This window comes from Embiotoca jacksoni, unplaced genomic scaffold (genome assembly GCF_022577435.1).
Source record: "Embiotoca jacksoni isolate LCO1_2020_lvr unplaced genomic scaffold, fEmbJac1.0.p SCAF_7, whole genome shotgun sequence".
NCBI lineage: Eukaryota > Metazoa > Chordata > Actinopteri > Embiotocidae > Embiotoca > Embiotoca jacksoni.
This window is the reverse complement of record NW_027185425.1, coordinates 20332337-20476515: the sequence shown is the minus strand read 5'-3', so window position 1 is coordinate 20476515 and position 144179 is coordinate 20332337. Positions and strand designations below refer to the sequence as shown.

Below are 144179 nucleotides of genomic sequence, written 5' to 3'. Positions count from 1 at the left end.
TGCACTCCTGCAGTGCCAGTCCGTTCCGTCTTCTCACCTGGAACCTGTCAGTGTGCCTGCAGTCTACCTGACATCCTGCGGAGATCCCACTTTCGACTCTCACCTGCTGTCCTGTGTCGGCCCACGGGGGTCACCAGTCCGCTCCGGCCTGTAAATCCTACTTCAATCCACGGAGATTGTCATCGACGTCGAGCCTACTGCTCCCAGATTTCTGCCTCTGGTTCTTCCACGTCCATCTTGCTACGGTTTCACAAGTGCGTGGGGGACTCAGCCCCAGCAGGAGAACTCAGCCCTGTCTCTGCCTGCCCCTGCTGATGAACTCTCTCTCACTGTTAAACCCTCACGTTCAGACTCACCTCCAGCCTGGAAGACACCCGGTCTTCCCCTGCCTGCACAGCCCATCTACAACTGTTGTTACAATAAAACATTCCATTTAATTCTCACCATCTATGCCTCTGTGGCTGCTATTGGGTCCTATCCTGAACTCCCAGAACACTTTACTCCAATGCAAGGAATGTGGGCAACATATTGGCAGAAATACAGTGCATCCAGAAAGTATTCACAGCGCTTCACTTTTTCCACATTTTGTTATATTATAGCTTCATTCCAAAATGGATTAAATTAATTTTTTCCTCAAAGTTCTACACACAATACCCCATAATGATAAAGTGAAAAACATTTTTTTTGAATTTTTTTGCAAATCTATTAAAAATTAAATTAAAAAAAAATCACATGTACATAAGTATTCACAGCCTTTGCCATGACACTCAAAATTGAGCTCAGGTGCTTCCTGTTTCCACTGATCATCCTTGAGATGTTTCTACAACTTGATTGGAGTCCACCTGGTAAATTCAGTTGATTGGACATGATTTGGAAAGACACACACCGTCTATATAAGGTCCCACAGTTGACAGAGCATGCCAGAGCACAAACCAAGACATGAAGTCCAAAGAATTGTCTGTAGACCTCCGAGACAGGATTGTATCGAGGCTCAGATCTGGGGAAGGGTACAGAAAAATGTCTGCAGCATTGAAGGTCCCAATGAGCACAGTGGCCTCCATCATCCGTAAATGGAAGAAATTTGAACCACCAGGACTCTTCCTAGAGTCGGCCGCCCGGCCAAACTGAGCGATCGGGGGAGAAGGGCCTTAGTCAGGGAGGTGACCAAGAACCCGATGGTCACTCTGATAGAGCTCCAACGTTGCTCTGTGAAGAGAGGAGAACCTTCCAGAAGGACAACCATCTCTGCAGCACTCCACCAAGCAGGCCTGTAGAGTGGCCAGACGGAAGACACTCCTCATTAAAAGGAACATGACAGCCCACCTGGAGTTTACCAAAAGGCACCTGAAGGACTGTCAGACCACGAGAAACAAAATTCTCTGGTCTGATGAAACAAAGATTGAACTCTGTGGCCTGAATGCCAAGCGCCATGTCTGGAGGAAACCAGGCACCGCTCATCACCTGGCCAACACCATCTCTACAGTGAAGCGTGGTGGCAGCATCATGCTGTGGGGATGTTTTTCAGCGGCAGGAACTGGGAGACTAGTCAGGATGGAGGGAAAGATGAATGCAGCAATGTACAGAGACATCCTTGATGAAAACCTTCTCCAGAGCGCTCTGGACCTCAGACTGGGGCGAAGGTTCATCTTCCAACAGGACAACGACCCGAAGCACACAGCCAAGATAACAAAGGAGTGTCTTCGGGACAACTCTGTGAATGTCTTTGAGAGGCCCAGGCAGAGCCCAGACTTGAACATCTCTGGAGAGATCTGAAAATGGCTGAGCACCGATGCTCCCCATCCAACCTGATGGAGCTTGAGAGGTCCTGCAAAGAAGAACGGGAGAAACTGCCCAAAAATAGGAGCCAAGCTTGTAGCATCATACTCAAAAAGACTTGAGGCTGTAATTGCTGCCAAAGGTGCTTCAACAAAGTATTGAGCAAAGGCTGTGAATTCTTATGTATGTGTTATATTTTCGTTGTTTAGTTTTAATAGATTTGCAAAAATTTTAAACAAACTTTTTTCACGTTATCATTATGGGGTAAAAAAAAATTGTTTAATCCATTTTGGAATAAGGCTGTAACAACAAAATGTGGAAAAAGTAAAGCGCTGTGAATACTTTCTGGATGCACTGTAGGTAGCAGAGCACCAATGACGGCATTACATCAAATCATTACGTCATGTTCTTTACCATCTTTGCAACTTTTCTTCATAAACCAAATTCAAATTTTTTCAGACTACAGGACAGTTGTCCACTTCACCTCAGTCCATCTTCAATGATCTTGGTCCAGAGAAGGCGGCGGTGTTTCTGATCATGTTTCTGTCTGGTTTCTTCTTTGGAGAGTTTTAACCTGCATTTGTGGACGCAGTGATGAACTGTGTTCACAGATGATGGTTTTCACAAGTGCTCCTGAGCCCATGCAGTGATTTCCACTCCAGAATAGTGTCTGTTTTTAATGCAGTGCTGCCTGAAGGCCCAAAGATCATCACCATCCAATATTGGTTTTCGGCCTTGTCCCTTGTGTTCAGATTTCTCCAGATTCTCTGAATCTTTTAATGATATTATGAACCATAGATGATGAGCTCTTTGGGCGTCATTCACCAATATCTTTTTCTTAAGAAAAGTCCAAATCAGATTCGTGACATGTTCTTAAACCCCGGATTTGTTGGCACCTGTGGATGGATCTCACTGTCTTTGTTAATTGAAAGCGCGGGTTGTTCATAATTAGCATAGATTAATGCCCTTCCATCTCCATAAAAGGGCATGAGGCCATGTGCACACAAACCACACAAATTAACAGAGGTGACAAAAATCCAAAGACGGTGGAGATTGGAGAAGTGGGTTTGTCTGGTGTTATGGAAGGTCTCAGTAAATATGGAGTTTGCTTTTTTTTGATGAATGATGGGAGATCAAACAGGTTCAAGGTAACATTTTAATGCCATAAGCAAGAAACTGCAAAAACAAAAGAAGACACAACTCGACAAAAACCTGAAGACTGCCAGGAGCCCGGCTGTCCGTGGAGAGAGAACACAATGAGCCTGGTTTTATGCTCTTCCTCTCAGGTGCAGTTGGTCACCAATCAAGGGCAGGTGGAACTCCACAACCAAAGAGAAAACAATGGCACCACGGCAAAAAGACACAACCAAGCAGACGACCCAATCCCAATGTCCACCCTAAGGCCGAAGCCCAAAACCCTCAGGGACTTTATTGACATAACCTGGGAAGTGATCAAGGGTGATCGGCAGCAAGGGCTCTAATTGGTATGAAAAGGAATGGGACAGCACTCTGGAACACATCACATTACCTTGACAACGCTCAAACATGTTGCTTAGTATTTTGGGTTTGAGACTCTTTATTTGACGTTTTTTACTTTCTACAAGCGAAGACATTCCAGGGATCGACTGAGGTAATTGTCAAATAATTAATTTACTTCTTTTTTTGTTTGTTGTCAAATAGCATCATTTAGCAAAAATAAATGTTTGATGAATCAACTTTTGATGTTACATCTTAAATCTTTGTAAATTTAGGCATACCAGCGCACTCACTATGTCAGGCTCAACACCCCTGTGCCACTACTCAGAATGTTCATGGATGTTGAGCGAGACATGAGGACTGATTTTAGGATGTCAAGACAAGATTTCAATGCTTCTTCTGACAATTTTACACCAGGAGAGAGATCACAGCTGGGGACACCATTTAGACGTCCTGATTTTTGTTTATTGGCTGGCCCACGGGGTTTCTTACAGGGTGATGGCAATGATGTGCCAAAATCCATCATTTTTAGAGTTGTGCACAGGATTGACAAGGAGATCCATAAATGCAAGTCTAAGATGATCTTCTTCCCGGCAGCAAGATGGCGCCCACTAGCGGCAGCCTGTTGCAGCAGCTCCCCTCCCCGAGTGTAAAAAATTTCCCCTCGGGGATTAATAAAGTAAATACCTACCTACCTACCTTCCCCAGTCCAAACACCTTGGAGGAAGTTGGGCTCCGATTTGGACAACTGGCACAGCATGAGGCCTTCAATAAGGCTGTGAGCCATAGATGGCTAAACCACCCAAACATAACCAGTTAGATTATTTTAACTATGAACAGTTCCACTCCATTCAACTCCAAGGCATCTGTGACTCCTCTGGGAGATCTGTGGACATGTTGGTTGGTTATGAAGGCTCAGTGCATGACACAGCCCTGTTTATGTAAATTCCATACCCCCCCCCCCACCTGTTTTTTGTCTTTTGGGAGATGGAGGATATCCTTATCTGGAGCTTCCAATCACCATTGTAACCCCTTTCAAACACCCATTACAAGGGATGATGCAGGAGTGCTTTGAAATCTTGGCTGGTCCCGCTCTACCATTGAGAGGACATTTGGGGTCATGAAGGCATGCTGGCGGGCCACCTTATTCAAGGCATTGGAAGTGAGGCTCCAATTCTGCTCAGAAGTTGCCTTGGCGTGTGCGTTTCTCTACAATGTGTACCTCTCACATGGGGATGTCATGGAAGAACCATAACTCCTGGCTGAAGAACCTGATTTTCCTGCTCCGGTCAACCAAGATGATGTAGAGGAGAGGAGTGGGGTCCACATCAGGTATGGCCCAGTGCCCACATATCGGCTCCCCAGCACCTACATGCCAGGTTAAGAGATCACGACTACACCAGAAGATGTTTTTTCTTTGTTCTGTGTGTCAGTTGATGTTATTTTATTTTGTGGACAAGCTATAAAAAACAGCTCCCAGTTTGGGTTCAAAGTTTCTCTAGCTTTAAGGTTAGGCTTCTAATTTTCTTTTTGATAAGGTTTATAGTTAGAGCTTCCTTCCCTCTGTTGGAGGTTTTTCTTCCTTACAGAGGAGTATTTTTTTCCTCCCACTTTATGCAGGAATTTTTGAATTGTTGGGTTTCTTGTTGGGAACTTCTCCGGACGCACTGCTGGAGACTGGCGGTGGCGGCAGCAAAATCCCTCCAGACCCCGAGCTGGAGGCGTGGTGTCAATCCAGCCAGAGTCAGGAGCTGGAGGTGGGGCGTCGACCCAGCCGGAGACCTGAACAGGAGGCGGTGAGTCGACCCAGCCGGAGGCCTGAGCTGGAGGCGGGGCGTCGGCGACCCGTTCAGCGACAGGAAACGGAGGAACGGTGTCGTCGATCCGGCCAGAAGTTAGTGGCCCGACGACCCATTCAGAGACAGGAACAGGAGGGACGGCGTTCTCGACCCAGCCGGAAACTGGTGGTCCGGCGGCAGAGATCCGTCCGGTAATAGGAACCGGAGGGACAGCGTCGTCGATCCGACCGGAAGCTGGTGGCCCGACGTCGGCGACAGGAAACGGAGGGGCGGCGCTACCGCCAAGTACGCCACCCTGTAGGATCCAGTAGGCCAACTCCCTGGCCTGAATGGCGTCTGGATCTCTTGCCGGAGCTGCAGGGGCAAGAGAGCCAGTAGTGGCCAGAGAGTCTGTAGTGGCGACTGACGGGGTTGTCGGCCGTGTCGTGGCGGCTGACTGCTACAAATCCAGAGACCAGGGGGGGTAGCAGGACAGGGGGACCGGTGACCCCGGCGTCGCCTCCTCCTGGGGGGGTCCCAGAAGGCCAGGTGGGTTCCCTCAAACCCTGTCCTGGATTCAACGGGAACGGGTGATTTCCGGTGGGCCTTACTGGCAAAATACTGAAACAAAGTCATGTATTTCGGACCCAAGTCTGTGGCCACTGGGTCCATATTTGGTCGGTCCATTCTGTTATGAGGTGAGGTGTAACAGGACCCAAACGCAGGCACACAGACTCGGGTATAAGTTCAAAACACAGTCTTTATTGAACACAGCGAAGCTGGCAGGACAGCCACCAGTATGTTGGTAAATGTCAGCTGGAACACTCGGATACTACGGGAGTTAGAGATGATGTGACAAGTTGTGTCAGGATCCCTGTCCCTTCTAGTGTTGTCCCAGAGTTGGTGGGTGTGTCCCTGTGTTGGTGGTCATGTCTGGTGGTTATGTGCAGCTCGTCAGGCTCCACCTGCTGCCCATCAACTCTGGTTCCCGACAGCTGATCCTCATCCCACTAATCACATCAGCAGTAGATCTACTCTATGTACCATATCGTCTCTCACCTGCAGACCTCTGGTCCCTGTTATCACCTGTCTGCCTGGTCTGCTACTCAGCAGTAACCTCTGGTGACTCCCCCGAGTTCTCCACTCCCTGCTGGATCTCCACCTGCGAAGCCAGCCATTGACTCTCTGTTGCTCAGCAGCCATCGTCACTCATATGCTACCTAGTGTCTCGGGCCGAGCCCAGGACTGATGGGATGTTCTGTTCCCCTCACCTTTTGGCCAAATACCACATCACATGTTGTTTTACAATAAATCTGGATATGAATGAATGATAATCTAGTCCAGGTTTGACCTGTCTAAGAGTAATAGTTTTAGATCTGCACCATGACCAATGTTATCTCGATGTGTAAAAAGCAGTGAAATGTCCCTTGCTGCATTCTATCAGATGCAGATCATGAACTCAAAGTCTTTTCCCTTAACCTGTCCTTTAAACGCTGATTTGAAAGCTACAAATGAGAAGCTGACTTCAATCCTTGGTTTTCACGACTACGGCCGGGACTCATGAGTTTTTAATGGTTGTAACACATACTGTCATAGAAGCATCGCAGATTCAAATAGTAACAAATAGAAATATCCACAACACCACAGTCTGAATCACAGCAGCAGTTAAAGTCCAAACAATAGCCAATATAACCCAGCTTCACTCACAACAGACAGAGCAGCTCTGCTCACAACAAGCTGATCGGCCTTTTAAAATGAATGAGCACTAAATGCACAACCTGTCACATCATCTCTAATTCCCGTAGTATCTGAGTGCTCTCGCTGACATGGACCAGCACACTGTTCATGAGGACCAGAGCAGCTGAATGCAAACAGATATATGGCTCAGAGTGAATGGAAGAAGAAAAGTATTGTGAGGGAACACAAAGTAGTCCTAAAAAAAAAAGTGCACCGTGACCCTCCGTAAATATGTATTAATTATTGATTATTAATTATTAATCTGGAAAGTCCAATTCTAAAGGCTGTTGTCACGACCAGGACCATTTTTAGAACACATTCTTGGTGAATGTGTTCACCTTCCTTTGTGTTCTTTTCATGTTTTGTGATAGTTAACAAACAATGAAGTGACTCACTGACACCCACTGTGACTGAGTGTGTCATCATTTTGTTGTTAACCTCTGATCACTCCTTGTTGCTCCGGACACATATAGTGTATTTCTCAGCTGTCACACGACCATTTTATAAAAAAAAAACAACAAGGATTTAATGGTGATTTTCTATTGTTCGAATGCAAACCTACTAATCTTTTCTATTTTGATGAGAAAGAATGGACTTTTGGTACATTTAATTCCTTGTCCTGATATTAATTAAACCTAAAAAAATATATTCTTTTCATTTAAATTAAATATTTAGCAGGTTTTTCCAAGAGAAACAAATACCCTAAAGCATTATATATTTGTCTTTATTCAGTTCACATTACTCTATGAATAGGCATATGGTCTCTGCCTCTCTCCATCAGCCCCTGTCCACCCACCCCTCCGCTGCAGGCCTGCAGCTCCATGATATGGATAGCTCCGCCCCCAAGTTGACGGGGTTGGTTCCTTTTCTTTGTGCTGTCTGAGTCAATGATTTTGAGACTGGCCCTTATACACTGCAGTATTAAAATGGAAATGTGTTGACTGCTTATTTCACTCATGATTAATAATCTTCTGCCATATAAAAGGCACCAGATATGCATGTTAACAAGGTTAACAACTGGATTTTTACTGTAGTGCTGTGGTTAATACAACTAAAGTTAAAAATGTTATTGATGCCATGGCACCCACTAAAGTGAAGGTTATCTCTGGTAAACAAAGATCTCCTTGGAGCAATGCCACGCTGGTCAGAATACAGAAAAGAGAGTATCGAAACGCTAAATGTCTCCAGGTTCACTGTGACATCTATAAAGAAAGACTTCACAATTATAATTTGGAACTGAGAAATGCAAGGCAGTCCTTCTTCTCTGACATCATAACCAAAAACAATAACTACACGCGTCTTATTTGCTACCGTCGACAGGCTAATGAACCCTCCAGTGTCAGTAGCTGCTGAGCTCCAATCCACTTGGGCATGCAATCAATTTGCCTCCTTTTTTACTGACAAAATTCAGAAAATTAGACGAGCAGTAAGTGCCTCCACACCATCCACAGGATATGTGCTGTCCCCGTCTCTAAATAATATCCATTCAAATATCATGACACAATTTCATTCAATCAACCATGGCAGTCTGGAAGACATTATACAACATCTGAAGTCCTCCTCCTGCTGCTTGGATATTATACCAACACACTTTTTCAAAAATATTTCAAACTGCATGACCACTGATCTTTTACAAATTGTAAACACATCCCTTCTCTTGTCTTCCCACAGGCCCTAAAAACTGCAGTTATTAAACCACTCTTAAAAAAGGCTAATTTAGAGTCTGCAACAATTACAAATTATAGGCCAATATCAAACCTCCCATTTTTAAGTAAAATATTTGAAAAAGCGTTTTTTCAACAGCTGAACAACTTCTTGGCTAAGTGTTTTGATGTCTTCCAGTCAGGCTTTCAACAGCACCTCAGTACTGAAACTGCTCTTGTTAAGGTTTTCAATGACATCCACTTAACCCTCTGTTACGATGTGTGTGGATAAACGAACACAAATGCAGACACACGGCAAAATCTCTTTGGAACCAGGCTTTTATTTCTTCCCGGGAAGTTAGTGCAAACAGGAATGCACGCCAAGAGTCTGTGTCCCAATCTGAACCGGCAGTTGGCTCCTCCGCGAATGCGGCTGGCTGCCGGCACGGAGCCTTGCCACCCGAGGGAATCCCGGGGTTCTCCTCGGCATGTGGCCGGGTGACGTAGCCGAACAGCGATGCTCCGCTGGAGGAATCCCCAGACTTCTCCTCAGCGAGCTGATTGGCTGGATTGACTGTGTGACGTCCGCGACTCGACACAGGATCGCCCAAACCCTCGACAGCGGATCTCCGAGGAACACACTGGAAGGTCTCTTCGTGCAGGTGATGCCCGTGGCTCGACACTGGACGGAACAGGCAGGGTCGACTGTGTGACGCTCGTAGTTCGACACAGGATTGCCAAGATTGCAGCAGATGATCTCCGTGGAACGATCTGGAATCTTCTTCGCTCAGGTGGATGCCCGTGGCTCGACACTGAACGGCAGGAAACAGGTTGGAGTCAGAATCGGAATCTCAACACCGGGAGATGGACGGACTTACTGGACGGGTTGACGGGAAGGCAACGGACGAACTGACACCGGGTGGGCAGGAGACTAGGGTATAAGTAGCGGCCGGCGTAATCACTCGGAATGCCGCTCAGCTGTGCTGCCGGAGAGAGGTGCGGCAGTGGGCGGTGCTTGGAGGAGGGTACTGCTGAGGAAAAAACAGACGGGAATGACAGGACACAGGAGGAGAGGTACTCGGGGGTTAAACAGGGGAAAACACACTAGGAACAGACAGGAATCCTAACAGTACCCCCCTCTCAACGGGAGCCTCCTGGCGAACCGCCAGGCTTGTCAGGGTTCTGTCGGTGGTAAGTGCGAACCATCTTTGGATCCAAGATCCGGGAGCGCGGTACCCAGCACTGCTCCTCAGGCTGATAACCCTCCCAATCCACCAGATACTGGAACCCCCTACCTCTTCGGTGGACATCTAGGAGGTGATTTACCGTATAGACGGGCCCGCCATCGATGATTCGGGGTTGTGGAGGGGGTGTGGCCGGAGAATTTAATGGGCTGGTGACTACGGGTTTCAGGAGAGAGACATGGAAGACAGGGTGAATTCTCATGGAGGTCGGTAACTTGACTGTGACGGGGTTGATTATTGCGGTGATAGGGAAGGGTCCAATGAATCTCGGGGACAGCTTTCTTGACTCTGTGCGAAGGGGGATATCCCTTGTTGAGAGCCAAACTTGCTGTCCGAGCTGGTACACGGGAGCGGGAACCCGGCGACGATCTGCCACCCTCTTATTTTGTTCCGCCGTGTGGAGTAGGGCGGCCCAAGTCTCCTTCCACACCCGCCTACAGCGACGGGCATGGACCTGGACCGATGGGACTGCTACCTTGACCTCCTGGCTAGGGAACAGGGGAGGTTGATAGCCCAGGGAGGCCTCGAAGGGGGACAGTCCAGTGGCAGCAGAGGTGTGAGAATTGTTGGCGTATTCTACCCACGGAAGGTGACGGCTCCAGGATGCGGGATTGGTGGTGGTCACACAACGAAGAATGGTCTCCAACTCCTGATTCAGCCTCTCGGTCTGTCCATTTGTTTGAGGGTGGAACCCCGAGGAGAGGCTGGCCGTGGCCCCGATGGTCCGGCAAAACGCCTTCCAGACCTGAGAGGCGAACTGCGGGCCCCGATCAGACACTATATCCGCAGGGATGCCATGGAGTCGGACGACATGCAGGGTCAGCAGGTCAGCAGTCTCCTGGGCAGACGGAAACTTGGGGAGTGGAACGAAGTGGGCCGCCTTTGAGAACCGGTCCACTATGGTCAGGATGACCGTATTCCTGTCAGATGGAGTGAACCCCGTGACAAAGTCTAGGGCAATATGAGATCATGGATGCTGGGGGATGGGGAGTGGTCGTAGTAGTCCCACTGGGGGTCGGTGTGAAGCCTTATTGCGGGCACACGTAGTGCAGGCCAAGACGTAGTTTCGTGAGTCCTCCTCGAAGGACAGCCACCAGAAGGTGCGGCGAAGCCAGTTTATGGTTCGGCGGATACCTGGGTGGCCGGAGAGCTGAGAGTCATGGGCCCACCGCAGGACCTGGGAACGGATGGACGGAAGAACGAACAGCCGGTCAGGGGGACCTCCTCCGGGGTCAGGCTGGGTCCGCTGAGCCTCACGCACCGCTGTCTCGACCTCCCAAGTCAGCGCCCCTAGCACGCAGGAGGGAGGTACAATGGTGTCCGGGGTTGGCTCTCCCTCATCCGGGGAAAACTGATGGGACAGAGTGTCGGGCTTAGTGTTCTTGTACCCTGGACGAAAGGTGATGGTAAAATTGAAACGGGAAAAAAATAATGCCCAGCGGGCCTGATGGGGGTTTAGTCTTCTGGCTGTGTGTATATACTCCAGGTTCTTGTGACCTGTGAGGACGACAAAGGGCTGCGCTGATCCCTCCAGCCAGTGCCTCCACTCCTCCAGGGCTAATTTCACAGCCAGCAGTTCTCGGTTACCTACGTCGTAATTCCGCTGGGCCGGGGAGAGTCTTCGGCAGAAGAACGCACAGGGTCGAAGCCTTGAATCAGCGGCCGAACGTTGGGACAGCACTGCCCCGACCCCGGTATCCGAAGCGTCCACCTCGACTATGAACTGGCGCTTCTCGTCCAGATGTGCTAGGATAAGGGCCGAGGCGAACTGTTCCTTGAGGGCCAAAAAAGCCTTGTTGGCCTCGGGCATCCAGCTAAAATCCACCTTGGTGGATGTGAGTCGAGTTAGGGGAAGGGCCGTCTGGCTGTAACCCCGGATGAACCGCCGGTAAAAATTGGCGAAACCTAAAAACTGATGAAGTCTCTTTCGGGAGGAGGGCACAGGCCATTCGGTCACAGCTTTGACCTTCTCCGGGTCCTTTCGGACCTGCCCCTCCTCTATGATGAAGCCCAAAAACTGGACTGCAGGGACGTGGAACTCGCACTTCTCTGCCTTGACGAAGAGCCGGTTCTCCAGTAGCCTTTGAAGGACCTGACGGACATGATGGTAGTGTTCCTTGGGGGTAGCCGAGTAGATTAATATGTCGTCCAAATAGACGAACACGAACCAGTTTAGGAAGTCCCGAAGAACGTCGTTAGCCAGGGCCTGGAAGACAGCAGGGGCATTGGTCAGGCCGAAGGGCATGACCAAATATTCGAAATGACCAAGGGGGGTGTTAAACGCCGTCTTCCACTCATCTCCCTTTCGGATTCGGACCAGGTGGTAGGCGTTACGGAGGTCCAATTTTGTGAACACGGTGGCCCCAGCGAGAGACTCGAAGACGGAGTCTAGCAGTGGTAGAGGGTATTTATTCTTGGTGGTAATCTGGTTGAGACCACGGTAATCAATGCAGAGACGAAGGGTCTTGTCTTTCTTTGTTACAAAAAAAAAACAACCGCTCCCAGTGGGGAGGATGAGGGGCGAATAATTCCTGTGGCTAGAGAGTCTGTAATATATCGCTCCATCGCCTCTCGTTCGGGTCGGGACAGATTGTAGAGGTGGCTGGTGGGAAACGATGCGCCAAAGAGCAACTCGATGGTGCAGTCGTACAGCCAATGAGGTGGTAGGGAGAGGGCTTGTTCCTTACTAAAAGTCTCCCCCAGATCCGCGTACTCCCGGGGAACAGAGGATAGGTCGGGTCCAGCCACAGAGCTGCAGGGGATGTTCTCAGGCAGGGGAACGGCGGATCTGAGGCAGCGCGAGTGACAGGCCGGGCTCCAACCTAGGACTCTCTCCCCTATCCAATCGATCCGGGGGTTGTGGTCCCGGAGCCAAGGATGGCCCAGAACCAGGGGCGTCTGAGGAGTCGGGAACACATACAAACGAATCTCATGTCGGTGATTGCCTGACACGAGCAGAGGAATGGGCAGAGTTCGGTGTGTGATGGTCGCCAGCGGGCTGCCATCCAGGCGCTCACCGACAGCGGCCGCTCCAGAGCCTCCACCGGAATCCCGTGCGTGGAGACAAACGTGGAGTCTAAAAAGTTCTGTTCGGCTCCAGAGTCAATAATGGCCGAGATGGGAAGAGGACCTGATGGCAAGCCCAGGCTCGCTGGCAACGTCAGGCGAGACTTGGGATGGGGAAAATGCTTGGATTCACTCGCCAGTATCCCCACCACTACGGGCGAGCTCCCTCTTTTGGCCAAACCGGACAGGAAGCGATGCGATGCCCCGGCTCCCCACAGTAGAGGCAATCTCCTGACCTGAGGCGCTGCTCCCTCTGCTGCCGATTGAGACGCGACCTCCCCAGCTGCATGGGCTCCTCGTCCGCTGGCGGCGTCGTAGCGGTGTGGTCCAACTGATCGGGAGTGGGTTGACGTGTGGGTGCCTGGAACGAGAAACTGGAAAAGGGGTTAGACTGGCAGCCAGGCGGGGCGGTCCGGCGGGTCCTCTCGCGCCGTCTCTCCTGCATCCGGTTATCCAGCCAAATGGAAAGAGAGATGAGTTCGTCTAAGGAGTCTGCCTCCTCCCGAACAGCGAGCTCATCCTTAAGTACCTCTGACAGACTGTTCTGGTGCACACCCCGCAGGGCCCTCTCGTCACAGCCGGACTCGGCGGCTAGGATCCGGAACTCCACCGAAAATCCAGCCGCGCTCGTAGAGCCCTGCCGTAGGTGAAGAAGCCGCTGTACCGCATCACTGGTGTACTCCGGGTGATCGAACACCTTCTTAAACTCTTCCCTCAGCCGTGCGAACGAGTTAGAGTCTACTGGGTTCTGAGTCTGCTCGTCCTCGCAGCAACCCTATCATATAAGAAATCTTCAAACTGTCTGAGGCATAGGTGATAGGCTGCTGCCGGAACACTAACATTATTTGCAGCAAAAATCCTCTGCAACCCCTTGTAGCCCCGTAAAAAGGCTCCGGGGGCGGAACAAACGACTCACGGGGAGGAGGTGAAGCCGCGACGGGCAGTCCAGAGACGGCCTGGAGAGAGAGAGAGAGAGATCCCGCATCATAGTCCCGATCTCTGCCACCTGGGAGCCGAGAGCCTGTTGAGTGTCATTCAGTCCCTGGAGCAGCTGATGGTGCTGTCCGATGAGAATCCCCTGGTTCATAAGCGCCCTCTGCAGGTGGTCCGCAGAGGTGGATTCTGCTGCGGTCGCTGGGTCCATGTCTGGTCAGTTCGTTCTGTTATGATGTGTGTGGATAAACGAACCCAAATGCAGACACACGGCAAAATCTCTTTGGAACCAGGCTTTTATTTCTTCCCGGGAAGTTAGTGCAAACAGGAATGCACGCCAAGAGTCTGTGTCCCAATCTGAACCGGCAGTTGGCTCCTCCGCGAATGCGGCTGGCTGCCGGCACGGAGCCTTGCCACCCGAGGGAATCCCGGGGTTCTCCTCGGCACGTGGCTGGGTGACGTAGCCGAACGGCGATGCTCCGCTGGAGGAATCCCCAGACTTCTCCTCAGCGAGCTGATTGGCTGGATCGACTGTGTGACGTCCGCGACTCGACACAGGATCGCCCAAACCCTCGACAGCGGATCTCCGAGGAACACACTGGAAGGTCTCTTCGTACAGGTGATGCCCGTTGCTCGACACTGGACGGAACAGGCAGGGTCGACTGTGTGACGCTCGTAGCTCGACACAGGATTGCCAAGATTGCAGCAGATGATCTCCGTGGAACGATCTGGAATCTTCTTCGTTCAGGTGGATGCCCGTGGCTCGACACTGAACGGCAGGAAACAGGTTGGAGTCAGAATCGGTATATGTATATGCATTGAACAAATCAACAACTGGATGTGTCAGAATTTTCTTCAATCACTGATGTTAAAAACCATAAACCGAGCGAGAAATCTAGGTTTTGCTATGGATTCAGACCTCTGAACAGCCATATCAAGACAATTACAAAATCAGCCCAATATCACCTGAAGAATATATCAAGGATTAGAGGACTTGTGTCTCAACTAGATTTGGAAAAACTTCATCATGTTGTGAGGTGGAATGCAACTGGACCCAAACGCAGACACACAGACTCGGGTATAAGTGCAGTACAAGTTTTTATTGTTCACAGGGTCAGGTACCTAATGTCTCTTCTACTCCTCCCGAGTCGGGAGGGAAACTCCACCAACTCTCCCCGGTGGGGGTGAAGCCAGCTGGTGGAACACGCACCAGCTCTGGTCCGGGCAATGTCCGAGAGCCGTAGACACTGCAGTCCGGCTGGCAGGAAGGTAGGCAGGCAGACAGACAGGCAGGCTGAACGCAGCAGGGCGTGGCTCCACTGGGGGAATCCCGAGGTCCTCCACAGTGAGCGGCAGGCTGATCAAGCTTTGGGAGTGAGGCTTCGCTGGGGGAATCCCGAGTTCCTCCACAGCGAGCGGCAGCAGACTGGGTCACGCTGGCTGGTAGCTCTGGCTGGTAGCACTGACAGGTACAGGACGGACGGCTGGTGTGACTGGCGCCAGATTGTGGATGACTGGCAGTATGGTCTGACAACTAATGACTGCAGGAACCAGGTTGATATAGTCCAGGGAGATGATCAGTGAAATGAGCCACCTGCAGGTGGTGATTAGTGAGAGTGGTGGCAGCTGCTCAGACAGGTGAGAGGCGTGGCCATGGGAGGTGACTGGAGGACACAGAACACATGGGAAAAACAATAACAAACAGACAGGGGAATGACAGCACACATGAGGAGAGGTGATTGGGGATGAAATAGAGGGAGACACACCAGGGTTAGACAGGGATCCTGACACTTCAGTAGACTCGACTATTGTAATGGTGTGTTTACAGGTCTCTGTAAAAAGTCAATCAGAACGCTGCAGCTTGAGTCCTCACTAAGACCAGGATAGTGGATCACATCACTCCAGTTCTGAAGTCTTTACACTGGCTTCCTGTCCAACAAAAAATGTACTTTAAAATCCTGCTGTTGGTTTATAAAGCACTGAACAGTTTAGGGCCAAAATACATTTCTGATCTGCTGCTACCTTATGAACCATCCCGACCCCTCAGGTCATCTGGGACGGGTCTCCTTTCTGTTCCCAGAGTCAGAACTAAAATAATGGAGAAGCAGCGTTCAGTTTTTATGCTCCACATATCTGGAACAAACTCCCAGAAAACTGCAGGTCTGCTGAGACTCTGAGCTGCTTCAAATCAAGATTGAAGACTTTTCTGTTTGTTGCCATTAGACCACTCTTGAACTAATGTAGCTTAGACCTCTGGGGCAGCTTGTGATCATTTAGACGTGACACTTCTACAAATCAGCATAAGTGCAATTTACATAGTTACTTCAATGTAGAGTCAATTTCAGAGCCTTCACAGCCACCTTTAAATGAAATGTTTTTCAGATTTTCTAATTTTACAGTAGTTTGTATTTCTGCTACTTAAATATGAATACTTCTTCTACAAACTACACTTACATGTAATTATACGTTAATATTCATGCAGTAGTGTGACAGTCATGAAATAGAAAAGACCTTCGTTCTTGTTCTTGTGTGCACTGGCTAATATACATGTCTCACCAGTTTTATCTTCTGTGTAGTTCCACGCATGGTGTCCAAACCATGAACTTCCTCCACGGGTGTCGTGTCAGGTTCTGCTTACATCATGAGATGTGCCCGTGCCAGAGTCTGCTCTGCTACTGATAAAAATATAAACTGCAAATGCTGCCTTATCAAAGCAGGAGGCAAAGCTGACAATCTGTTACATTGCACTGCCAATGGGCACAGAGGAAATAAAACACCAGGCGGCACGCGCGCACACACACACACACACACACACAGGGCAGCTGAACAAGTCCACCTGCACAAAGACTCAAAAAGACATGTGATAATGAGGTGAAATCAGTGAGTTGAGGATTGCATGCACATTAATACATCCAGTGAAATGTGAAACGGCTGTGTGTGTCTCAGATATCTGTGTATCTTGTCTGTGAGCGGCAGCTTTACAATTTACAGTGAACAAGCCAAGTGTGACTGAGTCATATGGGATTTCTCTGTGGCTAAATGTGATTGGAAAATAGAGGATTTTTATTTATATGTATATATATAAAAGAACATAAACCAAAGCTATCTTCAACTTCCTCAGTTGTTTGGGAAAGAGTGGCATCGCCCACTCAGCAGACAGGTGCAGACTGAGATTGGACTGCCAGAAACAGAAGTCTATTATATTGTGTGTTTGTTGGCTGAGAGAGAGACAGAGGAGAAGAAAGATGGGCGCTGATCTCAGCTGCCACCATATGTCCAAATATCGTTATCAATGATCACCACATTAACTTCAGACAACAGTTAAACTGGCTGTTGTGAAGAGAGAGAAGAGAGGTGATGATGTGAAGACTGGAGTTGTAGTTCTGACGGTATTTCTGATAAACAGAATTAAACTGGGTGCGGAATTAATCACGGGTCTAAACGTAAGTGGGCGAATCGTAAAATTAAAAAAAAACTTGCTCTTTAGTGAAAATTTAATTTATTTGTAGACTTTGAATAGAAAATTAAAAAAAAAAAAATTAAATATAAGTTGTCTGGAAAGACCTTTTAAAGTCCTGATAAAGAGGCCTCAGACAATGGACTCATCTCTATACGGGTCTTTCTGGATATCAATGGTGCATTTGACACTACGGATCTCAACATTTTATCACAGAGACTGGAACATGTTATTAGGATTAAAGGAATCATACTTTGCTGGTGTTAATCATATTTATCAGATCGAATACACTTTGTCAAAGATGACTTTTCTAAATACACAGAATTTAGTCATGTTATACATATTTACCTCAGGCAATATTCTTCAGAAGAACTGCATAGATTTCCATTGCTGTGGAGATTACACAAGGTTATATTTATCTATGAGGCCAGATGAAATAAACCAGTCAAATTTCAAGCATGTCTGGATGACTGAATTTATGGTATTTCACTCTAAACACTTCAGAAACTAACTATCCAACCTTGGAGATACTCTGGATGTTATTGCTTTGGCCTTCAGCACCACTGTGAGGAACCTTGTAGTAACCAATATATGTCCTTTAACTTATACATACCAGCAAGTCTCTACAATTTTAGACATACAGGCTCCAAAAGGGTTCTACCAGTAGGGCTGAGGTTCTTCCCAGGGCCATTTGAAGAACTATTTTATGAAGAAAGAAGAGTTAATTTGGTATTGAACAAATCAGATACTAATTAATGAATGGGTTATTCCCTCCTTGGTGAGACACATTATGTGTGTGTGTTGTTGGCTGTTGAGAAACCAATGAGACAAATCCCGTTAAGGGGTATATCTCTGTTTAATATATTTGTATTATTTATTTTTTTATACATCATGTAAAACACCTACTGGGGCTTTTATAAAAAGTGGCAAAGAATACATTGCATCATTAATTATATTTTCTCATGACTTTTGTGACCTTTTTTCCCCTCCTGCAGCGACATAAAAGATAATCTGTCTAACACATTACAAATTGACAGAACAATCATGCACCAAAGAGCATGACTGATTATGGTCTTTGCTGTTTAGACACAAAAGGGTGGTGGGAAGTTCTAGATAACATCAATATGGATTTCAAGGCCAAGAATGAGCTTTCTTGCTCTACTTTTCATGCTTACCAGACTTTTTTCTGTGGCTGTTTCCTGACTGCATCTTCTTTTCCCATACTGGGCTGATTCAATTAATGTTGATATTATATAAGTCTGCTCAGATTTCAGTAAATAGCAATAGTCCCAGCTGTTCATGTTATCACGCAGCCTGGATTACTATTTGTCTTTTTCCCCTCGCTTTGTTATTTGTTTCTTAGCCAGAAGGAATGTGTTGGACACGCTCTCTTGAATTTATCTTAACCAGAGTTAAAGGTTCAAACTTTCACACCAGCAAGCAATTTTCATATACCGTTAATAATCATAGTGTAGGACCATGAGCATGGTGTAGTTCCAGTGAGAACTACACCGTGTTCATAAGACCTTGCCACATTGTGTGCAGACTGCTGGCAGTTGTACAGGGTGAAACATATTATGTCATTCTGTATCCTGTCATGCTTTTCTGTTTCTATTTTCAGTGTCATCCCACAGCGCAGTTCTTAAAGCCAGAGGAGTCAGTCTGAAAGAACAAGGAGGGTGTGAGGGGAATGTTTAATGCAAAATTGTCTTTATTGGTTGAATGACACTCTAGCCTATCAAAAGCCTTTTCAGCATTTAATGCTACAGCTACACTAGGCTCAGTTTCAGATTTTGTTAGATGGATAATAATAAAGAGTCTGCACAAATTATTGGTTGATGAACGTTTCAAAATAAAGCCGCTCTGGTCTGGGTCTATTGGTTTTGGCAAGTATTGGCCGAGCCTGTTAGCCAGGGCTTTGGAAATCAATTTAGAATCTGAATTCAATAGTGAAATGGGTTGAAAAGAGGAGCACTTTAATGGATCTCTGTTTTTTGGTGAATCACAGTGATTATGGCAGTGGAAAATGATTCAGGAAGAGTTTTGAGTTTTGGACGCTAAATTAATCACTTCCATTAGAAGGGGGGTGAGTAAGTCTCTAAATTCTCAGTAGAATTCAGGGGGGGAAGCCGTCCTCTCCTGGTGATTCATTTGATTGTAGTGAACCTAAGGCCTTTTCGATTTCTTTCTGGGTGAAGGGCAAATCAAGATTCTTTTGGTCTTCGTGGCTGAGTTTCGACAATTCAATAGTAGACAGAAATTCATCAATCTTAGTCAGATCCTCTGGCGATTCGGATGTATATAGATTTGTATAAAACTGTTTGAATGTATCATTAATTTCTATTGGGTTGTATGAGGTTGAACCCGTTTCAGTTTGGATTGCATTAATTGTCCTTGAGCTTTCTTCTGTTCTCAATTGCCAGGACAGAATTTTGTGAGCTTTCTCTCCCAATTCACAATATTTTTGTTTGGTTCTTAAAAAATGTTTTTCTCAACTTTATAGGCATGTAATGTATTGCATTTCAGTTTTTTGTTAACCAGCCGTTGGTAAAGTTCTTTAGACCCAGATTGTTGATACTCATTTTCCAATTTCAAAATATCTGCTTCTAGCTCGTTTATCTCTGCCATATGTTTATTTTTGATACCCTTTGTACAAGATATTATTTGTCCTCTTAGATAAACTTTTAGCGTGTCCCATAATATGAAACTATTGGGGGAGGAGGCGCAGTTTGTCTCACAAAACAATTCTATCTGGTCCCTAATAAACTGGCAAAAGTCTGGTCTATGAAGGAGAGTAAGATTCAGACGCCATCTATATTGGTTTGCTGGCTTTTCTGGCATTGAAATGGATAGAGTCAAAGGTGAATGATCAGACAGCGTCCTCGATAAACATTCCGATTCTAGCTTTCTATGAATTAGCTGTGTTGACAGTAAGAACAGGTCGATCCTGGTGTGAGAGTTGTGGGGGCAGGAGTAAAAAGAATAATCTCTAGGTTGAGGGTGCATCTGTCTTCACACATCAGTCAGGTTTAGATCATTCATAAATAATAGCGTCGTTTTGGCTGCTTTTGTTTTGGATGTTGTTGTGGCTGACTTATCTAATATAGGATCTAAGCAAAAATTAAAGTTGCCTCTTGCAAGTATGTTTTGTTATCCCCCTGATACCTTCATAAAAATATCTTGAATAAAGGATGCATCATCATAGTTGGGTGCGTATAGGTTTAACAGTGTCCAGGGTTCAGAGTAGATTTGGCAATTAACTTGGACATAGCAGCCTGATGGATCAATTATACACTGCTCAAAAACATAAAGGGAACACTTAAACAACACAATGTAACTCCAAGTCAATCACACACTGTAGTTTCTCTTATGGTCACGGAATCTTTTTATTTATTAAAATGGCTACTCTGGCTTTTGAGTTAAATGATGATGATAATACGTGTCCTACCCATTCTCTTCTCAGCTTTTTATGATCCTGTGTGGTAAGGTGGGTTTCTTTTTAAAAAAGCAATATCTGTTTGCAGTTTTTTAAGGTGTGTCCAAACTCTCTTCCTTTTAACAGGTCCATTTAGCCCATTCACATTAAAGCTAACAAACTTCACTACCCTATGCATTAATGCTAAGTGTGTACATCAGAGTGTCATAGCCTTTTTGTAAATTCACTGTGCAAGAGCCAGTGTATCTCCTTTGATTAAGTAAAAAAAAGTAAACCAAAGCACCGACATTAACCAAGAAAACAATGAAATGCTGAAAACACATTTTCTGAAATTGTTAGAACACAAACGGGGCGGTTTAATATGAAACCAATCTATCAGAAGTAAATTTAAACTTAAATTGGTGCCCTCACTTTCTTCATCTCAACATCTTTAGCATAACAAGAGTAATGGCAGTGTTAAAGATACGACAGCTCCTCAGAGCTGCGCTGTGTCTGGTTTCCATCCACCTGTTGGTTCCGTCCACCTGGTCCGTTATGTTTGTCCCGGGGCGTCGCGCCAGTTTGGTGTTTTGAAGAATTTTCGTCTTCCATCAGAAAGCGTGATCCTCAGTTGCAGGATGAAGCAGGGCAAACGGGATCTCCTTGAATTGAAGCTTCCTCTTAACTTGGTCGAATTCCTTTCTGCGTTTCATCAGCTCGCGCGCAGGTCCGGAAACAATAACACAGGCTTCTCTTCATACATGACGGGACCGTTGTTGTCTTTGGACCGCTGTGTGGCGATGCGCAGGATTTTGTCCCGGTCTTGGTATTTAAGCAGACATATTAATACATGTCTTGGTCTCTGGCCTGCAGGTGGACGGGCTGCAAGAGCTCGGTGTGCTCGCTCTCTGATCAGCGGCTCAGTGAAATGCTCTCGTCTGAGGGTGGCTGGGATCCACTTGGTAAAAAAGTTCATAGGGTCGTTTCCCTCGCAGTTTTCCTTCAGGTTAACAACACGTATATTGTTGCGTCGGCTGTAGTTTTCCAGTTGGTCGACTTTCTCCGATAAAAAGTCATTTTCTTTACTTGGGTTTTGGACGCGAGAGTCTAGGCCCACCAGCTGGTTCTCTGCTGTGCTAATACAGTCTTCCGCTTCGGTTATGCGGGTGCTCAGTGTGTCCAGCATCGTTTTCAGTCCAGAGATAGATTGGTTAATTTCTGCAGTTTTAGAGTCGAGTTTACTGGAAAGCGCTTGATTACCGTTTCGGATCTCTTGAAGAATAAGGGAGTCTTTCACCTGCCCAGGTGTTCTTGTGCCGCCACCGCTGCCATGACATGAACTTCTTGGTCGCTGTTCTTGGAAGTTGTTTTCGCAATAGATGTCAAAATTTGCTCACCAGCTGACATTAGTTGTTTGTTTCTGGTTCTTCGGTCCATAATAAAGCTGCCCTACCAGGTTGGGACTGAGTTGGGGTGTTCTAAGAGGTTTTAAATTGGATTCGTTTGAAGAGCCAGCGTCCACCTAGCTTCGCTGCATCACGCGACCCCCAGTGTGTCTTTCTTTATCCTAATGAGTAAACTTCAATTTAATAAAAAAAAAAAAAAAAAAAAAAAAAAAAAAGGGCTCTGTGTGGCAGTGGAGATAAACATCATGAAGGGAGATAAATCTGTCAAAAAGAAAACAACACAAATAAAATGTGACATTTGCTGACTCATGATGTTCATGTCCAATACCCCTGGCAAGATGTGGGTGGTGCCCTAAAAAAAGCCCACTTCTGTAATCCAAATCTTTAGAGGAGATAATTTCCACTTGGTCATGATCAGTCAGCCTTGTATTGGTTCTGCTGACACATGTGTCAGGTGAGGACAGAGGGGTGACTGCAGGATGGAGCAGCCAGCCCGGTCAATCATAGAGACAAACAGCACAGCTCCAGGGAACATGTCAGTCCTCATCACGGCCCAGGACAGCAGCAGCCGGCAGGAAGGAGAGCCAATGAAACGAGAGAGGAAACGAGGATGAACGTGAGGGAGGACAGAATGATGGGTGGAGGAGAGGGACGGAGAATTTCAGATAATGACTGTGGTTTGAAAAGAGGAGGATTTCCTACAGTGAGAGGGCGAGGAGGTGAATGTGTGGTGAAATTAATAAATGTAAATGAACAAATGAACTGTCATACTGTATTTGCAGCTGTCTTGGTAAATATGCATTGACCAACTACTGTCGGACATGTATGAATATTCTGTCCTCACTTAAGTGTCACCACCTTCAGCTGGACAGATAAAAACTCTGCACTTTAAATGGTTTTATTGCTGCTGTTCAGATAGACAGTGGCAGGATCTTAATACAACTACAAGATACAAGGAATGAACACAACTCCATGTGTAGCATTAAACTTATATCTACAAATATAGAAACAGCACAAATAGAATTATTCCAACAGCTTCTAGTTTGCATGCTGTGCTCAGGAAGACCACCCCAGTTAATCAGTTGTCGGCACACTGAACCATAAATCTCTAGATTTCCAAACAACAGAAAAATATTCTTAAATTCATAAATCATAAATCGGTGATGTCAGCAGGACTGATGAAGATGCATGTCTCAACCCGATGCAACAGGTGTCTGTTAAAACTGGATATACATTCTCCTCACAGTCACTTCCAGCAAAAACCTCCACCTGGTCAGGTGTGGACATTCTTACTGATGACATCATGCAGATAATGACAGACGGCAAGCTATGATTGGTCAGTGAACAACATGTAATCTGTCATGTGGCCAAGACATGGAAGACGTGTTTTATTCTATAACCATCTAGTCTGTCTCAGTGACCATCTTACCACACTTTAAAAATATTAATGGGAGAAGTGGAGTTTTGGAATATGTGGCACAACTGGACGGTGAATGGACACGACGCGGCAGAGGAAGCAAAGTAGATGGTGGGAGTGGAGATAACAGAGGCATCGTAGTTGGATGTGGGACTGACTAGCAGTGCAGGAGAGGCCCTGCAGCAGCCTGCAATAAAAGGGTCATTTTTGTTTGTAAGATTTTGTTACTCAGTTTTTAATTTTATTATTGGGTAAAATTTGGCTGAATTGGCTGAGTCAAAAGACTGATAATATATAAAAGAATAGAGGCAGACAGAAACAGGAGGGATTTTAGTAAAATAAGTATTATTAATAAAAGCAGATACTTTAATCATGAGGATGAGCAGTCGCTTTGAAGGTACAATTAGAGTCAAGTGTTTTCAATCAAGGGGATCAGAATCCAGAGCCGAGGAAATCTGAGTGCAAGCGTACAGTTTTGAAAGAGAGCGAGCGAGCAGCGGCTACTTGAGTTGAGGAGAGACTTTTGAGAGAATATTACAATAATTGATTGAAAAAACAAGAAATCATGCTCCCAAATTGAGAGAGCATGCTCTTGATTTATGGCAGTGATATACTCCTATGAGAATCTGATGATGTCACACAAGAGGATCTGATGATGTCACAGGATAAGATCTGATGATGTCAAGAAGAGGATCTGATGATGTCACAGAAGAAGATCTGATGATTTCAGGATACATGAAGCAGTTATTTTAAATGCAAAGCGTTATTCGATAATCTGGTTCCATCTGTAGAATCCCATAATGTAGGTCCATTTATCGAAACAGTTCTTTTGTTGTCCATCGTCCGTTGTTTAGCTGTTGTCCTGTTGTCCTGCCACTGACACTTTTACACTCATTATGGCTGCGTAGCAGAAAGTGAGGGATTATCGACCTGTTTCCAAACACTACACTGTATCTATGCAAACTCAACACGTCCACAGAGTTTTTATTTTTTCCAGTAAGTACCACCAAACTGCTGTTGGATCAGTGTGTTTGAAACAAAAAGCATGAAAACCTGTTCATTACATAAAATAACCAAATACAGCCAGCAGATATGTTGATATGTTACGGTCATTTCGAAGCGAGTGCACAACTCGATTAGCCCATGTGGGACTTTGTGCCTCAGGCTCCTCAGGGTGCTCAACAACATCCAGATAGATTCGTGGACGTATTGCTTTGGGCTGTTCTAAAATGAACAAATAGGAGGTTTTGCACAAATCCCCACAAATTCATGTGCTGTGATGGTAGACAATCTTTACTCAGTAAACAGCCAGATCCCCTGGGTAATGATTTATTGAAAATAAAATAAATCTATTATTGTCAGATACATTTTAAGGGAGAGTTGCAGTCACTGACCCAAAGTGTTGTTTTCTGAGAAATGTTTCTATCACATAAATACCCCAAAAAGTAAAGTACAACAACAAAAAAAGAAAGTTGGAAAAATCAAAAGCCAATAAGGCAACTGAATAAGCAACAAAAAGTGTGTGTGTATGTGTGGTGCATAACTTTTAAGCCATTTATTATGATTGAAATCGTTCTGGTTGTAAATCTAAGCTCAAATGTTTACACTGGATGTTATCTGTGGTGGCGGGGCATGGTTTGCTCTGCTGCAGGAGGGACTGATTGGGGGAGTGGTTCAGGGAACGGTGCCTGGAAGGGGCTTAATTATCCCCAGCGGAATCACAACCCTGTTTGTCGCTCCCTAACCCAGATAAAACCCAAACAGGTCACCAGACGAGAGACAGAGGATGGAGTAGCAGGGTGGCTGCTAGGGAGACAGGACACAGAAATTGTGGAGTATTCATGGTTTGTTGTATTGGGTGGAATGAACACCTTGAAAACCTTACGTTGGCTGACTGTTGTTGTTCGTGCTGGAAGAACCCACTGGTGATAGCAAGATGCATGTCACACTGGCACCCAATGTGGGGCCCAGCGAGGAGACGGACGCGCAGCAGAGGGGCTTACCAGCTCCACCGGCCCTTGCCGGAGGATGCTCCAGATGCTGGAGGAGATCGTGGCCATGCAGAGGAGCCAAGCAGAGGCCAACCGGCAGTTCGCATAGCATTACGCACCCCCTAATCTTGGGAACAGATTGGCCCGGGTTTCAGCAGTTAATGGGGCAATGTGCGGGGGTGCGTTCACGACAGACAGGGTCATGTGATATGTGTGCTGTGCTCAGCGGTGACGCGAGGTTGTCCGACACTGCAGACGGGGAGGAGGAACCAGCGGAGCCTCCCGTGGAGACTCCACCGGCTTCCGAATTACACTCATGGAGGATTTTCCACTTGAGCAGTCTCGTGATGATACTCTACGCTTTGCCTTTGACCAAGTGATAAAAATTGATGGTCAGTTGGTGCGCCCTGACGCAGCACAGTCATATCTGCACTTTTCATTGATTAGGGACAGGCTGTATACAGTGAGTCGTGACACTCAAACAGGACAGGAAAAAACCCAGTTGTTGGTGCCGAAAAGCTGCCGGACAGCTCACGGACAGAAATTATTTTCCAGGCAGCTCACTATAACCCGATGGCTGGCCACATGGGATATGAAAAAACACTGCAACGGATAATGACCCGATTTTATTGGCCGGGGATCTGGGGGGATGTGCGCCGTTGGTGTGCATCCTGCCCGGAGTGTCAATTGGTAAACCTGCCGGCCATTCCGAGGGCACCTTTGCGTCCTCTACCATTAATGGAGGTCCCATTTGATCGTATTGGCATGGACCTCATCGGGCCATTTCACCGGAGTGCAAGCGGATATCGCTTTGTGTTAGTTCTGGTGGATTACGCAACACGATATCCCGAGGCAGTGCCATTGCGCAGCATTTCTGCAGAGTGTTGCGCAGGCTCTGTTTCAGGTCATCTCCCGAGTCAGAATCCCGAAAGAGATTCTGACTGACCAGGGCACCTCGTTCATGTCACAAACACTGAGAACTTTATGGATTACTGGGGGCTAAGTCTATTTGGACCAGTGTGTATCACCCACAGACCGACGGTCTTGTTGAGTGGCTGAATAAGACTTTAAAGTCCATGATCCGTAAATTTATCCACGAAGATGAACGCAATTGGGATAAATGGCTTGATCCTCTGTTGTTTGCAGTGAGGGAGGTCCCCCAGGCCTCCACGGGATTTTCTCCTTTTGAACTGCTGTTTGGCAGGAAACCACGGGGGGGTGCTCGACCTGCTTAAAGAAAGCTGGGAGGACGGTCCGAGCCCCAGGAAAAACAAAATTCAATACGTCTTGGACCTGCAAGCAAAACTCTACACGCTGGGAAGGCTGTCACCAGGCTGCTCCAGGCCCAGGAACGTCAACAACGGCTGTACAACAGAGGGGCCAAGCTGAGGAAATTCACACCGGGAGAAAAGGTACTTTTATTGCTTCCTTCGTCCAGCTCGAAACTCCTTGCCACGTCGCAAGGGCCCTTTGTGGTAACACGGCGAGTATGGGATGTCGACTATGAGGTAGTGCGTTCTAACAGGGGCGGAGCTACACAGATCTACCACCTCAACCTCCTAAAAGCATGGAGAGAGGCGGAGTTTGTTTCTCTGGTGTCTGCGGTATCTGAGAGAGAGGAGCTGGGGCCAGAGGTTCCTAAATCCACCAATCCTGCCTCGCTCCCTTATGACGCCCATCTCTCCGGGACCCAGAGAACAGACGTTGCCCAGTTGCAGAAGCAGTTTGCTGACATGTTCTCCTTCCTGCCAGGACGCACAAACCTCATAGTGCACAACATTGAGACGTCTCCGGGCGTGACGGTGCAGTTGCGACCCTACAGGTTACCTGAACACAAAAGAAAAGTTGTTCAGAGGGAATTGTCTGCTATGCTGGAGATGGGAGTAATAGAAGAGTCCAACAGTGCCTGGTGCATTGTTCTTGTCAAGAAGGATGGATCTATACAGTTCTGTGTGGACTATCGCAGGATGAATGATGTGTCACGATTTGATGCGTACCCAATGCCCCGGGTCGACGAACTCCTGGACCGACTGGGAACTGCGTGTTTCTTTACAACGCTGATTTAACCAAGGGCTACTGGCAGATTCCTCTCTCACCGGAGTCCAAGGAAAAAACGGCCTTCTCCACTCCGTTTGGATTGTACCAATTTACCACACTTCCCTTTGGGTTGTTTGGTGCCGCGGCCACTTTCCAATGCCTCATGGACCGGGTGCTGCGTCCGCACGCTGCATATGCGGCCGCCTACCTGGATGATGTCATCATCCACAGCACAGCATCCTGGGCGTAGCATATGCAGCGGGTGGGCACGGTGCTGGAATCCCTGAGGCAGGCTGGGCTCACCGCCAACCCAGGGAAGTGTGCAGTTGGACAGAGGGAGGTACGGTATCTGGGGTACCACTTGGGCAGTGGGAAGGTGAGCCCTCAGGTGGACAAGACTGCTGCTATTGCAGCCTGCCCGCAGCCTAAGACTAAAAAAGAGGTTTGGTGGTTTTTGGGGCTGGCGGATTATTATAGGCGGTTTATCCCGAACTTTGCGGATCTGACCAGTCCCTTGACCGACCTGACCCGGAACGGTGCCTCAGATCCGGTCCAGTGGATGGAGCAGTGCCAGCGGGCGTTTGAAAGGGTGAAACAGGCTCTCTGTGGGGAACCACTCCTCCACACGCCTAACTTCTCTCTTCCCTTTACCCTGCAGACTGATGCATCGAACAGAGGGCTGGAGGCCGTTTTTCCCCAGCAGGTGCGGGGGGTTGACCGCCCTGTTCTTTACATCAGGCGGAAGTTATCGGAGAAGGAGGCCAGGTACAGCACGGTGGAGAAGGAGTGCCTGTGGGCGGTCGACTCCCTGCGCTACTACCTCCTGGGACGCCCATTCACCCTACGCTCCAGTGGCTCCACCGCATGAAAGATTCAATTCAATTCAATTTTATTTATATAGTGCCAAATCACAACATAGGTTATTTCATGGCACTTAACACATTAAAGTCCTCACAGCAGAACTTTACAATATTATACAGAGAAACCCAACAATTCAACAATTCCCACATAAGCTAGGAGGGAAAAAACTCCTCTTTAAGGGAGAAAAACCTCCAACAGAGGGAAGAAAAACTCCCTCTGAACAGGAAGAAACCTCCGACAGAACCAGGCTCAGGAGTGGGCGGCCATCTGCCTCGACCGGTTAGGGTGAGAGGAGAGTAGAGAGAGAAAAGGACAGCATAGAGCTATAAGAGAAGAACTGTTGGTGGAGACGACAATCACAGAGCAGAGACATGCACCTCCATGACGGGACATCTGGAAAACAAAGAAGAGAAACTACGCAAGCGAAGGAACTGAATGGAGACAACAGACAATAAGAAAAAGCTATGGGAGAGAAAAAGATGGTGAGGTATGAGTCAGTTAAAGAGTAGGAGGAAAGAAAAGAAGCTCAGCATGTAACAAGGTCCCCCAGCAGCCTCGGCCTATAACAGCATAACTAAGGGTTGGTTCAGGTCTACCTGAGCCAGCCCTAACTATAGGCTTTATCAAAAAGGAACGTTTTGAGTCTAATCTTAAAGCTAGAGAGGGTTTCTGCCCCTCAAACACAAACTGGGAGCTGGTTCCACAGGGGAGGAGCCGTTTTTGAAAAGATACCAACGCCCGGATCACTCGGTGGTATCTGGCTTTACAGCCCTTTAATTTCAAGGTGGTCCATAGGCCGGGGGCGCAGATAACCGTGGCTGACTTCCTCCCCCGCTCTCAGGGGGGAGGGGGAGTAGGTTAGGCCGGATGGCTCCCCGGCCTAAGTCAGGCAGTGGGGGTATGTGGTGGCGGGGTGTGGTTTGCTCTGCTGCAGGAGGGACTGATTGGGGGAGTGATTCAGGGAACGGTGCCTGGAAGGGGCTTAATTATCCCCAGCTGAATCACAACCTTGATTATCCCTCCCTAACCCAGATAAAACCCAAACAGGTCACCAGACGAGAGACAGAGGATGGAGTAGCAGGGTGGCTGCTAGGGAGACAGGACACAGAAATTGTGGAGTATTCATGGTTTGTTGTATTGGATGGATTAAACACCATGGCAACCTTACGTTGGCTGACTGTTGGTGTTGGTGTTGGTGCTGGAAAGAACCCACTGGTGATAGTGAGATACATGTCACATTATCTAATCTACAGCCTCATTTATAAAACATTGCATAGGAGATATACTAAAAGTGTTTGTAACAAAACTAAAATGGTGTACGCAAAAAAACAACACGCCAACATTAAACCAGAAGCTGTCAATCCAAAGCACATCATGAATGTTGATACAAATGAAATGCATCACGTGGCTCAGTGGTTCTATGGTAAATCATGTCAGCAACGGAGAGAAAAACGTGAAAATTGAGCTTTTCTGACTCAGAAATGGAGGCCCTTGTGGACGAGGTGGAGGATATGAAGCACATATTGTTTGGTGCAGTGGGGTTGCAAACAAAACAAAAGACAGCGGATGGCATCATGTTGCTATTTCATCACAGTATCTCCATATCTGCGCTCTGTGCGGGTTACAGGATGGCCTTTTTCATTAGAGCGCTTTAACACAAAACTACATGGAACTATACACACAATATGTGAAGATTTAAAAATGTATTTTGGATGTCTACTACTGATAAAGATTGATGGAAAATAATGAACTCATCATACTTGTCGAATGTTTGTCTATCTGTTGCACAACATGTTCTTATTGTCTCAGGAAAGAGGACCTATTTATCTGTGCACGGCATGGTCTCAGACACGACGTCTCCATGTCTGGATCCTGTGACCTACAACCTCACTCAGTACTATCTGTCCACAGCATGATCTAATTTACAACGTCCATATGTTACGACGTCCATTATCTTGTGACCTACAACTGAACTCAGATGTAAAGGGAGTGGGGGTGAATGTCAACTGCTTGTCACACTGTATAAAAGCTGCCCTACAGAGGAGAGACGCTGAGCAATGCTGGACATCTTTCTTTGAGTGTACATGTATTTGCTCCTTCTTGCAAGAATAAATGTCCGATATGTTTGATTTTGAATACAGCCTCTGAGTAATTTTTCTAACAAAGATGGTTTAATTAGTCAGCCTCGTTAACTTTGAAAAGGACTCAGTATTTTCATGATTTGAGAGAATTGAGAGGTAACTATTATTATAAATACCTAACTCTTCCCCTGGTATTATGAGAACCGCTGCCCAGTGCAGGAAGCCATTCAATGATGTAAGATGAAGGGCCAAATAAAAATGTCTAATAGATGCCAATGAAATTAATGAAATGTCAAAGTTAACAGTCATCCAATATAATGAAATCAGGATGTGGAACAATGTTGAGGAGTGAGCACAAGTAAATTACACACATTTAATGCTTCCAATGCCACTCGTTTATTAATAACACTAATAAAGAGAAATGTGCTCCAATAAATAAACTGATGTTGAAGTGTTAATAAATAAACTAATGTTATGGTGTTAATACATAAACTGATGTTGTAATGTTAATAAATAAACAGATTTTGTTAATAAATAAACTGATGTGTGTTAATAAATAAACTGATGTTGTTGTGTTAATAAATAAACTGATGTTGAGGTGTTAATAAATAAACTGATGTGTGTTAATGAATAAACTGATGTTGTGTGTTAATAAATAAACTGATGTTAATAAATAAACTGATGTTGTGGTGTTAATAAATAAACTGATGTTAATAAATAAACTGATGTTGTGTGTTAATGAATAAACTGATGTTTTGTGTTAATAAATAAACTTATGTTGTGGTGTTAATAAATAAACTGATGTTGAGGTGTTACTAAATAAACTGATGTTGTGTTGTAATAAATGAACCGATGTTGTGGTGTTAATAAATAAACTGATGTGTGTTAATAAATAAACTGATGTTGTGTGTTAATGAATAAACTGATGTTGTGTGTTAATAAATAAACTGATGTGGTGGTGTTAATAAATAAACTGATGTTGAGGTGTTAATAAATAAACTGATGTGTGTTAATAAATAAACTGATGTTGTGGTGTTAATAAATAAACTGATGTGGTGTTAATGAATAAACTAATCTTGTGTGGTAATAAATAAACTGCATCGGGAGCTTTCAGTGTGAATAATTTACTTTCCAATCATTAACTAAATGACGATGTGTGTAAACTGCTTTAACCTTTTGTCTGTTAATGACACATTGTTACACTCTGGTCTTGCACGGCTGCTAGATTACTAAACCATAAGTCGATGAAAAGGTTTTTGAATTGTTACCCTTTACGTGTAATTGAATTACAACTCATTTGTAGTGAACCCTGTTATATATTATGGCTGAGATTAATTACTGCATCATGTTTTGTACCAACTGCCTGATTCACATCCAGTTCAATAGACAACAGTCTATTTGTTTGTTTTTAACTCAATCAAAATGTTGCATTAAAATAAAATTGTTTGATTATTTATGTAAGCACAGCTGGGTTCATGTTGAGCCTTGAAAATAGTAACTCTGTGCAAACGCAGAAAAAAAACACTGCCGCTGCAACAAAATGCAAACACTCCGAGATCTGCATCTTCACCAGCTTTGTGTCGGGACAAAAATAGGGTTTCGTATATTCAGGGTTAATATGGTATGTTTCAGCAGCTGCAGTCAGTGCAGCCTGTCCTCTGAGCTCCAGCAGAAGGTCACATGTCGGTGAGACACAACTCATGAGACAGATTTAGATTTACATTTGTTTATATCATTTGCAATTGAAAGTTGCTGATGGAATACTTATAGCTCTCTAGCACAAATTACACTGCCAGTTTGAACGTTGATGATGAAGTAGATCTAGGACTATATACCATGTGACATGAAGAAAAAATTAAATGTGTGAGAGGCATCATTATACATATAGTAATCCGTCTCACGTTCACTTTCTTTAGACTTTAATTCAACAGTTTCCTCTCTCTCCTAAACCTGCTTATGGATGGATCTGAGTTTCTGTAGATGTGCACATGTTCTTCTGTCAAGTTTGAGTCTTTCAGGTTTCATTTAGTGTAAAAACAATGACTATGAAGATGGAGATCTATCATTTGTTCTGTTATTGTATTGATGTTGATGAAGCAACAGCTTGATGACGATGCACTACTGGCAGTGATGAAGGGGAGAAGATGAAGTTACTTGCCAGTCTGTAAATCTGCTGGCCCTTCCTCCTCCGAGGACAGAAATCTGTGGCTGAAGGTTTACAGCAAAGACTGATGGGAGAGAGATGAACTGAATCTTGAATGGAAGCAAAACCTTCGGATGATTCGCCAGTCATTTGAGAAGTAGTGTGAACTGATGGAGGAATTTATGGCTCCAGTCGTAGTGCCCGTCTGAGCTCCCATTTCCTGTGTTGAGTGTGTTTGAATTGTTTTTCACAGATTTTTAAAGTCCCACCTTGTCTCCCAACAGTTACTATTGACAAAAGCACAGTGAAAAGATTATACTGTATATGCAGCAGCTTTGGCTGTTAATGTTAAAAGAGCCACTGAAAGATGTGATGAAGATGCCAAATGAAGAGGAAGTGTCAGAGTTATGCAGTAGATTAAGTTTCAGTCCACAGAAGTTCATCGACTGTCTCCAGTCATTTAAAATGCTCACTGTCAGTGCTAAGTAGCCCAATGATTGAAGGCATGAAAAACCTCGAGCAGCCATTTGTTCTCTTCGGGGGAACATTACAACGTCGGCCTGAGGGCATCACAGTGAATTCACACGACTATCATTCACTAATGGCCACAACAGTTCTGTTGAAAGTTCAGACTGCTCTTCCCGGGTCCTACAGGCTGGGTGGACGACAAAGACTGGCAGACATTTCTTAAACCTGTCCGGCCTACAGCACGGCTTCCAGTACCTCAACATAGCTGTCGGCTAGTTCCTTTCCCCTCCGCAAGATATTCCAGAATTTGTTCTCACCATTTATTGAATCTGTGTGGCACCTAGTGAGCTAAAATGCTGAGCAAAAATAAACATCTCTTTGATCATACAGTAGGGGATGATAGGGTTATGATGCACTTTATATTACTCTACTACATAATCCCACAATGCAAATAGTGCTGAAGCCCTCTATTAGTCCTAGACGGCAGGAACTTACATCAGCTAATTCATGACAAGTGTAGATGGAGACATGTTCCTGCCCTGACAACAACCAGTGGTGGAATGACACAGGACACAAATATCAAATCAGGGCTAACTCATATTCTGACTGCTCTCACAACATGAGTGCAGTGTTATGTTGATTTGAAGGTTTAATCCTAGACTAACAGAAAGTGCCATCCAAATGTAAAAGAAGCTTAATGCAATAACTCAGGACATAAACATATACTCGATAGACACACTCTGTGCTGGTTTAGGTAAACAAAAAAGGAAAGGAAAAACTTCAACAGTTATTCATTGTGAATAACGTAGATAAGGTTTAAAGCCCATCTATCTACTCAATCTTTGTTAGCGGATTCATGACAAAACCATATTTTCTGTGATGAAAGAATTATTTAGACGTTTTACTAAACAAAAATCTATGATTAACTGTGAAAAATGCTTCATTGCAAGTGCAAGTTCTTCATTTAAAACCTTACTCAAGTAAACGTATGTATTGCCAGCCAAATGTACTTAAGTTCCTCATTATGCAGTAAAATGCTGCCTGTCCGTTTTTTACTTTTACAGTGGGTACGGAAAGTATTCAGACCCCTTTACATTTTTCACTCTTTGTTTCATTGCAGCCATTTGCTAAAATCAAAAAAGTTCATTTTATTTCTCATTAATGTACACTCAGCACCCCATCTTGACAGAAAAAAACAGAAATGTAGAAATTTGTGCAAATTTATTAAAAAAGATAAACTGAAATATCACATGGTCATAAGTATTCAGACCCTTTGCTGTGACACTCATATTTAACTCACATGCTGTCCATTTCTCCTGATCCTCCTTGAGATGGTTCTACTCCTTCATTGGAGTCCAGTTGTGTTTAATTAAACTGATTGGACTTGATTAGGAAAGGCACACACCTGTCTATATAAGACCTTACAGCTCACAGTGCATGTCAGAGCAAATGAGAATCATGAGGTCGAAGGAACTGTCCAAGGAGCTCAGAGACAGAATTGTGGCAAGGCACAGATCTGGCCAAGGTTACAAAATAATTTCTGCAGCACTCAAGGTTCCTAAGAGCACAGTGGCCTCCATAATCCTTAAATGGAAGAAGTTTGGGACGACCAGAACTCTTCCTAGACCTGGCCGTCCAGCCAAACTGAGCAATCGTGGGAGAAGAGCCTTGGTGAGAGAGGTAAAGAAGAACCCAAAGATCACTGTGGCTGAGCTCCAGAGATGCAGTAGGGAGATGGGAGAAAGTTCCACAAAGTCAACTATCACTGCAGCCCTCCACCAGTCGGGGCTTTATGGCAGAGTGGCCCGACGGAAGCCTCTCCTCAGTGCAAGACATGAAAGCCCGCATAGAGTTTGCCAAAAAACACATGAAGGACTCCCAGACTATGAGAAATAAGATTCTCTGGTCTGATGAGACCAAGATTGAACTTTTTGGCGTTAATTCTAAGCGGTATGTGTGGAGAAAACCAGGCACTGCTCATCACCTGCCCAATACAATCCCAACAGTGAAACATGGTGGTGGCAGCATCATGCTATGGGGGTGTTTTTCAGCTGCAGGGACAGGACGACTGGTTGCAATTGAAGGAAAGATGAATGCGGCCAAGTACAGAGATATCCTGGAAGAAAACCTCTTCCAGAGTGCTCTGGACCTCAGACTGGGCCGAAGGTTCACCTTCCAACAAGACAATGACCCTAAGCACACAGCTAAAATAACAAAGGAGCGGCTTCGGAACAACTCTGTGACCATTCTTGACTGGCCCAGCCAGAGCCCTGACCTAAACCCAATTGAGCATCTCTGGAGAGACCTGAAAATGGCCGTCCACCAACGTTCACCATCCAACCTGACGGAACTGGAGAGGATCTGCAAGGAAGAATGGCAGAGGATCCCCAAATCCAGGTGTGAAAAGCTTGTTGCATCATTCCCAAGAAGACTCGTGGCTGTATGAGCTCAAAAGGGTGCTTCTACTCAATACTGAGCAAAGGGTCTGAATACTTATGACCATGTGATATTTCAGTTTTTCTTTTTTAATAAATTTGCACAAATTTCTACATTTCTGTTTTTTTCTGTCAAGATGGGGTGCTAAGTGTACATTAATGAGAAATAAAATGAACTTTTTTGATTTTATCAAATGGCTGCAATGAAACAAAGAGTGAAACATTTAAAGGGGTCTGAATACTTTCCGTACCCACTGTATATATGATATTTTTGGATTATTGTTACATTAATATTACTGCTGCATTATTGATAATATTGCATTTTTCTGCTGTAGATATTTAAAGTTGACTAATTTTAATACTTTTATATATTATTGTTTAATAAAAGTTTAATCTCCATAAATACCATACCAGATCATCATATTTATATCAGTGCTGTCAGGGGCGTAGGTACAATCTCAGCACAGAGTGGGCGGAGCTTTCTGAATGGGCCCTACTGATTGTCATTTCAAACTCAGATTCTCTTCTGTGACATCCTCAGGTTCTCTTTTGTGACATCTTCAGGTTCTCTTCTGTGACATCAACAGGTTCTCCTGTGACATCATCAGGTTCTCTTCCTTTAATCTCAGATGAACATTCTACTACAGAATGCTTCAGAGCAACTCTAGAATTCCAGAGTTTCTTTAATACTTGAATAAAGGGGGCGGTGCCTACCGTCAAATTTAAATTTACAATTGTAAAACAGCTAACATGTCACAGTCTATCCATAAGCACAAAACTGCCAATTACTGAGCCAAGCAAGCCTCTGTCTAAGAATACAGTGAAGCCACTTTGTCCAGCAAAGTTGTTCTGGGAAAAAAACAACAACACAAAAAACAAAAAACAAAAAAAAGCAGGTTGCCAGTCACATTCAAATGCTGCAGCACCAAGACAGCACGTGACACTTTATGTGCATCGATTGATAATCGGTTCAGCGACAGGCTGCTGCACTGTCTCACTCTCATTCTTACAGGGAATAACAAACATGATGTAGACATAGCGGTCCACAACACTGTACAAAGTCTATTCAAATTTAATGTAAACAGTGTTAAAAACTACAGATAGAAAAATCTGGACTCAAACACCAGGGAGGAGGGCAGTTGATGCATCAGGTATTTAAAAAAAGAGAGACAGACATCTGACTGCAGCCTCAATATAATGCTCAATCTGTTAGGAACTTATCACCATGGCTTTTTCACATTAGCTACCAGATCTCAACAAACCACATGTGGGACAAAGAGTGTGTTTGTGTGGGACAAAGTGGGACATGTTAACAATGCTGAGAGGTGATCTGAAGTTTTATTGTGTCTATCCAACTTCTAATAAACCAACAATAGACTGTGAGAATCAAAGGTCAGGCTGTTAACATGAAGAACTAAACAAATGGATTTCCTTTGAATGTAACTTTCCAAACTCCCACATGAAGTAAACCCAGTGAGAATAAAAGGAAGGTGAAGTTTGACAGTAAATAGTTTTCTGTGGTGCAATAGACAAAGACAGATGTGACATCATCAGACCACCACAGTCTGCTGACCTGTATGGTTGGGATGCTGCACAGTGAGGTCAGCAGAAGTTATTTCAGCTACTGTTTCACTTTACTGTAGCTTTATGACATCAATTTGGGACATGAAAAATCTAAAACCTCTGAAAATGTCCTTCTACTGTCTTCATCCAGTTATAAAGTGTCCCAGCCGCGTTTCTCTTCTATGACATCATCAGGTTCTCTTCTGTGACATCATCAGTTCCTCTTCTGTGACATCATCATATCCTCTTCTGTGACATCATCAGATTCTCTTCTGTGACATCATTGGGTTATCTTCCTTTAATCTCTCCTGTGACATCATCAGGTTCTCTCCTGTGACATCATCACCTTCTCTTCCTACAATCTCTCCTGTGACATCATCAGGTTCTCTTCTGAGACATCATCAGATCCTCTTCTGTGACATCATCAGATTCTCTTCTGTGACATCATTGGGTTATCTTCCTTTAATCTCTCCTGTGACAGCATCAGGTTCAATTCAATTCAACTTTATTTATATAGTGCCAAATCACAACACAGGTTATTTCATGGCACTAAACACACTAAAGTCCTTACAGTTGAACTTTACAATATTATATAGAGAAACCCAACAATTCAACAATTCCCACATAAGCTAGGAGGGAAAAAAAAACTCCTCTTTAAGGGAGAAAAACCTCCAACAGAGGGAAGAAAAACTCCCTCTGAACAGGAAGAAACCTCCGACAGAACCAGGATCAGAGGTGGAGAACATCTCCCTCGACCGGTTGGAGTGAGAGGAGAGCAGAGAGAGAAAAGGACAGAATAGAGATAGAAGAGAAGAACTGTTGGTGGAGACGACAATCACAGAGCAGAGACATGCAGCTCCATGACGGGACATCTGGAAAAGAAAGAACAGAAACTACACGAGCGAAGGAACTGAATGGAGACAACAGATAATAAGAAGAAACTATGGGAGAGAAAAAGATGGTGAGGTATGAGTCAGTTAAAGAGTAGGAGGAAAGAAAAGAAGCTCAGCATGTAACGAGGTCCCCCAGCAGCCTCGGCCTATAACAGCATAACTAAGGGTTGGTTCAGGTCTACCTGAGTCAGCCCTAACTATAGGCTTTATCAAAAAGGTTGTCTTCTGGGACATCATCAGGTTCTCTTCATTTAATCTTTCCTGTGACATCAGGAAGAGGATAGGAAAATGACATGACATGAAAATGTTGAGCTTGCTAAATTTTTAGTCTCTGAGCCTTCTTGACACTGTCACCGTTGCCTAGCAACTGTCTTACGACTTAACCACTTCAACATGAAGCATGCACACGACTTCCCATGTTGTAACCACAAGCTCACAAGTTCCATTTGAATGCTGAAATACAAATGCTGAAAAGATGAGGCCGTTGGAAATAAATATTAGCAAACAGTTCATCGTTTACATGTACACATTTTGTTTTGATTACTTTATGAAAAGGTTTAAACTATTTATCTGCACCTGATTGAGATTTAAATGGGATATGGCCTGCATATTCTGAATAAGGTGTTTATATCGAGCATTTTATTTGTGTTTTAAAAATTATTTTAATGATAATATTTTCTTTCATGAAAATGTGGTGGTTAAAAGTCTTCTGCTGTAGTTGCTTTCTGTACTTTGGCTAATAAAAGGCATTTTTACATGGTAACTGTCTCCACTGCAGCTGAAAACAGTTCACCGTGAAACGAAAGTGCATCTCATCAGGATCCCAAACAAGGACATATGAAATAAAATCCAGGCATTAAAGTGCTGCAGGTTAAACTAGTTCTGGCACATCAATATTTCATGATCCATTTCAGTGTCCTTTAAGTGGTTGAAAATTTAAATCAAAGTGAGTAATGACTGAAATCAGCTCCACATTCAGACGTTCTAGTGAACCCTGCGTGGTGTTCTCTTGTATTAACTCAGCATGTATGCAGGACGACAGCTGAGTCTCCCAGAGAGGCTGCGCTCCTCCTCAGCGAGGCTTTTAGTCATCAGCAGAGAAGAACACAGAAAACCATCCAGAACGCACAACAGATGTTTTTTTCTAATCAGACACGCCAAGCATGTAAATTCTACGACCGCGACTCCCTGGCCATGTTACAGAAATCCAAACCTTCAAGATGTTGAAGGCTTTTTCCAAGTAGGTCATACTTAGACTACAAAGTGCATCATCTGTCCGTAGATACAAATCCATGTTTCAGAATTCATCTGGTTGATGGTGACTCTGTTGTGGTGACCTGGTTAGGATGAGGGAAACACGTTCTCTCTTAAAATGAATAAAAAAAAAAAAAATCATGATTTGGGTCAGAAGGACTATTGTGTTGAGGTTAGAGGAACACTATTGCTAAGTTATAATATTGTTAATTGTCTTGTTTTAAAAAGACAAAGTAAACTGAATGAAGAAGATAATGGTAGACGCGTGTTTTGCTCACCTCATTTCCCGCCTTTAGAAACAGCTCTGGGCTGTGAAGTGGCTGCAATATGTAAATACAACTTCACCAACTACTGCATTCATCACATGATGATGACACACAAGCCCCAAAAGCATTTTTCAATTTGTTTCAGTGTCATTTTTAAGGTCGGGAAGAGCTGATCAAATTACACTGTGGTCCAAGTTATTACGCAACATGTCAGTGAAATTTCAGTACAATAAACATCTCTAACTTCTCTAACATCTCTAACTTCTCTAACTTCTCTAACTTCTCTGACATCTCTAACTTCTCTAACTTCTCTAACATTTCTAACATCTCTGACATCTCTAACTTCTTTAACATCTCTAACATCTCAAACTTCTCGAACTTCTTTAACATCTCCGACATCTCCGACATCTCTGACATCTCGAACTTCTCTAACATTTCTAACTTCTCTAACGTCTCTAACTTCTCTAATGTCTCTAACTTCTCTAACATCTCTAACATCTCAAACTTCTTTAACATCTCCGACATCTCCAACATCTCGAACTTCTCTAACGTCTCTAACTTCTCTAACTTCTCTGACATCTCCGACATCTCTGACATCTCTAATTTCTCTAACATCTCTAACTTCTCTAACATCTCTAACTTTTCGAACATATCTAACATATCTAACATCTCTAACTTCTCTAACAACTCTAACATCGCTCTCTCAGTTTTAGTGCTTCTACTGTGAAACGTATGCATCCTGCATGGTGGACAAATGTAGCTTCTACACATGTAGATGTGAGATTGGTTTCATGATGTGCTGGGTGACTACAGACCAATGTGTTTATTGATTCTCAGAACCATATTCCGCATTAATCTAAAACCATAAACTGGTCAACAGTGAATAATGAACAGGATGTCTGAATGTTAATGTGTGACTGGAATTATTGAAGGTGTAATTGAATTCACCTAACATGTTATCAGCCTTAGAAAAACAATGTATTGACCTTCCAGAGTTGAGAGCAGTCAGTTGTTTTCACACCTGGAGAAATAGATTTGTAAACATGAGTGAAACTAATGATTTCTCACTGTCCAGGTGAATTTTATTGTGAAAAGCTGCTCAGGAATAAATTGAAGTAAAGGAAGTAATTGTGAAAGATCCTTTCTGTAAATAAAACTGTCAAATGGATCTGATTTAGTGGGCGTGGATCAATCCACTCTGTGATATGAGCTCCTGCCTCCTTACTGACTGACTTATTACTGAGCTGCAGAAAACACTGTGTTGTATAAAGTCTATTAAGAAATTGTTTTATTTTTTTAATTATGATTTTTTTTTTCTTTCTTTTGTGTCTGAAATGATCTGCTGTGGCGCATTATTAATGGTTCAGTCTTGGGTTGGAACGGTTCATGTAGTAGAAGCTTTTTAAAACTTGCAGTGTTAAAGGAAACATCTAAAGCTAAGGAGTTATGATCTGCTTTCAGATGCACAAATATCCTGACCATCGTCACTCAACGTGAAAGTTGCTACGAGTAATCTGGATTGAAGAGAGGAATAAGTTTTACTTTTTTGATGAACTGAATTAAATGTGAAGACAGAATTAAAGGAGGAGCATTTGGAGAATGAAAGAAATCTGGTCTTATTCTGGACTGGACTAACTTCTGTTGGAGTGATCTATCGATCACCTGGAATATATCTTCATAGAAACAATCACTGCAACTATGCAGGAGTTTTAGGCACTAAAAGTAACGCGATGTATTGTTGTTATTTTCTTTTAACTTTATAAAAGAAGCCAAACCTAAATTAGATCAATATTTGGTGTGGGCACCCTCTGCCTTGAAACCAGCAGCAGCTCTCTCGGTCCAGTGCGTACAGTGTTTCAAAGTGCCTGGCAGGTAGCTTGTTCCAGCATCATGGAGAACTTAGTCTGGGATTACATGAAGACACAGGAGACGTGGAGGCAGCTCTGAGTCCATGATGTTCACATCAGGGTTCTGGGGGTCCTTCAGACAGTCAGTTCTTCTGACTGAACATACAGCGGTCCTGGAAAGTTTGGGAACCCTTTCAAAGTTTCAATATTTCTGCACAAATATATAACGTGTCTAAATAATATATAAAACTTCAGCAGATTTTCACAAGTCCTGCAAGCAGATAAATAGAAGCCGATTCCACAAATGAGACAAAAGTATTTGACTTTGTCATTTGGATCACCAGCAGCACTTTGTCTCAACATGAACTTCATTCCTCCTCAATTGTTCTTTGGTGGAATGACTTCTGTGTTTCGGGTGGTTTTCAGCACATTGTCATAAAGCTACTCACTAAAATAAAAAAGTTATATTTTGATCTCATCTTCGGACCCTTCGTCACCACAGTGGAGTACATTTGTGTAACATGATGATGATGATGATGATGATGATGATGATGATGATGATATCCGTAACATTTTAGTCTTTGGGTTACATTAGAGTTTGTAGGGGAGAGCTGATATTTCATTTTGCCGTTTTCTCCTGTTTCTGGTCGGACAAGGAGGAAAGACTTTGTGTTTGCTTCATTCATCATGGCTCAGGTTATTCAAGTTATTCATTATGACACGATAGTTTGGTTTGTTGTCTTGGCCATTGCTCGCCCCGAAGATAATTCTGTTCCCTCCACTCTGTATTTCTAAATTAATTGTGTCTGACTGAGATCTGGGGAAGACGTCCCAACCATTTCTGAAGTTGCTGTCAGTTGACAGATAATCCACCCACCTGAGTGTGAGTAGGAATATCAAGATGCAGATTAAACAGCATGAGACATAAAAAAAAAAACTACGTTTGTGTTGAGAAGAAAGTTTTAGATTTTTTAGATTGGAGTCAAAACAAGTCTTGCATTTCTCTCTTGGTTGAGTGCAGATGTTAGATTTAATGTGCTCACTGATCATTTGATGCTGACAGTTAGTGTGTTTTCTGTTGCCCTCTTTTTGGTTCTGATGATTTAAAATTCAAATATAAATATATAAAATTCAGATGGAGTTCATGCCGGTTTATGAGAGGACATTCAGTTCATGTATCAAAACCAAGAAGTGGCTCACTGTGACTTCCTCTATATCTTCCGACAAGCAAGTAATTGGGATCTAACTAAAGATGAAAAATGTTTGTGTGATGTTCTCTACAAGCAGTCATGCATACTTTAATCCATCCAGAGTCTCATTTAGATGTCAGGAGACGTGATCCTCCCATGTATCTGTGTTTTCTGCTCTCTGAGCCCCTTTCAGTGCACAAATCACTTATAAACTGCATTTAATACACATCATTTAAGTGCACCACTCAATTTTATGCATGTGGAATCAAGTTTAGGCAGCAAAGGCAGACAATTTCAGTTATACTGCTACACCCACCAAATGACAGTGATTATAGCATTTTAGCTGGTATGTTGCGGTTTGAATGAATCTCAGTATTCAGCTCACATCTCCAGAAAATGAGGTCTGAAAAACTCGAGCGTTTTCCTGCTGACTTTGGTGAATGACCAGATTCTGCAGTCAGGCCTGTGTGGACTTGGACTAGTTTGGGTGACGGCACGTTGGGAACCATCAGGACTACTGAGGAGAAACATGCAGCTGGTTTTAGGCAGGAGCTCATTACCTGTTTCTAACAGTATGCAGACACATTCGATAACACATTTGGTAAATCTGTTTGAATTCCTGTTCACACACATTCATCCCCCTCGTGACACAAAGAAATGATTTGCCAGTTATGTATTAATATTTTCTAGCTGCTGTTAAGTTTGGTTACACCAGAGCTGCAGTAACATCAGGCGATGTTAGCTGGGACCGAATGGATGTGAGAATAATATAAAATAGCCAAGCAAACAAAAGTAAACAAATAAATACTTTTTTCATAAAGACTGAGAAAGACTTTTTTTCATGACTGTAAATGCCAAGTGTGTCTAATTTGCTGTGTGCCAGTCGGTAAAAGATGTAATGTCGAGCACCACTTCACCAAAGTTCATTGTAATTATTCGCAGGACTTTTCCTGCTCGTAGCGCCCCACGAACAGAGGAGCTGAAAACAATGTTTAACCCTCTGAACCCCAGAGACACAAATTGTGTCCAAATTCCTTCTCCACGAGTATTCATCACAGAGATTCAATGAGTTTACATTATTGTTCTCCTTGATATGAAGGCTCATATGAAAAATCTCTACGTATTATCAAATGAAATGATAAAAGATGGGGATAGCCTAGACTGTTCTGAAAAAAAACAACAACATCCTATGCTTGGCATGATACAGCATGAATGGTTGGCCCCAACAATGACCAAGATATGAACTTAAAATGAAGGTAGTGAAATGCAGCCAGGGTTCAAATGTTAATCCAACACTGTCAGCAGCTGCTTGTATATCTGCTGTTGGCTCTCACTTCGGTGGAGAACCGGCATTTCGGCTGACGATGGGGAGAAAGTCATTATTTTATAAAAAAAACAAAACGTTTTTATATTATTTTGTAACGAACAGTGAAGCATTTGTGAAAGTGTTTCCTTCTGTGATGCATTTCTCCTTTTCTTCTTCTGCGTTATAGACATCTCATTCACGACATGTTAATGTATCTGTCCTGTAGTTTGTCTCACAAAGTCAGCAGCAAGCAGAAGCGTTGGAGCTCAATGCTTCGGGCACGTGGAACAGGTCACGGCCTCCTCATTATGTGTGAGCCGGGTACATTTGTGCAGCCATTGTGGGTCAGAACCACCGGCTCTGTGCTGCACAGTAAATCTATGAAGATGAAAAAACATCAGTCTCGAAGTGGTAATGCTCATTTTACACAGTATATGAAATTTGATATGTAATATAGTCATTATTCAGCCCTCTTTATCTCCGTCCTTCTAACATTTCTTGAAACACTTCTACTCAAAAAATCACATTACAAAACTTTATTTTAGACATTTATGGTGCATTTTTCTTTATTCTTTATAGATATTCCACTACTTTGGCATCAAGACAATCCGTCCACCTAAGTAAAGCAATGTTTTCACCAGAGATTTGAAAAGTTACTCAAATTGGACTTTGGAATTTTTTTAACATTATGACTAAATTATGTATTTGCACAGTGCTCTTCATCAAATGGGTGTTTCATTATAGTCATAACTGAGATTGTCCAGTTTAGGCCCCGCCCATCACATTCAATTCAACTTGCAACCAGAAAGATCTGAGTTACCAAAACCAACAAAACTTTGTTTGGAATCCAAATCATTTTATTCTCAGTTTATATATGTTGACGTACAAACTTGATTTTTTTTTTTTTTTGCATTGGGAGAAATGGCTCTTTTTTTTGCAAAAAAAATACATAAAAGTACCTTGAAAAGCTTTTGATCTCAGTAATGAAGTGAACCTTGTGAGCTGTCTGTCCTTCTGTCAGGATGCTCCTCCAACAAAGGGATGTGATGATAAATTGAACACCAGTCTGACATTACTACAGCGTTAGTGATTTCTCTACCATCTTGCATTTTAATATAATTAAAAATACCTGTGATTAAATGGGTACTTACAGATATAACCATGTAAACTGCCACATACACAGTAAATATCAAAAATACTAGCGAGTGTCTTGGTGTAAGTGCAGGAGATTTTTATGCTTTGGTCAGCCAGTTTAAGAAGTGTTGCTGCTTTTCGTTAACAGTAGTCCTGATTAAAAGATCAAACCAACAAATGCACACAAATAGACATAAATGTCTATTTCAAAATCACCCATGAATGACACGATGTAAATCATGTTTATTGAAGATATGAGTTTAGAATTTAGTAGAATAATGGAACACATTCATCTGATTGAGACATTTTACAGATTATTCTACAATTACCTTTTCCTTAAACAGCAAAAGAAAACTATGCAGTATAATAGTTGTTTTAAAGTGTTAATCCCTTTTTAAATCCATTTACAATCTGGTCCAATTTGGAATTTATTTGGATTTAACTTATATCTGAAGATCCAGAAGTTTGCCCTGAACACTTTTCTACCGTCGTTATTTCTAGCTCACATAAATCCGCAGCTGGTTCTCTTTTTCTTTTTCTACTTCAGTTTCTTCTTTATATCTTAAAACAGGTACAACTATTTTATTTTCTCAGTGTTTGTGTCTCCTCTGATTTTTTTCCCCCTCTCCTTTGTCTCTTCTCATCTCTGCAACCCAAAACAAAAGATCCCTTCTGAAAAATGACAGAGCATCAAGCGGAACTCACACTTCTTTAGTGTTAATTACGGCAGTTGTGGATTATTGATTTAATGTTGTGGAAAACAGGCAGTGAGCTACTTTGAAGTTCAAGCTTCAACTATCAATCAGCTACAAAGTTGATAACTTTGAAACGGTGAAACTTACATAAAAATAACTTTATACTCACTTAAAGGCTCATAACTCATTATTTTGTGTTGATTTGACAGGGACCTATTTTGGATTAAACTGTCATGCGTTTCCACTGAACTCTGATTCACACTCAGCTCCACGACAGCTGCTGCATTTACAGCTTCAGTATAAATGAGCTGTTTGAAGTCCTGAGCAGCACAGACATGAGAGTTGCTCAGTGTGAACAGAACTCAGTGACGCAGTGTTCCAGTGAACAATCCTAATCAGGAGAGGCAGCGGTAGGTGGAGAGTCCTCCACAGTCCCAATGACAGCTCTCATGTCCCCCACAGGATTATCTCTCATAGTAAAGGTGACATTTGGCCACATCCTCTAAACTTCTCAGTCCCTCTTTGTGATCACTACAAATAATGCAAATTCAAGTAAACTTTGCCAAATTTGTGGGAGCTTGCAATTTTTTTTAAATTCCCAAAAATTCCAGCAAAAAACATTGTCATCAGAAAGCATTAATAGCATAAATTACATTTTTACAAACAAAACTCATTTTATTACCAAAAATATTTCCAACCAGAAAGACTCAGCTCCTGTTTCCATCACCAAAACAAACTTTGAGCACCGGAGGAAACCGGAACAAGACGTGACATTAAAATGATCTAATTAAATTTTTATTATCACAGGAAGCGATTCCATATTACTTTATGTTAAATGAGTTTTCTCCACACGTCCAGTTGTCAGAGACGTCTCTTTGTTTGTTTCATCCAGCAGGTCTATGTGTTGAATGAACATGAATTAAACAACATCTAAAGCTCTTATTTTGACAGCTGATGTAGTCCTTGTTTCTATATTCCAGTCACAGACCGTCTGTTCTGGAAACATATGCAGCTTTTAGCAAGTTTTAGTAACTTTTAGCTCCATGGTTCTCTAAATTCAATAAATGAATAAATAAAGATTAGAACTAAAATATTTATATGATGTGCAGCATGATTATTATCACAGGAATTTATCACATATTTATTCCTTTATCAGGTAGTGTTTAAAAAAAACGTTTTTTTTCTTTCTCAACTTGCAATTTTGTTTAATTCCTGCAATTTTCTGCAAAAAACTCACTTAAAACTTCAAATTATATCGCAATTTTTCAGAAAATCCACCACAGAATCAAACATTTTTGATCATAACAATCACAGAAAAACTGTGAAATCCTGGAGGGACTGACTTCTACCAAAACCAAAACCTAATAGGTTTCTGTTGCATTTACTGTGTACATTCATACTTTCTATGATGTCATTGTTGTGGTCTCTGCAAATCCTGTATTCCAGTGGCAAACTTATAAAACCCAATATAGAAGAAGATGAATGGCATATAGTTCAGATATTTGATGTGTATTATGCTGGTGTCTCTTTATTTCTGTGGTACTCTGAACTTCCTGCTGGTGTTCCACCAACTTCAAACTAGCAGAAGATGACTATTTTAATATTAATGAGCTCATTGGTGCTCCTCAGAGGAAGAACATGACCTGCTCACATCCTGAGGTCAACCTTTGTAGCCCCTCTGCTGAGAAGCTCTTCAGAAGAGCAAAACCACCTGTATGTTTGTTCCGTCCTCCATTTTCATATTGTGGGATGGAGGGGATTCTACAGCCTGTCGGTGACATCGAAAAGCTTTCCTGCTTTTTAAATAAGTAGATTCTGAGATTAAAAATAATGGATTTAGATGTTTAAATGACATGAAAAGGTATTCGAACCAACAAGCTTTCCTTTCAATTACTAATTATTTGAAAACTATTGAATGAGATTCCTGACTCAGGCTGGCTCTGTTGAAACACACTGTATTCATGTGTGGGACATTTTGTCTTGTTCTTCACTCTCTGAGTAAAATATACTTAAATGTTTCCAAAGAATGAGACCGACACAGAAGAAGATAAAATACAATGTCTACATTACTGTTTATTTTGTGCATGGTGCTCTTTACATGTCTTCCTGTGATGCTGACGTGAAGGTTCACAATGAAGGAAGTACTTCCAAATGAGAAAAAAGATGACAACACGGTGAAAGAACTACAATCAGCTGGGAGGACTTTACAGAAGATTTAGTAAAAAGGAAAGCATCATGTTTCAAAAGTAACACAACATAAAATCTATGTGAAGTATGGACTGTGATATGTGTGGTGTGAACGGGCAGTGTGTACTAAAGAGGTTAACTTTGGCCTCCTAGACGTACGTATTGTTATAATATTATAAATGTAATGTAAAGACTTGCGTCCACGTATGTCAGCACTCCAGTTTCCAGTTTAAAAACTACCGTGGTAAACCAGCTACATGAACTTTGAATGAGTTGTATTGTCATGACTGAACTAAACTATTAAACTAACAATATAATACGGATAAAAGAAAAATCTGGACAAAATCAAATCTCAACAAAATAGTTGTTTGTGTTTATACACTAACAATCAAATGTCACTTTGTGTTTCTCAGCTAATCCAGCTGTGTACAAACATTATCACAGAAAAAACACCATTAAACAGCATAAAAACATTGCATTTTTATAGTTTAATGTTAGTTTCTATCGTAACAAAAAAATCAGTCAGCAGGTTCTCGTCTTATGTTTAAATTTAGATGATGTTTTTAGGAAATATGAATTTACTAATTTCCTACTTTGCTACCATCATATTTCTCCTGCCTCTGAATCTGTCTTCATGTTTTTCTTCAGATGTTGTTGCAGTTTCACCTGCTTCACTTTGTGTTATGAATTTCTCCATCACTAATCTTCCTGTCTCTTCTCTCCTTGTTCCTTCTTTCACTTCACTGAATATTAAATCTGACAGAGATTCCAGCAGTATGCAGCTTTCATACTGATAATTACAGTATGTGGATTATCAACCCAATGTTACAGGAATACAGGTAATACAATGAACACTTAAATCAACAAAATAATCAAGTTCTGAGGTATTTTTACAAAATATTTGAACTGTTCAGTTTATCAGCCTTTTTTCTGATGAATAATTTAAGTTAACATCACAGTAACTCTGCAGCTCATAACCGAATTCTCCATAAGAATAAGTTGATAATAACACTAACAGAGTTGGATGTTTTAACAGATTTTAAAATTGAGATATTGGGCAGAAGAGAAGAGACAGAAGAGAAAGAAAACATGAAAATGCAAACGTGAAGTAAAGAACATGGAGAAAGTAGAAGACATGAATGAGGAAAACAGTGAGAAGCAGCGAGGCTTCAGCTGATACACACACTTCTGGCAAAACACTCAATTTAAAACAAATCAAGCTCAAAATACTAAAACAATCATGTTTGGTGGCAAGATCAATGACTGATTAATACTTTACATTTTAATTTACTGTAATATGCTGTTTAGTGGTCAGTAAAATGCTCTGATAGTTTCACTTCTGATTAGCTGAGAAACACAAAATACATATTTTAAGTCTGTATGTCACACGCTTCCACATTCAACAGTATATTTTGTTATATTCCACACATTTATTCATAATAAATGATGGTCCATAATTATTGTATTTGATTTGAGAGCAGGCATGTTTATTTGGTCTGTTTTCTTTTTCTGTTTGATCTAAACTGACCATCGATAATTTTTACAGTTTAATGTGCAAAAAATCCAGACCAAAATCCTGTAAATGACATATGTCAGAACCAACTGATAACGCTGTTGTTTTTTACCATTTGGGTCGTATTTTCATAATAGTGGCTTTTACTTCACACATATGACTTATGAGATGTACCCAAACCACAATCTGTTCCTGAACCTGACCAACAGGTTTTGTTGCCTAAAGTTAAGGCACCTAACGTGTATCAGTGGGATGTCAAAGGAAAGGTTGTGTGCATCTTTAGACCCCAGCGGGCTTTAATAAAACAGAAGTATGTGACACTCTGGGATAAGAACCGGTGGATTTATCTTCATGTATCCTCTTCCAGACTGTTGGCTTCTTTACAGAGCTCAAAGTCAGACAGTATGTCATCATTTCATCCGATATAAATGATGAATAAAGCGATGAAAATAATAACCATGTTTCACGTGGCTCACATCTTCAGACATCTTCATTTTAGAACTAGTTTCATGAAGTAAATTAAGGAGATATAACCTCATCCATGTGTTGTCGTGACAGTGGTGTCAATCGAAGTAAACCCTGATCAGATTAGAATGAAATCACAAACATGAATGTAAACTACTCTGATTGAGTGAGACAATGAAATTCAAAACATTTACAGTTTAATGATGCAGCTGCCCTCCCGAGCTCATTTAACCGCCATCTGTCTGGATGAGTACACACTGCCCTCAGGTAGAAAAGTACAAACCGATGCAGGAACGCTGTGGATGCTGATGTCATGCTCAGTAGAAAGAACTAAAACTGGATTAAATGACTGGAATACTCTCAGTACAAAATCATGAAGTCACATACAGTGCTGAGGATATCTAAAACGTAAAACACATGGACGGTGGCAATAAATAAAGAAAGGATTATTTCAGTACACTGCTGTCTGTGGTCCTGATAAAGCTGCGTCCTAGTGACACAAGCACTACAACAACAACAACAACAACAACAACAACAACAACAGCTAAAACAATCAAACTCAACAAATAATTAAAGCAGAACTTCAAATCAGTTGGACGGCGTAAACGTCCCCTCCCCCGCTGATAAAATCAACACGTTTATAAATAAATTGAAAAAATATTTGTTCACATTGAGAGGGAAAATAAAATATTTACTGTACAAGAAATGACACCAAACTCGTGCTAAAATTAGAGAGGGATCCTTGAGTCCCAACGTGCACAATCCCAAGAAAAATCACCCACAATCCCTTTGTGATTGTTGTTTGAAACACAGTTAAAAAACACTTGACATCCAAGTTACTGAAAGCCAATTCTGATGGTAAGAAAAACTGTAGAAAAATAAAGTACCAGTAATCTCAAGATTAAAAGACCAAATGCCCTTGATTTTTTTTTTTCCTTAAAATCTCCACACAAACTGGAGAAGAATAAATCCACAAATGCTGTACTTTATTTTCTTTTTCTCTCTTTAAAAAAGATATTTTTTTTTATGTATAACTCCAGCATCACTCTTTTGGCAGTAAATGGAACAAGAGGGAGATTGTGGGAAATTCCAGGAGGGTTCTTGGGAATTTTCTGGTGACTCAGTTTCCTTCAGTTCAAACCTCACACTCATGGAGGTTAAAGTTCATTGTTGAACGTTGAAGCTGGTTCCCTCTGATGTGGCCGGAGGGTCATGTCGAAGGCAGGGCAGGCGGGGGTTGATGGCCGGGGGTGCTGAGGTAAGATGGTGTGATGAGACTAAAAGAAGGAGGAAGAGGGGGCAGCTGAAAGGGCTGAAACATGGACGGATGGACGAAGAGAAAGATATATATTTAGTGAGTTTTAACAGCCAAACCTTCATGTTTCAGACTGCAACACAAACAACATCAGATACTTGAACAGAGAGGGGAACACCAGAGTGAAAATAAGAGGAAATAAAAAGAAGAATTACTAGAATTGTATACCTCTGCCAACCAGTCACTTTGCAGATAACACCCATGCCTGTCTGGATCCACATGATACATGTTGTGAAGACATATAGTACACTTCCATATAGTACACCTCTGTATAGTACATTTCCATATAGTACACTTCTGTATAGTACACTTCCATATAGTACACTATCATATAATACACTTCCATATAGTACATTACCATATAGTAAAATTCCCTATAGTACACCTCCATATAGTACTTCCATATAGTACACTCTAGTATAGTACACCTCTGTATAGTACACTTCTATTTAGTACACCTCTATATGGTACACTTCCATATAGTACACCTCCATATAGTACACTACGATATAGTACACTTCCATATAGTACACTTCTATATAGTAAATCTCCATAGAGTACAGTTCCATATAGTACACCTCCATATAGTACACTTCCACATAGTACACCTCCATATAGTACACCTCCATATAGTACACTCTAGTATAATACACTCTAGTATAGTACACTCTAGTAAAGTACACCTCCATATAGTGCACTCTAGTATAGTACACTCTAGTATAGTACACGTCCATATAGTACACTCTAGTATAATACACTCTAGTATAGTAGACTCTACAGCCTTGACCAAAAGTTTTGAGAATGACACAAGTATTGGTTTTCACAAAGTTTGCTGCTTCAGTGTTTTTATCTCTGTCCGATGTTACTATGGTATACTGAAGTATAATTACAAACATTTCACAAGTGTCAAAGGCTTTTATTGACAATTACATTAAGTTTATGCAAAGAGTCAATATTTGCAGTGTTGACCCTTCTTTTTCAAGACCTCTGCAATTCGCCCTGGCATGCTGTCAATTAACTTCTGGGCCACATCCTGACTGATGGCAGCCCATTCTTGCATAATCAATGCTTGGAGTTTGTCAGAATTTGTGGGTTTTTGTTTGTCCACCCGCCTCTTGAGGATTGACCACAAGTTCTCAATGGGATTAAGGTCTGGGGAGTTTCCTGGCCATGGACCCAAAATTTCAATGTTTTGTTCCCCGAGCCACTTGGTTATCACTTTTGCCTTCTGGCAAGGTGCTCCATCATGCTGGAAAAGGCATTGTTCATCAACAAACTGTTCTTGGACAGTTGGGAGAAGTTGCTCTCGGAGGATGTTTTGATACCGTCCTTTATTTATGGCTGTGTTCTTAGGCAAAAATTGTGAGTGAGCTCACTCCCTTGGCTGAGAAGCAACCCCACACATGAATGGTCTCAGGATGCTTTACTGTTGGCATGACACAGGACTGATGGTAGCGCTCACCTTTTCTTCTCCAGACAAGCTTTTTTCCGGATGCCCCAAACAATCGGAAAGGGGATTCATCAGAGAAAATGACTTTACCCTGGTCCTCAGCAGTCCAATCCCTGTACCTTTTGCAGAATATCAGTCTGTCCCTGATGTTTTTCCTGGAGAGAAGTGGCTTCTTTGCTGCCCTTCTTGACACCAGGCCATCCTCCAAAAGTCTTCGCCTCACTGTGCGTGCAGATGCAGTCACACCTGCCTGCTGCCATTCCTGAGCAAGCTGCACTGGTGGTGCCCCGATCCCGCAGCTCGATCAACTTTAGGAGACGGTCCTGGCGCTTGCTGGATTTTCTTGGACACCCTAAAGTCTTCTTCACAACAATTGAACCTCTCTCCTTGAAGTTCTTGATGATCCGATAAATGGTTGATTTAGGTGCAATCTTACTGGCAGCGATATCCTTGCCTGTGAAGCCCTTTTTGTGCAAAGCAATGATGACTGCACGTGTTTCCTTGCAGGTAACCATGGTTGACAGAGGAAGAACAATGATTTCAAGCACCACCCTCCTTTTAAAGCTTCCAGTCTGTTATTCTAACTCAATCAGTATGACAGTGATCTCCAGCCTTGTCCTCGTCAACACTCTCACCTGTGTTAATGAGAGAATCATTGACATGATGTCAGCTGGTCCTTTTGTGGCAGGGCTGAAATGCAGTGGAAATGTTTTTTGGGGGATTAAGTTCATTTTCATGGCAAAGAGGGACTTTGCAATTAATTACAATTCATCTGATCACTCTTCATAACATTCTGGAGTATATGCAAATTGGCATCATAAAAACTGAGGCAGCAGACTTTGTGAAAATTTATATTTATGTCATTCTCAAAACTTTTGGCCAGTGATGTATAGTTCCATACTGGTGTGAGTGTTAGTACGCCGTTTGAGACCCAGCTCCTGTCTGTGTTCTCACGCTCTGACAATTAATCGGATTCTGATGGAACACAGAGTTGTTGCCATGACAGCAGACGATGCTTCAAATATGGATGTTGCTGCAAATAAGCATCAACTTCTTAAACATTTCCCACAAATATTGAACCCGACAGCAGAGCAGATCTATACAATCAGGAAAGTTTGTAGGTGGACACTCAAGATGAGTGCGACACACTCAGGATCTGACCACATGTTGTGAGGTCACAGTGACCCTTGACCATCAAAACCTCATCAGTTCATCTTTGAGGCAACGTTTGTGCCAAATATGAAGAAACTCCGTCAAGGCTTCCTGACATATTACGTTCAATAGAAAAATATGAAACCCCAAAACATAATGCTGCTGCTGGTGTAGAGGCAGAACAAAGTTGTATAAACCTCTGGGGAAACCAGCTCATAAATAATTGATATTAGATAGGAAATTATCGATTGATAGAGAAATGAAAATACTGGTTTTGCAAGGTGGTTTTTTTTTGCATTACACAACTTTATCAGTCTTTAGTTGAGCCTGTCACAATGTTTTTGAAACCTGTTGCTGGCAAAATCAAATCATTAATTATTAATTCAAAATAAGCATTACTTTTTCATAAAACAATAATATTTCTCAGTTTCAACATTCAATATGTTGTCTTTGGTCCATTTTTAATTCAATATGTGTTCACATGGTTTACAAACCAAGCCATTGTGTTTTTCTTTTCATTTACTCAGCGCCCCAGCTGTGATGGAAACAGGCTTGTACTTTGGAGTTTCCAGGTTAGAGTGAATGTTCCTGCATGTAAAACACTGTAATGAGCCCGTCTGTGCTGGACAGGAGGAACATAAAGAAATGGGACTCTTATAAAAGATATGGCGTTTGGGTTTGAGGAATGAGACTCAGACTCCACTGATGTAAACACAGTGAAGTCGATTGAATATTCCAGCTGTGTGGAGCGTTGGAGCCCTCAGTGCTGCCTGACAGACAGGACGGAGTCCCCTGCTGCTCTACAAGTTTCTCTCTGAGGATCGAAGTAGACGAGCTGGTGGTGCAGCAGGTTTCAGAAGACTTTACAACAGCGCTTCCAGATTCAACAGAGGAGGAGAGACGTTCTCTCAGTGTAGGTGGCCTGCTGGTATAAAGCTGTAATAAATTCCACCACCTTGTTCTTTCTCTACAGTAGAACAGGCCTGCTGACAAGTTTGCTAACGGACAAACTACGGCCTCAGATTGTGTTACAAGACCACTGTTACGACTGATTTTACTACTTCGGCAGCTTTGTGTTGGCGATGCTCCTCATGCCTTTCAGGTCTGTCTGTCAGGCAGCACTGAGGGCTTCAGACCCCTCTCCCTCCAGGCAGACTGGGAGGTAGAGCTGCTGTGTTTACATACCAGCCTGCCAGCCGACTAAACAGCAGCAGGCTTCTAGCAAGGACCCTTCAGCAGCACATAAACAGGGGCGCAATGAAAGCCACATGGGCATCAGCATTTAACTTACCTCACACTGCTCAACGACCTCGTTTCATAGCTGAGCAAAATATTTCCATACATCCCGTCTACTCTTCCGCAGTGCATACAGCTTTTAATGGGCATGGTGCTTGTTATAATGATCACCCCCATGTCTCCTTCACTCTCTGAGTCATTCTAGGGCAGATTTATGAAGAAAATGAAACTGTGCAAATGGGCACTGTAGTTTTTAATGAGTTTGAAACTGCAATCTGCCTGTATTGGATTTACTATGTTCAGACTGACAACTGATTGGATTTTTGTCATATCCACACTGTATCCAGATTTATTTTTGAAAGTCTGAAAAGCCCCCCCCCCCCCCAAAAAAAAAAACATGTTAAATGTGCATTTTGCAATCCAGATCCAAACCACATTTGAAATGTGATTCCCATTCAGATTTCTGCAGAAGCATCTCCATCTCTGCTGGCTCAGATCAGATTTCTTGTGTCAGAGGGAGCAGAGTCTACGCTACCACGAGCAGAGCTATCAGAAAGAGCCTCTGAAGAGGCCACTCAGGAAGTTTCAGCAGAGAGGTATGTAGCCATTTATAAAGTCACACCTCTGGTCTCTCTTCAACCAGGGGAAACTCTGACCTCACAGCCTGCAGCGCAGATAGTTAGAATGTTGCCATGGAAACGGTTGAGTGATATTTCTAGTGATGAGCAGGGTGGGCTGTCCAATGTTCAGTTGACCAATCAGATCTCTGGGGCGGAGCTACTTGTTCTATAATCTTTCTAATTTTGCAGTAGTAGTGGCAGCAGCTTATCTTTTCTCATAAATACAACATCTGGATCTCGTAAATCACTTTTTTTTTTTCTTATGTGAATGTAATACACTTCTTTAATACAGGCCTGGAGCCACAGTATCATTAACATTCAAACTGGTAGTATAATTTGTGCTTGAGTCATAACTATCCCATAATCATCTTCAAATGTAAATAGTATCAGCTCATCTAAATTTTAAACCTATTTCCACTTTTTATTTCATGTCATTATTCATTATGGATGACCTTGATAACTCTTGTGTCAAGAACTGAGACGATGCTGAGCGAACCGAACAGTGAGGAGAAATAATGGCATTTATTTGTGTACATGTTTTCCCTCTGAGCTCCTTCCATCTGCTCTCGTTAGCCACCTGTCCTGAGTTAAACTGCTGCAGCCTGTCAGTGTTTTCACACACACCCTACAGCAGTCGCTATTTTCCACCCAGGAGTATAAAACATGAATGTACTTATAGAACTGCAGTTATGTCCTGTAACTATTATTTATTTACTTAGTAGGGATGAGCACACCATTATCTCTATCTGTTGAACCAACTAAACTATCTGTATCCTACCTGTACTCAGTTGGGGTGGGGCTTTATCTGGAAGTGGGCGGTGCTTAGATAAAAAGTGGGTTGGAAGTAATGAGAAGTTTTTCATTTAAGCCTGAGATTAATATGGGTTGATCAGAAATTGCTAAATGTATTATTTATAAGAAAACTATTGACAGAATGAGTTTTATTTATAAAAGTGGCTATATTTATTGTTATTGCTGAGCTACACTGAGAAAAATGGTCAGGCTTGTCATATAACAAATTTAATCATAATAATAATTAAAACTGCAAGCAGTGATATGCGGGCCCTCGCGTGCTGCACGTCTCCCCGGCGTGCAGTGTGCGAGGGCCCGCATATCCCTGCATGCAGTTTAAAATTTCGTTTTCATTTCGTGTCTCCAGCAGGGGGCGCTATGACTATGAGTGAATATTACCATACAGGTGTCTTCAGAGTGGGACTGTTATCAAAGATGTAATGTTTGAGGAAGATCGGAATATGTACATATATATTCACTTTTAGTGTCATGGTAAGATGCTCAAAATGGCCGCCACACCATGGGCACACCGATCGCCGAAAACAAATTCATGATGCCAAGAGACTTTTTTGTACATCTCGGTGTGATACATGTGTCCAATGAATTTGGTGCATGTAGGTAAAACTAGGTGCCGGGGCTGCAGTTTAGGGGCGCTAGTGAGCCGTTTGGCCACGCCCACTCACAAAACACATCAGATGTATCGTCTCACCACGCCGGATGTATGTGACACGTTTTGTGAGGTTTCAAGCATTCTTTGACCTTAAACATCAACTTCCTGTGTCACGGCAACAAACATCAAAGTTTGCCACATCGCCAGTTAAAAATGGCTGCCACGCCAGGGGCACACCCATCGACGAAAACAAATTCTTTTAACAACTTTTAATCCCAAACATGTTAAGAGTGCACTGCCTAAATTTCAAGTCGGTCCAACAAATTTTTAGGAGGAGTTCGACAAAGTATAATGTGTGAATCGGCAAAAATGGTGGACTTCCTGTTGAGTTAACGTAATGGTGCAATGTAACTTTTTTTGAACGTCTAGGTGTGACACACGTGTCCACCAAATTTTGTGCATGTACGTAAATGTAGCCGCCGGGGCATCTGTGTAGGGCACATTTTTTTGCCGTGAGACACGTGTACCAACTTTCATGAGTTTTTGAAGATGATAAAGTCTCCAAAAATGCAGTTCTTTGCAGAGAAAAATAAGGAAGGAGAATAATAATTCCTTTGATAACAATAGGGCTTTTGCACCTTCGGTGCTCGGGCCCTACTGAACTTTGTTCAGCAAATAATGTGCGTGTGTGTGTGTGTGTGGGTGGGGTTGATCGTTAGCCTGGTTTTATTACTTTATTAAATAAACTGACGGTGGGAAGCTCTGTGATTTATGCAAACAGTCCACACTCAAATATGCAGTCAGCCTTTTACTATATTCTCAGTGAAAGCGGTCAGTTGAGTGAAGGTATCTTAACGAGGAAGTAGCAGAGCTACAGTCTCTGTAAGGGGGGGGGGGGGGGGGGGGGGGGGGCTTACTGTGTAGATGTGTGCACACAGCTAGTGTCTGTTAGAAGCCTTTATCAACATGGATATTGACACGTTTACTCTGACGATAATCGTACTCGTCCAAAGTACCTTATCCGTACCGGATACTGGTTCCAGCCAAGTACTTGTCTCATTCCTTTTACACCTGTTTCAGTTCAGCTCAGTATGAGAGCTGCTCATGCAGTTTTCTGTCACTGAAAGTCGCTCCAGTCTGTTTCTGTCTGCTCTGCTGTGTTTGGGCTGCGGCTCACAGAGCAGCAGAGCAGCAGGTGGACACAGGTGAAATTTATAGAGTTGAAGAGAACGACACTCGTTACGAGACTGTAAAAAAGGGCAATGAAGCAATTAAGCTGGAAGTAGTTAGGATGCTAATGCTAGCAAGCAGTGTTTGGTGAGAGTGAGTGGTGTGTGTTCAGGGTTACACTCACCTTCTGAGGGATCAGTCCGTCTCACTCTGGGGTGATCTCTGTTTCCTGGTGCACAACCACTTTGGTAACGGACATATCAGGGTGCTGCTCTTTGGCCTCTTTGATGGCCTGAGCGAGAGCCTGAAGAGTGAAGGACAACAATCCCTGCTAGTTCATTTGAACCTTATTAAAATGACATGTGGAATAGATTTATGTCTACAAATCCTTCCAGCGTGACTGATCTGCATTTCAAGCAGCTAAGACAGTTGAACCAGGAGCTCACAGCTCTGAGGAAAACATAATCACATCATTCAGTGGGAACGACGAAGCAGTGAAAACATACTTCTCTTCTTCGTTCATTTAAATTGCTCACCTTGTCATGATCAATTTCAGTGTCTCCAGTGATGACGATTCTCTTTTCAATGCGGGTCTCAGAGATCCCTCCTTTCACCGTCTACAACAGAGACACCACACAAGCTGAAATATGAGCTGTAAGAAACGTAAAAACCAGAATCCATCTTCATTATCCGCCTGAGAAACCTTCAGATGACAACAGAGTCCACATGAGCAGCAAGCGGTCTGACCTGAGATCACCTTGTAACACAGGTGTGCTCCTCCGGGATGGAAACAAGGTGCATGATGTGATGGAACATGTATGTATGCGAGACATTCAATACTGTTTATGTAAAGCGGTGTCTTTAAAACATTGGAGAGCAACTGAAAATAGATCATGAAACTGGCAGCAGGTCATGTTGAGATACATCACGTGTGTCATGCTTGTCATGTATGTTGTAACAACACCAACACTGTGACTGCTGAGTGATGACAGCACGGAGAAGACTGCTCTCATAACCAAAACAGTGATCATAACATTCATGTTGGATGATATTTGTTTTATCTATAGAGGCACATTACTGTCGCTTGATGTTGAAGCAGTGTGGGTGGCAATGTAAGACACCACAGAAGAAGAGCAGAGAGGGACTTCCTGAACGATGAATGTCAGTTTTGTTCATTAAATTAACTGAAACCACGCCCAGCTCTGTGCATGTGTGTGAACACGAGAAGAGGATCAGGTGATCTTCCACTCAGTGGAGCCACTGATGAGCACGGTACATACAATAAAGCCTTCATATTGTGGCCTGTTGTAACCTGTTACAGAAATTATATTCAGAGGTCATTCACTGAGAACAAAGATTTGTAAAATCTGACACCATGGGCATGGACAGAAATGCTCCAAGTCATGGAACTACAGTTCCCATAATGCTTTGCATAATGTAGGAGTATAATGTGTCAGCCCTGCTGTTTACCCCTGCATTTATTTACCTTTTATAATCTGGAATGGTATCAAAGTGTCTTTAGGCCACACCCACGCCAACATTTTCCATCACTGTCCAGCAGGTGCCTAAATAGTGCACAGACATACTGTTTATAAAAGTGTTCGTAGCTTCCGGGTCTGAAAAAGAGGCCGATGCAGAAGTGTCTTAAACTGCAATACCACCGAGTGCCACTAAAGGTTGGGTCCAAAAAGCCTCCGGCTCCATAGACTCCCATTCAAGTTCTCTCATCAAATACAAAGTCAATAAACTTTCTTCACAGGTTTTCTGTATATCATTCACTAAAATCACTGTGTTCTGGAGGTCCATCTGAAAATTATCCCTCATTGATTAGAAAATAAGATTAAAAAAGACCTGTTTTTGGGGGCGTGTCTGTTTGATTGAGAGGCCTGTGGTGTAGTCAGGTTACAGCTATTGGTGGACGGGACGTAGTATCGTCAGGTCAGATCAGTCTGATTGCTTCATAACGTTCACAAACCAACGATGACCTCACTGATGGATGATGGTTGGACCCGAAGAGTCAGTACCACTCGCACCAGTGAGGACGGTCCTCAATCACTCTACTGATGTGTATTATTGCCTGTGAGTTGGTTAGTAAGGTTACCTTAGTGATCTGGGTGGTGGTGGTGGTACTGATGGTCTCAGAGGTGATGGTCTGGGCACTCAACAGCACTCCTGACTCCCTCTCTGCCAGGCTGTCCACAGGCTGTGGGAGAGGACCATTTTAAGGGTTATTTAAGCTTTAAACACATTCAGTTAAATCTTTTCTTTTATTTGAACAGTCGCTTTGTAAAGTGTAATTTTAAATGACTAAAGTGTCATTTTCTACCATCAACCTCCCGTCAATAAATAACTACGAAGACCAAATTTGTTTTTGACATTTTTACAAATGTATTAAAAATCAAACACTAAAACCTCTCATTTACAAAAGTGTTCAGATCCTTTGCAGTGGCACTATAAACGGAGACCAGAGGCATCCTGCTTGGTGTATTTCCTCCACATGTATACAACTTCTTTGGAGTCAACCTGTGGCGTATGTGATGAATTAAACATTGTTCAGAACAGCACACAGGTGTATAGAAGCTCCCACCATCCACACTGGGGCGTTTCTCTGTCATGGAATGGTCCTGAATGATTTATCAAACCTATCGAGGAAGCATTGTTGACAATTACGTCTGGACAAAATCCGAGCCACCAAGTCCAAAGAAGTCTCTGTAGTGCTCTAATGAACCTGAGTGTGGAGAACCCGGGCTGTGGGACATGGAATAAGTTTTGAGCCAACAGGAGTCTGTAAAGAGTCAACCGTCTGGTAAAACTGAGTAAATGAGCAGAAGGGACCTTGGTCAGGAAGGTCACCATGAACCCAACAGGAACAGAGATTAGGAAGTCCTCTTCAGAGATGGGAACAACCTGCCTGAAGGACCACCACCTCAGCAGCTCTCCATCAAACGGGCCTTTATGGTAAAGTAGTTAGATGGGAGTTCATCAAATGGTTTTTAAAGATCATGGGGAGAAATATTCTGTGGTCTGATATGTATAAGTGTTTGAACAGAGGTGCAAGCATATGTCTGGCAAACACCAGGGCTGCTCATCCCCTGCTAGTACTATCCATACAAGGAAGCATGGTGGTGGCAGCATCATGGCAGGGTCAGAGGTGAGGTCAGTGTATCTGACTGTCCTCGAGTGGTCCAACCAAAGCAGACTTCAACCCTACAAAACATCTGTGGAGACCTGAAGCTCACAGATGCTCACAGGGCTCCAACTCCTTCTGAATCAAGGCTCTGAATGCTTTTGTTAAAGAGAGATTTCAGCTTTTGTCTTCGTAATAAATTAGTAAACGTTTAAAAAAAAACACGTTTTCACATCATTATGGGTTGTGGAGTGCAGATCAGTTTAAATAAAATCTAGAACATACTCAAGTGTGTCAAAAGTAAAGCAGTCTAAGGACTTTCTGAGGCAACTGTATGTGTTTAAGTGTCATTTGTATAATTGTAAGAGACAATATTTCAATCCTACTTGGAAGCAGAGCGCTATACTGAACCACAGATGGATTTTGATATTTAGCAAAATGTCTCTTATGTTGACATTGCTTTGCAGATCAAATCTGTATATTCATTATTGATTTAAATTCAAAGTTCAACTTTTTTTCTTTTTTTTTTTTACACATATTAGGTTCTTCTCTTTTGTTAATGTTACTGCTATACTCATGTAGTTTTTTGACCAGGTTTACTACAGGGAACCGACGTCCCTGGACACTCAGACCCTCAGGACAACCAAAGGCTGCAGGTTCATGTAAATGGTAAAATGGTAAATGGCTGCATTTATAAAGAACTTTATCCAAAGTACTTCACTACTGGCCACAGATTCAGTGAGCTACCATGCATGTTCTGGTCTGAGTATTGAGAGAAACTAGTGGTTACCAGTGTTTCCTGAGGACACTTTGAGATGTGGATGGGAGGAACTGGAGTTTAAACCATGTGATTTGTGAACAACCCGCTCTGCCTCCACAGTAACCCGTGTGGCGGCTAGTTTGTGGTGATTTGATTAATTGCACATTATTTTGTTACAGTTGTATAAACCTCTAAAGCCCATTCATTATGACACCTTCAAAATGATGGGACCTCATGCACATGCATTGATACCAAATCTTAACACCCAATTTGAGTTTTTTTTTATTTATCTTTGATCATACTACAACCCTGTTTCCAAAAAAGTTATGAAGCTGTGTAAAATGTAAATAAATACAGAATGTGGTAATTTGTGAATAATGTAAACTCATATTTAATTGTAAATAGACCAAAGACAACATATCAAATGTTGAAACAGAGAAATGTTATTGTTTTATAAAAATATATGCTTATTTTTAATTTGATGGCAGCAACACTAAAAAAAATAGTCTCTAAAAAGTTGTGACAGGATCACGTTTACCACTGTGTTGCATCACCTCTTCTTTTAACAACACTCTGTAAATGTTTGGGAACTGAGGAGACCAGTTTCTGGAGTTTTGAAAGTGAAATGTTCCATTATTGCCTGATATAGGATTTCAGCTGCTCAACAGTTCAGGGTCTCCTTTGTTGTATTGTTCATGTCCTGATGCTCCAGATGTTTTCAATGATTGACAGGTCTGGACTGCAGGAGGTCAGTTTATCAGCGGACTCTTCTGCTACGGAGACATGCTGTTGGAATACGTGCAGAATGTGGTTGGATGTTGTTCTGCTGAAATAAACAAGACCTTCCCTGAAAGAGACGTTGTCTGGATGGCAGCATATGTTGTTCCAAAACCTGAATATATCATTCAGATGTTCAAGCTACCCATGCCATGTTCACTAATGCATCGCTGTACCATCATATCTAACAACGGTCTTTGGTCTTTTTTACCATTAAATATGGGTTTATGCGAGTTATAAATTGTCACATTCTTTTTTTATTTACATTTTACAAACTTTTATTGTATCAGTTTTACTTTTACAGATGCATAAAAACATGTTGTGTCCCCGCCCAGTGAATGGAACAAAATTAACCCTGTTCAGCGGGTGTAGATAATGGATGGATGGATGGTGTACTAGCACAGCCTTAAAATTACTCTGCATTGCATACAATGTAATGTAAGAAAAAAAGAGACTCTACGTTTAAGTGCGTTTAATCTAGTCCTTCAGTGTGAAATTCCCCGAGTTCCCCTCACCTGTGCTGATTCGTATGTGATGGTCTTGGTTTCAGTGTGAACTAAAGGGATGTCCTTGTAGGTCACAATTCCTCTTAGGGAGTTGGTGATGTCTGAAATGGTGATTGTCTGGGTCTTTAGCACAGGAGACTGTAGGGATCAGATAAACAGCAACACACTCTCTGAGGGTTTCATCGACACAAAACAACGGTCACACATCAACCATCTCAAACATATTCACAACCTGCCGCCGTCCCAGAGTGAGCTGGCTTCAGGTCCAGCACTTAACGTTGTTGTTTCTAACGGAGTTTGTTAGTTCTAAAATAAAGTGTGGTCATGGGAAGCAAAGACTACACATGAAGTTACAGCTGTGACTTTAGTTCTTACATGGAGTACACAGAGGTCCCGGTTCAGCTGTGTTTATAATGAACGACCAGTTTGAGTCTTCATCATTATGTAACTGCATGTTTATATGAAGCCATCAGCATGGTGGCGTGTCTGCTGTAATGTCATTGACATGAGCTAAATAAGGAGCATCTCCATTGTTTACTGCAGCTCTTCAGTGTTCAGGTGAGACGGGTGATCGCAGGGTGAAAATGGTCCACGTTAATCTTTCTGTTTCATTGTCACTCTTGAATGTTAAAACTTCACTGTGTAGAATGATGTGTGTAGTTTGACTCGAAATATTAAGAAGCACGTTGTGATCAGGTAATTTGTGATGTGCAGCGTCATGCAAATAAACAGGGAATGGACTTTTAGGTGACGTCTCCAGAAGTTAAACTTTTGTCATGAACAACATCTTTCATAGATTAAGAGATCGATAAGAAGATATTTTAAATAGGAGCTTCAATTCGGCGATTTATCTTTTAAAACCAAAAGACACAGAATATCTTTATGACATAAAACATATCTGGAGGGGTCTTTCAAGATTTCAGTTGAATCCCAGCAAAACATATTTTCATTCCCGATGGAGATTTGATGGTGTTGAGATGAATGTGCGACAACATAAAAATACAGCCTTGAAGCTTTACTACTCAGGCCAAGAAACAAGGACGCTGGTCTTTAATCACACTATACAGATTTTGCAGAAGGAAAAATAAACATTGAATGATGAGCCACAACCAATCAGTTTAGTGTGAACATGCACAATGAGACCAGTGTTCTAGATGGCCACCAGCAGAATGAAAGCATCCAACTATTGTGAAACAATGCATGTCAGTTAACAGGAATGATTTCAAAATTAAATGAAATTCACTTAGCCAATATGGATTATTATGGATACTGTTGCATAAATGAAATGGTAATTGGATTAACTGATTTAAAATTGAAAGTACAGGTACTAGGTTCTAGCGATTGCCACGACCAACATATTGCAGTAAAGTAGATCTATAACGGAAGACACAGGTGGTTTAATAAACTACAACATGATTTTAGAGTATTGACGAGTTATTGAAAACAACTGGTCACTTATCTTAGTATGACCTGGAAGCCTGGCGGCAACTTTTGTATCTGCTGCAGTCTTTGGATGTTTAGTTTGCTGATGCCAGAATAGAGTGCGGGGCATTAACAGGTCCAGATTAAATAAAAGCATGGATGACCTGAAGTCTGCAGATGAAAGGAATGACCTCATCTTTGATAAATGTCGCAGTTGGACAAAACAAGACTGAACCATTTTGGTCGACCAGGCATCAAAGGAAAGCTCTGGGTCTAAAATACCACTTTGGTTGAGGGCCACTCTACAAACATGGTTTGATAAGACACCCAGACTAGAGGTGAGATTGACCCTGTACACACCTGGCATCAAGACCCAATCGGATCCGTCCTGTTGATCGGATCACAGGTGGTCAGATAAAGTTCAGGTGTGAACTCAGCCAGGACACATTGAGATCCGATCTGTTCAGACCACATTCAGAGGTGGTCTGAGTCGCATGTGTCCACATTCTCTTTGCAGTGTGAATGCAATCTGTCCTCAATCTGCCACACTGGAGGACCGCCGACTCAGCTGATGTCCTCTGAATATCAATAAAATAAGCAGCGCTCCACGTTCCTGTGTTGGTATCTGACCCGGTGCTTCCACATGTTACCGTCACGTGACAGCAGGTTGTTCGTTTCAAGTTTTTTTTTTCCTCCATTCAGTATTTCACCTGAAGATCTGTACCTGCTCTTCTTTTATTTAATCTCCTGTGATTCTGCTGAGTGCAGCTGAACTGTGCTGACAGCAGGAGAGATGTACTAAAAACTTGCAGTTATAAAGCAGCTGATCAGTGAATTGAAACACAGGCTGCGATGTGAGGCTTGTTTCACCACAGCCCCCTCTGGGTTTGTCTTCTCTTGCCACCCTCCACCCCTTCAGGCAGGTTCTTGATCCACAGCAACAGAACTCAACAGGCTGTAACCATTCATTAGTCTGACCCGAACCAATCGGGTCCTGACGGTTCAGGTTATGAATTACAAACTGGGATTTTCAGACATTTACAAACGTGAAATGCTCATAGTAACATTTTGTTAAATACTGGTTGCTTAAACTCTTCTTCTTAAGTATCTGTTTGCTTTCTTGTGCTTATTTGTATATATTCTTTATGTTGCCTACGTGCTTATTTGTATATAGAGTGAAGAAGTGAAATCAATCACATGTGGTCACTTGAGACACATATATTAATGCCAGGTGTGAACGCACGGCTTAAAGCTGACCACTTGTGATCCGATCTCACCAGAACGGATCAGGACAGATTGATGAAGCCAGGTGGAAACAGCCTCATCGTTGAAGCTGTTGGTACCAGGAGAGGAAGTCATGTGATGTACTGAACAGAAACAGAAATAATCAAGTAAGGATGAAAAATGTGATTTTCATGATTTTTCTTGCAGAAGTCCAGATGTCATGATGGCAGGGGCCAAATATGGAACTTTGTGTGATTCCATATTTGAAGGTTTTCAGTGTGCCTCTTTAATGAAAGAAATAGCAAAGTAATAATAAAAACACATGAATGTGTGTTTCAATTTCTGACACACATGTACATGAAAGTAAAATGAACTATGACCATAAAGACAACAAAGCTCATGTTCAGGCTGTTGTGGCAGCACAGACACATGGTACAGAGTTAACGGAGTCCCACAGCGGTAAACTGCATGTTAGGAGGGATGAACGCTCCACAGCCAGGACTAAAAACACTACTACTGATTTAAGAGACTTCATTAGGACCTAAGCTAAAGCACTTGACAGCTGTAATCATCCGTACATCCACACCTTACACTCAGAAAGGACACATCAAATAAAACTGAAGGAGAATTTAAACATTTTATTTTATCAACTTGACACCCATTCAGTAGTCGCATTTGGAAACCACATTTCAGAACTGTAGAACACTTAATTTATAACTGTCTGACTATAAATACAGCGAGTTCTCCTCCACAAATGTTCAGCTGTCTTAGTCTAATAACTCTAAACGTTCATGTACCATAGACATAGACTAACGATTTACTATTATTGATGAACATGTAAAGAATATTGCATCATTTTCATCCAGTACTTTTCCTTCGAAACCATTCCAACATGTCTGGTATCTCTCAGGCATGCAGTTATCAGCAGTGTAGCAGAACACTGGCTCATTTAGACTGACTCATAGTGCCACCTGCTGCTGTGGAGGGGGAATTACTTTGGAAACTTGTGAGGAAGTGTTCCTCAGGGCAGAAAGATTGGATGATCCCAGAATAAATAAGATCATGAGGTGAGGAAATTCTCCTGTTAGACCTTTGTAATGAATTCAGGTCTAATTGTGTTCTTTTAAATCCACACCTGTGTGCTGAGGAGCATTTATTCCAGATTTTTCTTTGTGATGAGACAGAGCCAGAGGGGCTTAAAGCTTTATGTCTGAACCAGTGAGCAACAACATCAGAGACTGTTTACAGCACGGTGACATTGCTAAGAACTGGTGGCAAGACAACATCTGTAGTTATAACGAGGGCTGAGTTTGCTGCCACAACAGGACCATTCTTTTCTTTCCCATTAAAATTACGAGTGAATTGCTTGTTAACTTATCTTTGATGAATTTTACAAGCCTGGCATCCTCAGACCCAAATATACACAGTGGATCTGTGGTCTGTCATTCCATCCTACTGGGCGTAGACCTCGGCTTAATTTGAACCAATCAGCAGCCGACACTGCCACCACTTTTCAACTATTGTGTCCACCAAAGCGTTTTTTCCTGAGTGCAACATATTTTTTTAAAAATTGTTTTAATGAACACCAGCAGCTTGACGAGGTGCTGAGTGTTTATTCTGCGCTGAATGTTGGGCAATTTTTTTTTTCGGTCAGTGAGTTAAAAAATGTTAACGCAGCTCTCGTCACTGTCACCAGCCGTCCAATCACAGTGAAGGAGGAGAAGGACAAACGCGGTTAACCACCGACACTGGTCACTGATTGGTCTGCCCTTCAGAGTGGCTGATACGAACAGCGTGTCCAGACTGCAATCACAGTGAAAAAAAACTGAAGCCGGGCCCACAATTTATAACTGATTAAAGAGAGAGAGAGAGATGTCAATCATTCAGGTCAAGCAGTGAAGCCTGTAGCATCTGGAGTTTTGTGCACATCATGGGAGCTAATGCTACGAGGAGTGGAACCTCTGATGCAAGGAAAATCCAATCTGTTGAAGTTCTTCAAACAAGCAGGACAGACAGAACACGTCACTTAGTTTGCTTTCTTAGCCTGCTTCCTTTCTGTGGTCATAAATAAAACCTTTGGCACGGATTACATTTCCCCCCATTGTGGCCACAGACAGAGAGGAAACCGCAGACAGTGGACTACTCTGTATACGAGTCCTGCTGGACCTCAAGGCTGCATTAGACAAGATTGATCACAGCCTTTTATTACAGAGTGGAACATGTCATTGAGATAAAAGGAACTTCACGAGGGTGGTTTAAATCATGTCTATTCGATAGACTTCAGTTTGTTCATGATGACTCTTCCATGTGCACAAAAGTTAGTTATGGAGTTCCACGGGGTTCTGTACTCGGTCCAATGCTTTTCATATTATACATGTTTCTATTAAGCGATATCATCAGGAAACACTGCATCAACTTCCATTGTTATGCAGATGGAACTCAGCTATATCTTTCTATAAAACCAGAAGAAACAAATTTGTTAGTAAAACTTGAAGAATGTCTGAAAGACAAAGGCCTGGATGACCAACAATCTGCTTCTAAATTCAGACAAAACAGAAGTTATTGTACTTGGTCCTAAACACCTCAGAAACTCTTTCTGTAATCACTTAGTTCCTCTAGATGACGTTGTCTTGGTCTCCAGTAAAACTGTGAGGAACCTTGGAGTCATATTTGATGAGGATTTGTCCTTTAGGCACCATATAAAGCAAATCTCCAGAACTGCCTTCTTTCATCTACGTAATATTAATAAAATCAGGAAAGTCCTGCCTCAGGCAGAAACTTGTTACTTCTACGCTGGATTATTATAATTCCTTGTTGTTAGAACGTCCAAATTACTCATTAAAAACCTGCAGCTGATCCAAAATGCTGCAGTAAGATTACTGACGGGATTTAGAGATCATATTTCTCTAGTTTTAGCTTCTCTTCATTGTTTTCCTGTTAAATCAAAAATAGAATTTAAAATTCTCCTGCTGATTTACAAAGTTCTTCATGACCAGGCTCCACCTTATCTCAGAGATCTTAGCGAACCACATCATCCTGACAGATCTCATAGAACCACATCATCCTGACAGATCTCATAGAACCACATCATCCTGACAGATCTCATAGAACCACGTCATCCTGACAGATCTTATAGAACCACGTCAACCTGACAGATCTTATAGAACCACGTCAACCTGACAGATCTTATAGAACCACGTCATCCTGAAAGATTTTCTAGAACCACGTCATCCTGAAAGATTTTCTAGAACCACATCATCCTGACAGATCTTCTAGAACCACATCATCCTGACAGATCTTCTAGAACCACATCATCCTGACAGATCTTCTAGAACCACATCATCCTGACAGATCTTCTCTCTCTGAGTGCTGCCTGCTTGTGGTTTGAGAGTTTCCAAACGTCTCTGTGACCCTGATTCATCCCTTAGTTATGCTGTTAGGTCTCAACTGCAGGGAGACCTCCCATGATGCACTGAGCTCCGTTCCTCTCTTTTTCACTCGATGAATTTATACTGTATGTCACCATTGAATCTTAATGTCTCTCTCTCCTGTAGTGTTGCTTGTTGTCTCTTTCGAGTTGTCTTTGCTCCTGCACATCAGTGGTGGTTTTATTATCTCCTTCATCTCTATGCTGCTGTTTTCTCTCTCTGCTCTCCCCTCACTCCAACCCCTCCAGGCAGGTGGTCGACCAGGTTTCTTTCCTGTTAAAAGTGTGCTTTTGGCCGGTAGTTATCGCTCATTGTTTTAACATTGCAAGGTTCTGTTGTAAGAGCTTTACTATTTGAAATATATTATTACTATAACTATATTGATCAAACTGAATTGAAAATTAAGTGAAGGTACAGTCAATGAGAGAGAGAGGGGACCACAATTGTACTATATTCAAACATACACATTAGATTTTATTATTTTTATAGCAACTACTTGACACCTTACATAGGTTTAAATGAATAATGACAAAGTTACAGTTGATCTAGAAAGTTACGATAATCAGAAAACAACAAGCAAAATGTTCTTATTGTGTAGTTATCACAGTGGCATGTACAAGCTTACATAACTATCCCAGAATCAATGACCCGTGTGGATGTGTGCACACCCATCAAAAGGACATGTATATTATTCAGCATGCACACTCAGCTACGCATAAATGTAGGTCAATAGCAGAGTTGTAGTAAAGTAGTAAACAGACTTGTATTACAGTTCAACCAACATTATCGTGGAGACTTCTCTGGAGGTCATTTAAAATGAGACAGTCAACATTTCTGTTCATCATTTTCATCATATTTCATCATAAATATCATCCATATTCTGGATAGGGCATTCAGAAAGCTGCAGAATTCATGATATATGGTAATGAATTCCTCTAAGATGGTTTAGGGGCTGTAAACATTTTAGACCTGATAAATCATGTATCGGTACGGTCATAAGTTTTTTGAATGGAGAGTGTTGCTGTTCGGTCAGTGAGTAGGAGGGACGACATGCATGTTGTTTGAAGAAATGGGAGATGATGTTGATGCTGTAAACTTATTTCAGTCACTGACAGTCGTCAGTGCTAACAAGCACTAAAGGTAGTCTTATTATTACCTTCCAAACTAGAGCAGAAAACCGCCAGACTCTGTGTGCAGCAGTAAAAGTATCTTCAGTCTACTGTCTACTGATTGTGGTACCGGCCCATTTAACTCCACATCGTTCCTTCGCTATTCTTCAGGCAGTACAATTCAACAGTGAGTGTGGAGGAGAACTGCATATCTACAGCAGCCGAGTCCAGTCCAATAGTTTGTAGAGCTAACGTCTCCGCAGTGAGTACGTCCAGCTGTATCAGTCAGTCTCCACCAGCTAATCTTCATCACGTGAGCCACAGATGGTTGAGAGGGTTGTCCACCAATCACCTGCCTTCTCAATACCACCTGACAAAGTGTCCTTGGGGAAGACACTGGACCCAAAGTTGCCCCCGATGGCAGACAAACATCCAGCGTGTAAGTTCTGGGTGTGTGAATGTGTGTGTGTGTGTGTGCGTGTGTGAATGTGTGTGTGTGTGTGTGCGTGCGTGCGTGTGTGTGTATGTATGTGAATTAATGAATGGGAGACAAAAGTTGTCTAGCGCTTTCAGACCTCTAAGCTGAAAAGACATTTACCATTTAGTTTTAACACTGTTTATGTCTGTAAGAATTTCATTGTGATCACTAGAAGCTTGGTAATATTTACTGAAAAGCCTCCGTAGGTAAGAGCCTTTAATGCCTTCAGCAGTATCTTACTTGAGTTTGCAAGAATATGGTTAATTGCCACAGATGTAGTGCACACCTCATACTCTGTATGAATCAAACTAGCAAAGGAATGACCACAAAACAATGCATTTGTTCTTTTTGCCAGCGCTGGCATTAAATCCAGAAGCAGCAGGCCGGTCCTGTTACGCTGTGCAGCTTGCAGCTTTCAGGTTGTGTAGTTCCACTTCAAATAAACAGCAGGCTTCAACAGAACCGCCACCATCAACTAAGTCCTCTTTAACATACACCAGACTTCTTTTGGGTAATGTTCAGAGCTGGAGAGAGCTGGAGAGAGTGATCCTGCAACCCTAACCCTTCCAAGCTGTTCTTCTACCGCTTTATCCACTAATGTATTCACTAATGTATTCACTGATGTATTCACTGCTGTATTTACTGCTGTATTTACCTGTATTTACTGCTGTATTTACTTTCATTTACTGCTGTATTTACCTTTATTTACTGCTGTATTTACTGCTTTATTTACTGCTGTATTTACTTTCATTTACTGCTGTATTTACTGATGTATTTACCTTTATTTACTGCTGTATTTACTGCTTTATTTACTGCTGTATTTACTGCTTTATTTACTGCTGTATTTACTGATTTATTTACTGCTGTATTTACTGCTGTATTTACTGATTTATTTACTGCTGTATTTACTGCTGTATTTACCTTTATTTACTGCTGTATTTACCTTTATTTACTGCTGTATTTACTGCTGTATTTACTTACTGCCTCTTGTCAACATTCATGTCAAATATTCTTCTGTTTTTTTTTTTTTTTTTTTTTTTTTTTTTTTTTAAATAATCTACCTCTAGGTGTAGATATCATTGATTAACAGTAGTAATTTGAATGTTGGTGGATTTCTACACTGGTCACTCGGCCTGTTTAGACACAGCATGAAGTGATTTTTAGATGCAGTGAAAATTTGCTCTGAGTGGGCAGCCATTTTAAACACCTGTACCATCTGTACATAGTCTATTTGGTCAAAATCCAGTGAGTAATACAAGGCAAATATCGGCTTTATGTTTGGTCTAACTTGTGGAATATTACACTCTGAGAGAGGTTGTTGAAGTTTCTTTTTGGACCTGCTGTCTCTGTTCTGGTGAAGATCAGCAGTACGGCTACATGGCTTTCCTTTGCTTCAGTGGAGGAATGTGCTATCGTGATTATTCCACTGAAACCAACTGAATGTAAATGTTGAAGTTGTACCCAGGCCTTCAGGGTGGGAGTTGTTCAACACAGCATGATTCATCGTGAGTGGCAGGTCTTTGGGCAGGATTTCTACAAGATTAGCTTCTGACAAAAATGCCCAAGAAGTTGCATATTGTCACTTGACAAAGAACAACTTGAGCAGTCATGCAACCAAAAGCTTTTTTGATAGCTGAGGGCGACATCATGTAAACAAGTACGCCGTGCTTTGATAAGTGCAGCGACTCCATTTAAAGCTCTCTGAAGGTTCATGACAACAGCAGGACTGCACGAGGCTGGACATCATCATCCAATGAAGTCTCTGTATCTCTGGTCAGAATCAAGACACCCTTTCAGAACCCACTGAATTATTTATAGTACTGGTTCTGTTGACACTATGCTGTACTTCCCCAGCTACGACCTCCAAACATTAAGCTCAGTCATTACAGACAGTCAGCGAACCAAACGTTGTTTATGTTCCTAGCCTTCTGGAAAACTACACAAATAATGACTCTACTTGGATCTGTAGAGTTTTATATCTTTCTAGCATCACATCATGGTTGTATCTACATGGAGGACTCAGTCATAGATCAGGGCTCCAGTTGTTACAGACATCAGAATCAAGATTTGTTTCACAACATGTAACTTGAAACAGTAAAAAATTGCTGTGATGCATTCCTGAGTAAAACCTTTTCTCTTCCTTCCACTTGGCCTGATTGTCAGATACTTGGTCCAATATCAACACAAGGTTTAAGCATGCCAGTCTCAACAACACTCTGCTGAGCTGCACACATTCCTCACATGTCTGAGAGCTTTGGTCATGTGACTGGCGATAGAGTGAATATTGTCCAGGGTTGTATAACACAGATGTGGAAGAGAAATCGATTTTAAAATTTAACATGCAACTTCCAACAGAGCTGTCGTCCACTGGACATCTTCTAAACAGCAGAACATGTGAACTCCTAAGTAGAACATACATACAGTGCAAGCAGAAAGCTTTCTTCCTGCAGAATGCAAACATCAATATTTTGATATCACATTACATTTCTGAGACTGAATAGAAACTTTTTTCTGAAAAACAAAATGCTAAATTCTTTAAGTGAGACAATGTAAAGTTTGAAACAGGAAATGTCACTTCATTCTCCTCCTAAACAATAAAAAACACGGTTTCTTGTATACCTTCTGGGGTTTTGATGCCACAGTCTTACGTGATCTGGGATGATCAGTAGTTTAAGGTAAAACAGATTCATACTGCTGCATTTAACATTACTGAATGGTTTTACTGTCTTTATGACATTGTTTACTATTTTAGCATCCTGTATATATTACAGTTATACTAACTGCTCGGTAAATTATCTTTTTATTAATACTTTCCCTGTGAATGGCCATTGACCAATTGGAGCTGGCAAGAACCAGAGAAACAATAATAATATGATAATACACTATAAGTCAAACCTATATGTGTCCAATTATGATTTCCTATAGTCACAAAGTTGGGACGCTGTGTAAAATGTAAACAAAATCAGAATGTGAGGATTTGCAAATCACATAAACCCATATTTGATGAAACACAGAACAAAAACAACATATCAAATGTTAAAAGGACGACTTTTTTTCTGGAAAATACATGTTCATTTTGAATTCGATGGCAGCAACACATCTTAAAACAGTTGTGACAGGATCATGTTTACCACTGTTGTTGCATCACTTCTTTTATCAACACTGTAAATGTATAGGAACCTCAGTCCATCTTCAATGATCTCGGTCCAGAGAAGGCGGCGGTGTTTCTGGATCATGTTCCTATCTGGTTTCCTCTTTGGAGAGTTTTAACCTGCATTTGTGGACGCAGCGATGAACTGTGTTCACAGACGATGGTTTTCACAAGTGTTCCTGAGCCCATGCAGTGATTTCCACTCCAGAATAGTGTGTTTTTAATGCAGTGCTGCCTGAAGGCTTGAAGATCACCACCATCCAATATTGGTTTCCAGCCTTGTCCCTTGTGTTCAGAGATTTCTCCAGATTCTCTGAATCTTTTAATGATATTATGAACCATAGAACCACATAGAACCATAGATATTATGAACCATAGAACCACTAATTCTTTTGACCCTTTTTGTTGACCCTGTCACAACTTTTTAAGACGTGTTTCTGCCATCAAATTCATTTTCAAATTTAAAATAAACATTTAAATAGAACAATCAACTTTCTCAGTTTCAACATTTGGTATGTTTTCTTTAGTCTATTTTCAATTATATATTGTTTTGTGATTTGGAAATTATTGCACTCAGATTTTATTTACATTTTACACAGCATCCCAACTTTTTGGGAAACAGGGTTATATGTATCTAACCAATGTTACGTTAGAGCAAAATAGTAGTAATCATATGAATTTACTGTAATGTGCTGCATTGGTAGGGAAACCAACTCCCATTACACAACAGTAATGCTGCTCATTAGTTTCTATGGCTTCTACATAGTTCGTTAACTGTTGCCGGGAACACACTGGCTGCGTGGCGTCATTTCACTTCGGAGTCCTTATTAACGGATGCGAGCAGACACACTGCCCGCTGACACGCGTGTTGCTTCATTAATAAAATCGACCCGACACCTATTTTTCACGCATGCGGCGCTCGATTCCCAGCTGAAATATACAGGGAAACCATCTGTGATCACATTTGTACTGTATGATCATAGTAAAAACAGTGAAGCCTCCTATTATATCATGTAGACTTTTCACCAGGTGAGGGGCGGGTGGTCTTTTTGGCTCTCTCTCTTTGTGTCGGTGTGTGTGTGTGTGTGTGTGTGTGTGTGTGTGTGTGTGTGTGTGTGTGTGTGTGTGTGTGTGTGTGTGTGTGTCCGTGTGTATCTGTGTGTCCCGCACTGTTCGAAGGGTAAACACAACCCACGTGACTGTTTTTTGGTTACAACTCGTCACTTTGTCGGACCTCAAAAATACTAATACTAATGGTCATTAGAGAAGAGAGAAGAGAAATGATTGTTTCAGTGGTTGGACTGACAGGCTGAGACGTACTCTAACGTACACGCCATGCAGGCAGTGTGTCCCAGGCCTTCGCCTCAGGTCTTTATTATGGCACAGTATCATGTATGGAGGTATGTAGAGATGCTTGGTCAGCATGGGGGAAAGTTAAAGCCAATAAAAGCAGTTGTCTTATCATCTGTCAAAATTCCTCTACTGCTCTCTCATTGTCTCAGAATATATTTTCCCAACAAAGATTTTCCACCATTACCATTTTAAAAGGGTTTGACAGGCACAGCAAAAGTGCCCAAGTGGGAGAAGGGCTGAGCAAAGGTCTGCTGCCACCACAGGCCACCGTGGCTGCTGTTCAGCAAAAGTTCAACAGGCTCACTTTGAAGAGAACATTTCTTTTTGAGTCCTGCCACTTCAGGTCAAACGAAGGTACAAAGAACAGAATGATGACTTCAAGGTAGAAGGACAGAACAGCACATTAATTCAGCAGTCTGTAGATGACCAGAGGCAGATTTACATGTTCAGGGATCTCCTTCAAATAAAGGCCAGCCACAGCATGGTGAGGGCCATCACCAGCAGCCCTGACAGGAAGAAGGACATCTGGGAGTGCCTGAGCCTGGCTGGGTTCACCAAACCTCTCGCCTCATCTGGCACACTGATCGCCACCTTTAGAGTGTGACCACGAGCTTGTCCTTCCTCTTCATCCTCCTCATCGTTGTCATCATCATCATCATCATCATCATCATCATCATCATCAATCCATTCAACCTCACTGTCTTTCTCATCTTCTTCCAGCAGGCAGTCCTGTCTGCACAGCGGAGGTCCCCCGGGCGCTGGGGACAAACTACAAGCTCTTACCTTGCGTCCAAACAGAGACTGCCTCCCTCGCTGTGCTCAGCAGCAGCAGACCAAGAGAGACAGATAACAATGAACAGACAAGTGGAACATGGTCAGCTGACAGAAGGAGGATGGGGGACAGAGGGAACACAGATGGAGAGAGGGTTCAGGAAGGGGAGGCTCTGTTCAGCATGGAGAGGACAGACAGAGACAATTCACTGTGAACTTCATGACTCAGCTTGAATCACCACAGTAAGCTCATCCTTTTATCATGACCAGGTTATGGACTTCCTGTCATATCAAACAGGTTAGTGGAGCTACAAATGTGACTTCACCTCAAGTGTGTCTTTTAATTCCACCGTTACACAATTAGTGCAACTGAAGAAGGATTTCAGGTTCCCTTGCGACGCACCCAGCAGACAGTTCAGAGGGACGGACTGAGCAGGACATGGTGGTTTGATGCTATGGATTAGCATTATATTGTTTATGAAGCCATCAAATCCTTCTGAGGACCTTTTTTCAGTGTTCTCATTTGAATATATACTTTGACTTTTGACATCAACATTTAAAATGTCTCAATTAGATTAAGTTTTGAACAAATTCAGATGATTGGGTTGCTAACTAAAGCTGATCAACCTGGTAGCCACAGTTAGCGATGCCCACTGACCAGAAACACGAGGCCTTTGGTCCACCGGGTGAAACGTCTCTTCACTGTTCGCTGAAGGTGCAGCACTACAATGGGAAAGCTGACAGACAGCATTCTTAGAGCAGCGTGAGTTACAGCTGCTATTTACAACAATGTGACCATTTTCTTCATCTCTTAGTCAGCAGGAATACTAATTACCAAAATCAAATCATATCAAATGTTCACTAAAAGTTCTCCATCATTAATCAGTGTGAGGACAGACAGCCACTGAGAACACAGCAGGTAGAGGACAAGTGAAGTGATGTTATCAGGCTGTACCGGGGGACAGAGTGGCAGAGAAAGAGGAGGACAGAGCAGCAGAGGAAGAGGAGGACGGAGAGGCAGAGGAAGAGGAGGACAGAGCAGGAGAGGAAGAGGAGGATGGAGAGGCAGAGGAAGAGGAGGACAGAGCAGCAGAGGAAGAGGAAGACACAGAGGAAGAGGAAGACAGAGAGGCAGAGGAAGAGGAAGACAGAGAGGCAGAGGAAGAGGAAGACAGCGAGGCAGAGGAAGAGGAGGACAGAGCAAGAGAGAAAGAGGAGGACAGAGCAGCAGAGGAAGAGGAGGACAGAGGTGAAGAGGAGACAGAAGGACGGAGGTGATGAGGAGACAGAAGGACGGAGGTGATGAGGAGACAGAAGGACGGAGGTGATGAGGAGACAAAAGGACGGAGGTGAAAGTGCTGCAGTATTCCAAAAATAAAATATCCTCATGTCTGGGACAAGAAGTGAGTCTTCAGCTTGTGGCTACAGGAGAGCTGAGAGCCGGAGGGAAACACCAGAAGATCATCAGACTGACCTCCAGTGATATTTAGTGAGTGTGTGACGGAGGATGGGGGGGCAGGGGAGATGGGTGGGGGCAAGAATGAGTCGGAGGTGATCTGACGGGTGAAACAGGCCCAGACTTTTACAGGGAAGACATGAGAACAGAGGTGGCACACATACAGGACACAGACAGAAGAACACGTACAGACATCGGGGGGGTACAGGAAGGAGAATTGGAGGGTGAGACAGATGAAAAGTCTTCTGGATTCTACTCATTGATCTTACTTATCATATATCTGTCATATCAGAGAGCCATGAGACATGCGAGTTCATAACCAGCCATGCAGCTGATGGGCAACTGAAGCAGAGCGGCAGAGCTGCAGCCATGGGAGTGGTGCCAGAGGAGAGGAACGGCAGTATGCTTCAAACGGGGTGTCAGACGGATGAAAGGTAACTGATATTACAGTCCACAGTTACAACAACAAAGATACCACAGTCCACAATATGAACTCGGAACTGAGTCGACAAACTAACAAGAAGGCCATCAACAAACACCGAGTCCACTTTCAGCAGTGCTGGACCAGTCTGCGCTCTGCTCCACCTCTCTGGTGTCTGCAGTTACACACATTCATCATGAATTCTGAGGACACATCATAACCTTTTAGAATCGAGTCATTGATGTGAAGTGAATCTGTGATGCTCCACTGATGGCTGCCTCAGTGTTTGAATGATGATGAAGATATCAGCAGTGACAGTGAGCAGGTGGCTGATTACCACAACATGGCTGTCTCTCCCTCTCCTGCTGTCTGATGCTTTTCTTAATGAGCCATCTAAAATATGTAGTGACTCTGGGAAAAGTCACCGTTTTCTTAGTACCACCCTCGCATGCATGTATTTGTTTGTGCGCGTGTGGTCGGTTCCACTTTGGTCCACAGTTAACTTTCCTTGTTCTGTTTTCCTTCCCTTTGTTGGAGGCTTTTCTCCCTTAAAGGGGAGTTTTTCCGCCCTCTACATTACATGTGAATTGTTGAATTGTTGGGTTCCTCTGTATAATGCTGTAAAGTTTGCTTGGAAGGACTTTACTCAGGTTTGAAACACTTTTACAAACTAGTTGGTTTGAAGCATACTGATCGCTTCAGATTGCATTGGAGCCCAAACGTGGTGAAGCTCGCTGGTCGATGCCGCAGCCTTTAGGTGCCATTCTTTGTTGCTCATAAAGAAACACTGGACAGGGTGGAGCTGTCAGAAGCCGTCCCCTCAGACACACCTCCAACTACTCTGAAAGCAGCACACACACAAGCCATCCTCACATCAGCAGACTTAACAGCACATCCCAAAGACTCTGTGTATCCATGGTTGCAGGTATTTTCATGCTAAAGCAGTGGGATGACATGGAGAAGCTGACAGCCTCACTGTCCTCAGTGGAGGATCAGTGCACAGTTCGACATGTCAACATATTCGACATTTATCACATTCTTCACGGTCAACAACATATTTTAGAATCACAATCACATTTATTGACAAAGAAGTTTTCACATACAAACAGCTTGTGTTTGTGTAGTGATGCCAAACAATCACAGAGTAAAAAAAGAAAAAATAAGACACGTAACGATAAAAAATTTGAAAGAAGTACAAAGGTTCTCAGATGTGTGAAATAATATAAGACTTCACGTTAATATCATGTGTGGTGTCTACGAGTGGAGGAGAGTCTCATCAGCGGGGCTCCTGAACTGTGTCGATGAGGCTGCAGTCGGGACGATACTGAGGGGAGAGGTTTCAGCAACGACGCTGGAACTGTAGGGCATGATGGTCCTGGAGGGACGGCAGGTCCCGGAGGTCCCCGAGGTCCTGCAGGTCCAGGAGGTCCAGGGGGTCCTGGAGGGACGGCAGGTTTGGAGGTCCAGGAGGGATGCCAGTTTCAGGTCCTGGTGGGACGGCAGGTCTTGGAGGTCCTGGAGGGAAGGCAGATTGCAGGTTCTGGAGGGACGGCAGGTTGCAGGTCCTGGTCAGTGACAGCGGAGTACCAGACGGTGGGGGAGGAGGTGGAGGTGGACTCAGTGATGATGGTGGAGAATTGCACCATCATTGAAGGCAGGTTGAAGTTCTTCCTCTGTGGAGCCTTCTTGGTGAGGATGATGATGTTCTGCTGGGTGATGAAGGAGCAGGAAGCAGCAGGACTCCACAAGGTCAGCTGGTGGTCACTCATGGTGATGGAGGAGGTGGAGCTGGGGTCTGTCTGAGGTCTACCTCCACCTCCACCAGGTGTTGGTGCAGCTAGTGTAGAGGGAGAGGAGTGCGAGGGTTGATCAAAGAGTTCAGAGTTCTGCTCCTGTTGTGTGTGAATCACAGTGACGTTCTCTGAGCAGAAGAACGCTAGAACCTTTTAGACCTTTTTCCAAAATGTATCGCTTGATCACCATCAGCACCCGAGTTACTAACGTTTCTGCGAGCGCTGGTCCGGCTCATCTGCGATTTCACCATGGACCTGAAACTTGAGCAGAAAGCACACATCAAAGTTTGGATCAAAGTTTAGAAGAACACAAAGTTGTCATGTTGGAGGAGCCTGTTGCCATGGTGCCAGAGTTCAGGTGGTTCCCAGTGAATGTTTCCCTCAAAATGTCCCAGTGGAACTCGGCGTTGACAGTCTGACTCTGGGGGACGAATTCACGGTGGCACAAAAGAAATCCCAGCTGGTGTCTCCTGACCCGACGCACCTTCTTCACTCTTGGACAGTGAAGCTCCGCCCCTCTTGAAACCAGAATGTCACCAGAACACCTCGCCCGGCTCGTCGCTTCATCGCTGTAGACTTTCTGAAGCATTTCAAGGGTCTCTGTTGATGTTTTATAGAATTTTACACAAACCTTGATGTGATCTCTGTCAATGTCCACAGCAAAATCACACATCCGCTGCACCAGCGCTCCCAAATTGAGAATAAATTGTCTGGTGCTCAGGTGCTGATGATGAAACTTAGACAAAGGTTGGAACTTCCTCCTCCTCTGTGACAGTGCAGCTCAGGGTTGGTGTGCAACAGGAACAGTCTCTGAACCTTTTGATTGACCCTCATAAAGGGGAAAGCACAGTGCTGATGGTCTGGAGGTCACAGATGTGTTTTCCCAGCTTCACCTGTTGCTTCCTGTCAGACAGGAAGTCTGTGATCTACCTGCATGTGCAGCTGGGAGAGTTTATCCTGCCGCAGAGCTGAGGTCCACCAACAGGATCCGGTCTCCGGTGGAGTTCTTGTTGAATTCTCTGATAAAGTGGTCCAGGATACACACACACTGTGTCACACAGTATCTGACCGCTGAGCTGGCCGAGCCTCCTGGACGCAGTGGACACACCAAACACAATGAGTACAGAGTCTTCACAGGAAGAGCAGAACGGTTTCCAGAAGAGCAGAGTCACGTCTCATCTTCATATCAGCTCCTCCGGGTGTAAAAACAGAGACTGTGACACACTGATAAAGCACAACATGGAAGATGAAGAAAAGTCTCTTCTTTTTCCCTCCAACAGCTGAAGTTCATCTATTTTGTTTCAAAGTGAACACGTTAGAGAAAAATGTTCCTGGTAATAGGTTTGGTGTTCCTTGCCTGTGGAGGCCCACTCTCCTCTCCCTTATCTCCGGTCGATGAAGGTGAGTCCATCTTTGACCACAGTGTGCAGTGAAGCAGAAAGGTTGGAAAAATCTGAAGAATTGCTTTCCTTGAGTTCTTCTTTGGTCAAAGAGCTGCAGGTACTGCGTTTTATATACCGATAGAAGCAGCGTGCAGCGGACATCCACCTCCTGTTCATCGATAACATCACTTCATGATCAGTGCTGTAGATATGGATGTGTCTCACCCGTGCCAGCCTCTACATGCTAGTTTGAAATGTGCAGTATGACTCGTGATAACTGAGCAGCTGACGGACCATCGGGGCTCTGAGGGACGTCTATGTGCTCATTCATTTGTGGTCATTTCATCCATTTTAATTTTTTTAGTAATATGACACAATGAAAACATGTACTTTTACCGAATGATGACGCTCTGTCTGACCAACATGAGTTTTTTTTAATTTGATCTGGTTGATTGATTTCTTGTCAACTGGCTCATGGAGCCTTTCAAAGACCTTTTGGTACTAATATTAAATCCTGTGTATGTTGCAAATTACACCTGCCACTGTTATATTTCATGTGACTAATTTGATTTGAATTGCCAGTGTAGCTTTCTGTGTCATGGCGCTGGAACAGCTGACGTTCCCCCTCAGTCACATGACGTCAGGGCCTTCTGGTCTGATTTCCCTGCAGCTTTCATTTTTGGCTCCTCATTATAAAACATAAAATGAAAGGTTTTAATTCTTAGTTTTGATGACATGTAGCTCTTTCTTTCTTTCTTTCTCACTTGTTGCTATGGACTTTAAATCTGCTCATTAAGAGTCACTCATAGAGCATGGGCCAAATGAGTGTGATGCAATGAGCAACAGAGCTCAGCATCAACAGGCATTTGAAATCACTGCATCTTAAACATGTATTACGAGGATGTGCATGTTACAGTTGATGAGAAAGTCTACTGTTTGAAATGTTGCTATGACTCAAATGAGAAATGACATCAGTGTCACCTGTGGGAGTAGCGAGGTAGAAGGAAGCTGAAACATCCACAACCGTGAAGCTTTCTATCGGCCGAGCGTGTGTGTAATGTGCCGCCTATCTCCCACCCGGGTTCATGCACTCACCGCTGGCTGCAGCTGCCCGTTGATGCTCGCTGTACGGAAAGGCGAGTTGGTGGAGAGACGCTTGTCCCACTCACTGGGCCGAGGCTCCGGTACCGACTCCATGAAACTCCTCTTCAGCTCACTGATGCTCGTGTGGTGACGCATGATCTCAGTTTGGGTCTTATCCACGTCCTTCAACACAAACGTAGGAGTCAGAGTAGGCAGACGGAGGAGAGGGAGCAACAAGAAAAGATGATGAAAGCACGGAGGAGGGGACAGGAAGTGAAAATATGGGATTATATGTTCAAAAAAACATCATTATAGAAGTGAAAAAAGGAGACAAATTGCTGAGTAGATAAATAATAAGTCACCCATATTGAAAAAGGAAATCTCTTTCAAAATGTTGCCTCGTTATTCTTTAATATAATGACTTTGTGTTGTTTCAAAAGCAACTTATAGTGGGCCTGCCGGTTTCTGATGGCAGGATGTCATGGTCGTGGAAGAAGACATGGTGAAGAGTCATCATTTGTCTTCTGTGATCGCTGATTCATATTTAAGTCCAGCAGCAGCTCCTCTGGTTCGTGGTGACTCATGAGGCATCGCTTCAGCAGCTCACTGATTACAACAAACTGAGTTTTTCCTCCTGTTGCCAAGGTCAAAGATTAACTTTGACATATTCATACAAGCTTTTCAGGACAAATTATGATTTATATTCAGAATATAACTCTGTTTCCAAAAGAGTTGAGACTCTGAGTAAAATGTAAATAAAAACAGAATGTGATGATTTACAAATCCCATTAACCCAAACCCAAACAACATATCAAATGTTGAAACTGAAAATTTGTATTGTTCTATGAAAAATATATGTTTATTTTGAATTTGATTGTCTCTAAAAAGTTGAAAGACTGTGTGGCGTTCAAATATTTCCTTGTAAAAAAACCTAACAATTTGAATGTCGTACTTTTTCACGACTGTCCTGCACACAAACGAGGAGAGGGCTGACTTCACAGGATCTGCTGGCTGAGTTGCACTGAGTATGTAAAGTGAATAAAAGTCAAGTTTGAGCTGAGGGCAGGAAGCTCAGAGGAGCTGCGGAGGTCACGAACAGTCAGTAACGACACTAAATGTAGTCTTTATTGCAGCTCTGGAGGGGAACAGTGTTTTCTGTGTTTAGTCAGCAAATGTCTCCTTTCTTCTGAAATGATGTGAAGTCAGCACATAATGTCGCACATCACACTGATCACAGTCGTCACAGTGATCACAGTCGTCACAGTGATCACAGTCGTCAGTGATTACAGTGATCACAGTGATCACAATCGTCAGTCGTCACAGTCGTCAGTGATTACAGTGATCACAGTCGTCACATTGATCACAGTCGTCAGTCATCACAGTCGTCAGTGATTACAGTGATCACAGTCGTCAGTGATCAGAGCAGCAGACGACAAGTTACAGTTACATAAATGGAGGAAATTAATGAAATGAAGGAAGTCCTCAGTAACCATGACAACCAATGAGAACAACAACAACAACAGTGCAGAATCACTGTGACATCAGAGACAAACATGACGGGGAAATTAAAAGAAAGTGGAAAAGAACCGATCCACAGCAGACATGATGACTCAGCAGGAAGTACAGGTTGAACTCACTACAGCTCACCTGCAGGCTCCTTCTCTGATGTGGATGAATGGGACACACATAGCTGGTAATATAATATATGTCCACCCGTGTCTCTGTTGACTGTCTGAATGTCTGATGTGAAGCGGTTCTCCTGCAGAGCAGCAGGTCTGATGCTGAAACTACTCTCACTTCCCACAGTCCTTATATCCTTATCCTTGTATCTCAGTTATGAATAAAACAAACATATCCAGAGACTAAGTTCACGTTGTATTGGGTTCAGTTAGATTCATATTTTATGTCAAGGTCAGGCTGAGAGCTTAATTTACGTTCATGTGAAAGTGTCGGTCCAGTTGTTTTTGTTGAGGTGACTTTAAATATTCCCATCATACATACAATATGATGTCAGATGTTGGTGTTAAACATGGCCACCGTTTCAACTGAGGCTGGTAAACGTGTGTCAGGAATTACTTCAAGAAAATAAGCTGACATCGGCTCATCACAGATTTTCATTATATGGTCATCTGTTCCAGGTAGAGCATGCCGGAGTTACAGGGACACGCCCACAGGGACACTCCATGAGTTACAGGGACACGCCCACAGGGACACTCCATGAGTTACAGGGACACGCCCACAGGGACACTCCATGACTACAGGGACACACCCATGACTCACAAGGACACGCCCATCTTCGATGTTGGCGAATCAGAAGACAGTGGGCTTTTAGTGAGGGGGGGGGGCCTTAAAGAGACAGGAGCTATAAAAAGGCTTATTTCAGGGCCAGTATAAGATGAATAAGGATTTTTACTATTTTTACTATTTACTATTTTAAAGCTACTATAGGGCAGTCCCAGAACTTTTTGATATATTAATAAATAGCAGTTGTTCTATTCACGGTTTGAAGAGAGGAACCCCATCGACTCAGAGGTCAACATGAAATGATTTGCTACTCCTTTTCAGGGTTTGCCATCAGTTTATTGTTGAAGTGAAACGTAAAGCAACTAAAGGCAGAATCTTAAACATGCTTTCTTCTTAAAACATGCTGTCGGACCTCATCAGAAATCAGATGTAGTCCAAACAGCTTCACGAGTAGACAATGTGAAAAGCAGTCATCGGGGAGAGGAATACTGTATTAGTCAAACATGGAGATAATAGTGCACAGTTTTAGACCATTTCTGGACCACTGATATTAAGGGACAGTTGTTTACTGCAATATCAGACTTTTAGGCTGTTGAAGGTATACAATTGTAGTTGTTAAAACATGAACTAATCACCTGTTAGGGGCGATCTATTATTATTATTATCATATATTATTCTACTATCTAAAGACAGCCTCTCACTGATGGTGTTGCATTAACTTGAAAGGGTGTAACAAATAGTGTGATGACAAATGAAAACTGAAATGTCATTCAAACACTAATACATGTAATAAAGGTCCAATTCTCTTCCAGTTCAAGGTGAACAAAGGTGAGATGGGTCAGAACAACATATGTTATTATTTATCAAGTGATACATATATTTGTGATATATTGTCTTTGATTTGGGATTTTGTAACATCATAATAAAGCAGAAGTGGTTTTTTTTGTTGTTTTTTTAAAAGCTGCATCACAGAAAACTGTTGTTGCTGCTCTATTATTTACCTTATTCCTTTTGGTCAGCATATCAGCATTAGTGATGATTATTTATCAAAAATGTAAATGTGTAACTATCATAGGCCTTCCTACAATATTGTTTTAATATAAAAGTATTTGGTGAAAAATATCAGGATATCTGTTGGTTTGTTTGTATCATCAGCCTCGGAAAGTACAATTTTGGGAACTGAACACATGATGGTCACTTTACTAATCTGCTCCAACCTCGTCTGTGTTTCTGGAAAACTGCAGCTTTTCCGAGTCTGCAAAAACAACCCGGATGATTACAGTTTAAAAGATAAAAGCATCTAACAGAAGGGAGCAGACTCAGAGAAACCTGCTGACTCTCAGCCTCCAGGGATGATGGGAAGCCTGAGGCTGATTATATTTCATGGATATCTTTTGCTTACATTCAGTGTATCGCACAGGATTTCTGTTTCAGCACCAAAGAACCAGCTGCAGTTTCAACTTTAACCTCAGGAGAGATTTCCCAGTCATATTTCATCAAATGAAAATGTGAAGTGACAAAGACATTTTTAAAGTGAAGTGAAGCTACTTGCATGAGAATCAGAGAGGAAAATAGTGCATGCCAACCCTTTAGGGTTCAGCTAAAAACAAGGCAAGAAAAAAGAAAGAAAGAAAGAAAGGAAGAAAGAAGAAAGGAAAGAAACAGACGTGTCAAAGCAAAACTGAAAGCAACACAGTGTCCATGCAGGCAGAAAAGACATGACAGCAAACATCCAGTAGAGATATGTGAAGACTGAACATACAAACCTCCAACATTAAATTGCTATGTCTGATATAAATAGTTTCACCCTCAAGTTTCTTTGCTCTCTTCTGTGGACGAAGAGGAAAGAGGAAGAGTTGGTTGGAAATAATAATAATAATAATAATAATAATAATAATAATTCACCGAAAGGTTTTCATCAAGGATTTAGTCGAGTCAGCAGAATTGACCACGACGGGGACACGGAGCACAAAAACAAAAGAAGAGCTGCAGGTCAGAGTGTGAGAGGTGAGTTTAACACACAGATACACACTGCGCGCGCACACACACACACACACACACACACACACACACACACACACACACACACACACACACTCTGCAGCTGGGCAGACAGACACACACACACACACACACACACACACACACACACACACACACACACACACACACACACACACACACTGTGATGGACTGACATGCGGGTCATGCCGGTTGGGGCAGTGCAGTGTACAAGGAGACAACTTCACACATCTTTTAAATCACTTTTTCATTTCAGTTGTCTTATAATAAACTGATGACATCATACATGATTGAGAAACATGAACTCCAACCCGGTAAGATGGAGGTTCCCCGTTTATACGACTGCATACCAGCTGATTCATGTTATGAATGTCGACAGGCAAAACTGGAACTGACATCTTTTGACCTGCTGAAGAATGAACTTCATCACATCTTCATCACACCTCAGCTGCAGCTGTCAGCTGGACTGTGATTGGTTGTGGGCTCCACACTTCAGCTTTCTTATTAACTGTAATAACACCATTCATATTCAGAGCCAACTGCTTAATGCAACATCAGCTGTTTTAGCAGTTTGGAGGAACAACATGAACTTATCACCTTTAAAGTTGACGTGGGCACCGGGACGATCTACCATTATTATGATGAGGATTATTATTACATGTTTTATACGTGTAGCTTCATGCAGCTGCAGCGACTGAACAACAGCTTGCACGTTGGACTGATGTCTCTCGAGTCCAACAGGAAGTTTTTGTACAGCAGAGAGGACATGTACAAGCCTTCACAAGCACACAAACAGCCAGAAATCATAAAACAGTCGGAGACTGAAGCACGGCGTGCCGCTGCCATGGTAACAGCCCTGTTAGACAACAGAAAGGCAAATAAAAGGTCTCCTGATGGTGAAGTGATGCAGGCATGGCGGGTCAGTGAGAACACATGCTAACCTTCCTCACTCGCACCATCTCCGTCTTTTTGTCCTGAAGAGAGTGCTGCTCCCCCATCACAGGAAACACATGTTAACATCTCACTTCTAACAACAAAAATACTCGTCATGAAGGGTTATTAGGTGACGTTAAATATCTGAAACTGTGACGCTACAAACAACTGATCCAACAAACAACTTGACTCGTCAACAAATAGTAAAAAAGCTGTCAGGTGCTGTTTTTGTCTAAATGTGACGATCATACAGGAAGTAAATGAAATCCTGACTTACAGTGATGAGTAACATGAACAACTAAGAAAACATAGAGCTGTTGTTTATGTCCTAGAACAGCTCATCAGAGTTTCTATCAATGAAACGTGTTGAGATTCACTGCAATATGAATGTAGTATTTTTATAATGGCAGCTCTCTGTAACATCCTAGGCTGTATATGTAGATGTGTATATTATTTTATGTCAATATATTCTTCACATATCAAATCCACTGGAGTTTGTCAGACAATAAAAAAAAACTGCAATTGTATTCTTGAAATGTATTATTCCACAGAAGATACTGATATAGTGATGTGGACAAACATTAGTAATCATAGAGGATTTGATCTATTTTCCAGCTTCTGTGAGGCGGTGGATGGGTTACGCCCTTTGAGCCCCTGGAAGGATTTCATGTGACGGGAAGTGTTGAGCTTCACTGTCAATTCACTGGGATCGAACATGACAGAATAAAGAACCAGAAATGATTAGCAGAGTATCAGATGACTGGTGTTTTAGCCTGAAGTCCTTCTGCTGTGTTTTTCTCTCCTATTAATATATATCCTCCTGGATCCATGTAAATACTTCTTCATTCATGCAGATGTTGTATCATTCACATAAACCTCAGTGTCTCTCTTTGTGTATGTCGGTTTTAGCTGTTCCCGACATGTTTGGTCCGATCATGCATCACAACCAACCTGGCTCTTCCTGTCTCTCTCCCCGTTGGTGATGGCCACAGAGGGCGAGTGCCTCCGCTCTCTCCGGGCCACCGTCTGGTAGCAGACAAAGCTCACACGTTGAGGATCACAGAGCTACAACCTGCACACCAACTGTCCTCTGACCTTCTTATCATAATATTGTGTTGAACTGCTTGAGCACTGCACATTTCATATTTGTGTCTGTGGAGTGGAGAGATCTGAGTTTGGATCTTGTACATTACCACATCTGCTCTTTAAATTGTACTGTAGTATGAACACAGAATACAGTAAATACAGAATAACCTCACTGCATTTATATATATTTACAACCTCCTCTCATCTCCTCCTGATCTCTGATTATAGGTGTGCTGTAAGTTCTTCCCTATTTAACAATGACAAGAATAAAAGCCTGATGGAATCAGAAACACATGGAGTAACAGGAAAGGAGCGCTCTACCTTGATGTCTGGAGTGGACTCTTTATTCGGGCTGTGACTCCTGATGTACTCGGCTCGCTGACTTTCCGCCTTCAGTTCTGCCTTCCTGTCTCCGTGGCGGCGACCTTTGGATGTGGAGCCGTCGCGGTGGTCCGAGCGATGCAGGGTGGGCAGCAGCGGTGACGGGGACGCCTCCCCCGGAGACACCGGTGACATCACAGGGGCGCTGACTGGACGAGTGGACTTGTTGTCAGGAGTGGACGCCATCGCTAGAGAGGACGTAGGACAGACAACATGAACACAACATGTTTATTTATGTTTTAGATCAAATTTAACACAAGAGCAGGATGTCTGCTGAACACCACAAGTTATGACTGATGTGATCATCCACAGCTCTGTGCAGTGTGTATCAGTGCAGTGTGTGTGTGTGTATGTGTGTGTGTGCAGTGTGTGTGTGTGTGTGCAGTGTGTCTGTGCAGTGTGTGTGTATCTGTGCAGTGTGTGTGTGTGTGTATCTGTGCAGTGTGTGTGTGTGCGCCATGTGTGTCTGTGCAGTGTGTCTGTTTGTTATGTTGTGTGGTAAAAAGGAGAATCAGTGTGAATATTGTAGGAAGTGTTGTGAAGACGACCGACAAGCGTCCCATCAAAGAGAAAAGATATTCAGCTGAGCACAAACTCCTTCTTCCTGTTTTTCCTTCATGGATTCAGTTTGACCAATAAAAAGGATGTGTATCATTAAAACTTGATAAATATCTAAGAGTAATATTTCACATCGTAGACATACACCTGAAAAACATTTGACTTTACTGAGTGAAGTTACAGCCAAAGGATTGAGAATAGAAAAGCCAGCCAGACCGTCTCTCTCTTCATCTCTTATTTTATGGGATGTTTTAGTCTTTTATGTGGACCAACGTTAGTACACATGACGTAGTGCTGCTGTAGAGAGAGAAGTGGAATCAGAGAGAGGAAACAGAAACCCTGGGAAGCAAACAGAGCAGCAGTGAGCGCTGGGATCTGATGCATTTAAACAGCATTTCCATATTTTGACAGTGAAACACAGAAGTTTTGTGCTCACGTGGTGAACTTGGTAGAAAGAAGTGATTCTTTACGCCACAGAGCAACTTTATCAATCATTCCATTTTCCTTCATCCTCTGAATTATCTTCCTGAAGGACTTCTAATTTGTAAAGCCAGTGATGTTGACGGGTTCGCTGGATTCCAGACACATGGTGTACGAAGCCACACAACCACAGCAAATCACACGATGGCCAACACACACAAAGTGTAAAAACATCCTTTAGTTGTGAAAGTAGATTCCTTAAAATAAGACGTAAAAACACGACTGCAACCCAACGTTAGTCCCTCTTTAAAACTACCACGCTGGTTTCAGTGTGTGTGTGTGTGTGTGTGTGTGTGTGTGTGTGTGTGTGTGTGTGTGTGTGTGTGTGTGTGAGCAGTGGTACCTCCGTCCAGGCTGCGTGAGTTCCTCTTGCTGGAGGAGCGCTGGAACAGAGGAGCCGGTCGGTCGATCAGAGAGCTCGCCTGTCTGGTCTGAGCCTGAGTCCGACCGCTGTACCGGAACTTGGAGCCCAGAGCCAAGAACTTCCTGGGAGTGGTGGCCATCTCAGTGGAGGTCAGCCTGCGCATGCGCACACACACACACACACACACACACACGCACACACACACACACACACACACACACACACACACACACACACACACACACACACACACACACACCAATACTGATCTTCTGGTTCAGACAGGAAGTTCCTTCAACAACACAGTGAGAAGATGTAAATGTTCCACCTGAAGAAGGTGTGATGCTCCACACACACTTTCCACAACTTCTTCGCTGCCTTGTAGTTGGGCAGTTTGAAGCCGATCGCACTCTCGTACTGTTCCACCTGTTGAAACACACACACACACACACACACACATACACATACACACGCACATACACACCTGCTGAAAATGGAACTATTTTTTTAAGTAAAAAAAATATTTTTTTCTACTCTGTTGTATTGCTTTACTTGTATCTATAATGCTGCTGTAGCGAAAACAAATGTCCCCTTATGGGATTAATAAAGTATCTATCTATCTATCTATCTATCTATCTATCTATCTATCTATCTATCTATCTATCTATCTAATGACACGAGCTGTGGTTTCAGTGTTCAGGATGGGAAACAGAATCAGACTTCAGACGGTCTACCTCAGACGGACGGATCTTGATGAAGAAGCTGCTGCGCTTGTACGACACCTTGAGCACTTTGGGCCAAGGGAACCGGTTGATCCTCAGTTTGTCTTTGTAGACCATCAGACCGCTGGAGCAGACGCCCAGCATGATGTCCACTCCGTCCAGGTCCTAGCAGACACACCAAGAGGGAAGGAAAGAGTTCAGGAAGAGGACGAGTTTCCAGTGAGAGGAACGTCTGACAGTTGTTCCACCGCAGGCTGATATCACTTCCATCAGGAGATAACCTACAATCCACCACATGTACATTTTATACATGGAGTGACTCAATTCAAAGAAACTGATGTGCTTGGTTGTGGTGGTGAAGCTGTCAATCAGACGGATCAAAGAAACTCAATGGTTCAGTCTCAGAATCACTTATCTGATGACATGCTTACATTTTTGGATGTTTATATATTTTTTTATGTGAATGTGTGTACCGCTCACATTCCTCCACAGGGGGGCAGTGTAGTCCTGAAAAAGTTCCTGCTGTTCTATTCTCTTTAAATCCCTGCTCTGATGCAAACAGATTGACCTGATTTCTCCTGTAAACCCTGACCAGTCACATGACTTCCTGCTGCTCAGGCCACAAATGATAACAGAGAAAATACACGTTTCATACAAATGATCGCAGTGAAAATACACGTTTCATACATGGATCTAGTTTTCTGTCTGAGTCACATTCAGGTTATTATCAAGTAAACAGGTTTCATTTAATCTAAGAAGGACAGTCATCACTAAGTAATCACTAATGTCAGAGTTTAACAGTGACGAGCAGCTGCAGAGTTGTCGCTCAGCAGGACTCACCTTGGCCTGGTGGAGGTCCACTCCATACATGGACAGTTTCTTGGCGTTCTCCAGAAACATGAGGTCTGCCTGGGCCGGACTCATGGACCTGCAGCGACACCACAGAACACATCCAACAGAAGCTTCAGGTACCGAGACGTTTATCTGGATGAAGGGAAGGTGTTCTTTCCCCTTTAGTGTAGCTCCCGTAGAGGTCCATTCATAAGTAGATCCTGACAGGTGTTTCAGGTCCAGTGCATTTGACTAAATCATGTAATTTAGTACATCATCTTTTTGTGAATATATTTTAAATTAGTTTTTCTGTTAATTGTTGATTTCTGAGGCTGCATGTCTTCATAGTAAAGGCCAAAAACACCTGAATGAACTTTTTTTGTTTAAGTAGTTATATTTTCTGCCTTTATTAACAGCTCAGTCGAGATTAACAGGAAATGTGGAAATAGACATTTCAGTCCATGTGTGACCTCACCGTCTGTGTCGCTTTAAATCCTGACTTTTCACTTGCAATATGATTGTTTTGGAGAATGACTTGAGATATTGGTACTGTTCCTTTGCTCAGGAACAGGAAGTGAAGACCTGCAAGCTCTCGGTGTCGTCACCTGTATGTGTGGTGCAGCTCCATCATTTTGTCCTCCAGCTCCTTGGTCTGACCCTGAGCCATCTTCATGTCCTTAGCGTACTCAGCGCTGTGCACATCGGGGTCGTACTCCCCCAGCTCTGACTGCAAGGCGTAGGAGCCCAGCAGGGCCAGGGTGACGAAGGAGCAGGGCAGGCGGCCCTGCAGGATGTCCTTCCTCAGCTGCAGACACAGGTAGTACCTGCAACCACAACACGGATCACATTCACCTGAAGTGATGAGAAGGACTACAGTCAGAGAGACCGGCCTGTAAAGGTTTAACACGTTCCTTTAGGATCTGTGGAGATAAATCAAAATAAACCATCTTTACCTATTGAAATAAGATTGTATGTAACCAACAGGTGGAGTTGGGACCAAAAAGAAAAGAGGAACAAAAGCCAAAAGGACAAATTGCACACATGCTGTTTGAATTATGTTGATCAGGTGATGCAATTTCATTATTGCTTCCTCCTGCTGCATGTATATTACTGTGCTGCACAGAAAACCCCTCATATTCAACTGGGAGTGATTTCACTCATCATAATTTTGATTCTTATTGTTTTGGGTTTTTAGTAAAATGATGTTCATGTTCAATCTCTAAAAAAGTTGAACTTTGTAAGTTGTTTATCGATGTTGTCATGACGTTCTTAGTTGTAAAACAAAGATCTGTCAGTGGAGGAGACGTGATGTGACTGAAACAAGTGTTTTGATGAACAGAACAGGATTTTAATCCTCCAGATTAGATTGAAATGAAATAATCCTGATGTGATAAACACACATTCACAGATCAATGTTAAATTTACTGGGACAAACTCTGCTGCCCACACTGAGCTTTATGAAACAATGAAGCTGTTTATAAGTGGAGTACACATCACTGGAACCATGCAGTACCTGGTGATGTCCTCTGAGAGCTGGGCTGGGTCGGGTGGATAGAACTTCACATTGAAAGTGAAATTATAGTTGGCACCTTCAAAAAGAAAAAGAGGAAGAGATGAAATTAATAAACATGTAATAGAAAGATGCTGTAAATGAAAACTACAATTACCAGCATGTGGTTACAGGCCTCCACCAACCAGCCAGGTTACACTCACATCATATCTGGAGTGAAGACTGAGGGAAATAAATCGGATTCTGATGGAACACAAAGTCGTTGCTATAACAACAGATGAAGCTTCAAATCTGGATGTTGCTCCAGATTGTAAAAGGTGGACGTTTCACACGCGAGATGTCACATTAATGACCGGACAGACAGACGACCTGCAGACATTGTGCCTCTAACTGCGCTGACAGATGATGAAGAGAGACGAGCGTTCATATGAAGGAGTGCTGAAGCTCACCTTGTACCTGCCGGCGGATCTCCTTGGTCAGGTCCATCCAAGTCTGATAAACAAAAGGAAGGATGTAGAATAAGATTCAATATCAATGAACACCAAACTCCTTTAGAGCCACACGGTAATCTGACCATCCATCACACTTCTTTTTACTCATCTTAATGAGGTTGTGATTGTTGGAGGTAAACTAATTGCTGAGCATTAAACTCACCTTCATGGTGGGCGTGTCCCAGATGGTGAGGCCGTAGTAGTCTTTCTCCAGCAGATTGAGGTGGTCACACACCCGCATGAACAGCTCCTGGCCTTTAGCATGTTTCTGAGACACACACACACACACACACACACACAGAATAATTAAACCTTCACCTGCTGATGTAACGATCTGACATCATCTAAAGGACGGTGTTGTCAGTAAAGTGCTGAACAAGGCGGAGCAGATGGGTCAAATGGTGTCGACAGCAGTCGGTTCTCCCAGAGGAACGTTTAACAGCTGTTCACACTGAAGCAGGGAGTCAGCACAGCAGAGGACAGAAGCCACCACGACTCTTTCTATCCAACTAAAGATGAAAGATAAACCACCTTTGTCTAATCCATTAAAGGTCCCATATTGTATAAATTCAGGTTTCCATGGTAAGCACGTCCAGGTTCTGTATAAATACTGTGGAAGTGTCAAAACGCTCATTCCACGAAGAAATGCACAAAGCCAATATGCAGCAACTGCGCTGTTTGGACTTCCTTAGGTTTGTGATGTCACATGCTCATGCTCATGTCGAATGTCTCAGCATGTGGAAGAAAACACAAAGCATTCGGCCCAAATTGTGTGAATCACAGCGTCGCATTCCAGTCCAGTTTTGAATTTTAGCAGGCGGAGGTAGAAGTGTAGCCCCTCTCCCAATAAGAAATAATGGGATGATATATATTTTTCTCACCACGGTTAAAAAGCAATGTATTCCTGCAGTTTGTCAGTTTACTGAAACCCCCCCTCCTCGGTTTTCCCCTGCCCGGCGTACTGTTCGCACATGTGCTTGGTGGGCTGCGGTGTTTTAAAAGCTTTGTAATCAATCCTAGAACTGCATTGACTGAAACAAATCCATACCTATAAATATTAAGAGTGTCCTATAGGATTATTTATCCATGTTTTTGTGTTAGAAACAGATATTCTTGTTGTTAGGAGTCTGTTAGCACAACATTAGCACTGCTCCACAGGACTGTCAAACAGACACGCCCCCAAACATACTGCATATTTGATGCTTAACATCTAATCAGTGATGGGATTTTTTTTCAGATGAAGCACTGTTGACTTTGTATTTGATGAGAGAATGTGAATGGGAGTCTATGGAGCCTTTTTGGAGCCAACCTCTAGTGGCACTCGGTGGTATTGCAGCTTAAGACACTTGTGAAATATTGTAGAAGCCCAACAAATTAACTCAGTATTTAGCCTACTAACAAATTGGGGATCAGAAATTGTTTACAAAAAAAAAAGCCAATCTCAAACAGCACTTCAGCCTTCTTGCTCTCCATTCCACCAGTTCTACCACCAGCCACTGAAGCATGAGATCACCGGCACCATAACCAGCAGCAGCTGCTGTCCCTCCTGTTGTTAACCACATCGAACCACAATAAGCCCCCCGATCGGTGGACCAGGTGAGCTCAGAGATAATATAACCAACCAGGTAAAACTGGTCATACTGGTCCAGTTCTCATGATTTCAGGGAAAACATGGACTTCAGTGAGTTGATGGTACCATAGTTGGACTCTGGGCTGAATATTCAGTGAAAGCTGACAGTCTTTAATGTTTAAGGTTGTTGTTACCGAGTTTGATGTTACCGAGTTTGATGTTACCGAGTTTGTTGTTACTGAGGTCGATGTTACTGAGGTCGTTGTTACTGAGGTCCATGTTACCGAGGTCGATGTTACCGAGGTCGTTGTTACCGAGGTCGTTGTTACCGAGGTCGATGTTACCGAGGTCGTTGTTACCGAGGTCGTTGTTACCGAGGTCATTGTTACCGAGGTCGATGTTACCGAGGTCGATGTTACCGAGGTTGTTGTTACCGAGGTTGTTGTTACTGAGGTCGATGTTACTGAGGTCGTTGTTACTGAGGTCCATGTTACCGAGGTCGTTGTTACCGAGGTCCATGTTACCGAGGTCGATGGTACCGAGGTCGTTGTTACCGAGGTCGTTGTTACCGAGGTCGATGTTACCGAGGTCGATGTTACCGAGGTCGTTGTTACCGAGGTCGTTGTTACCGAGGTCGTTGTTACTGAGGTTGTTGTTACCGAGGTCGATGTTACTGAGGTTGTTGTTACCGAGGTCGATGTTACTGAGGTTGTTGTTACTGAGGTCGATGTTACTGAGGTTGTTGTTACTGAGGTTGTTGTTACCGAGGTCATTGTTACTGAGGTCGATGTTACCGAGGTCGATGTTACCGAGGTCGATGTTACCGAGGTCGTTGTTACCGAGGTCATTGTTACCGAGGTCGTTGTTACTGAGGTCGTTGTTACTGAGGTTGTTGTTACCGAGGTCATTGTTACTGAGGTCGATGTTACCGAGGTCGATGTTACCGAGGTCGATGTTACCGAGGTCGTTGTTACCGAGGTCGTTGTTACCGAGGTCATTGTTACTGAGGTCGTTGTTACTGAGGTCGTTGTTACCGAGGTTGTTGTTACCGAGGTTGATGTTACTGAGTTAGAATTCAACCAAAAAACAAGGCTCAAAGTTAGAGCTGATCCTGCCAAATGAAGGGAGCAGGTCACAGCGTAGACAGAAGACAATCCTGCATGGTGAAAAGATGCAACAGAAGAATATTCCAGACAGAAGCTTTTTAACGAAAACAATACTTTTGAATTTCACCACAACTTTGAATAATAACTTAAGTCCATATTTTTTCTCAGTAACTGGAATTGACTGCAATTCCATTTATTTTGTCACTTAATGACGTATACAATCACTTAAACCCAACAATGATGACATGTAAACACTTCTAAATAGAACCATGTAGCTGCTAATGTTAAAGTAAATAACCTAACTGTTCTTTTGTGTGTTTATGAAGAATAAATAAAACTGCTCTTACATCCAGCTCACACTCGAACTGAGTGTCGTCCAGCATGCTGACTTTGATCTGCATGGTCTTGGGTCTGCGTGGAGCTCTCGGGGCTTTAACCTCCTCCTCGTCTGTGGTCTTCTCCTTCTCTTCCTTACTGCCTCCTTCAGGGCCCGACTCCTTCTCCTCCCCCTCCCCCTTCTCCTTCTCCTGGTCCTCGTCCTTCTCCAGGGCCACCTCCTCTCCTTTCTCTTTCTCCTCCTCCTTCTCCTTCCCACCTTTCTCCTCCTCGGCCTCCTTCTTCTCCACCTGGACGGCCTGAAAAAGACACTCTGATGAAAAAGACACCCTGATGATAAAGACGCTCCGATGATAATAAGGCACTCCGATGATAAAAAAAAAAGACACTCTGATGATAAAGACACTGATGATAAAAAGACACTGCTGATAAAAAAAAAAAGACACTCCAATGATAAAAAAACGCTCCGATGATAAAAAGACACTCCGATGATAAAAAGACACTCCGATGATAAAAAAGACACTCCGATGATAAAAAAAAAAAAACACTCCGATGATAAAAAAAAACAAAACACTGATGATAAAAGACACTAATGATAAAAAAAAAAAAAAAAAACACTAATGATAAAGACACTAATGAAAAAAAGACACTGATGAAAAAAAAGACACTCCGATGATAAAAAGACACTGATGATAAAAACGCTCTGATGATAAAGACACTGATGATAAAAAACGCTCCGATGATAAAAAGACACTCCGATGATAAAAAGACACCGATGATAAAAAGACACTCGGATGATAAAAAACGCTCCGATGATAAAAAGACACTCCGATAATAAAAAGACACTAATGATAAAAAGACACTGATGAAAAAAAAGACACTCCGATGATAAAAAGACACTGATGATAAAAACGCTCTGATGATAAAGACACTTTAATGATAAAAACGCTCTGATGATAAAAAGACACTGATGATAAAAAGACACTGATGATAAAAATGCTCTGATGATAAAGACGCCCTGATGATAAAGACACTCTGATGATAAAGACGCTCTGATGATAAAAACGCTCTGATGATAAAAACGCTCTGCTGATAAAAAGACTAATGATCAAAATGCTCTGATGATAAAGACACTCTGATGATAAAGACACTGATGATAAAGACACTCTGATGATAAAGACACTCTGATGATAAAGACTGATGATAAAAACGCTCTGATGATAAAAAGACTGATGAAGAAAAGAGTCTGATGATAAAAAGACATTGATGATAAAAACGCTCTGATGATAAAAACGCTCTGATGATAAAAAGACACTGACGAAAAAAAGACACTCCGATGATAAAAAGACACTGATGATAAAAACGCTTTGATGATAAAGACACTGATGATAAAAAACGCTCCGATGATAAAAAGACACTCCGATGATAAAAAGACACCGATGATAAAAAGACACTCGGATGATAAAAAACGCTCCGATGATAAAAAGACACTCCGATGATAAAAAGACACTCCGATAATAAAAAAGACACTAATGATAAAAAGACACTGATGAAAAAAAAGACACTCCGATGATAAAAAGACACTGATGATAAAAATGCTCTGATGATAAAGACACTCTGATGATAAAAACGCTCTGATGATAAAAACGCTCTGATGATAAAAACGCTCTGCTGATAAAAAGACTAATGATCAAAATGCTCTGATGATAAAGACGCTCTGATGATAAAGACACTGATGATAAAGACACTCTGATGATAAAGACACTCTGATGATAAAGACTGATGATAAAAACGCTCTGATGATAAAAAGACTGATGAAGAAAAGAGTCTGATGATAAAAAGACATTGATGATAAAAATACATTGATGATAAAAACGCTCTGATGATAAAAACGCTCTGATGATAAAAAGACACTGACGATAAAAAGACACTGATGATAAAAAAGACACTGATGATAAAAACGCTCTGATGATAAAGACACTCTAATCATAAAGACACTCTGATGATAAAGACACTCTGATCATAAAGACTGATGATAAAAACGCTCTGATGATAAAAAGACTGATGAAGAAAAGAGTCTGATGATAAAAAGACATTGATGATAAAAACGCTCTGATGATAAAAAACGCTCCGATGATAAAAAGACACTCCGATGATAAAAAAGACACTCCGATGATAAAAAAAGACACTCCGATGATAAAAAAAAAAAAAAACACTCCGATGATAAAAAGACACTCCGATGATAAAAAAAAAAAAAACACTGATGATAAAAGACACTAATGATAAAAAAAAAAAAAAAAAAACCACTAATGATAAAGACACTAATGAAAAAAAGACACTGATGAAAAAAAAGACACTCCGATGATAAAAAGACACTGATGATAAAAACGCTCTGATGATAAAGACACTGATGATAAAAAACGCTCCGATGATAAAAAGACACTCCGATGATAAAAAGACACTCGGATGATAAAAAACGCTCCGATGATAAAAAGACACTCCGATGATAAAAAGACACTCCGATAATAAAAAGACACTAATGATAAAAAGACACTGATGAAAAAAAAGACACTCCGATGATAAAAAGACACTGATGATAAAAACGCTCTGATGATAAAGACACTTTGATGATAAAAATGCTCTGATGATAAAAAGACACTGATGATAAAAAGACACTGATGATAAAAACGCTCTGATGATAAAGACACCCTGATGATAAAGACACTCTGATGATAAAGACACTCTGATGATAAAAACGCTCTGATGATAAAAACGCTCTGCTGATAAAAAGACTAATGATCAAAATGCTCTGATGATAAAGACACTCTGATGATAAAGACACTGATGATAAAGACACTCTGATGATAAAGACACTCTGATGATAAAGACTGATGATAAAAACGCTCTGATGATAAAAAGACTGATGAAGAAAAGAGTCTGATGATAAAAAGACATTGATGATAAAAACGCTCTGATGATAAAAACGCTCTGATGATAAAAAGACACTGACGAAAAAAAGACACTCCGATGATAAAAAGACACTGATGATAAAAACGCTTTGATGATAAAGACACTGATGATAAAAAACGCTCCGATGATAAAAAGACACTCCGATGATAAAAAGACACCGATGATAAAAAGACACTCGGATGATAAAAAACGCTCCGATGATAAAAAGACACTCCGATGATAAAAAGACACTCCGATAATAAAAAGACACTAATGATAAAAAGACACTGATGAAAAAAAAGACACTCCGATGATAAAAAGACACTGATGATAAAAACGCTCTGATGATAAAGACACTTTGATGATAAAAACGCTCTGATGATAAAAAGACACTGATGATAAAAAGACACTGATGATAAAAAATGCTCTGATGATAAAGACGCCCTGATGATAAAGACACTCTGATGATAAAGACACTCTGATGATAAAAACGCTCTGATGATAAAAACGCTCTGATGATAAAAAGACTAATGATCAAAATGCTCTGATGATAAAGACGCTCTGATGATAAAGACACTGATGATAAAGACACTCTGATGATAAAGACACTCTGATGATAAAGACTGATGATAAAAACGCTCTGATGATAAAAAGACTGATGAAGAAAAGAGTCTGATGATAAAAAGACATTGATGATAAAAATACATTGATGATAAAAACGCTCTGATGATAAAAACGCTCTGATGATAAAAAGACACTGACGATAAAAAGACACTGATGATAAAAAAGACACTGATGATAAAAACGCTCTGATGATAAAGACACTCTAATCATAAAGACACTCTGATGATAAAGACACTCTGATCATAAAGACACTCTGATGATAAAAATGCTCTGATGATAGAGACACTCTGATGATAAAGACACTCTGATGATAAAGACTGATGATAAAAACGCTCTGATGATAAAAAGACTGATGAAGAAAAGAGTCTGATGATAAAAAGACATTGATGATAAAAATACATTGATGATAAAAACGCTCTGATGATAAAAACGCTCTGATGATAAAAAGACACTGACGATAAAAAGACACTGATGATAAAAAAGACACTGATGATAAAAACGCTCTGATGATAAAGACACTCTAATCATAAAGACACTCTGATGATAAAGACACTCTGATCATAAAGACACTCTGATGATAAAAATGCTCTGATGATAGAGACACTCTGATGATAAAGACACTCTGATGATAAAGACTGATGATAAAAACGCTCTGATGATAAAAAGACTGATGAAGAAAAGAGTCTGATGATAAAAAGACATTGATGATAAAAATACATTGATGATAAAAACGCTCTGATGATAAAAACGCTCTGATGATAAAAAGACACTGACGATAAAAAGACACTGATGATAAAAAAGACACTGATGATAAAAACGCTCTGATGATAAAGACACTCTAATCATAAAGACACTCTGATGATAAAGACACTCTAATCATAAAGACACTGATGATAAAAATGCTCTGATGATAAAAAAGACACTGATGATAAAAACGCTCTGATGATAAAGACACTCTAATCATAAAGACACTCTGATGATAAAGACACTCTAATCATAAAGACACTGATGATAAAAAGACACTGATGATAAAAAAGACACTGATGATAAAAACGCTCTGATGATAAAGACACTCTAATCATAAAGACACTCTGATGATAAAGACACTCTAATCATAAAGACACTGATGATAAAAATGCTCTGATGATAGAGACACTCTGATGATAAAGACACTCTGATGATAAAAACGCTCTGATGATAGAAACACTCTGATGATAAAGACACTCTAATGATAAAAAGACACTGACGATAAAAAAGACACTGATGATAAAAATATACTCTGATGATAAAAACGCTCTGATGACATAGACACCCTCTGATGTTAAGCTGTGACAGATTTAGTCTGGACTACAGATCCATGTGTTAACAGTGAAGTCAAACGGACCGCGTGGCATGAAGAAATAGTTGTTTCAGAAACCTTTGATTATTGTGTTGCAGATTTATTTCAAATCATTTTTCCACAGTAACGTTTGTAAATGTAAATGCTGCCATCCTCACTGACTGTTGATTTTAGAAAGTTACGGTTTGTCTAGAAGGTCTTAATGGAGCATCTGTGCTCATCTGTCAGACCTGTGGCACCCCGTACTAACATGTTGGTGCGGCTGTGACTGAGGTGGAGGAGCAGGTTGTCCACTGATCTCAGAGGTGGCCGTTCAATCCCCCGTCTACCTGCCGAAGTGTCTTTGGGCAACACACTGATCCCCAAGTTCCTCCGGATGTCAGGTGAGCACGCTGCATGTTGTCATCGGGATGTGAAGGAGAGTAAAAACTGTAAACAGCTCAGGTAAAAAGGCTGTTTGTCATGAGTCCACAGTGGCCATCAGACCAGAGGTTCTGTGAAGTTCCTCGTTGCCGACCGGCTCTGAGGGTGTTTTGTCAGTTAAAGCTCTGAAAGTGTGGAACATCCTCCACCTCCAGTCTAAGATTAAAAACATGATCTTTTCAACTGTTTTTGATGCTCAATGTGTTTAGATTCTGTCTGCTGTTGTGCAGGACTTTGGTCCACATATGTTGTGTATGAATGTGTTGAATCAATAAAGCTGACTCGTCCAGACGACTCCGTTTGTTATATAAGCAGGCGTCTGTGTGCGCTGACCTGAGCCTCAGCACTGCTTACTGAGTGCTGGTCCAGGGCGACCTCTCCCTCCGTCCTCAGCTCAGGTTCGGGGTCAGCGATGGGGGCCTTGGCCTCCTCTTCCTCCTTATCCCCCTTCTCCCCCCCCTCGCTCTCACACTGCGAGCGCCTCTTCAGGAAGGAGGAGAAGAGGCGGGAAAGGCCGCGGCCGGCAGAGTTACGGTTTCTAGGCCGGAGCTGCTCGTCTTCCGGAGACGGTGGCCGGGCATCTTGGCCCGCTTCCTCCTGCTGTCTCGGCTTCTTCTGGTGACTCTCCGCCTCGTCTGTTGTCATGGCAACAGCTGTTGAGGTAGAGAGCACGATTGGGTTTTTAAAGACATACAGATATGCTGTCCAGATAAGAAACAGGTCACGTTGTAAATGTTAATATCAGGTGGAGGTCAGGTAATCCACTGTTGGGGTCGGGTGTAACTTTTACTTTGAAGGGTCAAAATATTCTCAACTCTCTTTAGCGGCAAACACGCACGTCTCACATTCATAACATTTCAAATATGAACTCTCATCATAAACAACCCTGATGACATCACTCTGATATTGGTCATTTCTTCGGACACTTCCTGTCTCTTTGCTGATGCTCCTCTGTGTGTCTGTGACTCAGACTGAACATGAGGAGGTAAACAGGCTGTAACGTGAACTACAGGTTAAACTGGTGCCTTTATTCTTTCTCTCTCATTACTGGGTCCACACAGTCTGACTTTACATCATCAGTTCTGGTAAAAACCTACAAGGAACTACCAGCAGGATAACAATCTATAAACTCTACCAAACTGCAGAAACTCTGACAGTCGATGTCACACTGAAATGCGTCCCCCATCACATTTTTTGACCCGCCCTGATACTCTTCCCCTCACTCCTCATGACTGAACAGAACCAACCTGACCAACACGGTAGGTCACAGAATCTGATGGGGACAGATTTCAGTGTAACACCGACCTGACGGCCGACTGCTGGACACTGCAGTGACTCACTACCGCCCTCTAATACACAAAGGAAATGGGATATAATTCTTAGAAATTAGACCTTTATGCTCTGAAAGCAAATATAAATAAAAAGTGTGTCTGTGAGGAGAGTTACAGAAACAGTTTCACATTAACAGCAGATACAATTCAGTTTTGTTTTGAGTGTGAAATATTAAGGATCCAGCTGAATGATGACCACAGCACAGCTTGTATGACAGACGATTCTTCAACACTTCAAAACAAAAACTTCCATCATGAGACGAGGAAATACAAATAGATTTAGAAATATGCTTGTACTGTCGCCTTCATCCCATCCCACTGTGATCACTAAACGCCTACCGGGCTGCAGGTCAGGTTCAGTTAGTCAGCAGTGTGTCTACAAGCTGTCTCACTTTGACCTGGTGCTCCCAGTAACACCAGAGGCTGCTGGGAGATTCAGCCATCATATGATACGCCTCTTTCCTCCTTCAGACCGGCAGCAGGCCGTGCGGCTGACAGGAGAGCTGTCTGCTCACATTCAGACTCCACCACCTGGTCGGAGGCCTCTCATCCCAGAAAGGTGGGCGGCTGCCACAGGAACACTGCTGGACCACAACAGTCAGAAATGGTGTTGCTGTGGCAACAACAGCCGTCTCAGGGAGTAAGGAACGATTAAACAACAAGAGACAGTGAAAATAAAGCGCTGGAACATAAAACCTTGTAACAGAGAGGTGACGACTTCATCAGCAGCTGCTTCCTGTGAGCCTCCTTCAATCATCCTCTTAAACATACAGAAGTTATATAGTTCAACATGATGATGAAAGAAAAAGGCTGGGCAGCAGTTATTAATACAGATTGGTATTTTGGTGTGTGCGTGAGTGTGTGAGTGTGTCTCTGTGTGTGTGTGTGTGTGTGTGTGTGTGTGTGTGTGTGTGTGTGTGTGTGTGTGTGTGTGTGTGTGTGTGTGTGTGTGTGTGAGAGAGAGTGTGAGTGTGCATGAGTGTGTTTGTATGTGTGAGTGTGTGTGCGTGCATGAGTGTGTGTGAGTGTGTGTGTCCCTTTGAGACCCCTCCGGTGAGACAGTGATATGTAACAGCAGACCTTTGACCATTCAATGTGCTGCCTTATTTTGGTACTGTCAGTGTTGCTGTCATGTGATTGGTCGATTATTATGAGCTGCTCAGCTGGTGTCTCAAATATAAAAAAATGTTATGGTAATCAGTTTGCTTTTTTAAATGCAATAGACCACAGATTACCAGTTGGCCTGTAACAAGCAATGGAACTATTTTAAAGACTTACTTTTTTTTAACATGTTTAAACCAGGAAATGAAGCTGAAAAGTCTTAAAACTAAATGTGAAGTCATCACTTTAAACCTCCAGCAGAACTGAACACTGTCTGCTGGTGAACTTTGATTCAGAGTTCTTCAACAGAACTTGAATTCAGATTGGAATGTTTTGATTTTAAGGCATAAAACGAATCCCAGTGTGTCGATCCCGGCTGATCAATAAGTGACTGCAGTGAAGGACACATGTTGTGATAACCTTCAGCAGGTCTGAACACTGCTTCCTGACTGACTCTAATTATCTCCTCATCCTGGCTGAGAACAGGCCAGCGCCTCGTGTGGTCGTTCAGAGCACTGAACTCTGGTTTGACTGGCACATGAGAGAAGTGAATCAAAACATAAACTGTTCTTAGAAACGATGGAAGGAACACATTAAACTGAGTATTAAACAGCTTTGAAATACTGATGAAACTTTATTATTAAAGCTTAACGGAAAACAACTGATGAGCGTGATGAGGATGATCTGACTGACTGAAGACCAAGTCACCAGAGACCAGAAGGATTCATTTGTGATCACAGATGACCATCCAACACCTTCACTCCCCTGCAGAGTGCATCCATCAAACACACAGCGTTGCTGAACGCACCATGACAACAGACATCAGCTGTTTGAGAACTACAAAACACAGGAAAGAGGTCAAAGGTCATATAACAGGAGCCTGGGGACAGTCAGAGACTAAAACCAGATACCATGTATGAGCAGAGAGATGTACAACCACATGACATCATCATCTATCTCCATGACAACTGAACAAACCCCATTCACAAGACCGTGACCTGCTGCTGACAGGAGTGAACGTTAAACTGGTTGATTTCAGTACGTGAGGAGGTTCCTGTGAAACGACAGAAGAACGTAGAGCAGCTGATCACTTCACCTCATGTTGTCTCAGTTTCTGTTTACAAAGTGGAGACTTAACTTTAAACCTCCATCCCATTTTATGATTGAAGAACAACAACAGAAGACTATGACCTCTGAACTCTGTGTGTGTTGGGGATGAATGGTCGTCTGTTCTGCTGCTTGTTGGTCATTTAACAAATTATTGGACAATCTGACAGAACAAACTACAGAAGAGAGGACAAACTACAGGAGAGAGAACAAACTACAGAAGAGAGGACAGACTACAGGAGAGGACAGCGAGGAGACAGGACAAATTATAGAAGAGAGGACAAACTACAGGAGAGAGGACAAACTACAGGAGAGAGAACAAACTACAGAAGAGAAGACAAACTACAGGAGAGAGGACAAACTACAGGAGGGAGGACAAACTACAGGAGAGAGGACAAACTACAGAAGAGAGGACAGACTACAGGAGAGAGGACAGTGGGGAGACAGGACAAACTACAGAAGAGAGGACAAACTAAAGGAGAGAGGACAAACTACAGGAGAGAGGACAAAGTGCAGAAGAGAGGACAGACTACAGAAGAGAGGATAAACTGCAGAAGAGAGAACAAACTACAGAAGAGAGGACAGACTACAGGAGAGGACAGCGAGGAGACAGGACAAATTATAGAAGAGAGGACAAACTACAGGAGAGAGGACAAACTACAGGAGAGAGAACAAACTACAGAAGAGAAGACAAACTACAGGAGAGAGGACAAACTACAGGAGGGAGGACAAACTACAGGAGAGAGGACAAACTACAGAAGAGAGGACAGACTACAGGAGAGAGGACAGTGGGGAGACAGGACAAACTACAGAAGAGAGGACAAACTAAAGGAGAGAGGACAAACTATAGGAGAGAGGACAAACTACAGGAGAGAGGACAAACTATAGGAGAGAGGACAGACTACAGGAGAGAGGACAGTGGGGAGACAGGACAAACTACAGAAGAGAGGACAAACTACAGGAGAGAGGACAAACTATAGGAGAGAGGACAAAGTGCAGAAGAGAGGACAGACTACAGAAGAGAGGACAAACTGCAGGAGAGAGGACAAACTGCAGGAGAGAGGACAAACTACAGGAGAGAGAACAAACTACAGAAGAGAGGACAAACTACAGGAGAGAGAACAAACTACAGAAGAGAGGACAAACTACAGGAGAGAGGACAAACTATAGGAGAGAGAACAAACTACAGAAGAGAGGACAAACTACAGGAGAGAGAACAAACTATAGGAGAGAGGACACACTACAGAAGAGAGGATAAACTGCAGAAGAGAGGACAAACTGCAGGAGAGAGAACAAACTACAGAAGAGAGGACAAACTACAGGAGAGAGGACACACTACAGAAGAGAGGACAAACTACAGGAGAGAGAACAAACTATAGGAGAGAGGACACACTACAGAAGAGAGGACAAACTACAGAAGAGAGGACAAACTACAGAAGAGAGGATAAACTACAGGAGACAGGACAAACTACAGGAGACAGGACAAACTACAGGAGAGAGGAGATAAAGTTAATGACAGGATGAGTTGCATCAAACAGCCCTCCAGCAGCAGCTGTTGTGTTCTCAGGTGAACGTTGTTACATTGAGCTCATGTTCAGGTGTTGGATTATATTCTAAATCTAAACTGGTCAGACGAGCCTGAAACACGTCACTTTAATTAAAGCTAACTAAGAACGAGGTTTATTCAGACTGAGGAAATATATTCTGGCTGTGTTTTTCTCACGTCTTCTTTTTCATAATAGTCCATCAACAGTTCATGAAAAACACAGACGGTATTTAAATACTCCAGCTGTGATATGAAAATAAATATGTGGCATCTTCAGGTTTGTAGTTGAAATCCTTCAGTAGTTCCTTGTTCAGAGGCTGATGACCAGCTGCAGTGTTGATGTGGATCCTGTTGACTTTAAAGAGAAGCTGCCAGATGAATCACTCCTGCAGATTTAGATCAGCGGCGTGCTGACGGGCTGAGAGGAGAGCGTGGGCTCCACTACGCCCAGCGCACTCAGTGGAACCACAACTACACATACAAGCAGCTGATTGTTCAGCGAGCACGTGGTCACAGCAGCAGTTTGTAGAAACCAGAGAACAGCATCTTCTGACAGGAACCAGCCGACCACAGACACAAAGGTCTCGGGTCAGATGTTCAGCTTTCTGCTCGCTCCTCCAGGTCAGACTGTCCGACATCAACTACCTCAGAGGAGCCGTCTACCAGGAGGGAGAGGAGGAGGAGGATGGAGGGTCCACACACAGCAGGACTTCTACCAGGGGGAAGAGGAAGAGGAGGATGGAGGGTCCACACACAGCAGGACTTCTACCAGGAGGGAGAGGAAGAGGAGGAGGAAGAGCACGAGCAGGAGGAGGAGGGGGAGGGAGAGGAGGAGGAGGACATAGAGGAGGAGCAGGAAGAGGAGCAGGAGGAGGAGCAGGAGGAGGAGGAGGGAGAGGAGCAGGAAGAGGAGCAGGAGGATGTACTGTATGTGTAGACAGAAGTTGGTTTTAACAACATAACTTGAACTGCATGTTTATCACTGTAACCATGACAACAATCAGATGTAAGCTGTTTGTGCTGCTGATTCAGCAAACACTCCTCTGGCTCAGACTACATATATGATCATCTATGGTTCTCCTGTGACGGATGCAGTGGTACGTTCTGACAGATCCACTTCGGTTCTGCAGTTCAGTTCTCAGCGCTGAGTCGGCACATTTCAGACATGATGAATAATGAGCCTCCATGTTGATCAGAGCAGCTGTTTACATCTCACATTATCATCAGCCAACCAGCAGATCACTTCAATAACTCTATCATGTTTACTTATATCTTACTTTATTTACACATTCATGTCGACGCGCCACAGTGATCTCAGAGACATGTTCCCTCCGCAGGTTGTTACAAATCTGACCTCAAACCACCTTGTGATAATATTTTTTTACATTTGTAACATATTTCTGCTTAAAAGTGACTCACATGTTTTTCTCCTGAGACATAAAAACCTCTCAGAAAATCCGCCTTTTCTCTTTTACTTTCTAAAGTGGGTCGCAGCTCTGTTGCTCCACCGGTTCAGCCCTGAAGGTCAGATATGCTTCCACAACGTGCTGCTCTAAGGGTCAAAGGTCAGGAGCTGTCGGAGCGTAGAACCACACACCACAGATCAGACAGCACGTGTACAGTTGTTTCTTTAGTTTACAGTTTAGTGAAAGTGAAGTGCTCCTGATTGCGACCAGAACCAACACGACCCTCTGGAGTCCCGGTAACGAGGTGACGTCTTCTACACGTCGGCGCCAGCTCTAAGATCCTGACGGTGGACTTTGGGTTCAAAGTTCACCACTGAAATGCGTTGGTGGAAGGTAAAAATATACTTAAGCACATTTGTGTTTGTGACTGCGTGCTCGCCGGGTGGAGAGCTGAAAGTGAGCTTAAGCACTAAAAGCCTCTTTAAAATTAATCTGCCCCTGCGTGGGATTAAAGGCTGTTGTGTGCTGCTGCGCTGAGCGCCCATCAACCCCCCCACCCGCCCTCCACAGCAACGCTGGAAACACCACAAACGGAGTCAGTCTGACCCAGAAGAACTGCAGGCAGGGAGGGACTGATAAAGACACAAGTGGAGGAAGAAGTCCACAAACACACAAGCAGCTGGACCCGAACAGAACATGTGTAAAGATAATTTACATTCAAAATGCTGATGTCAGGGAAAACACTCAAATAATCACATAAAGATCATTGATCAGGCAAGACGTCACCTACGATGTGAAAACAGACGTGTGAAGCAGAGAGATGATTGACAGCGTGTGAGTCAGCTGACTGTGATTATCAAACGTTTCCTCAAACATGCAGCAGCTCGCTGACCGCTGAGGAACACAAACACAACATACAAACCACTTACTGTCATTAAATACAACATCTGCTGCAGCTGCTGCACAATGAAAGCCTTCCTGTCAACCTGAATGTAAATTATACAGTTACACTGTTGGTCAGCCCAATGACAACACTTCTTTTATCCACTTCAAAATAAAATCTTTCCTTTCAAATTAAAAGCACTTTAGCATATCAGACATGCTGCGGCCATATACTGACTTCTGAACCAATGTTGTCATATGAAACAGCATCATTTGCATCTAGTAGACATGGAGCATGGTGTTAGTACACACACACACACACACACACACACACACACACAGACACACACACACACAGAGTGAGGAAAAAAAATGTTCTTTTCAGCAACACACTGAAATAGTGTCAATATCTTTGAAAAAAAACAATGAAATAACTTTTTGAAACAATTTTTTGTAGTTTTAAAAACCTGCCATTTCATTTAAAAATTGTAATGCCTGGTGTCCAGTAGAGGCTGCCGTCTGCCACCTCCAGACATCTTGGTCTTTAGTCCCACCTCCTTTTCAAACAATATTCATCCTGAACTCCTTCAGCAGGAAAATAAAACCATGTGCTAGATATCATGTTCATGTTTGATGGACTTCTAACCATCATGTTGTTGCCCAGAACAAACAGAGCAGATCCTCCAGGGCTTCTTCTCTTCCAGCGTCGACCACCGGGACTCCTCATTGTTTCTGGGATTTCCTAACTTCCTTTTTTGAGGACGCAGCAGGAGTTTAACAAACGTAACTGCTCTGATTACATCGGCTTCCTGTACGTTTCAGAAGATCCTTCTGGTCCCGTCCGAAACCCTCCACCGCACGGCATCTTCTTCTACGTCTGAATTTGTAAAACTTTACTTTGTACATCAGGAGAACGACAAAGACTTTTTTCCTTCAGGTGAGGAAACAGGATTTTCACAATTCAAACTCTGGTTGAAATTCCTAAACATTTTTGGAAGGGCTTCAACATCCAATAATACTAAACCACATTTCACTTAAGAAATCCAATAAAAACAAACTGACTTTTGACCCTTCAGTTGTATTGATTAATGAATCAGGTCCACTCAGTAACAGAAGGAAACCGTCCACCTGAACACAACCGCTGTTTCCTCCCGTCGTTCACCAGTGAAGATGAGAAGGCAGCGAAAGTCGTCAAAGAAGAAATACTGGGCAGCAACCTCCCGCCAGCATTAATGACAATAAGGTTTCATTTCTCTTTCTGCTTTCTCCTTCATTCACATCAATACTGTCTTCTCTCACACACACTATATTATTATTATTATTATTATTATTATTATTATTTACCTCTTCTGAACATTTGGACCTGCTTCCAGTCACCCTTTTAAAGTTATTGCATTACAAACTCAACAGTTCCTGTATCCATTTCAAAATAAAAGCCCTCTAGCGTCTCAGTGGACAGCGTGTAACGAGGAGCGTGTTGTGATGAACGTAGCTCCGGCCTTCTGGTGACAGAAACCACAGAAACATGCTTCAGATGATTCATCCAAAATGAAAACAGCAGGATTCTATTGTTGAATTGTCTAAATTAAAGCGATGGAAAGATATAATGAAGCTCAATCAGCACGTGTACAAAATGACATCATTTAGAAGCAGCGTCCGTCCCTCCGTCATTCACAACGTGCATTTTACAAGACGATGACTTCATGAACTATTTATGACGTCAGTCTAACTTTGATCACATGGTCAGTTATTGTTGAATATTCTGTAAACTGGTCACCATAGTAACAGTGATTACACAACAACTGCGCGTGCATCACAGATGAGATGTGGTACCGAAACAAATCGCTCCACACATCTGCCGTTGTTTACTACGAGCACCCCGAATAAACACGCGTCCACGTAGATGATGGAGGACCCGAGTTCTCCTCTGAGTTCATTTCACACACAATTCACGAAAGAAATTTCATCAAATGCTATTAAAAATACTCCTGAATCTAAAGCTGGTTGTGAATCTGCCTTTCACCTCCTCGGCTTGTTTGATGAGAAATGAAGACATTTCAAAATAATGTTCTACTTTTCTTTCCCTCGGTGGAAACAAAAATAGTTACTGTTTTGGTAACGGATGTGTTGGATTTCTAAGAATAAAGCTTCTTTAAGTTATCTTAACAACACAACTGAATACGTTAAAGATTATTTAGCGAGACGTTTTCTCTTTCATTTGTTGCTATAGTTTGTCTCCTCACTGAGGAGCCTTCAGTGAACAACAGTTTCCAGGCTCCTCACCGCACTGAGACGCCAGCTGGTTGTTGAGCTGCAAGACGTCTCACAAAAGATCCAAACACTGGTGGACCGAAACTAGCACAAGTTGTTGAACTTAAGGTTTCTCTAATAGTATTTATGAAACCCCAAAAACTGCTGTCTCGTCAAAATGACATATTTAGAAGTTTTTTTTCAAATGACTTAAAGTGGTTTAGATAAAACTTAACACCTATAATTCAGTACGTGAGAATCTTTGAATATGGAAACAGTCCCTGCCTCCATCTCCGCCCGCCTCTCGGCTGCTCGCCATGATATGAACAGGACTGGTTCCGTAAAGGAAGAATTCCCCTCACTATGTACGGACGTCCACTCACTGATGATGCTAAATACAGCCAGCTGAAGTAATACGTTATTTTCAGTACTGCTACATTGTTGTTTAATGGTTTATTATAGATCAGGAAGCAGTGAGTACTGATCAGAAACTATAATGTTAGCAGCTGCTGTGTGACTCCACCAACACCAACATGGTGACGGAGATCCTCCCTGATGAACATCTCCAGCACCTCCATGCAAGTTAGGACAAACCTTCAGTGCAGTCGGTTTCACAGCATCCAACAAAATGCTGAGATTCACTGGAGCACAATGATTCAGGATGATTCTGTTGTAACCAACCATCATCCATCAGTGATGTCATCATCCAGCAGTGATGTCATAGTTGGTTTCTGAACGTTATGAATCCTCCAGTTCAGATTCTGTCCGTCACCATCTTGCTAGTTCAGAGCGGTTTGAAGCAGGAAGTGACCATATTTGGATGTGCTGGGGGAGGAGCCAGCGGTGGATCCGACTGATCTGATTGGAAACCTGACGATACTACGTCCCGCCCACCGATAGCTGTAACCTGACTACACCACAGGCCTGTCAATCAAACAGACACGCCCCCAAAAACAAGTATTTTTTTTAAGCTTATTTTCTAATTAATGAGGGATTATTTTCAGATGCACCTCCAGAACACTAATAAGAAGGAGTGATTTTATTGAAGGACATACAGAAAACCTGTGGAGAAAGTTTATTGACTTGAGAAGTTGAATGGGAGTCTACGGAGTCGGAGGCTTTTTGGAGCCGACCTCTAGTGGCACTCGGTGGTATTGCAGCTTCAGACACTTCTGCATCGACCTCATTTTTCAGAGCCGGAAGCTACGAACACTTTTATCTAGTCTGTGCCAACACGCTCCAACACGTCTCCTCCTCCAGAACCTTCTTTGAGATCATCATCAGCTGGTTGCAGTCATTCTGAGTATAAAAGTGGACACCGCTTCCAGATCTGAACCGGAGGCTTCACAAACCAACGGGTGACGTCACTGCTGACTGCTGCTCGGTTACAGTACAAGTGAAGAGAACAAGGTTTTGTTTTGGTGCGGCATCGAGAGCGCTCCCTGCTGACCCAGACAGCTCAGTATTCTCCCAGCCAACAACGAGGTCACTGTACACGTCAGCAGCTGTCTACAGAATTTAATGCTTCATTTGATCACATTTATCATCACCACCGATCAATATAAAAAGTGGCGAGTTTTCTTTTTAAGCTGGATGATCATTGGGTTGAGTGTGGGTCCAGGTTTCAGCTCACAACAACTGAAGGGGGGGTTCCAGTGTCGATGCTGGTCAGAAATAAATAATAATAATAATAATAATAATAATAATAATAATAATAATAATCAGAGTGAGAGGGGTTTACATACATAATCTCAATGTTACCAACTGGTTCGGACTCTCCACGATTTCCAGAGAGGAAATATTGATCAGAAAACCACAACAGCCAATGAGAGCCAGCTGAGCTGGAAGCATCCCCAACCTTTGTAAAGACGAGAGCTCAGTCATGTTAACATGGAGCAGCGTCTCCATGGCAACGGAGCGTCAGAGAATAAATGACCACATTTCTAATGTGACGGGTTTCACTCTGTGAACTGATAACAACCATCATGTTAGCAGCAGCTGTTTCACTGTTTGAGACCAACCAGAAAACTTTATCAGCCGTCCTGACTCCGCCCTCTGAGTGACCTCATCAAAGGTTGTTCTCATATTTTGGTCTGCCTCCATGTTGGTTTCACTCTGAGGTCCCATTTGATCAGATGAGTTTCTGTGATCTCAAGTCCCTGCATCACCACTCTGAAACTGTTCAGTAGAAACAGCGAGTTTGTGGTTCTGCTTCTAGACTGGAAATCTGTTGTTAAATCTGTGATCTTCTCAAATCAGTTTAAATTTGAGTGCATTAGACCTCAGGTGTGTTTGTGTTTGAGCCTGTCTGACTTAGTGCTCAGCCATGGATTATAAATCACTGTTCATTCACTCCATTCACCTGTCCACAGAATCAAACTACAGTCTGAAGCCCAGTTCACAACATCCGGACCACGGCTGCCTCAACACAAGGTTCATTTTATTCTATTTATAGCACCTAACCACAACACAAGTCATCTCAGGGCACCTTAAGTTCAACAACGTACAGCTTTAGAAGACCTGCCGTCTTTCCTCCTTCTGTCAGTACAACCCTGTTTCTGAAAAAGTTGGGACGCTCTGTGAAATGTAAATAAAAACAAAATGCACTGATTTACAAATGACATGAACCCATATTTAATTGAAAATAGACCAAAGACAACAAATCAAATGTTGAAACAGAAAAATTCTATTGTTTTATGAAAGATATATGTGTATTTTGAATTTGATGGCAGCAACACGTCTCAAAAAAAGTTGGGACAGGATCATGTTCACAACTGTGTTGCATCACCTCTTTTAAAAACACTCTGTAAACATTTGGGAACTGAGGAGACCAGTTTCTGGAGTTTTGAAAGTGAAATGTGGTCCCATTCTTGCCTGATATAGTATTTCAGCTGCTCAACAGTTCAGGGTCTCCTTGGTTGTATTTTTCATGTCCTGATGCTCCAGATGTTTTCAATGATTGACAGGTCTGGACTGCAGGAGGTCAGTTTATCAGCGGACTCTTCTACTACGGAGACATGCTGTTGGAATACGTGCAGAATGTGGTTGGACGTTGTTCTGCTGAAATAAACAAGACCTTCCCTGAAAGAGACGTTGTCTGGATGGCAGCATATGTTGCTCCAAAACCTGAATATCTCATTGTATATAACCTTCATTTGTGGACGCAGCGATGAACTGTGTTCACAGACGATGGTTTTCACAAGTGTTCCTGAGCCCATGCAGTGATTTCCACTCCAGAATAGTGCGTTTTTAATGCAGTGCTGCCTGAAGGCCTGAAGATCACCACCATCCAATATTGGTTTCCAGCCTTGTTCCTTGTGTTCAGAGATTGCTTCAGATTCTCTGAATCTTTTAATGATATTATGAACCGTAGATGATGAAATCCACTAATTCTTTGTAGTTTTACATTGAGGAACATTATTCTTAGATTGTTGAACTATTTTCCCACACAGTCTTTGAACTGTTGCCATGGTAACCTAATTAGTTGTTAGATGTTCCACCAGATGATTTTTTTTTTTTTTTGCATTACACAATTTTTCTAGTCTTTTGTTGAATAAATTTCAAAAAGAACAGATATTCAAAATTGTATATGTTGTCTTTGGTCTATTTACAATCAAATATGAGTATATGAGATTTACAAATCATTGCATTTTGTTTTTATTTACATTTTACACAGCATCCCAACTTTTTCAGGAACGGGGTTGAAATAAAATGTCAAAAGTCATAAATTGAATAGAAAATGTAAGCAGCCTCTCCTACCTGAGCGTCCACAGTGACAACATATTGTTTCTGACTGAGAAATAGTCCACAGCAGCAGTCTGGTATCCTAATGTGCACTCAGTGTGACACAATTACAAACATGCAGCCTTCAGTGCCATCAGACCATAAAGAGGATGAAAACAAGTTTTCTTTGCAGCCTGTAAATCCCTCTAACTTTACTTGATCAGAACAACTGGAGCCTCCATGATGATGCTTGAGTCACACAGATGACACCGACCACCGCCTGCTCCCTCTCATCACTGACCGGAGCGCTGCGGCCTGACATGAGGAGATCCCCGCGATGTTTACCAGCAAAAACATCATTCACTACAACAGCAGCTCCTCTCCTCCAAGCGGTATTTCTGAAGCACAAACAGCAGAGCGGCTGCTGACGGAGCAGTCAGCGGGCTGCTGCATTCACACCGGTTCATCACCGCCTTTTATCAGCTTTAACGTCCTGAAATACAACATTTAATTCTGCATGTAAAAACAATTCCTGCTTTTCTTTGGTGCGGCGGTTTTTGTGTGAGATGTGGAGCGGGGACAATAAAAGGGGCGGTAAGTGTACCTGTCTGCAAATGGCGCTGAATGTGAAAACTGTCAACAAATGGTGATGCTGAGGATCACTCACCGATCCGATCAGATCCTCCAGAACAAAAGACCCCGTTAGGAGATGATGCTCACCGGTCACCGGTCCTCACAGCATCCGACGGAGAAAGAAATCATTCAGCAGCGGCATCCAGCGCCTTTTAACAATGTGGTAAGGTACCAGGAGCAAACGCTGATGGGTCTTTGCCCTCAGTGTGGTCTAGCAGGCAGCCAGAGGAGGCGCACTGGACACCATCCCTGACAGACTTCAGCTCAGCTGCTGAACTTTCTCAGTAACCTACTTATTTAACTGAGCAGATGAAAGGAAGATAAATAATTATAATACAAAATCAAACGAACCTTACGTTTTTTTCTCCTTTTGTAATTTTTCGATCAATTTCAGGATCAACTTTTATGGATTTGACTACAATTAGTAAATGAAGTGATTGTGTTTGAAAAGTGTACATTATATTGACATAAATGTGTATTTCAACGATTAACATGAATTAATACAATTAGTTATTTCATTTGTTTAAATACCTGAAATTTAAATGAAATCACAAAATTAACTTCAACAATAATAATTACATTTATATTTTGTTGTTATGTCTCGTGTCGTGTTTTATCTCATGAACACTTAATTAAGAGGACTGTCTTCACTTTTATTGTGTCTGCGTGTTCGACATGTTCATCAGCTCAGTGGTGTCGCTACATCTGGATTCTTCTTTCTTTGAAAACAGCTGTTGATAGTTAAACAGCTGCACAGAAAAATAAACTAATCACTTATATATTGTGTCGTCCCACTTTATCTACAGGAAATAAATCAGGTCAAACATCGAAGCATCCATCCTGTGAGACAATGCACAGGGCTAATACACTCCCAAAACACCCGTTGGCTCCCCCTTCTTTATAAAGGAGGGTGGGGCTTTGTATGTAATGAGACGGGTGTATTTATGGAAGCAGCCAATGGGAGCAGAGCAGGCAGACGGCTGCTCCAATCAGGATGGAGAAAGCTGCTGCTGCTCGCTGAGCTCCACCACCAGTAACCAAACATCAAGATCAGTGCGTCCATTTTCACTCCGACATCACAAACACCAGAAATCACTAGTATTCAAAGGCTGAAGGCATCTCACTTAATTCATGAAGTTGTGAATTCAGGTCCTGTTTTAGTCTTTCTGGTGTCGTATTAAATCTATGTTTGACATCCTGCCTGCAGGTTTAGTATGCCGGTTGGATTTTCGACCTCATATTTGGACAGTCTTTGTTATATAACAGTGTAACAGACACATTCACACGTTCACACAATCTCATGAGAAACAACGTCTATGTTTAGATGAGCATCATAATGAAGAGAGCTTGTTTCTTACAACTACAACATGAAACCCGGAGCAGCGAGGCAGATGGCCGCCCACCTCCCTGTAGGAGCCCCCTCCCCCCCATCCCTCCTACTGCTGCCAAATACTGGCAAATACTGGATGAAGTGGGAATTGTTATTTCTCTATAATGTCGTGAGGTCTCAACCTGACTCTGTGAAGTGTCCTGAGGTGACAGATAGAAATAAAACTGAACAACAACCTCAGAGGAGGGAAATATGACAGCAGTCTGGAGGATTCAGGACCATCTAGTGGCAACAAGGAAAATGTGGATATTTATGTTTTCATTAAATAACCAGAAACTAAGAATGGTTGTGTTTTCCTTTCCTTAGAAGCAGGTCTGCCCTTCTGCTGAATCATGTTTGTACAGTAGCCCAGACGGGACAAACCGACATGTGTTGTGAGTTTTGCTGCACAGTTGATTCTCTTACAGACTCAGAGGAGAGTGATGCGAGCTGTGCTCAGTCTTTACGCTCCTTTAAGGCCGATCGTCTTCACTTTTACTAAACCGTGGCCACTGTGGCCGTTAAAAGTCTTCAACATCAGCCATTATCGGTCATACCAAAGTAAAACCTTTCAGTCTATTAAACTGAGGAAGGAGGAGTTTTATAATTGACCGTTTCATTTGTAAGAATGTTTTATGAAGAATATGTATTTGTTTTTCAATGTTCCTGAAATAATATTGTTTAAAAACTGAAAAGTGAGACAAAACATTATTACGTCAGTAAATGAACAATATCTTTACAAATAATATGGTATTTTTGGTATGCAGCCATTTGCAGAATAATGCACACCAAGTTTATAGTTCCAGTTCTGTGATATCTAATGGTGACAAAGAAGTTTACATTTTGACATGATTGTATTTTATGATGATCGAGCAAAGAACAGCTCGACTGGTTGTTTCAGTCATATTTTATTCTGAAATTTGGTAGAATTATGAAGTCTGTTTAAAATGTAAATACTGAGTCAAAGCAGAGTTTCAGCTGCCAACAGTATTCAAAGACAAACATGCAGACGAGCGCTGTGAGCAGCACCAGAACACAGAGCGTGAAGCGGGTCAGTGCCGACAGCAGCGGGTTCTAATCGCCGTGTCTAAGCCACTTTCACTGCTTTTGTCTGGGAGGGTCTGTTCAGCCCGACGCTGCCGCATCAGCCGTCTGCACAATCACATCTCACATACCCCAACAGACACTCCTTCCCCCATCACTACACAAAGGGCCACCCTCACCGCCCCCCTCCATCTCCCTCGAGGAGCAGGTGCTGAAGCAGACCGTCTGCTGAGGTGAAGCAGCACTGTGGAGCCCATAACACAGAGTAACATCAGCAGCCTCCATCCCTCCATCAGCGAACCACCAGTTCATTGATACAATATAAATGTCTGTGTCTTTAGTCAAATGTTTGAACATCTGAACTCCTGCTCTTCTGCTGTGTGCTCAGTTCAAGCTGACAGATCCTTCATTTCCAAAGTTACAACTCATGTCAGGCTCAGTGGGAAATTAAGTGATCCACAGTATTTCCATTCAGTAGGTCAATAAGAATAACAGCAGGTATTAATCTCTGAAGGAAGTGAGTTCATTATTATTTACTTCAGCTTTACTCCCACACCTGTCCGTCACCGTGGTGACAGGGCTGCAGTCTCACTGCATTCAACACGCCACACTGATGCTGCTCTGAAGGAGTTAAACAGATGAGGATCGCTCCTCGCTCCAGTTTACAAATGCACTCTTCAAAACAGAAATCTTGGAAGATGAAAAGAAATTTTAATATGATTGTGCTTCACTGCACTTTCAAAATGCAGAACAAAGCATTGTCGTTGTTTACCTTTGGCCCCCATGTTTTTCTTTACTTTCCTCGTTGCTGTTTCTTCCCCTGACATGTGTTGTGTTCCCTGTCTGTGACCTGTAGTGGGATGATGCCTTATGGTAGCACTATACTCTAAATTAAATCAAAGTGAAATTGAATGAAGGTGCCCATAGGAGACCTGATCAACACTTCTTTCAAAGTATTGACTGTCAATTATTCTTTCAGACAAACTTTGCAGAGACTTCTGTGGTAACTAAATAACAAGCCACGACTTCTGTGGGAGAAACGGGATCATGAACTCATCTGAGCATCACAAACATCCATCAATGATTATTAGTATAGATGATGAGTAAATGTTGTTGACTTCATTTTATGTATACAACTCACGATCGCAAACCACTTGTGTCCTTTCAACTTGGTTTCAGTTATGATATTATAAAATCAAAATGTTACCTGTAAAACTTTAACAAAGCAAATTTAGTAACCTGAGAAACAGCAAGCAGCTGCCCGTTTCAGCCCTGAGTAGAGTCTGCAGGTATTCCTTCCACAGATGAAGGAAGGCTGTGGCCTGAGAGGAGAACTGTGGGTAAAAAAGATGAAGGAGCCTTTCTCCTCTACCTCTTTCTCCTCTGTAAGACTGAGGCTCAGCGTTCAGTCCATCGTACCAACTGAAGCAGACTCAAGTCCGTGAATTCATGATTTTATCAACTTCTTTCTTCTTTCATTTGAGCTGTGGTTGCAGATAATGTTCGCAGAAATAACAAGAAATTCAACCTGGACTAGTGAAAGAGAGGGAGGAGGACTTCACAAAGTGAGGCAGACATTTTCTCCAGATTTAGAAAAGCTCCTCAGAAGATTAGACGGTTCTCAGTAGTTCTGGTCCTGATGAGTGAAATGCTGCTTGTGAGTTGAACTTCAACCGTCATACAAAGACAATTACAAAATCATCGTACAGCTGAATACACAGGAAGAATTAAAGGATTTATGTCTCAACCAGAGACAGAAAAATGTGTCCATGCATTTATTTTCAACAAGCTATCATATAAGAATTACTTCTCAGGTCTTAAATAAATAATCATAATAATAAAATAATAACTCACCTCTGGCAAAATCCATCACACAACAATAACACTGTTGTCTGTGTTTCTTGGTTGTTTATATACATATATATATATATACTGTACTGTATATACTGTGCATTTTATATTTAATATTTTTTTTACTGTTATTTTATTGCTTTTTGTTGCTTTCCTGTATGCTACTGTAGCGAAAATTTTTCCCCTTGGGGATTAATAAAGTAACTACCTAACCTAACCTAATAAAATAAAGCATCCAGATGTGCAGTCCTCACCATCACATGACATCACTGCACTGGCTGCCTGCGTGTCAAAGGAGAGATTTTAAAATTCAACGACCATAAGGCCCTAAATATATCTCTGATCTACGTTATGCTGAGGTCATCTGGATCCAGAATCCAGACCAAGCAAGTTTCAGCAGCCTTGACTTTCTACACGAGGAACAAAACTCCTGAACACCTGAACTCTGGTGAAACCGGCAGCTCATTTGAAGCAGAGATTAAAAATGACTGTTTGCTGAAGCTTTTCCATAAATCAAATCAAACCTCTTTTGAATCTTTGAACTATTTATCAGTTTATTTTTAATGTCTTTTTAATGCATTTTATTGTTTTCATTTTTTTTCATTTCATGTCATTTAGCTGACGCTTTTATCCAAAGCGACTTACAATAAGTGCATTTCAACCATGAGGGTACAAAACACAGAACAACAAGAATCAAGAAAATACAATTTCTTCAAGAAAGCCAAACTACAAAGTTCTATCAGTAAGTGTCATTTTAAGTTCTACTAAAGTTCTACTATTCAAGGTAAAGTCTGAAGAGGTGTGTTTTTAGTTTACGGTGGAAGATGTTCAGAGTTTCTGCTGTCCTGATGTCGTTGGGGAGCTCATTCCACCATTTAGGAGCCAGGACAGCAAACAGTCATGATTTTGTAGAGTGTTTATCTCAGTGAGGAGCAACAAGCTGATTGGTAGAAGCAGAGCGGAGGGAGCGGGCTGGGATGTAAGGTTGGACCATGTCCTGGATGTAGACTGGACCCGATCTGTTCACAGCACAGTACGCAAGTACCAATGTTTGGAAACGGATGTGGGCGGCTACTGGTAACCAGTGAAGGGAGCGGAGGAGCGGAGTAGTGGGAGTGATTGTCTTGTAATGCAGTATTTTGATGTATTTGAATGCTTCTGTACAGCACTTTGAATTGCCTCATGTCTGAATGGGACTACTGTGTATCAATGAACTGACTTTACCATCAGATTCTCACTCACACTGATTCATCTGGTTCATTCTCATAAAAGTGATTTTTGTGAGGAAATCAATGTTCACTATTTAACTCCAGCTTTCATATGTCCATATTGATATGGATATTTTGTAAAATAAACATGTTTTGTTTTGGCCTCTCATCCACATGTTAGAGCACTAAAACTGAGATTTTTCAAAACGCCTTCTGACGTGCAGATTTTTTAATGTGTGTGGAAATGTAAAACGGAGCTTTGTGTAATGAGCATCTACCAAAACCAACATTAATGTCTAATATGTAGATACGTCTTTATGTTTGGTTAACACTGACCATTTCAAGTTTAGAAATGAACTATAAATGAGAAAATAACGACTTGCTATTGATCCTGATGCTGACCGATGGGTTAAAGACAAAAGGATCCACAAATACGTACATTGTTAAAAACAGTTACACATACTTGTACATGATTATTTTTGTGGATGTGACTTTACACAAATGAAAAATACATGTTCGTGGATGGTGAGATATTTGCAGATAACTTGTCTTCTGTGGGTGATGATGTCGTCTCTGGAGGTTCGACGCCTCGACTCTGATATGAATCCCGTTCGTGTCCTGTGTGAACTGTTGAAAAGCTCCAGCTCTCATCCCGCGTCCACTGACAGCTGTGCTCGGTGAGCTCCAGCTCTTTAATTACCTCCCTCCACTTCCACTCAATTACCTCTGAGCCTGAACAACAATGGTCACCAGAGAGGGTGAAGGTTCACTTCCAAACATTATCAGTCATTGTCCTGAACTCGAGGAGTCTAAAGATGGCTGCCCTGTCATACAATAACACTCCTATCAAATCCAAACCTCCCTCTGCTTTATATTTATATATATTCCTTATTAATTAGTCTTAAAACTAAAATAAATTAAATAATAGAAAGAAGAAAACCCCTGAATGAACCAAAAATCCAAACCTCAAAATTACTACAAATATATCTCTTTTTTTTAGAGCTGCAAATCTTTACATTTGAGGAAGTGGAATTAACGTTGACTATTTTTACATGTAGTACTTATGATTCATCAAAAAAAGTCAATTGAGTTATGGTTTGAGCTCTCTTTGTATAATTGGGTTGTTTAATCGATAACAAAAACAATCCTTCAATGTTACTGTAAGTTTTTGAAAATAATGATAAAACCTGAATAATAATTAATGTATAAAGTAACTAAAACTGTCAGATTGTTGTCCAATAAAAAGTCAATGTTTCTCTGTCAAATGCATTAAATGAAATGTACAGAGTACAAGTACCTCAAATGGATACAGTACCTGAGTAAATGTACTTAGTTACATTCAAGAACTGTTTATTTCATGCAGTAAATGTCCCATTCATGACTCCTTACATGCATTTTGGTTCTTCAATAACCATATTGAAGGGTACTTTGTCAAGAATGTTTGTGAATGTTATATATATATATATATATATATATATATATATATATGTTTCAGTGTTTTACCTCATGGATGTAACGTTAGCATTAGCCTCGAGAATCCTGTGAGGAGCATTTCTTTCATGGTTTTAGAAGAATGCAGAATTGGGTCACCGCCTCAATGTCAACAAGGAATTATTATATAATCTTTCTTCTGTTTCCTGGTCTGGAGAGATATATGCTCACAGTAAATTTACAATACTGCAACAGGAAAACAAATGCAACACAATCCTGCATGTTTCTGTTAGAAAACAAGAAAAATGTGTAAAGTGTCTTTGAGATGATCAGACACCACAGCGAGGCACTGAGGTCGCCACCGTCTCCTCAGCAGGCTCATCATGACTGTCAGTTGGCAGCGACTGAATACAGATCTCCTCTTTCCACTGGATCAGCATGCACACATTTGATGATGATAATCCATCCAGAGTCAGAGACCACCTGTTCATTCATTTCTGCTGCTCTGCACTCTGCTGCCCTCTGCTGGACGCACTGACAGACGCTGCTCTGTGTGGAGGAGCTCTATTAACCAAAGTAACGGCACGAAATACAGACGTGGTGGAGCAAGAGAAAAACTTTTTTTTTTTTTTTTTTTTTTTTTTTTTAATCTGAGGTATATTTCATACAAGTGATATGATTTGGTTATTAATACAAACGCATGTAAGCAGAATTTTAATTATGCAGCTGGTTGAGATGGAACCAGTTTGAGCTTTAGATTTCAACAGTGAACCATATTTTAGTAACTAACTAACTGCAGCTATGAATTCATGTAGTTAAGTAACTGTAAAGAAACAATTATGCCATCATTGTTCAGCTATTAACTGTCTGGAGCAGTGAGCCGCTCATCTCACAACAGCAGAGGAAAGTCTTTGGTAAAACACTGCATCTATTCCAAACCACATCCTTCTTCACCCAACAATGAAAAGATAAAGGAAGTGTGCAAACGACCTGCAGACCACCAAACCTGTATCGGTCTCTACGTAGGGAACAACTTCACACCAGATGATAAACACCTTAATACAAGATGAAAACCTCATGCTGCAGTGATGTAGAAATGTTTTCAGAATGTGTACAATACAGCTTCATAAGTAAAGTACTGATGATGGTAGAAAAGGCTGTAACTGTGTGCTGTGGTAGGTTCTGTGATATTAAGTATAGAAAATGACCCGACAGTATCAGTGCAGCGGTGGTAATTCAAGATGTGTTTCAGAATCAGAACATCTCTGTCACTGAGTGTCCTTCATAAACATCACACCAACTACACAATATAACTACTCAATGCACAACTTCCCCATGACAACAACACAGTCAGGTGAGGTCACCTCCCCCTAACAGACTTGAATGAGGAAACAGACACAAACACTGACATCTACCTATTAACCTTAGTCATTACATGGTAATAACAGTGAGATAAGCAGATTTCCTTAAGAACAATGTTGAATTTAGTACAAAAGAAAATGGCTGAGAGGAAAGCCTCTCGTTCTGTCAGAGTAGTTCAAATGTAATGTTACAGTGATGTAACGCAGTTTAAGTGTAATGTTACAGTGATGTAACGCAGTTTAAGTGTAATGTTACAGTGATGTAACGTAGTTTAAGTGTAATGTTACAGTGATGTAATATAGTTTAAGTGTAATGTTACAGTGATGTAATGCAGTTTAAGTGTAATGTTACAGTGATGTAACGTAGTTTAAGTGTAATGTTACAGTGATGTAATGCAGTTTAAGTGTAATGTTACAGTGATGTAATGCAGTTTAAGTGTAATGTTACAGTGATGTAACGTAGTTTAAGTGTAATGTTACAGTGATGTAATGCAGTTTAAGTGTAATGTTACAGTGATGTAACGCAGTTTAAGTGTAATGTTACAGTGATGCAACGTAGTTTAAATGTAATGTTACAGTGATGTAATGCAGTTTAAGTGTAATGTTACAGTGATGTAACGCAGTTTAAGTGTAATGTTACAGTGATGTAACGTAGTTTAAGTGTAATGTTACAGTGATGTAATGCAGTTTAAGTGTAATGTTACAGTGATGTAACGCAGTTTAAGTGTAATGTTACAGTGATGTAACGCAGTTTAAGTGTAATGTTACAGTGATGCAACGTAGTTTAAATGTAATGTTACAGTGATGTAATGCAGTTTAAGTGTAATGTTACAGTGATGTAATGCAGTTTAAGTGTAATGTTACAGTGATGTAACGCAGTTTAAGTGTAATGTTACAGTGATGTAACGCAGTTTAAGTGTAATGTTACAGTGATGCAACGTAGTTTAAATGTAATGTTACAGTGATGTAATGCAGTTTAAGTGTAATGTTACAGTGATGTAACGCAGTTTAAGTGTAATGTTACAGTAATGTAATGCAGTTTAAGTGTAATGTTACAGTGATGTAATGTAGTTTAAATGTAATGTTACTCACCGGTATATTAGTACATTGTGAGACATCAACAGTCATCGGGGTCCGAGGAGGGGAAATGAGACCAGAAACAAATAGAAGAAAAAGTTAGCAGAGGATCAACAATGACAGCAAATTTTATTTCATGGTTATTTTTCCAACAAATGGTTCAAACCTTTTTTCGGACCCCTGCAGATTATTATCATGTTTTCCTACCAAACATCATCATTCCTTGTAATTTCATTCTTGTTATTTTCTTCACGTGACATCTGTTTTATGTGTGGCCATTCATATCAAAGCTCTGTTTCTCTTCCTGTAGTTTCTTTCTGAGTTGTTTTTGTCTGACTCGAGGCTGTCGTCAGTGTTCATGTTATAAAGGATATATTCACCGATCAGCCACGGCATTACAACCACCTGCCTGGTGTTGTGCCGTTGAACGCAGCCCCATATGCAGCACGTTGTGATGCCCTGTGAGTTGGGCCGGCCTTCAGTGCAGACGTACATCAGTGAGCTTTGGATGAAGTGTTCCTGTGACTCCATATTTGGACACCAAATGTGTGTATGCTATTTGTTGAAGTACTGGAGCCCACACAGGCGTGCACACTGTTATGATGTGACTCGTTTTTAAGGTTGTGTAGCCGTGATATTACCTGTATAATCACTTCAATCTAACAAGGTCAATAACAGAATCCTGTTATTTTCACTGGTTAAATTGGATTTATCATCTTGTGTTTTGTCTAATTTCAGCCACAACACGTTCCTGCAAAAATTTCAAAATAAAAGCCAATAAAATAAGAAATTAAGGGTTTCTGTCTACTGACATGCTAAATGGCTTTTAATTTGAAACAGATACAGGAAGTCTGATGATTAACGTCATCGCGCAGTAACTTTAACAAAGTGATCAAAATGTTGCTTTGAGTTGACATCGTGAATCAATCCACCAATCAATTACACCTTCAAAGTCAATATGACAAATTTGACCATCGTATTGGTTTTTAATGTCTCTTTTGCATGACAAACATTTTAGAGATGATCAGATCGCAACCATTTCAACCAGTTACCTATCAGTGGTGTTAGTGTTGGGGCTGAGCTGAATTTATTAAATAGACTTGATATAATGTGGTTTCTATCTTTGCATGTTTTTAGAAAAGATACTAAATCATACACTTTATGTTTCATGAATGTATTTTTTAATCTGTCATCTCTGTCACAAATCCGTTTATTTATGTACTATGTTCATCACTGCAGTAAGCCTTTGTGGGCCTCTGTATTATCTACAGCAGTTAGCAGAAAGCACTTTGCCTCAGATACCTGATGAACATCTGCTCTAACATCAGTGTTATTATAAGGATTCAACCCATAAAACTAAGTTCAGTCGCAGGTTAGTCATCCAACACAGAACTCACGACGAGGGTCAGGCCCAGCTGTACTTCCTCCTACAGTTACAACACTCAATAAAGTAAAGAAACACAGTTCATCTCTGTACATTCAGATTTCAGAGATCTTCATTAACTCTATTGAAAATTAAAAATACTTCTCAGAGCAGGAGGCTGAATAAATAAGAATATAAAAGCAGCACCAACCTTCATGAAGGTGGAGATCTGGCAGCTGAAATGTACTTTCAGCAGTAAAGTAACTTGAGCTCTCTCAACTGCCTGCTTCATCAGCGCTTGGATTTCATCATAATCTCCAACACGGGCTCACATGCTCCCTCTGCATACATCCTACGTGTTTAGCCAGCTGGAGCCGCGGCTTGCTCTCTGTCTCTACTGTCTTATCAGGCAGTAGGAACGTGAAGACACTGAACACGGACATCTGCTGGTTGGTTCTGACAGAACTGTGCAGCAGACTGTCTGTTGGACACTGTCCTCCACTAACAAAAACACTGCAGAGCTCCTGTGTGCAGGAGGCTTAGTTTGATACAGTTTTAAAGTTCAGTGACCTCTAGTGGTCATAATGTGAATAGCAACATTCTGGTGTCATACTTCAGATGACGTCTACACTGAGTTGTTCCTTCATGGGAGGAAGGATGGATCAATACACCAGCAGAGTTGGGTGGAGGAGCATCCTGTTCACTTCCTGTCTCCAACCAGTCAGGAGGGGTTTTATTTAAAACGTGTTTAATGTTGCCATGACTACCAAGGTTGCTAAAACTAGTCGTAACTTTAGCTCACAACACGGTTCAGTTCATCATCTTAACTCAAACCTTTATCGATCCCTGAATGTAACCCAGACGTTTCTGTGTCCCAGCCTGACCTGGGGCTCCATGTAGGAAACAGTGTGTGGAGTTGTGGAGGTGTCTGCTGGTCGGAACCGACCTGTGTAGTTCTGTGGACCGGAGGACTTATTGGTCTGTGCACAGAAAATAACTTCAGGCAGTTCTTCAACATGAACAGAACAAGAAGTCCTCTTTTAGGGGGAAACACCAACGTTTGCAGCAGTTCTCACAGTTGAGACATTCATAATTCATATGAATCTGTTTTCCTACATGTTTGTGAAGTGCAAGCTGAATCTACCAGGACAACTGAATGAGTCACAAGATTTCAGAGGCTGCTGTGATGTGGCCTCGAGAGAAAATGAGTGATTCTGGTCCATTTTTCCTGCATTTAATCAGAACCAGTCGTTCACCACGCAGCCGTGGTGAATATGAAATATTCATCCACTATGAGTGCTGGTGATGCCACCACAGTGTATTCCTGTCAGACCACAACCACACTAGACCTGAAACAAACAGCTGGATCATTACCTGCAGGATAGATGTGAATTAATAAATGTACCGAGGCTGCCTTCAAACTGCTGCAGCAGCTGCATATTTACAGGATGAAACGGCAGCATCATGTACAGTTACAGCACCTGACAACTGGACTGCGGCTCTGCTCCTCTTCTCCGGGCTCAGGTTCGGTCTTTTCCATCCGTCTTTGATGGATCCGTCTCCACTAATATCCCGCCAGCAGGTCCCGGTCCGCCGAGCTCAGCAGCGCGGAGGCGCGGAGGAGCGGAGGAGTGGCCGCCTCGGGCTGAGGAAATGCTGCGTCAAGCTAGAAGAGTTTGACCGGAAACATGACTGCAGCCCGGAATACGAGCCGGTTCTGTACACACATACAGTAATATGTGGGGGAGGAGGGGAGGAGGGGTGTAACTGCCTCCACCGGTAACTGTCACACAGTGCACAGGAGCAGACAATGATGATCGGAACCACAGGAGATGGGTTCACAGGTGTAGGCAGTCTACAGGAATTTAAATGTACTTTTTTTTTACTCTGACGAGTATGAATATGTTATGGAGCATTTAATATTAGAATTTAAACTGATTATTTGCAGGAGTTATGTGTCAGGTCATTTGCATACAATCCATTTCATTACACTGGTCACTTTTACTGCACACACTTACCATCATGTGTATTGTGTATGATACATAATAAACTTTATGGTGAAACCGAATGACCTCACTCCAGCAGGTGTTTGCAGAGTGCCAGGCCAGCATACTGTTCAGTCTTTAGGTAGACTGGCTGCCTGCCAGTCTGCTGGACCAGTGAGAGGAGCCATGTTGCAGTAGAACTGGTGCACATCAACAACATCTACCCTGCTGAACACACACAGACACACATCTCTGCTGCACCACTTCCATACACTCTGAGGATCAGAAGATGCCTTATAGATGTAAGAGATTAAACGATATCAGACATTTTCTTAAAAAGTTTGTGAACCCTTTAGAATTTAATATATTTCTACATAAATCTGACCTAAAACATAACCAGATGTCCTAAAGGTGAGATCAAGAGAACAAATGTTAGACAGGTCCTCACATTTTCATGTAAAAGATGGTATAATTAAGAATTTTTTGTTCCATTATTGATTACAAGACATCCAGATCCAAACCATGATACTGCCACCACCATGTTTCACAGACAGGATAAAGGCCTTAAGATAAAATACATTTTTCTTTCTCCAAACAAAACCCTTCTCTTTTATACCAAAATGTTTTTTATGTCCACATTTCTCCAGCTGCCTTCTGGCCAGTCTGCATGATCGTTGGCAAAATGCAGAGAGGCAGAAATATTTTGTTATCGGAGAGCAGCACATCTTTGTTGTTCAGTGTTGTTCTGACAGTGGACTCATGAACATTAAGATTAGCCAATGTGAGAGATGGGAGGCCTGCAGCTGCTCAGAGGTTACTCTGGCTTCCTTTTTAACACACCTTGATCTTGGAGTGAACTTTGTGGGTTGACCACTCCTGGAGAGATTAACAGTGGATTTCAATTTGCTCCATTTGTACACAATCTGTCTGAGTGGAGATTAATGGAGTCCATACTCGGCGTCCAGACTTTCACAGATCCCTGCTTTTCACCTCCAAATAAACTGCTTATCTTAGATGTTCACATAGTTTTGCCACTCACAGATATTTAATATTGGATCATTTTCCGCAATAAAAAAATGACCAGGTAGGATATTGTGGGCTTATTAGCTTCTCTTTATCTACTTTTGGGACTTAAGTGAAAATCTGATGATATTTTAGAATATTGAAAATCCGAAAGAGTTCACAAACTTTAAAGCATCAATGTACGTTTGACTGTGATGTTGTGAGATTGAGTGAGGTGCTGGTGAGAAGGGCACAGGGCCACTGATGGATACAAAAAAGCCATAATCAGCATGTGTAAAGAGTGGCGGCAGAGAGAAAAGAGGCTTAAAGCAACTTCTGTCAGGATCCAGGAGAAAACAAGAGTCAAAGTGTTGTGATAAAAGAACAGTAGAAGGCTTATCGTGCTTGTTTCAGAGGGGGGAGGTTAGGGACTTCCTTCAACAGCACCTGAGTCTTCAGGCGCTGTCCATGGTGCTGATGTTGTAAACGTGCAGAAAGTATCTTGAAACACTGCAACTGTGGGCCACTATGCATATTTATGAACTTCTTTCAAAATCATTCTGACTAAATCTCATATGACAACGAAGATGTAATCATAAAGGAAAACTCCAGACCAATGGGAGAGGTGGGGTGCAGACTGAACAGCAAGCAGAACATTAAGATGCATTGTGATGGGTAGCGCCGACTTTAATCAATCCACCACTCCCTCTCCTTTACTTCCTCTTTTACTCTCCATGCTTTAATAGACCACTATTGCATGTCATTAACTCCCCCTGTACCTTTCTGCAGTATCTCTGCAACTGCATGTTCCTGGTCTGTAGTTAATGATCCACCAACCTGACACTGTTTATTGTTCTTCCCTCTCCTCTCTCCCCTCACCCCTACCGGTCGAGTCAGATGGCCGCTCACCTCTGAGTCCGCTTCTGTCGGAGGTTTCTTCCTGTTAAAAGTTTTCCCTCCTCACTGCTGCTCATGTGGGAATTCTTGAATTGTTGATTTTGTTCTATATATAAGGTGTCGACCTTACTCGGTAACGTGTCCAGAGATGAGATGTGATTTGGTGCTATGGAAATCAAATCTCTGCACCTGACACCCAAATGCCTCACAGGTGCACAAAGTAAACCGGCTGAATTGTCTGGTTGGTGCTTCCACTGCCACAAAAGTAGGTCTCATAGTTGTTGTTACATAATCCCTGAAACTGCTGCTGTGATGTTTCATCTAAAATTCACAGTTGCTGTTTTTAGAGCAGGAGGACTCTCGAGAAGGAGCACAGCTTTCTATTTTCAGCTGCAGGAACAGAACACACATGAAGAGTAGCGATATAAAAATATACTATTTAATGGAAACGAGGAAAATGTGCAGCAAACAATGAATCTTTTGTACCTTATTAAAAAACAATGCTGTACAGTAACAGAACTGCAACACTGTGTTCACTACATTCACCAACGCACACATGTGCCAATACTTCTAGTCTTTGTAAACATAAATAACATATTATATACGTGTCTGTCCTCAGTGGAAAGTCTTAAATGTCCAATATGATGATGTCAGAAATCTACTTCTAGTCTCTGAAGAGGCACGTCAGCGTCAGTCAAAAACACTAAATACATGATATCAGATGTAAAGACATCCCAAAGATTTCCTTTCAGAAATATTAAATACATTTAAATGTAATACAAATATTTTATCTTATCTGGATGTAGTTTCAGCGACCATGTCTGCTTATCACTGTTTTATAAAATGATTTGTCTTTAACTTTTATTATCTCTCTGTAATGTTTTATCATTGTCTCAAGTAAAAGATGAACATTGTATTATCTCAGTATCTCATTGAAACAAATGATAGTCAATAACATTCTCTTCCACCTCACTGCTCATTGGTCAACTGATGACAGTGAAACATTTTGGACACTTTAAACTTTAAAAATCATAATCTCAACATTACCAGCCTATAGAAACTCAGGCTTTTATTTAGTTTATGAAGGCTTGAGCTTCGATGATTGCAGCTGTCTGCTCACTAATATATTACAATATGCAACAGAATAGCATACACTGTGGCTGTAGTGTATCTTGGTCCGTTGTTAGTCAATATAAATTCATCTTTGGGAACAGACATTATTTATTGGTTTACTAAATAGTTTGTTTAACAAAATAATCCAAATGTCCACTGTTCCTGGAGCTGGCTTTGCTGTCATCATGTGAGCTGAGTGTGGGACTGTGCAGGAGGTCACGTGATAACATCTGCAGATGGTAACAGCTGTGTCTGTGTCACCTGGAGTCAGATGTGAAGGTCCTCCTTGATGTTTCTCCAGCCGTCGATGATACATTTGTACAGAGGTGTTAAATTCTCCCTCCTTTAAATGATGAAATCCACATCCTGTGTTCATCAGCAGCAGCCGCTCTGTCGGGGGTTGATCAACCACTGACGTACTCTCCAACAAAATGCATGTGTGCCTTCACTGGCAGACCGGCCAGCAGCTGCAATCTAACAGTTTGCTTGATGACTACCGTACTTAAAATGTAGTCTCTTGGCACCACATTACACGGAGGATTAGGCGTGTATATGTAAGGGTGCAGTCGGTTGTTAGAAATGTGCAATCCTGATTTTTACGTGAGTAAATGTGTCACATGTTGTTGTCATAGTCGCCAGTCATCCTCCGAGTGTTGGACACCAGAAAGATGTCCTTTTCTTGTGGGCAGTTGTAATGGCAGGAGCAGGTCTTGATGAACATCATGTTGGTGAAGACGTCTCCCACCGGACACGGAAACTCCACCTGGGCCGTGAGGGTGCTGCGAGGCGTGCAGCAGCGACCGCCCGTTCAGACGCCACAGAACTTCGGTTGGTACTCTGGTGCTCACGCAGCCAGACAGCTTGAACTGGATCCCCTGCTGGGCTTTTGGTGTTCGGACACATTTCTTCCCCCTCTGTGGGATGGAGACAATAATCAATGATTGATATGTCAGCATCAGAGAGTCACTGTGCTTGGATATAGCTGGCTGTAGTGATGTAAAACAGTACAGAAACTTGTTGGTAACTGATGCTCCTCATCAGTCTTCACCGCTGCTCTGTTCTTTGTGTTGCATTTAATATTAACTGGCTGGATGTCAGAGCTCTAGTTCCTATTTGGAGAAGGTTAACTCTGGTTTCAGTGCATCTGGAAAGTATTCACAGCACTTCACTTTTTCCACATTTTGTTATATTATAGCCTTATTCCAACATTGATTCAATTATTTTTTTCCCTCAAAATTCTCCATACAATACAATGAAAAAAGTTTTTGAGAGGGAAGACGACACATATCTGTTTAATACATTTATTATGCGTACTGTCAGGAGTCATACAAATCAACTTTAAAACATCTTTTTTAAAGACTGATCATTCATTGGTGAGATATTCTCAGTTTTACTTCTGGTTGATATTCTGAGCAGAATATTTACAGGTGTGGATTTAGAGCCTGTGATCTGTTTTCATTTTACAACATATATATATATTACAACCATCAACACCAGACTGCTGCGTTCCTGTGAGGGGGGCGGAGCCTCAGCAGGACCTGCAGCCTCTCCACACTCTACATGAAAAGGTGCCACAAAAACAGGTAACAAAACAATAGTAATAATCATTACAGCCCCTAAAAATCACAGGTGACCCAAACAAGGGCTGTTCTTTGAAATCCTACCCAGGGATATTTTTTACATTTGAAGTACAGTGAGCGCTAGTGTTAGTGCAGTAAATAAGACCAGAAATGATGAACGAGTGAGAAAAAATGCAGGACTACGATGTTAAAAGTTCTCCATCTCCGTCTTCATTCTCCCTGAATCACAACGTTTCCAGATGAGGAGGTGTTCACGCTGACATCCTGCCACCTGCAGTCAGAGTCGTCTTCTTCCTGTGATTCCAGGCTGGTACTTGGAGGTGGGGGGGCGGAGTAAAATAGAGCACTGGAACATTGGCCGTGCGAAAGTGTGAAAGTGGCTCACTTAGCAAGTTGCCAGATAATAATGGCGAGTATGGTGAGCACGATGGAACAGACCAGAGCCAGGATGCACATCTTCTTCCTGGACTTTTGCTGTGATGAAGGAAGCAGAGACGGAGGTTTACTGTCAGAGACCACATGGGACGCTGGCCTGGGGCGGGGGTGGGGGATGTGTGTGTGTGTGTGTGTGTGTGCGTGTGTGTGTGTGTGTGTGTGTGTGTGTGTGTGTGTGTGTGTGTGTGTGTGTGTGTGTGGTGGAACGTCAGCGCACATGTTAGCAGGTCAGAGCAGCCACACATCCTTCATGACATGAGTTTCGGCATCTCGCTTCATTTTGTGCGAAGCTACCAGCAAAAACGCACAAAAACTAAAATGGGTGATGGCGTGTGCTCTGTAGGCTCTAAATGTACAACAAGTAGCTCCGCCCCAGAGATCTGATTGGTCAACTGAACATCTGGAACCTACTCAAATCACCATGACATCACACCCTGCTCATCACTATAAATATTAATATAAATATCCACCTCCTCAATAGGAATATAGAATTAGTATTGAATTTCATATAATATTTAATATAATGTAGTTTCTACTTGTTATAGTTCTATTAAATGACCCATTTGGTGAAGTCGGGTATCTTTCGGTATTTTTTGGTCGCTCTGAGCACCCGTACCGTAACACCACGGATAGTCACGCACTTACAATCCTAGCAGCAGCTAGCTGGACCGGTCTGGTTTGAACACATGACACGGAGCTAAAATGTTAAAAACACATTAATTCATGGATATCTTTGTTCATCAGATATCTTTGTCCATCAGATATCTTTATTTAATCAGATATCTTTATTCATCAGATATCTTTGTTCATCAGATATCTTTATTCATCAGATATCTTTATTCATCAGATATCTTTGTTCATCAGATATCTTTGTCCATCAGATATCTTTATTCATCAGATATCTTTATTCATCAGATATCTTTGTTCATCAGATATCTTTATTTAATCAGATATCTTTGTTCATCAGATATCTTTGTTTCAACCAGACTGAGCTAGCTGATCAGTTTAGTGTTTCTATGTTCTGTATTTATTCAGTTGAAGACTAGAAATCCTCTCCGTTGCTAGGTGGTTGCTAAGGGTCGGACTACTTCCTGGAGTAGGAAACATTACAGATGTTACATGAGAGTCTACTGACGCAACTGATTGTTTTGCAGTTCTTAGTCATACCTCATGTGTTGCCATGGAAATGGAGATCACATTAACAAAAAGTTTTATATTTTGATAGTGAATTGCTCCACAATATGAAAACATTTAGATTACATGTTTTATTTAGTCTGTAACTTGTTGTATAATCTCAATATTACACTGGAGGGTTCTTTAACGTCATTATTGGCACCACACTGACACGCTCACGTTAAAGCACCCTCTTGTGTAATATTGCTTAAATCAGTTAAATCTAGTCGGTGCAGTGAAATGTCTCCAGGTTCAGTTCTTGGTTTGAATTATTTGCATACGTGATCCAAATCCAACGTTCAGGACTGAGGATCTTATCTTGAACCTGCTGCAGCACAAAGTTGTGTAATCTCAATATTACACTGTAGGGTGCGTTAATGTCATTAAATTACTGCTATAATGAGGTTAAAGGTCACCCTCTCTTGTAATATTGCTTAATTAGATAACATGTCAATAACTCTACAGGGGAGGGGCTGTATTTTTCCAGTGCTCTCTCTCTCTGAGTGAGTGTGAGTGTGTGTGTGTGTGTGTGTGTGTGTGTGTGTGTGTGTGTGTGTGTGTGTGTGTGTGTGTGTGTGTGTGTGAGAGAGAGTACCTGGTAGTACACAGCTCTCTGCAGCTGCTCTGCTCCTCGTTCGACATGAACCTCAGCGTTCTCCACGTTAGCCTCGATGCTATCTGCAGAGGACACAGCAGGTGATCATTACTGCTGTCTGGGAGAACAAGGTTAGTCAAAATGTACAAGTGACACAGATGGACAGAAGAGCGCGTTGTTCGCATCACACATACATAAGTATTCACAGCCTTTGCTCAATACTTTGTTGAAGCACCTTTGGCAGCAATTACAGCCTCAAGTCTTTTTGAGTATGATGCTACAAGCTTGGCTCCTATTTTTGGGCAGTTTCTCCCGTTCTTCTTTGCAGGACCTCTCAAGCTCCATCAGGTTGGATGGGGAGCGTCGGTGCTCAGACATCTTCAGATCTCTCCAGAGATGTTCAAGTCTGGGCTCTGGCTGGGCCTCTCAAAGACATTCACAGAGTTGTCCCGAAGACACTCCTTTGTTATCTTGGCTGTGTGCTTCGGGTCGTTGTCTTGTTGGAAGATGAACCTTTGCCCCAGTCTGAGGTCCAGAGCGCTCTGGAGAAGGTTTTCATCAAGGATGTCTCTGTACATTGCTGCATTCATCTTTCCCTCCATCCTGACTAGTCTCCCAGTTCCTGCCGCTGAAAAACATCCCCACAGCATGATGCTGCCACCACCATGCTTCACCGTAGAGATGGTATTGGCCAGGTGATGAGCGGTGCCTGGTTTCCTTCAGACATGACGCTTGGCATTCAGGCCAAAGAGTTCAATCTTTGTTTCATCAGACCAGAGAATTTAGTTTCTCGTGGTCTGAGACTCCTTCAGGTGCCTTTTGGTAAACTCCAGGTGGGCTGTCATGAGCCTTTTACTGAGGAGTGTCTTCCGTCTGTCCACTCTACCATACAGGCCTGCTTGGTGGAGTGCTGCAGAGATGGTTGTCCTTCTGGAAGGTTCTCCTCTCTTCACAGAGCAACGTTGGAGCTCTGTCAGAGTGACCATCGGGTTCTTGGTCACCTCCCTGACTAAGGCCCTTCTCCCCCGATCGCTCAGTTTGGCCGGGCGGCCAACTCTAGGAAGAGTCCTGGTGGTTCAAACTTCTTCCATTTACGGATGATGGAGGCCACTGTGCTCATTGGGACCTTCAATGCTGCAGACAGTTTTCTGTACCCTTCCCCAGATCTGAGCCTCGATACAATCCTGTCTCAGAGGTCTACAGGCAATTCTTGGTTTGTGCTCTGACATGCTCTGTCAACTGTGGGACCTTATCAAGGGAGGCTGTAGCTCAGACGGTAGAATAGGTTGAACACTAATCAGAAGGTTGGTGGTTCAATCCCCAGCTCCTCCTGTCCACATGCCTAAGTGTCCTTGAGCAAGACACTGAACCCTAAGTTGCTCCCGATGGCGTACCATCAGTGTGTGAATGTTCTCCTAATGGCAGCTCAGCCTCATTAGTGTGTGAATGTAAAACTGTAAATGCGCTTTGAGGCCGTAAGGAGATAAAGCGCTTTACAAGTAGAGACCATTTACAACTTCACAGGTTTTACAGTTAGCTGTAGGTGCAACATGAGCACTAACTGACCCGCTCATCCAGTATCCAGTCTCACAGATGTGTAATATTAGATCATTTCCAAGTCAAATGTTTTGGTCTCATCTCTTCATCTACTTCTGTGACCTGTGTGAAGATGAGCTACTCACCGATCATCTCTCCCTGGTCGTGGATCATCACCGCCAGGTCCTTGAAGATCTGGTTCACATCCAAGATGTCAGACTGAAAGCAGCAGACAGACAGGGAGCTTCAGTCTGTGGCAGCTGTGAGTTTATGGGATGTAAACGGTGGATTTCAGCCGACAGCAGCAGTTCCATCTGTGATCTCACCTCCAGCTGTCTGATGTTGGTCTCTCTCTCCTTGATGAGCTCCAGGTCCTCCTCTGTGATGGCCACCTCCTCCGTCTGCGTGGTCATCTGACCCCAGTCATCTTGGCTTCACAGAGACATTCACACATCACAGAAACAGCTGCAATAATGTGGGTGACCATATTAACGTGCATGTTTCACTGTTGAGTGGATACGCAACAGCTCCAGGAAGTACTGAACTGCTGTTACATTACAAATGAATGAAGCTGTGTTCATCACATTTATTTGAAATGTTTTCTGTAATCAGGTCTTTGATCTGAAAGGACACTGATATGAATAATAAACTGGAACTGAAAACAATCTGAGCTGCAGAGTTTGTCTGCTGCAGTCCAACATCTTTGGAAGAGGACACGTGAGAAAGATGGTTGTAATGTGTTGTTGTCATGTTGGTTTATTTCATGAGGTCCAATGTCACAATGTTTGATTCATCTTGAACACTTGTGTCCCCATGATGCACCTTGTTCAGGTCCACAGGAGACAGACGAGAGCAGAGCATGAAAGACTGACGCTCACTTACTTATCGAAAGAGACGAGCTTCTCATCGCGAGAACCGTCTTCGTTCTGAAAGAGAAGTCCAGTCAGACAAACACACGTCATCACCATGACGACGAACCAACGCTCATCACGACTTCAACAATCAGGTTTAACTGAAAGACATTCAAGAGGATCTGAACATCGAGGATGATTCAATCTTTTTTAAGAACTGATAATCAATGAGTGCCGGTGGTCGCCCCACTCACCGAGAGACGCGACCCGGCTCGCGCTCTGGCCACCGACTCCTTCTCCTTCTCCGCCGCTCGGCGCTGGACGGCCTGGAAGTTGTTGAGAGCTGCTGAGAAATCATTCATCAGCCGGTCCCTCTGGATCTTCTGCTGCCTCTGGTCACCACGGAGATGGGAATCGATATAAAGAGGGACATTGTAGATATCTTATCATCCCAAACATGGAACGAGATTCAGAACACAAATAAAACAGAAGAAAATCCCGCCGCTCACACATTTTAGTTTTGACAGAACTTTCTGTCATTAAACTAAACGTCCGTATGAACATATTTCAAATTAGATGAAACAAAATATTTATTTCAGATTTAAACTGTCGAGGAGACATTTTGTTTTTGGAAAACACTCCACATTCATTTCAAATCAAAAGTCACCAGGAAATGAATTTTAGAAATGAGAGAATTTCTTACAGAAAAATAAGAAAATGGAAAAAATGTTTTGAGCAGCACACATATCATAGAGATGGTTCCCTGCTGCAACAGGTCAGATATCACAATCCCATAATAATAATAATAATAATAATAATAATAATAATAATAATAATAATACTATGAATATGAATACTGGAGCTGGCGACATGGACAGTTTTCACCTCGATGTGGATATTGTGGAGATGAATATCAAGATGTTTGATAATCATCAGTGATGTGGATGTGATAATAAAATGGGTGCATGAGATGACATCACTTCACTTCACTGTATGAAGCTTTTAAAACCAGCAAAGACAACAATTATGTCATCAAATGATTTTTTTGATGTCCAAAATATAAGACGATGTCTCATACACAGTGAATATGAAGATATGTTCTAAAACAGAGCGGTCGACATCTGCACTTCTAATTCAGCATCATAACGTTTTGACTTTTACATGAAGTTCTCTGCTCCACAAAAACAAGAACAAACTGATGATTTCTCCGGCAAAAAAAAAAAATCACCAAAAAAAAATAAATCGACATGCAGCTTCTATTGTAGTAGGTTTACAAAGGTTGATATAAAAGCACAAACTCTGATGGACTAACGAAGGTGGACTGACTCACCTGCTCTGAGGGAGATAAAGACAGAGGGACGGAGCCCAACTCCTTCAGGTGCTTGTTGGTTTCCTTTGCCAGCTGGTTGGTGTAGTGTTGAATCTGCTGCCTGTGGAAGCACAAACTCAATAAATGCTGAGTCGGATCAACGAGCGGTTCACTGACATTCAAAGAGCCTCGTGAGGTGAGGAGTCCAAAAATCAAGCAGCAAGTCCAGTTTGGAGAAAATTTGTCAGTATATGCAAAACAATAACATTCAGAGTCGACTCAGCGGTTTTATTTCTTCCTCAGAAAGCTCAGCTCGGATGTGACATCACATCACTGTGAGGTCAGTTTCAAAACAAGACTGCAGTTTTAACACTGCGGAGGATGTAAATACATTAGTTATTAAACTGACTGACTTTACAGAAGTATTCATACGTAGAGAAAACATGAAATTAGATACAATTAAACTGAATGAGTCATTTTCTCCTACTCTGTTATGATCGTTACATCATCTGTATTATATCTATTTTATATTCTTCTCGCCGGACTGCAGCGCTACGCAGCTTCCAAGAGGAACGAATCGTAATCATTAAAGGAAACTTCATTCTGGAAAGTTTAATAGAGTCTGATTAGCTATAAGCACCAGTGTGTGGATGAGTGTGTGCACCTGTGTGTGTACCTGTGTGTGTACCTGTGTGTGTACCTGTGTGTGTACCTGTGTGTGGATGAGTGTGTGCACCTGTGTGTGTACCTGTGTGTGTACCTGTGTGTGGATGAGTGTGTGCACCTGTGTGTGTACCTGTGTGTGCACCTGTGTGTGTGCATGTGTGTGCGCGAGGTTGATACGTACAGCCGGTCCTGCAGCTCACTGGTATCCTGCCGGGTCCCCAGCTGGTTCACCAGGGTCTTTATCTGAGCCGCTGTCATGACAACACAATGAGAAGTGTCAGTGTTGCACATACACACAGCAGCAGCATCCATCAACCACCGGCTGACACCAACAACCCTCCAAGAGACAACCTGCTCCAATTCAGACAGGAATGATGACTCAGCAGATGTTGACACATGTTGTTCAGAGTTTAACAGACCAGCAAACACATTTTAATGTCATGTGGACTTCTTGCCAGGAAATATGGCCGAATACCGTCATAATTAAAATACCTGTTGAGTCCAACGTGATGTTTAGGTCTGATAACTTTTACTAGAATTAAAATCCGACGTGACAGGACGTGTTTCTGATGCTTCCTGCTCTCCTCTGCAGCAGCAGGACACTCACTGTTCTGGGTGATCTTCTGGATGTTGGAGCTGCAGGTCTGGATGAGAGAGCTGAAGTCTCGCGGGACCGCGCGGCTCTCTGCTCTGCCGTACGACATGTTGGTCAGGGTGTGCGCGTGCCTTGATGAACTTTAGAGATGATGAGACAAGACAGGACGGTGTTACAGACTGTCAGGCCCCCCGGGGCCCCCCGGGCCCCCCCGGGCCCCCCAACTCAGGCAGGGCGACACAGGAACCAGGAGGTCACTTTTGTGACGTGTCACCGAGTCACACCGGACCGTTTTAATAACGGAGATGAACCGGAACTTCTCGGACTGTCACCGACTAACACCTGTTAACATAGGAGCTGAACAGATGAAGCGACATGCCGGAGAAGAGAAATGAAGGAATGAAAACGTCTTGTTCGTGAATTAGCTCACGTGCCTCTTCTCAGCTCTTAGCTTCGAGCTAATTGACGCAAACTTGTTGGCTTTCGATTGTTTACAACACACCAACCGCTGTAAACCGGAGATAAGACTCCTGGCGGCAAAAGTTAGAGCAAAGCACTTATTATTAAAAAAACAACAATGTGATACCTGTTAATTCGGCTGATAAAAATGAGCTCTGGCGCATATAGATAGATGTTGTTCGTCCTGCAGTCAAAATACTGTTCTTCCTGTTCAGTGACGTTATCCCGTAACGTCACTGGCTCTTCTTCTTCTTCTTTGGTGTTTATTAGCGGGTGGCAGACCAGCTCACAGGTGTAACACCGCCACCTGCTGGCCTCGATGTTGGAACAGGGTACTGTTGAGGGATTAAGCAGAAATAAACTCGATTCTTTTATTCTGTATCCTCGTGTTGTGACTAAAAAAAGATGATTTCTCTTATCACTGTATTTCCTATAATAAAGTTGCACATGTTCGGATGTTTCCGGTGGACTATAATGCCTTTTATTTGCCAGTTGGGAGCTTGTTTATTTCATGCGATGTATGGTTTAGCAACCATACTCGTTAACCTCATTATCTGGTTTGGTAGAGAACCAACTGGCAGCAACAGCAGCCAGAGCTTCTACAATGAAGCTGAAACAGTCTGATGTGGAATTCGTTTTGAAGATTACTTGTAAAAAAAACTTTTTCAGGAAGAACACTAAACTGCAAATGATGGGTTAAGATTTACTGTATATTCATAATCGGATATTTATCAGTTAATTTATATTTGAGGCTAAATAATAATATACAGAGTAAACGTGTTATTTTATATTTTATTCAGCTGTGTTTTAGCAAAGAAATTAAAACAAAATATTTTAAGGCTTGTGTTTCAAACAGGATTTCTTTCTCTACAAATTTACTATTTTAAAACTGAATCCATGAAATCTGACATTTGTCCACAGCTGAAATGAACAAAACATTTTATTTTAGGCAGCCCCGATGATACAGGTCCCAACTATCACAGCATCATTTGTACTATTTATTTTGCTAATGAATTGGACTAGACCAGGAGCTTTTATTATTTTTATAACAATAACTTACAATAGAGTTAACCACAAAATGCACTCCTGTTAGTAAGAGTGATGTGATGCTAAGGGCCAGCTGGTGGCGCTGAACATTAACATTTCACTGTTTGAAGGTCGTGTCCACACTGATCAGGGTACAAGTACACAACAATGAACCTGTTGTACTGCTGCAGCCGCACCGATCCGCCTGTCGATCTCCCGCTCCATCCTCCCCTCACTCGTGAACAAGACCCTGAGATACTTAAACTCCTTCGCTTGAGGCAGGCACTCCGTCCCCACCTGGATGGAGCAATCCACCGGTTTCTGGCAGAGAACCACGGCCTCAGATTTGGAGGCGCTAACCCTCATCCCCGCCGCTTCACACTCGGCTGCAAACCGCCCCAGTGAATGCTGGAGGTCGTGGTCCGAAGAGGCCAACAGGACCACATCGTCTGCAAACAGTAGAGATGCGATCCGGAGACCCCCGAACCTGACGTTCTCCTCCCCCCGGCTGCGCCTAGATTTCCTGTCCATGACGGTCACGAACAGGATCGGTGACAAAGGACAGCCCTGGCGGAGGCCAACACCCACTGGAAACCAAAATTCACGTGATCCTGTGGCTGCTTGGGACCTGGGGAAGACGGAGGCAAAACCAATATTCACGTTATGTCCCGGCCACCCTTAGACGGGGTATAACGGTGCAGGAGCACAAAATTTGTCGTTTCATTTCAATTCTGATGGCTCACCTGTGTTCAAGTCTTCCAGATTTTCAATATGGCCAAAACAGCTGCATTTAAATGAGCTTCCTCCCAAAATGAGATTTAATAATGTAGTGCTTGCAGGTCTTTGGTTTGGTGCTTAAGAGCCTGTCATGTCCATTTTTTAAAAAAAAACCCACTGGCATCCAAAGGTGTGTCCTGGAGAAACAAATGGAAACTGTGTCAATAGTAAAGTTGTTGGAGTGTGTTGTTGTGTCGACTCAAAGGCAAGACCAGCCATTCACAACACCACCCAGTTTAATGGGTACAAGTATGCTGTGACTGCCGCTGAATATCCTGACAGAGAAGAGAAATAAATGCTGGCAGACATGGAGCAAGCAGGAGCACAAAACAGAAGTGTCAGAGGAGTGGAAGGTCCATCACTACTCGTCAACATGCCTTATTTTGATATAGTGTGGGGTTTTGTTCCAGACTATATGTATGCTGTGTTACTTGGTGTCATCAGACAACTCACAGAGCTTCTTCTAAACAACAGTGAACATCCCTACTACATTGGGAATAGCACCACTATGAGGGTCCTAGAAAACAGAAGGAAGGACATAAAGCACCTCCACCTGATAACTGGACTACCCAGACCTCTTGCAGAGTTCAGGCACTGGAAAGCCTCAGAGTGGTGAACATGGCTTCTGTTTTACAGCGTGCTTGTCCTGAATGGTGTACTTCAGCCACGCTATCTAAAGCATCGAGGCTGTCTGCTGTAGGCAGTAGATCTTCTTTTGAAAGAGTATGTCACCTTCCAAGACATCATCAAAGCAGATCACATGCTGTTTGAGTTTGTTGCAAGCTTTCAGTTGCTGTATGGAGAAGTGTCGATGACGTTCAATGTACATCTGCTAACTCACCTTGCAAAGTCTGTGACATTGTGGGGGCCACTCTGGGCACACTCAGCATTTATGTTTGAAAATTCATGGAACTAAGGGCCTGATTTACTAAGATCTCAAATAACAGGTACTAAATTTCGTGTTCCTTCCAAAAGTTTGCACATTTATTTTGCACCCATTTTGCAGGTGATTTCATGAGTAATTGCGTCACTGATATCAGGTGCAGATCGCTGTTTTTAAATGAGGGGTTTGCGTGTGTTAAAGTGATTCCAGCGATGGAAAACAGAACAACCGCAATGTGTCCTGCGGGACACATTCAGGACCTGTGACCTGAATAACGGGACAGGGTGGACGTCCAAGCAGAGACACGCTGGAACGACCCAGAGGCAGGAAAATGCCGAGTCGTAAGAAGTTTTTTTAATCGCTGGTATTTCGTGGCTCCTCC

At 42.4% G+C, this 144179-nt stretch overlaps 2 protein-coding genes across 13 annotated transcripts; both read right to left on the bottom strand.

The window, feature by feature from the left end:
* Positions 1 to 47560: 47560 nt before the first annotated feature.
* Positions 47561 to 128507, bottom strand: epb41a (erythrocyte membrane protein band 4.1a). Of its 12 annotated transcripts, none has more exons than XM_069176212.1 (21): positions 128397 to 128507; positions 102566 to 102867; positions 96909 to 97196; positions 94049 to 94153; positions 93844 to 93886; positions 93398 to 93473; positions 92490 to 92708; positions 91894 to 91981; positions 91066 to 91218; positions 90660 to 90757; positions 90311 to 90486; positions 88870 to 89117; positions 88414 to 88488; positions 87471 to 87515; positions 86274 to 86336; positions 82276 to 82446; positions 63202 to 63330; positions 60124 to 60225; positions 58559 to 58639; positions 58207 to 58326; positions 47561 to 50989 (listed from the first exon to the last, which is right to left on the bottom strand). In XM_069176212.1, exons 3-20 carry the CDS (start codon positions 96960 to 96962, stop codon positions 58228 to 58230), a joined length of 2025 nt encoding a protein of 674 aa, XP_069032313.1. In that variant the 5' UTR covers positions 96963 to 97196; positions 102566 to 102867; positions 128397 to 128507; the 3' UTR covers positions 47561 to 50989; positions 58207 to 58227. The 12 variants fall into 12 exon arrangements, with proteins under 12 accessions (XP_069032313.1, XP_069032301.1, XP_069032304.1 ...); XM_069176200.1 differs by lacking the exon at positions 128397 to 128507 and adding an exon at positions 116246 to 116380 and having other exon boundaries at positions 102566 to 102885; XM_069176203.1 differs by lacking the exons at positions 63202 to 63330; positions 128397 to 128507 and adding an exon at positions 116246 to 116380 and having other exon boundaries at positions 102566 to 102885.
* Positions 128508 to 133199: 4692 nt separating this feature from the next.
* Positions 133200 to 141337, bottom strand: stx12 (syntaxin 12). The gene is made up of 10 exons (XM_069176638.1): positions 141239 to 141337; positions 140665 to 140792; positions 140239 to 140308; positions 139413 to 139512; positions 138337 to 138474; positions 138114 to 138157; positions 137558 to 137663; positions 137378 to 137450; positions 135696 to 135778; positions 133200 to 133966 (listed from the first exon to the last, which is right to left on the bottom strand). Exons 2-10 carry the CDS (start codon positions 140759 to 140761, stop codon positions 133874 to 133876), a joined length of 804 nt encoding a protein of 267 aa, XP_069032739.1. The 5' UTR covers positions 140762 to 140792; positions 141239 to 141337; the 3' UTR covers positions 133200 to 133873.
* Between the last annotated feature and the right edge of the window lie 2842 nt (positions 141338 to 144179).

Bases quoted from the DNA above. Each gene is read 5' to 3' on its own strand.
- epb41a (XM_069176200.1), bottom strand. From the start codon at position 102,877: ATGACAACAGACGAGGCGGAGAGTCACCAGAAGAAGCCGAGACAGCAG. The intron at 90,758-91,065 runs GTAGACCGTCTG...GTGTTTCAACAG, and splicing joins TCAAGATCCGTCCGTCTGAG to GTGGAACAGTACGAGAGTGC. The intron at 58,640-60,123 runs GTAACCTTACTA...TCTCTGTTGTAG, and splicing joins CCACCACCCAGATCACTAAG to ACGGTGAAAGGAGGGATCTC.
- stx12 (XM_069176638.1), bottom strand. From the start codon at position 140,761: ATGTCGTACGGCAGAGCAGAGAGCCGCGCGGTCCCGCGAGACTTCAGC. The intron at 138,475-139,412 runs GTGAGTCAGTCC...CGTGGTGACCAG, and splicing joins CTTTATCTCCCTCAGAGCAG to AGGCAGCAGAAGATCCAGAG. The intron at 137,664-138,113 runs GTAAGTGAGCGT...GTCTCTGTGAAG, and splicing joins AAGCTCGTCTCTTTCGATAA to CCAAGATGACTGGGGTCAGA.